Genomic DNA, 129,354 nt, shown 5'->3' with positions numbered 1-129,354 from the left:
GTACATCATAGCGGTCTCTGCCATTGACTTTAACAACTTTATAAGGTCCTAAATACCTTTGCTTTAATTTCATATTAGTACCAAATTGGGTTCTCTTGATTACTACATAGTCACCAATATTATGTTTAAGGCTTTCCTTGCGTTTTTTGTTATAATTTCGCCGATTTTCATCTTGTACTTTTAAAATTTGTATCTTAGCCTGTTCTCTCGTTTCTTCTCTATTTGTCACAAATTCGTCTCTACTTTCTTCTAGTAATAAACTAAAAATATTTAAATCCTCTTTTTGTTTCATTTTTACACCCACCATTAACTCATAAGGACTGGTTCCTATACTTCTTTGATAAGTACTATTTAGAGCCCTTTGAACTCTACTCACATGCTTATACCACTGACTTTTATCCTCTATGCACAGTTTCGTTAAGACTGACACCAAAGTACGATGAATCCTTTCTACCTGCCCATTTCCTCTGGGTACTCCAGTGGTGATAACAATATGTTGGATATTCTCATCTTTACAATAGTCATCAAACTCCTTGCTAGTAAAAGCCGTTCCTCTATCTGATATAATTCGATCTGGGTTTCCAAAAGTCTGCTGATGAATAAGTAACTTACTTAATGTCTCCTTAGTAGTAGTTGTCTTCACTGGAAAGAGCCAAACAAACTTTGTAAATGCGTCTACAATTGTTAAAATATAATTATACAATTTTGAAGTCTCTGAGAGTGGTCCTATGTGATCAATATGCAATGTACTAAGTGGGATAATGCCCTTCTCTATGGAATTAAGAAAACCTTCTTGTTTTCCTTCTTTCTTCGTTGCCAACAAACATGGTACGCAGGTTACAAGGAAGTTATCTATTTTAGAAGATAAATCTTTTATATAATAATCTACATTTAACATTTCTAACATCTTTTTCTTGCCAAAATGACCATTCGAGTGAATTGTTTTAATAATTTCCATTTCTAATCCCTTGGGAATAAGTATTTGTCCTTGATCACCCTTGTATATGATTCCATTCTGTTCATAATAATCTTTGTAAGGCCTCTCCTTAATTATATCTGAAATCGCCTTTATACCCTCATCTAGTTCCTGTGCTCTCCTGATTTGATCATGTAACCCTCTGGTAACAACAGTAACATAAGGATTGCGGCTAAGAGCATCAACATGCCGCATCTGATTCCCTTTTCTATGCTCCACCTCATAATCATACTCTTGTAATAACAATACCCATCTTGCAACTCTAGTTGATAAATCCTTCTTTTTTAATGTCATTTCAAATGCTAAGCAATCAGTAACAATCTTAAATTTTATGCCAAGTAAATATTTCCTGAATTTTTTAACACCCTCTATTATGGCTAATGCCTCCAGCTCATAACTTGTGTATTTCTGCTCTGCATCTGAGGTTTTACGACTTAGGTAGTACACAGGGTGTAAACTCCCATCATTAGAATCCTTTTGAAATAATATTGCTGAATAAGCCATGATAGATGCATCTGTATGCAATTCGGTATCGAGTCCTGGGTTATATAATTTTAATACTGGATTTTCAGACAACAACTTCTTTAACAATTTGAATGCAATCTCCTGTTTTTCACTGAAAATAAAATCATTATTCTTCTTTAATAAGTCTGTTAATGGTCGTGCTATAGAAGCATACCCTTCAATAAATTTTCTAAAATAGGATGTCAATCCAATGAAACTTTGAATCTGTTTTACCGACTTAGGTTGCGGATACTTTAAAACTGCTTCAACTTTGTCTCTACACGGTTTTATTTCTCCATTTTCAATTTCATAACCAAGATATTCCACCTTTTTAGTCAATAAGTCACTCTTTCTCCAATTTATATGTAATCCATATTCAGAAGCTAATTTTAAAACTTCACGAAGTCGATCTATGGCTTCATCATATGTGTTTGATAATATTATTAAGTCGTCAATAAAAATTAATAGAAACCCCTTTGCTATAAGCTCTCTGAAAATAATAGTGATAAAACGTGTGAAATAATTCGGACATATGGACAAACCAAAAGGTGCTCTCATAAACTCATATTGACCATTCTGTGTCACAAAAGATGTATACTTTGTACAGTTACTATTTATTTTGAGATGAAAAAAAGCGTCTTTGAGATCCAATTTACTAAAAACCGTGTATCCAGAAAGTTTATCTAAATGATCTTCAATGATTGGTAGAGGAAACTCATCCCTAACAATTTTTTTATTTATTTTACGGTAATCAACACAGACTCTTATACTACCATCTTTTTTTCTAACTAATACTAATGGGCTTGCATACTCTGAAAAGCTAGGTTTAATAATACCATTTTGTAACCACTCACCAATTTGTTTATCAACTGCTTCTTGTTCCTTATAGGCTAGTCTACGCGGCCGCTGTGCCACCGGCACATCGTCGTTCAGGATAATCTGCATTTCAAATGGTGCCTCCTTGGTTTGTAAGGGCTTATATTGATCCACTATAAGCTGAGCTGTCTCCATAATCTGAGGATTTGGTACATAACTAACCGGTTTGTCATCTGTAAACAAACAATGCACATTCCTCGAAACTACATTTACCACACCTTTATCGAAAATAACTACCGCATTTTCCAAAAATGGTCGACCTAGGATCACTTTGTAAGGCATTGCATTTGTTGGTACAATATAAAACAATAATTCAAAATAACAATCATCAATTTTTAGTACTGTTTGAAATTTTCCTATAGAGTAAACAGTCGACAATCCCAGTCCGTGCAACACTATCTTTTCTTTATTATAGGCACTCACATTTAGTTCGAAAAATACATCTGCCGACACCAGATTTACGTCACTCCCCGAATCAATTAAACATTCGATTATTACGCCATTTATCTCCAATGTTTTGATTGAACTATTTCGCTTCGTATTCATGACGGTTTCAAATTGACAGTTCCCGAGCGAATGACATCTGTCACCACTGTCAACATTGCTGCCACTACGCACGTCGCCATTTTCTATGTTCGCGTCTATGTTCACACCGTTCACACACATTGATCGTCGTTCCGGTCGGTCTTCCGCTCCCGTCGTAGGTGAAGTGATTGAGATGCACTTATTATCATTCCCAATCGTATTTGAATTTCTTTCGACAAATGCAGCTCTGCAGTTCGACGAAATATGGCCGTATGAATGACATTTGTAACACTTAACTCCTTTCGAACATGTTGTCGCAATATGACCATTTTCACCACATTTGTAGCATTTTCTGCTGCCTCTGTAATGTTCTTTCGTTACTATGGGTTTTCTTTCCCTTGTAGTTACGTACATCTTTTTCTTCATGGATTCGTATATCACTAATTTTTCTTTTAACGAGGCATAGGTAGTGACCCCGTACAACATGACCTTGTTTATCTCATCATCTATAATACCGTCTGTTATGTACTGAATAACACAATAATCAGGTAACTTGCCGCGCTTGCCCAACTCCTTCATTATCAGCATATATTCATAACAACTTTCGTTTTTTCCTTTTTTCCTGTTGGATAAGATTTCGTGCAGCTCTTTCAAATTTATGCTATCAGGAAACTCCTTCATAATAGCACATTTTAAGTCGTCATAAGTTTTGAATGGTTTCTCCGACTTTAACCATAGTAATGCGTTTCCGGCTAACGATCTCCTCGCCAAAATTAATTGCTGTGTAGCACTCCAACCAAATATTTCCGCGTTCTCTTCTATCTCCTGCGCCCACCTCGCCGCCGTTATAGTCTTATCGGTCCCGTTGAATACCGGTAAAGTTTCAACTGGATGCCACGCCGCCTCGCGAAATGCACGTTCCATCTTATTTTCGTCTTTAGACATTCTTTTTGTAATTTAATATAATCTTTAAATACGACGTGTCCACCTCGACATTCGTATTCTTCGTCCGCGTCACCGTCTGTACCGCGCCGCAATTCGGGTACTTCCGTCTTCCATAAAAATCCGTTAACATCCAAGTAATCTTTGATCCTCTATCCCGGGCGAGCCCCCAAAATTGTGGGAATGAGGATTCGCGAATAACAGGATGATTATTTTATAGAACTCCTTTTATTTAAATTACAAAAAAAAACATTTACTATGATACATGAAACGACCTAACTATATGGCAGTCTACGAGGAAGAGAGCGATGCCCATCCTCTTTTTCCATTCATTCCTTTCTCCATCCATTCACTCTTTCGTTTCTATCCATTTGCTCCTCTGTTTCCATTCATTCATACTCATTCGTTCCCATTCGTTCATACCGCCAAGTTTCAAATCCTACATGTATGTTAATGGTTTTGGCGCGAAAGGCTATGTTTGTATTCATAACGATAACCTATAACTAAACAAATAATCTACCTACGTAAAAATATGTCTTGTTGACCTCATTAAAATCACGAGTTAAGCGGGAAAGAAAGAAATTAGTCGAAACACTTGACTCTGTATAATAGAATTATTTCTTTTAGTCCATGCCGCGTCAAATAAATGTAAAAAATACAACACCAAAGAGTTTACATTTTTTCTGTAGGAAGTGAATTAGTCAATCCTGTCAAATAATAGTTTCTATTTAGAAACGAAAGAACGATATTGGGTGGGCTGTGTTCAGGAAATTACAGGCAGTGTAAAGTACTTAACTCGTCTGTACGATATTCATTTCGTCACTAAGGATTTAGAAGTTAGAGAGTTAAAGCCTTTGGTAGGGTTATATCTGGAATGTGTTTAATATAGGGTTATGTAATATAGCACTACAACTTTATTTCCTTAAGGTAGACCGTCCCTCTATATGCGTAATTAATGCATTTACCGCAAAGATAAAAATAGAATGTCGCCGAGTATCTTCGATGCGAACATTGCACTGATGAAATAGTTTTACGAATATTTATGTCACCTCTTAGTAGACACTGTCGGTTAATTTGAAAACTAAAATGTGTCTTATGGGGCACAGCAGATAATTAGATATCAAAAATGCGCGGTTACTGTTTGCACGTATTTTTGAATGAGTGACGTCCATGTATTGATGGAGATTAAAAGGATTTTTTATGTAAGTTCAGGAAATCGTTTATAGTGCTATATTAACGCCCTAGTGTGCTATAAAAGGTCAATGAAAAATCATTTATATGCTTTTTTATAAATTGAAAATTGGGTTGGTGTTTTTGTTGTCTTTTTTAAATTTAAACGTGGTCGATATTAATTTTGTTAAAAGTGTAAAATCTTTTTATTGTAAATAATATTAATTTAGTTATTGGCTTAAAATATCGTAAAAATGTTAAACGAGAGATTAAATTTAATTCCATAGTGACCAAATCTTAAAATAACCCAATAATCTATTTAATTATTTATATAATAATTTATTTGGACGTCACGCCCACGTAGTCCCGAATGTTGGTCATTTGGCTTGTTTTATTAGATTTTGTCGTGATGGACACGCCTTTAAATTAAAGTCAAGTTTGTTGCAAGTAAGCGTGTATAGGACATCTATGGGCGAATAACTTGAACACGAGTTTAATACCACGTGATCTATGTTACATTTGACGTATCAAGTCGTTTACTACGCATGCTTCATTGTCTATGCTCTTGTTCAAATTGTTTGCCGTGAACTGTAATTGGTGTGAAGTTAACTTCGATTCGCAGGGACTCTTTGAAGTCTTGGGACTGTTGGGTGATAGAACGATGTGTTCAGTTAGATAGGATCGAGAATTACGCCGCTTAGATACCTAGTTATTATAAATTCATCTTAAAAACAGGGTGGGCGCGATGTGAACATGACTAATAGTAAATAAGGCACTTGGATTGTTAATGTATTTTTATTCTAATGTTTCACAAGATTTTAAAAAAAGTATTTGTATTAAAATACTGTTATGGCCTCACTGAACATGCAGATTTCGCCAATTGCGTGCATAAATGGTAACCATTCTACAGCGTTAAAGTACCGATGCTAGTTCTTACTTTTAAAATCATATAAACAGTTTTGTATATCCGGTGTTTTACCAAAGATAATTTTCTGATTTATATTTCATTGGTGAGTGAAGTCATAACATACTGTAATTTGTAATTCTAATGATTTGTACCAATTGTAATATGGTGAGACAAATTAGCAGCGTCGCCGCTGCCTTTACTAAAAACAATAATATTTTATCTTCTTTATAATTATACACTGTACTTGTAAATTTATTAATTATTTACACTTGAGTTTAATACTTTCATAAAATATTCATTTTATAAATATTCTATCTTGCACAATTATATTATTATAATTTTATAATGAGTACGTTTTATCTAAGAATATGTTATCTGTCACGAATTACAAACATGTTTAATATTAAGACTAATTCACAGCGACGCATCTCGCGATACAAGGGATTATATTTTTGTATTTATGTAAATAGAACGACCTCCACTAGATGAAATAATGAACTCTATGTATTGTAGAATTTTATTTAAAAAAAACATTATATCTTGTCTACTGTTTATACGATCCGTTAACTTGGTGCAATACGTTTCGCTATCATGTGGTCAATGCAAGAATAAATATAAGATGTTCGCGTGATTGTGGATAGCAAAGGTTTTTTACAGTGGTACAGTAATAATACAGTCAATGTATATGGAGTCTATGCGGGTTTCGACACCATAAATGCATCGAAAACGCTAAGCTAAACACTTTGAACGCTTTGCACAAATTGACGGACTATAAACAATGTTTATTTATAACTTTCCTTATTTAGAAATTACTTTTTGCTCACTTTTTCAAATGTAACCATTTCTACGCGGTTACTTTGAAGATTAACAACAGTTATGTTGTGTAATGTTTAGTTTTTTATTTCGTAGTTTTTAATTAACTTTACTCTATATGATTTTCATTCCGGCTTTCATATGTCAAATTTTTACTATAACTTGTCTGTACTGATATCTGTATGTACCTATCTAGCTAATAAATATTGTACAGGTCTCAAATGAATATATTAAAATGTCTTGATTTTGAAATACGGGGCTTATATATAATATAAATTCTTGCATTTATAGATACGCAATGTTGGATTTGTAAGTTATATAAATGATACAAAGATGTTTTTTAAATTATTGTTTATAATAAAATGTTTTATGATGGACAAGTCGTAGTTTATTTACTCCTTTTGTATTTATTTACTTCCCTTTATCAGTAACCATGACCGTTGTATTTTTAAGTGTTACTTGAAACGATATGACAGTAGCTGTTTTCTGCTTAAGTTTTTAAGAGTGTAATTGAGGTTTTTCCTGGAAATATCGTGGTTTAAATTCGTATTAATTGATGTATTAAGATATTGGAAGGGAAAATTTAATTGTTATATAATGAAAAAAATGTTATAATTATTCCTTTATTTACAACACTTAACAATTGCATCCAATTCGTATTATTGAAACATAGACATTCATTCAAAGTATTATTTAATGAGATAATGCTTAAGTTTTAATTGATCTGCCTTTCAGGATATTGTAATTAATGAAAGAGATTTCGCAATGATATATGTAGTATCCCCAAAAATCTGTGTATATCTGTGCCTATGTATATTTTCCACAAATCTTTTATGCGGTCTCCCCAGGAAATCGTCGTGAATTCTTCATAATGGGCTAAGTGACGTGATTTCATATTCATCCTATCTCGTCCACTGGGTATCCCGCTAGCGTATACAGTTAGTGCATGCAGGTGCACCATACCATTGTCATCTATTCAACTAAGTGTGACGAAACACTTCTATAATTTATTACACATTTAATCATATGTGGTTACAGAAAAACAACGAGCATATTCTGTAACAATAAATGAAAAGCATATAAATTAAAAAGTAAGCGATATATCTGTTCATAAACAGACGTTAATGTCTGTTTAAAATATACCGTATTCATCGCTTTCATATTATATTCTTTAAATACCAGCCAGCAACCAGTAATACATTGAAATATTTGTAAATAGTAGTAGTGGTTAGTAACTACGACTCACAAAGTGCAAATTAAATCTTACATTCTTTCTATAAAAGCGATGAAAATGTATAACGGAATATATTTCCACATGAAATCTCATTATTAATAGATAACATTAATGTAATTGGTACATACAGCGCATATCGTTCCCATATAAAATTCACAACAATTGAATTTCATGTCCACATTTATATCTATGGGGACCAGCCCCCGTCATCTTATACATACATGTCAAACAGACCAACTTATAATATATAGCTTAAAAATAAAACATTCAGTTGGGTTAGCTTTGAATGTTGGTATTTGGGACCACAAACACATGAAAAGGTTTGATCTTATTTAACTATAAAATGTATTTGAAATGTTCTCAATCCAACATCCATTAATACATAGTTAATCTAAATAAATTGAGCTAACTATAAAATTTTAAATAACAATCATACTATGTTAGTAGCCATAAAGTACCTACATTTTGGTAGAATTTCAATATTTAATATATTTAACATTGAGACTGAACACGGCATATAGTACAATCAATATTGCAGTAGCAAAATTCCATTTCAAATAGGAAATATACAATAATACAAATATTAAAAGTTTCCAATAGTGAAGTATGTATATTTAGACCGTTATATAATATATTTATAATGACATTGAGCACAGGGAAGCGTATTTCATGATCTCATAATTGTATTAATATTTAGAAACTACACAATTAAATTCACTTAACATGCCAGCGTCATACAGACGAATATATTATATATATATATTTTAATAATTACCTTAATACTTATTTTTAACAAGATACATTAGACCTTATTCGATAATAAATTATATGAAGAAATATTCAGGTGTCCTAATATAAATAACGTCAACATTAATATTGTTAAGTATAAAATGTTTATAATTAATAAGGACTTAAAGGAATTTTAAGGACTGATTCAAAATAACAAATAATTGAATTGAAAGTAATAAATAAACAATGGAATTTTGATATGAGACCGAAAGAGTCGGTACACTACAAAAAGTTTAGTATAAAAATAGGATTCTTTGAAAGCTCAAATGTATAATGGACCAAATTTTAACCCCCGACGCAAAAAGATGGGTATAAGTTTGACGTGTCTGCGTGTGAGTCGGTGACATCGTAATTATCAAAAGAATGAACCGGTTTAAAAAATGCTGCGGTTTTTTTTATCTAGATGGTTCTAAAAAAATCATGATGATCTGTTCAAAATTATCCATTTCATTTAGTTAGTTGCGCTAGGAATTTTAAATATTATGGGTATTTACTTTTAATCTTTTTGTATCGAGGGTTACTTAAAATTTTTAATTTTATATTTAACTTGTTAAAACTTTTATAACAATATAAGATATCGAAGAATACTTTTATTAGTATTAACTGTAATATTATGAAACATGCATATATAGACTATGAATGTGGTATTTTTAAGGACATTAATCATTTACAATAACTATGGTTTTGGGTACGGCTATAATATGCTGTCATGGGGTGCAATGAAATGTATAGATGTTGTGATTGCCAGTATCTGTTATATGGCACTTATATCACGGTTTACGGTAACGTACAACGTTATGTAACTAGACAACAAACTATGATAGGTACCCACACATTTATGGGTATATGGGCCTTATTACACTATAATACATGTAGGATTATAAGATTACATAAGCACAAATAAAGGACAGAAACGAAGTGACGTTACATAAAAAGCATTTTTACTCTTATTACTACTGTATCAAATTGTTATTAAATTAGTCATAAATTAGTTTATTTGATATTGTAATAAGGTTCTATCTATGGTATTCCATTTTTAAATATATTGTATCAAATTTATATAACTTTGTTAATATAAGAATTTGATAAAGTTTAAGAATATCTTCGTTTCTATCCTGAATTTAAGAATCCAAAATGGAGATATGGTCCAATATATTTGATAATGTAATATCTCCTTAAGACAACTATTCCAATAGGTAGGTAAGTATTCATCACAAGATATATATAGTAACGCCAACAGACATCTCGAAACTTCAATTTTTACTTTAATTTATTTTTAATATTATAAATATTACTACTTAAAAAAGTAGACATCAACAATTACGATACAATGATATATTCATGATTACGGTTATAATAAGTATAAAATAAGCGTATTTTCGGACACGTTTTTTTAGGCTTTCGTGCCAGTGTTCCGTTTCAGACTTGACGTTATATCCAAAGGTTTAATATAGATACATCTGACTTCCATTTTCGTAATTATTTTATCTACTTGACCTTCAGATTGATCCAATCTTTGCTTAATTCAGTTTGACACACTGAGAGACAGGCACTAGATTCTTGAAAGATGTTTCACTTATTTAGATTGGTGGAGTTAAATATAAATGTAAAGTACATACAAATAGTTTAATTGATACAAACATTGGTATAAGAATGTTATTGTTAGGATCATATAAAATACATAGAATACGATTGTTTTATGGTCATTTTAACTCCTTACAAAGAGTAGGTACTTAACTATTTGAAAATTACTGATATATTCGCAGTGTTCCTGTAGTTTTTCTCGTGTAGCTTTCAAACTATTGATTTAATATCGTCAATAGTTTGAGGCACTCGTCTGATTATACATGGTACTATATTAGGTACATGCTGCTATATATATACAATTCTGTCATACATATAATTCTGTCAGTTATTAGGTTGCTCAATTAAGTTTAAGGTGTTAATAAACTCCGATTAACTCATTTGGTTACTACACACCGGACGACTAACCGACTGTATATCAGCAGTCTAAGTAAAAGTTTTGTTAAAGGTACTAACTGTTTTTTTTATTTGTAAACACGAAGAACACCATGGTTACATTATACTTTGTGACGGGAATGCTACTGTGAATATTTATAGGCTAAAACCATTCTCCGTTAAGTCGTCATTTAATTTAGGAATTCCTAGAGTTTCGATATTATCTATATAAAATTAGTAGAATACACTTCTAGGTTTTGGCAGCACATGTACATATATTTAAGGTATTTTTAGAGACATCGCTCTTTATATGGTATTTTCTTATAAATTACACCGCGTTTACACTATAATAGGAAACGTGTCGCAAATATTTTACTGTAAATACATTTTTGCGTACAAAAATTGTGTTTTACAACATGTATAAAACTTGGTCTGAATTTATATATTTTTTTAGTTTATACTTAATGTTTTTTAGTGTAATAGCGATGTTACACATACAAATTATTCGGTCCTTCCTGCTTCTTATTACTTCAACATAATTTTCCTGACTAATTGATGGCAGAATATATATACTAAAAGTCTGACTTTCCACAATTCTGAATTACACATAGATTGATTAAAATTAATTACATTTAACAAAATATATATATGTATATCTATCTATTATATGAACCAATTTGAAAATAAATTTATAGACACGTTTAACAATTTCTATATCTACTTAACATTTCATAGATCGAGTGTCCCCAATCAAATAATAATTATTTAGCAATGCTATTAGGATAGTCAATGGACAAACATTTTTATAATTTTTTTTCGCCTCATTTAACTGCTCGATTATACTAATTAACCTATGGTCCATATTTAACTTAATGGATAGTAATTAGGTGTGTTAAATTTTTACAAAGTATTAAACAAGTACCATGAATATCAGAAAGGTTTTTTAAAAAGATACATACATACATGATTAATATAGTAAAGCTTAATTTTCAAATATAGTTTTGGCGAAGAAATGAGGCTTCAGATGACCTCTGCAGGTCCAAGTTTTAAGTCAGATTGGTTCAGAATGATCTTCAAATTTAACCATTAGATATAGCTAATGGTTAAAGTTTTACTAGGTTTACTTCTAGTGCGTTTACGTTTTAGATGTACCCAAATTCTGGCTCGGGCCCCTCCCCCCCGTCCAGAACCCACGTAAAACCAGTTTCTCGACCTCGCAGTGTTTTTCAAACTTTAATGCATTCAATTCAGTCAAATCAGAATTTTTAGAGAAGAGCAGATATCCGCTCTTGATCTCTGGTTACGCATATGCCTAGGTTTATTATCTCTTTTGTGCTCCATATCCACTCGACATCAGCAGAAACCGATACAAATTATTTTAATTACAATCACATTGTCCTATTAATAAGATCTATTCCAATAGATCTTCTATTCCAGTTCTGACAAAGTCCTAGTAAAATATTAGTGGTCATTACTGATATTTACTATGGCATATTCTCGGGTGTTTTATAGATGTTACCGACACATATGATGTTTAATCACTGATATTAAGCAAAATATCAGTGGGCATTACTGATATTTTCTATGGCACATTGTATATTTTTTTATACTATGATATACGTGCTTTATAGATGTTACCGACATGTCTCTACTTGTCTGTATGCTGTCTTACTCCTCGGCAGTGGGCTGGGTGGTGGTATTGTTAGGTGGTGCCTGCAGAGCATACTGTCGCTGTGCTCGCATCACCTCTGCTATGGTGGTGACGCCGGCCTCGTCTAGTTCCCGCCAGCGCTGGTGGTTGCTGCGCGCGTGGTTCACCAACTCCGGCATGTCAATGAATGCTGTGGAAGAATATAGGGATGGTTTTAAATATAGCGCATGCTTGTTAATATACTATACTAGCTGTCCCGGCAAACGTTGTTTTGCCTTAAAAAAAAAAAAGGGGTGGACTACCCCTAACATTTAGGGGGATGAAAAATAGATGTTGGCCGATTCTCAGACCTACTCAATACGCTCACAAAATTTCATGAGAATCGATCAAGTTACGGAGGAGTATGGGAACGAAAACTGTGACACGAGAATATTATATATAAGATTAATTTTAAGTAATATAGGATATTTTATATTAATATATATTATATATTAATTATTAATCGAATTTATGTTTTTGACTTACATTCTGCTGAAGAAAACACTAACCTAAAAATTACTACGTGAAACTATGTAATATTATGTTATCTGTGGTGAAACGCTGGTAGAGTCGCCCCATATACAAACTGGGATAACAGTCGTAATCATGTGATTTTGGGATATCGACTTAAAAGTTATGTAACTTTAAGTCGATATATTCATTGAGCTCAAAGATGGATCATATTAAACATAGACATCTATCTCAAACAACAATAGTAACGCAAAATTTGAATATATATAAACTACTGGATAATAAATAATAAACAAATAATATTATTTACCAGCCCATGCCTCCATCATGTTAATGATGATATAGTCTATGAAGCCGAGCTGCGAGCGCGGAATGGAGCACGTGGCGCGGTCGAACATCGGCATCACGACCGGCAAGTCCTTGGCCTTCTCCTCGTCCGTTTGTAGAAAGTATTCATCCGCAATCCTGTCATAGTATACACACATATATATATATATAGTCAATAATTACTTTACCTCATTTCACTAACTATATCTTATCGCTAGAAACTAAAATACGATCCTAACCTGGATGAATGGCGGTCTTCCACCTTGCGTTTTTCTAAAAACATTTTGCCACGCACAACCACATTATGGAATTATATTCTTGCAATGGTATTTCCGATACAACATTGAATCCTTTAAAAAAGAGCTTATTTCTTACTAAACGGCCGGCAATGCATTTAGAAATCTTAACAAAAATGGTAATCACCATCAGGTGAGCCGCAAGCTAGTTTATTCCAAATTTATAGAATACTCGACTTTTCTCTTAAAATTTTCCATAAGTTTTTTTACAATTTAAAAAACAATTGTTTTTTTAAATTGTAATTTTTTTTAAGTTATTAAAAATTGCATATGAATATTAGATTTTTAAAAAAAATTACAGATTTTAAAATTTTATATGCTAACTAAATAGCTTCAGTAGTTCGAATTAAAAGAAATAGTAGGTACCTCTTACTATAAAAGAGTATTTATTATAAATCTATAAATTCGATTGTAGTTAAATCTATATTTAAATTCGAATAGAATAATATAATATTAAATTTTGAAATACTTAAGATACCTACCTACACTTATAAAGCCGGAGTACGGAGTAGATGTTTGTACTAAAACTTACCTCTTTGCCCATTCGAATGCGAATTTTTGTGGCCTAGAAGCATTCGAGACGTCAGCGCATTTGATCATCATCCTTTTTACTAACACCAGATTCTCCGGCAATGACAGCGCTGTTGTATCTAGAGATAAAGGTTCCTGGAACAAAATTATATTGAGAATAGGTTTAGAATGTAATATATACATTAGAAATAAATACTAACATACTACATATGAAATGATTGGTAGTAAGGAGAACTATGGCACCATTGCTAATAATCTACCAGGTTAAGTGAATCTTTAAGAAAGAAAATCTCTGTTATAGAAACCATCGTGTTAAATTCTTGGTGTATTCGTCTCGATAGGCTAACTAACCTGACTTCATGTTAATTCTATTACTTTCATTTATATCTCGCCAGTACTACTGTTAGCGCAGGAGAATGAATTATTCTATATCCATATTGTTCTAAGGTTTTAAAAAGCTGTTTTATTTGACTAAAATATATTTATGTTTTATATATAGAAAAGGATTATAATATTGGCCAATTATGCAAAGTAGGTATATAATTAAATTTTGTAATAAATTTTGCTTTGTTATACGTACGTCAGTCTTACTCACATCAGTCTGCAGGCCGTCTTCTTTGCTGCCTCCGCTGGTGGCGTAGAAAACGTTGACGAACTTGGCGAGATGCTCGTAATGTTTCGTCATTTCGGTGGCGAGGATCATGTCGATTACGTTGTGCCGCATCGTCTTAAACATTTCGCGGTCGAGATTCTTGAATATGTTTACGCGGTCGTCACCTGTAAGAATTTAAATTTAGAATGAAATCAGCACGAGACATGAATCAGTTTGAATTTCGAAGGTTGGAATATTACATAAAAATTAGTTACAAAGACAAACATTTTTATGTCAACACAGTAATAAATGTGTTGCAGTATCAGAAACTCACACGATGTTAATTGAAAGCGGAACTTTGGTTTGATGGTGTTCATATATCGAACTATTTATATGTATTTTTTGCTTATACTTTAAATTTGTTAAGTAAAAAACAATAAAAAAATATATAGTTGTCTAGTTATATTTCAGGGTTGTTTTATAGAATTTAATTTTACTTTTACTTTTAAGAGAACATAGGACGGGTCGCTATAATATTTAACAAATGCACTGATGGTACATTTGCATATTTGGTTCAAAACTAGCTGATAAGGTAAGTTCTCGGTTTCGATAAGCCATAGATAAGATCCAATATTTGTAAACAACTGAATTAATTAGGCTTAACTGGATTTCCTTATTTTGATGTAGATAATTGGATATGAGTTGAGGTCAAGACAAAGTCATCCATACTAATATTTTAAAATGCAAAAGTGTGTATTGTAGTGCCTTTCTGCTTAGTACCCTTTCTAAAGAAAATAAATGTGAAGATTGATTGCATCACATGGAAGACATATGAATATAAAAAATAGGATAGAAAAGAAGAGAAGATACGAGAAAAGAGAAAGGAATGGAAAGGAGTGGAGTGGAATGAAATGGAGTGGCATAGAATAGAATTTAAATATGGACCACAACTCAGCAAAATTCAGAGTTTATTTTTCATAACTCCAAATTGTACAGAATATTCCCATAACGGTGGCACTTACTGAGGGTAAGCTTGAAGGTGAGAGCGGCATGGTGCGACTCGAGGACGCTGACATCGTTGTAGAGTATAGCGAGTGGGTCGAGCGAGTTGCACAGGAACGCGGAGGAGGTGCCCGGGTGGTCGACGTCGTGCGCCGCCGCCGCCACCAGCGCCGCAGCCGCCTCCAGCGGCTCCAGCAAGCACTTCAGACGCTCTTTCTCCAAGAAGAATGCCACAGCCTGTATACAGTTATCATAATAATATTTCAGGATAATTTACACAGCGGTATCTAATCCGAAGCTAAGTAGAGCTTGTGTTATTGGTACTAGAAAACTGATAGAAGTACATAGATATTTTTTTGTTGTAAATACATGGATACTATTTCTAAAAAACACACAGGCCGATAGATATTGAACAGATCGCCTCTCAAAACTACCATCTCTTGGACAGTTTTAGATTATAGAGTCTGCAGCACAAGCAAGAGTTTTCTTTAATATAAAGTTCTTTTGGCATTTTAAAATGAGAATTTCATTTAAATGTGTCGGAGGAATACTTTTTTAACAAGAGCCTGCAATTATAGCTCATGAAACTTGTGTACCTAGCTCAGTCTTCACATAGTGTGTGTGTGTGTGTGTGTGTGTGTGTGTGTGTGTGAGTAAATTTTATGAGAAATACAAATAAAAAGGGCATTATAAAGATTTTGTGTGTGTGTGTGTGTGTGTGTGAGTAAGGGTCTGACTAAAACATTTACTCCTTTTTATCCTTTTAAGACCTAATTCAATCTTAAATATTGAATTAGGTTTTAAAAGGATCTTAAAATATTTATTCAACCTAACGCTGAACTAATACAAATTGTCTTCAAATTTATATCGATTCAGTGTTACATTGAAAAATTCTTTCAAGATTCAAGATGAGATGTTAGATACGGAATTAATTATTTAAGTATTCCGAATGCTTTCCAAATGGAAGACATATTTTATAATAGTGATATTAAAACATATATGAACATAATCTGACCTGCAGTACATCAGCTGCATGTGTGGAGTTATGGTAGCTGTTCTTTGGGCGGTAGTTGGTCTCTATTGTGGTCAACCAATTAGCCAATGTTCGTTCATCACATTCGAGAGTTCCACACAAATCGAACCGTTGGCCCATGAGGGTAAGACCGAGGTGGGTCAGAGGTCTGCCTCGGGTTATATCCTCCAGTCGGAAAATCTCGAAGTCCCAACAAAGTGCTGTATCGAGAAGTTCACGGAGTTGGCCTGAAGTCTGAAATAAAACGAATAGGTATATTTAACGCTTTTTTTCTTCAGGGATCCACTTGATTTTGAATAAATACCTACTTTTCAAGACTGAATATTGATAAAGTGTTTATTCTGCTACGTATGTATTTTCTTCAAGAATAAGAAAGAGTATTTTCCTACAAAATATATATCTATCAAATTTTCTTGGTCTAAGTATTGAAGTTAGATTAAAAATGTTATAGCTAATATTACAATAAAAAAATATACATACATACCTTATGTTTAATGTTGGTCCTATTGGTCTGTCTGATCACAGTGGAGTCATTGCTGCTTCGCCGCGATGAGATTATGTTTGTAGGTCCTTGCTGTAATATTGAAAAGAGTTCTATTAGATGTATAATAGAATATAATTTTAGCATACTGCACATTGTTACCAAAAATGTACAATACGGTATTAATTTGTTGTTCAATGTTCAAAAACATTCGAGATATTTAAGAACAAATTATACAATTTTAGCTAAGTACATAGCTCGTAAATTAAACAAAAAATAATAATAATTCCTGATTTAATTGATTCTCTTCTCTTTTTAGAAGTCATTTGAAAATATTTATATTATATTTTAATGACAATAATTTACCTCATTATTAAATAGCGATTTTGAATGAACTAAAAAAAAATAACATAAGTTAATACAACACTATAAAGTTGTCTAGAAAGCTGAAATTAAATAATAACCTAGGGGCGTCTTTGTGCTTAACGTAGGTACTGCTCAACGTATTTAAATACTTGTTATTCACATGTAGTGTTAAACGAGACCCGTGCACGAAAGTTTAGTTAAGCTTATTAAGTTTAGTAAGCGAGACAGAATATATTAAACTATCTATAAAATAAATTAATTACATTCAGCAAGTTGTTGCTAACAAAGTGAAATATCTATATAAGCTTGCTATTCATATGGCGACAAATGTTTCGCTGGATATATTACATCTTTACATATGATCAAAATGTTACTTATCGTCTATATATGGAAGGTATATGAGAAAAAATATTATTGTGGGATTTTATAAATTTAATAGAACACAAAATGGTGGAGAATACCTAGAGAACTAAGTGCGCCTTTTGTACCATAATTTATTTATTTATAAAGCTTTAAAAATCAATGAATATTAGAAGTTTTGTCCTGTGTGTTTGTCCGGGCTAATCTGAGAAACGTCTTAAACGTTTGGATGCGTTTTTTACTAACATATTGTGATAAATAAACTATTTAAAATTAGTGTTCGTTTCATACAAATCAGTTATAAAACAAAAAGTTCTAAACCATTATTATTTGGAGTACAGGTACGAAATTGCGGGCACAGCTAGTTAATTATATAAATTGCAGATTAAATCATGCTCGTATTACACTAATTGAAACTCTTGTGGTTAATTACAGCAACGGGATTAAACACAGTTACAGAGGATGTTTCCTATATCAATCAGATTATGTTAGCTTTTTTTCTACACATGTTAGTCTTTAAGGTATATACATAATATAGACCATTATTGTTATAATATGAAGTTGAAATAAAATAAATAAATTTATTTTATAACAAAGACGCAGTTTTCGTCAGTCTGTTTTTCTAACAAAATACTAAAATGTGCATTTTTCGCAGGCAGATTCCACCTGAATCTGCGAGACATTTGTCGCCTATTAGAATAGAGACAGTATTTTTGCGTTTCATAGATTCATTTTAAGTAATAGCACAGACCGTAGGGGTCTAATGTTAATGAGAGCAACGGAATATATTTTTTGGATAAAAAAATACAAATTGTTAATTGTTGTTACAGTAATATACGATTCAAATTAAAAAAAAAACAGTAGTTAAAATCTTTGATTGTAACTGATTTTGTGACGCTGATTATAAGTATTTGTTACTTATAAATATGAGTAACAAAAATATTATTTAAATATGTCAGGTAATTTATGCCTACAAATAGACACAGTTCTATTAAATATAAATTTTGATGAGTACTCTGGGATATAAATCGTATTTTTTTTAAGTAAGTAGAATATTCCGTATCTCTCATTATGTAACCCTCTACAAGTGATCTAAAGACGTCACGATCTAGTGAGAGTTTTGAAGACAGATAAGACAGTTTCCATTTTCAAACTTCCTACCATATAAAAAAGGTTTGTGTTCGCTTGCTCTCGCTTCCCCAGTAGAACCGGATCGTAAACAAATAAATATTATGTTAGTATAATACTTAATTTAATGATGCTGAGTATTATAACAATAATATTACTATTTATCCTTCCATCCCTTTTTATATTATTAATAATTTGTTTCACAATGTTCATTTCTATACCTACATTGGTTGCTTTTAACGATAACAGCAATATTTTCTCTGTGTGATTTCTTACTTATAATTTTGTTGTTATGTAATATAATCCTTTGAAGCGAACAATACAATATCCACATATCTTTCTAACCCATATTAAGGGTACTTATAGTATTACCTTTCAAAAGTGCCTTTGGGTGTATCTAAAAGCCACTACATGGCATAAACACAAACAGTCTATTTTTAAATAATAAATGAATGATATATTTCAAAATCGATTGATTGAGGTAGTACGTAATCATAGAATAGGTACTCAAAGTTAGTTGAATAATAGAAAATTAAATATTATATATTTAACTTATGTTGTTGTGAACTTTAATAATATTATTTCATCATTACTAGGTATCTTTGGTACTATCGGCTTTAATTTGCTGTATTATTATTATATGGTAGCAACGTTAACGCGGAGAACAACACATTTTTTATGATATAGAAAGACAATATAAATAAATTACATACATAGATAGCCGGATCATATTTCTACTATATACCTCATATAATTATGAAAAATTAAATAAAAGATATGTGATTGTTTGTTCTTGGCTAATGCCAGATTAATAATAATCATTTTGATAAAACGCATGCATAAATAATTCTACTTATTTATAAATAGACTTACAAAACTATAAATAACAATATAACAAAATTAAATGGATAAAATATGTACATTATTTTAAATATATTAGAATTGTTTTGGTATTTATATATATATTTATATTCTATATAGGTATAGTTTATATAGAAACTTTCAATAGTTAAATTGATTATATAGCATTATATGGGTGCATTTCATATATTGAATTTAGAACAGTAGAATGGACAAATACGTAATTGTAGGACTGTGTTAAGTCATTACAGTATGTACATAATATTAGTTTATATTTTAGTATCACGTTACAATAATTCACACAAGAGACACGATTGTTTTATACAAAATGGCATCATAACATATACCTATTATCTATAGAATTGAATAACTCACCGATAAAAGTGCTCCAATAAGATCAGTGGCGATAGGATCTTCGACCCTGAGTTTAGGTTCATCCTTCATTTGTGGGGAGTACAGTTCTGACGTTCGAAGCATGTCCACTGCTCTCTCTATGCATGCCACCGTGGATGGCGGAGCGCCCTCGGTTGCCGCTGACAGGAGCGTAATCACCTGAAATAATATTAAAAAACTATTAAATAACTAATATATATGTTTGAAATTTCCTAACAGTCAGTAAATAATATGAAATTGAATGCACAAAGATAAAAACCACAATTTGTTTATTAACATTAAACGCAGATATTATTTTGAAAATTATCTCCAATAAACTGCATGGCTGTCTGATTTCTTTAATTTTTTACAAGTGCATATTGTAAGGTTTTTTTCGACGAGTTGTTATACATGATCAGAAAAGATGATAATACATGATGTGATTCAAATATTCAAATATTTGATTGTAATAATAAATTTATGCATTGTATTATCAAAATTACTACATGTATATGTTAACATGTATGATGTATGTGACGAGAAATAAATAAATTATTATTATTATTCTAGTGAAGCCGGTGCGCGACGCTAGTATTTAACAAAACAAGTTTACCTTAGTGATGGGAGCTTCTAATGGTAGTCCTTGCAACTTGGCTAAGGAAGTACGTCGCAGGCCATCGGACGCAACAGAGCGCACGTCCAGGGAACCTCGCCGGATGGAGTGGAGGGACCCTCGTCCGCGTTCACCGTCCACCACATTAGTTGGCTCACATACGAAAACTACGTGAGATGTACTCCTGAAAGTGGATATATTGGGTTGATAGACCATGGAGAGCAGAACATTAGTTAGAATAGACTAAATACACACACACACACACACACAGCCCGAACACATGAGAACTAAAATAAACAGTTTAAAAACGAAATAGTTTAAAAACAGTAAATTGCAGGTTTGTTTTTGAAATATCGATAACAATTTGGCTTTAATTATGACTTTTGTCGTAGATATAAAAAATATAAATTAAGTTCAAATACCTTAATACTGAAAAACGAAGTTCAAAAAAGTATAACAGAAGAAAAACATTCACATTTAAAATTGTTAATTGTGGTCATGACACTTACGCTAATAAAGAAAAAGTATAAAAAATGTAATTTGTCCTCTTTATAATATTAGTAGATTAGTTCTTTGATGTATAATAATAACAGTAAAAGAAAAATTACTTAGTTAAAGCAACTGTAGCCCCTCTACATGGTAGCAGTATGGGATCAGGTGCTGCTTTTCTGCGGAGCGTTACTGGGGCCTCGAAGTCCCGTGCCCCGCTTGTGGCTAAACGCAGAGCTTCACCTCCTGCGGTGTCGGAAAATGGTCGAGGACTTTCCTCAACTCGCCAACCAAGTACCCGGCACCAGGATTTGTTAGTGAGCTAAAAAAAGAGTAAAACATATTTTATGTGCAAAGGGATAAACTGCATTTTACGCCATTATTAGTGTGAATTCGTTTAAACAGTTTTATGAGTGTGAACCTAGGATATGATCTATGTGTGTCCAAATTTCATTTAAATCCATCTAGTAGGTTTTGCATGACGGAGTTATAAATATTCCTGCACCAACACAAAATTTTCTTGTTATAATATTAGAAAAACGCCCGGATTCGGCCTCGTAAGGCTGTAATTAAATTGAAAGTTTTATTTTTAAGTATAATGCGGGTTATATTTTACTGTGTATGTTACTCCCAGAAAATGTAACTTTTTAGTGGAAGAAGAATTACAACTAGAAGAAAAAATTAAAGTAAACTTAGCGCCAGATTAAAAAAGGGGTGTTATAAATTTGACGTGCTTTATGATGCGGTTTTTTAGAAGCGCATATAGAGATAGATTTACTTTGGGGTACTCGAGAATATATACTAACGAAAAAATTGTTAAAAATATTTTTTTATACTAACAAGTATCCTATGTTGGTCATCAGTAACTGCAACGAGGTCCCTTGAACGGTCAGCGGCGGCGGCCAGGGCTGCGACTGCGCCGATTTGCGCTCGCGCCACCGCGGCCGCTGACCGAGCTTGAAGTACCTCTGCGCACCATGCTGTAGCACCCAGTGTCTCCACCATTACCTGGCAAAAATAAAAACAAAGTAAACATTTTTGGCTCCGGTGATGTTTTTTTATATTTGCAACCGTATTTATGTTATAAATTCTATAAAATTAGTTTTTTATTGTACATAGTTAATAATTTATGTAATTGTATACAACCGTTGTTAATTTTGATTGCATTAAATTATAGTTCTTATTCTTATAATTAGTAACTGTTAGTTACCACTGAACGACTGCGATATCTAAAAGACGTATATAGGTAATCTTTTATCTAAAAAATAAGACGTCGCGCGTAACAGCAATTATTTTATGCGTGTACTCTCGCCTCTGATTCAAAATCACAAATACATTCCGGAATAAATAAAAAAAAATAAACCAAAAGGTATATTGCTAAAACCTTTAATCAAACAAAGTGAAAACTAAATTATACTTAATTTAGCAAGTTCAATATAGCGCAGTCTAAAAATGAACTAAGCCATCTCTTGACAGAAATAAAAACAAAATGTATTAGTATATATACATACTTGTATGTACCACATACACAACAGACAAGGCGTGATTTGATCAACCAGGTTTTGTGTATCAAACTATAATATATACCTATTAGTACGTTTGTAGTTAAACAATTCCTGATAAATATACATCGGTCACATTCATACACGTATGCTTGACATGCCCACATTCCACAGTCGGTATTTGATTCCAAAGTGGCAGGGGATGAGCCTACCACCGCCAGCCAGATTAGATTCAGTTCATTATTATATACATGTATACTATACTAATATTATAAAGCTGAAGAGTATTTTTGAACGCGTTAATCTCAGGAACTACTGCTTCTAATAATAAAACAATTTTTTTGTGTTGGACAGTCCATTTGACGAGGAAGGATTTAAGCTATATAATATTACTCTACGACCAATAGAAGCAAAGCATCAGTGTATAATGTTACAAAAACGGGGAAAATATTCATATTTGAAGGCTTCCGTTGCGTGCGCTGCGCGAGCTAATTCGCGGGCAAAGCTAGTACATAACATACATAGAAAACACCCTGACCGATACAAACAATCATACTTATGAATACAAATGTTAGTGCGAGGAATCGTACCCGCGACCATCGGAAGTAAGGCGGTGTACTAAACCGCTACCGGGACATATAATATATAATATTATATGTCCCATGTTTCCATCTTCAAAATATAAGTCATAAATAAAACATAATTCTTTTTGTTATTACATTTTATTTGAACTCGCTACCTTTCGATATAATTTGTCGTAGCATATGTGTATGATAATTAAAGTTATTCCCAGCATATACATATCAAAGTAGATGAGTATATCAGTGAGAGGTTTGCTATTCAGAACCGCCATCCCTGTAATTAAGTTTCGATCCCATCTCATTTCAACTCACGACTTTTCCACACATATCCTATTTCATCTGCCCAGGTACACAAGCGTTGTATCGTTAATATATTTTATGGTAATACTTATATTATACTCAAATCATTAATAATTTATTACGGTTGCTGTTTACTTAGTTTACTGATTCTTAGTAATAGCATAGTCAGTCAGGCCAAAATTATAATATTTAATCTAGACCAGGCTAATATACTCACCAGTATAAGAGTCAGTCTATTTTTCCGCATTTTTTCTTTGTTTAGATACGTTTTATGGGGATTATGTATTGTATACATAATACATTCCAATATTAAATAAATTCTATCCGGGGGAATTCAGAGCAGTTCGAAAGTAATATATAGAGAACAAAATAAAATAAAAAATATAATGGAAATATTGAATAATATTTTACGTGTATTTGTTTCCAGGTTGTATGTCTGCTATGCAATAGATAGTATATTCGTCTAAATTAAATGGTTTTTCTTGTTATGAGCAATATAATTTTATCTCTTGTTCTTATGCAGATTTTGTAACGATTAGATGAGTTTTCTTACTGTGAAATAAAAAGTTATTTTTTAAATTACTTAAGACGGTGACTTATTTCAGAAGGTGATTCCAAATTCGATGACTCTCTTTATTATAGATAGAACAGATTTTTTTCGGAATAAAACCTAATAATTTGTATGTTACCCGTTAGTGCGTAACGTATTATATATTTTATTTATTATTGCATGGAATAAAAATATTAGAGATTCAGTTTCATTTATACAAAGATATTCTGTATATGTGAAAGATATATATGGGGCCACTCGAAGTCGAATAGTTCAAGCTCAATGACAATATACAAATTGAAGACTTAGAAATGATAATTAAATAATTTAATTTTTGAAAAATTATACAATATTTGTATTGACAGCCTCGGTAGTCTAGCGGTTTAGCATACCACTTTCTTTCCAATGGCTGCGGGTTCGATTCCCAGCAATGTATGTTACATTACTACGTATATTATATACGAATATTTTCGTTTACTACGTATATTATATACGTAGTAAACGCCCAGATATTTACAAAAATTTAAGTATTTATATCAGTTGCCTGATACCCATAACACAAGCGCTGCTTCACTTGGGACTAGGTGATGTTGTTTGAATTGTACAAGGGTATTATTTTATTATAAATGAATAATAACAAAATATACATTTTAATGTACATTATATGGATATCTTTCTATAAATGAATAAGGCGAGCCTCATTGTATATGTAGTTTTTTATAATATTTTGTTATAAGTTAAGTTCAATTAATGATATTAATAAAAAAAATATAATTTACAGCGTAAATTAGAAAACATATTTTTAGTACAACATACAACTATCAAACATAAAATCATTATGTTTGAAATTCCCTCAGGATTGAACGAAGATACCTACATTGTGTTTTACGATCCTACTCAAACTTTAATTCAAGCTCGAACGAGAAGTTTAATTTTATCTTTGCACTTGGGTGCACAGAAGAATATGTGTTAAATGCATATTATAAAGTAAGTAAGTTTCTATTGGATTAGGTGGATGAAAATTAATGAAAGCTAACAAAGTTCCAGCTGTATATAGTTTCGTTTTAAATTAACACAAATTTAATAACTATGAGTCATATGTTCTACCTTTTAGTGCCATCATATGCTGAAACCTTTTTATTTTTATGTTTTCTCGAGGGTTATCAATATTGAGCGCTCCATATAGAGAACATATAGAGTAATACAGATGTATATAGATTTATTACGCCATTGCCGCATTTATATCAGCAATAAGTTTTATAATATCATAACTTCTGTGTGATTAAACCAGTGAGATAAGTTTCATAATTTTTTGTATTTTGTATTTATGACCAAAAACAAGCGTTTCCTGCGATTTAGTTCTTTTTTTGAGATAAAGAATATCCTATGTCCGTCTTCATGACAAAATCTATCATTATACCAAATTTTTAAAATTATTATAACGATCCATTATCTTGCTTAGTTGTGAAAAGGTAACGAACAGTCAGACTAGTAGACAGACAAACTTTCGCAATTATAATATAATATTGGTAATAATTGGTATAGATTATATACATTATTATATATGTGATAGTGTAATGAACCCTTAGAGCATTGAAGGGCGCGTTCAGTAGGTAGCCACTGCGTGGGAGACTTAACAGGAATTTATGGCCGTCGCCGTGCCGTTTGGGTGTATAAGAAAAATTTCAGATCGGCTCCAGACATCAGCCAGAGGTCAGCATACGACGCAGAACATTCCGAATGGAGACTATAGATCTTTACAAATTGCTTTTCGTAATATATGAGTAAAAGTAGTGAGTAGTCGTACAGATACTAAGAATATCTATATATACAAAACAAAGAACAATATTCTAATAATTATTAAGATATTGTATAGATCGTAGATTACGTAGATAGTGTACGTATAACTACGATATATTTACATATATGTATATATATCATATTTCTTTAAGATTTAGTAGGTCTAACGTACAGTAGATCTTAAAAAAAATTTGAATATTGTTCTTTGTTTTGTTCGCTACAATACACGGGCAATGCTCAGTAAAAGTACATCCGTAACATTAGTTTTTTTCAGCTGAATAATAGGAATCGGTATGGATATCGCTACTTCGGTTTATTTTTAATAGACGTAGTTTGTGGACAATATATACCAGAAATACCACTCTATATAGACATAAGAACTACACTGTTATCAGTTAGACGATATATTAAACTATAATTTTTAGATTTTTAGAGTAGCAGCCGGTATTAAATTCTGCTCAATATAAATTGAAGTTTGAAGGTTGAATAAGATTGATAATAATAATCAAATTATATGCAATGTAACAAAGTTCACCGATTCATGTAGGATAATAATACTATTATAGCATAGAAGAAAAAAATATACACATACATAAACAGTTGCATGTTACAGATAATAACTACAAAATATATGCAATAATAGATTCATCGTTATGATAACAACCCATCTATTGTCCATTGGTCCGAAGGTCTGTCACAAATTAATTCCGTTCAGTTAATTTATTGGCATCAAGTGATGTGACTCTAATGACTCTAAATACCTAGGTACCGTATTCATGATATTCATTTTGTCGACTTGTTATGTAAAGTACGGTTCTGCCAATAGTAATTAGTGACTCTTTGCAAGATTTTAGAGGTATGTTACAATAGATTCAAGTTAAAATTATCTAAACATTCGAGAAATATATTTAACATTAGTTTGAGCGAATATATTCGTATAAATTTTGACTGTTTTTAAACCATTTTTATAACAAAAAATACAAAATTTTAAGTGATCTTATTACAATATATTAGTGTTCGCAATATGTCTTTCAAGTATAGACAACGACCAGTATTGTTTCTATTACATATATATATGTAGATAGATTTTTTTTAATTAAACGCACAGGCACTATTGCTGTCATGTTTCTAGGAACTGCCATGGGCGCAGAGTTCCCTTTACGCTGACGATGAGTATGGACTGGAAGTAATTACATACGAGAAAAAAAACATATATACCTACAGTATATGTGTTTTGATGTTCTATGATATACAGGGACCATGAAGTTACATATATGTATATAACTTTTTTTTTATTATAGAAAATTGGGCTACAGTATATGTTGTGTAAAGAATCTTAAATTTTAAAATATTAATTAAATTGAGATTTTAATGACGGCAAGGATTGTTATTGTTGTACTTCCTTACATTTTAAATAAGGTAAGGATTCAAATCTATAGTGGTTTTAAATATTACTTTTAAAGGACTATAGTTATAGGACTACAGATATAGTTAATAACTATAATTACGATTCTTACCCTGTTATACCCAGCCTCTAAGTAGGGCAGTACAGCAAAATCATCTTTCAGATATGCACTGAAACAAAGAAAAAAAGTATTTACAATATCTAAATTAACAACAAGAAATGTATTTATTTAACTAGGGACCAGTTCCGGTTTCTCACGGGTGCAATAAAAATCATTGAATATCTCATTTTTGTATTATAATACGGGTGTATTATATACATATATATGATCCTCTTAAATCACTCTTTATATTGCTGAAACTACATTAAATTCCATTATGTAATTTAAAATATGTAATCGTACAGACAGCAGCGCTGACTTTGTTTTGGATTCTGTAGAGATATTTATATAAAACTTTATTCTTTATCCACACTTTGTAAAATATTTTTATTTGTAAAATAGTATAGCTACTGAAAAAATATCTCAAATATCTACAAAGTAGATACTTAGTTATATGTAAATTGTTATTTGTACGAGGAGGGGGAGCCTGCTTTGTAATCAATCCGAGACTGCCTCAATAATAGACTAAAGGTAATACTCCTTTGTTTATAGGCATTGTTTTTTTTAATTTTATCGTGAATAATATTTCTTTGTATACCAAAAATTTAAATAAATTTAGTTACTTATATTGAGCATGGATGAATAACAGTCATTCTGATATCATCACAAATTTTAATACTAAATTATCATTACTTTATTGACTTAATATTTGCATATTAGTTGGATTTCAAAAATGTTTTTTACTGTTTACATTCAAGGTAATAAATAGACAAATAAACATATATTTTCGATTATAATATAGAATTTTGACATTGTATGTTTCTTTAATATGTATCGAATTCAAGTATGATCCAATGTAAAGGTACAATTAACATTACTAGTGTCCCAATGGAGCTCTGTAACTCGCAATTTCGACCATTAATAACGTAACTATTCAAATGTTATCGCTAATGGAGTAGCGAGTCAAGCCTTCAACTAAACAATAGTATCTCGGTACATTGTTTGTCCCTCAGAAAGAGGACAACATAGTAACCCTATCCACTGATACAAAGCCCGTTTCTAAAATGGGTCCAACGTGTGAACGCGGCAGAGATTGAAGAGAGAGGAGGTGTTCTAGGTGTCGGAATTGTGTCATATCTTAATGGATATGAATCTAACACTTTTGTTACACTCGTTTTGTTCACGAATACAAACAATGTAGTTACATACGAAATATCATTGTAAAAGAATTTGTATCAATCTCAAGTATATATTTACCATAATGATAGTATAGGGGCGTAGTCTTAGAACGCTGGTATCGTCCGAAGTGTCACGTGTCCCTTACCAAGCCTTAAAAACATTAATTGCAGTGAAAGGAATATTATAACATAATTATCTAATGAACCAAGATTTATGCCTAGTTTTGAAAGTAAATTTGTGCAACAACGTTTAAAGTTACATGTAAAGTTTATTTTTATATAAAGCTTTTCTTTTCTTTTGCTTTCATATATATAAGAACCAAACTGATAGTAAGAAAATAGTAAAAGAACAAATAGGTACCTGTACATATATTGGCAACAATGTTTCCACGAAACAAAACGTAGAAAGATTTAATTTCCTAATAAAAAAAATTGGATTTTCTTTCAATGCTACGGATTTCTAAGTCTGGGGTTAAACCGTGCACTAGATCTAGAAAGTACGCGTTTAGAAATCATAACAAAATATCTAATTTCAATTTTATGTATCTTTTCTGTTTTTACTGTCTTTTCTGTCTTTTAATAAAGATGTTGTAAAACTTTATTATGATATTAAAATTTTGATGGAAGTTATAATATAGTTTTATAACTCCGATCCTATGTATTTAATCCTGTAATATTTCTTCAGAACTTAATAGTACGTACTAGATATTATTAATAACTATTTTATTAGACATTATACCGTTGTGAATAATTCGAATCGAGATAAATACCTAATATATAACAAACAGAACTCGTCCAAATATAAGAACATGTAGGAGAATAAATCCAATTACAATATTCAATATAAGATTTATATATCTACCCATTATGATTATAATTTGGCCATATCGCATTGGACAAAATAGAGTTTTCCTCGTAATAATAAACCTTTTTCTACGGTCGATTATCTCTATTCTTGTAAAATGTAATATCAAACCATAATAAAGTGAAATTGCGAAGGAAACAGATTGTTAGTAATTGGAACCAGTAAGCTCAAATGCCAGGACGACCCCTACACGGTCCACCCAGGTCATCCAACCATCGCGGCTAATTCCCAGTACTGAGGATTCTACATGATGGACTATCGACCTGACTTCATGCTCAGGGGGAAGAGGATTGTTAGTAATGTGGACTAATGATCCCATTGCTAGCAATGTAACATGTCAGGTCGACCTCCACGCGTTTCCTCCTGGAAACCATCGTGATAAATTCCTGGTGAATTTGTCATGTTGAGCTAACTGATCTGACTTCATGGCCATCCTATCATCTTCCACTGGTGCCCCGCCAGCGTATACCGTTAGCGGAGGCGGGTGCACCATTCCATTATCATCCAATGATAATAGACTTCATGCTCATCCTATTATTCTCTACTTTACCGCCATCGTATGAGAATAATATTTTTTTTATATTTCAGCACAAAAATTACCGTAAAATATGATAACGATAAATATATTATTTTGTGATATGTAAAACAATATTTTTTGTACTTTATTCAATAAAGTGCAAGCACGTTATTGAATATACAAAAACAGAAAACGAACATTAAAAAAATTAACAATGTCAAACTTTGTTTAGTAAATATGATACGATATGCAATTGTGACATACAGATTTATTTTAAAGTTTTGTTCGCAAGCCTGTAATTAAAACAAAAAATATGCGAAACTGTGCCAACTCTAAAACCTAGTATTAATTGCTCTGTGGTACTTTTTATTTTTTTCCGTTACCAGTCGTGACCGATTTTATAGCGGGAGAATAAATATTCTTAACTGAAAGTTGAAAATAAGCACCGCCCGGATAAAAATACAGAGAAGCATCGGAGCGAATAACCATCGAGAAAAATCTTTGACTGGATTTTTGCTGTGGTGTACCGCTCTCGGGCCATTGGCCTGGAATGTGTCCCACATTGAGACTTGGTTCAATAATGTACTCTATATTTTTGGTATCTGTGTCTTTTCTTCTAGAAATGGTCAACATCTGCATCTCTCATTGTATATTTACTACACAGTCGTTAGAGCATTCCTATTTGCTACAAAATATTTAGTCATGGTTTCGTTTATGATAATGCGACTTTTTCAGATTTTCATGAAATACAAGATGAATTGCCTCCGTCCCCGTGATATTATCTATAACACTTTAAATTATATCAATAAGGCCCTTGAACCGTCAAAAGGCAACACACGGATGCACAAATAGACAGACTTTAACAATTATAAGATAGGTATCGATAACCATATGCTATTGAAAAATTTTAAATTATCGCTATCGGACAAAATAGCTAAATGTAAGTTGATTTAAAACAAAACTTGTTAGCAACCAAATTTATGCATTTAATATGACACACTTTTTTTAAAATAAATAATATGTGTATTTTGTTGTATTATTATTTTGTATTGTTATTATGTTGTATTTATTATACTTATTGATATTACACCTAATGATATCTCCGTTCTACATTCATGCATACTCATCGGTTTAGGGTGGTTTAATTTGATTCCTTTCATACCTTGACTGAGGACGGCCGACCGGCGACCGACACCAGACACTTATCCCTTTTAGATCCTGCTTATATTTTTTTTAATCTACATCAAAAAGAAAGAGTCCCTTAATTTGGGTGTAGAATCGATAGTATATGTGTTACCATGTTCGAAATACTTTAGAGCTGTTCACGATTTTTAAACATTAAGCTTCAAATCTATGCATATAAATAAAATTGGAGTGACTGTTTGTAATATTGAAATAATCGGTCCAGCCATTTCAGAGATTAGCCGGAACAAACAGACAGATCTACAAAAAATTGTAAAAAATGTTATTTTGGTGTATGTACCGTATTTATATTCATAAGATTGTGAGTACGCGATGTGATATACCTTCACATCAAATTCATTCAGCCGTTTAGTTGCGAAAATTTAACGAACACGCAACGAACAACCTACTCATTTACGTATAATTATAATGTTATTTGTATATCTACGTATGGGAATTAAGAATCTCACTATGTTTACGTCTTTCACGACAATCGCTTAAACTTCTTTAAAAAGTTTAAACATTCTTCTTAAAAACGTTTAAACTTGAGTCTTCTTAAGGATTAATTTAATTAAATTTCCGTTGATAATTCTAAAAACAATGGATTCAAAATGAATATAAAGCAATTTGATACTCCAGTAGTGTATAAATGTTCCATGGGAGTGAGTGAGTGAAAATAAACTTCCCAAGCAAGCAATATTCATCTCATATAATTTATTATACACACATTATTGTTTTTATATACCTTTGTAATATTAAGCTTGGTATTTATTCATCATATTAGCTCTTGTTTGCCTTAGCTCTTATTTCGCCTTTTCCAATATTGCGAATGAATATTATAGAAAACACGACTTGAATATAATTAAATTCTTTCTTCTTAATTAAATATATCCCACATATGGCAATAATTGTCAAGTCAATTCAATTACCTATACTAGTATCTACAATTATATAATTTAAATAATAAATATTTAGCGTTTATTTGTACTTCGTATGTTTATTCTAAGATAAAAGGTTCCTACGTTCGTCCTCATGATATAATCTATCGTTACATTAATTTTCACTAAATTCCATATAGCCGTTGAGCCATGATAAGGTAATTAATAGATAGACAAGCTTTCGGATTTACACGGTTAGTGTGGGATTATGGATAGGAATGAGTTATAGAATAAAAAAATATATCTATTAAAAAGTGCTTATATCAAGTATATTTCAATATAGATTATTTATATTTCTGTTATTTTTATAAAGTAAATGTTACATATATAATATATGAAAATTAAATACCAATCCAACACTAATTTCACGAATACATAAGAAATAATAAAAAATATTTATTTTTACTTCAGACACAATAAGTATTTAATAAGGGTTACATTTTTATAAACTGAACTCCATAAATAGGAAAAGGAGCCAATTACATATACAAAAGGCCTTTATCCTTAAAGAGGTTCGAGGTTCGAGTACTTTCACAATAAAATTTCCCACAAACAATCTCGTGTTTACAAGAAAAAGGTTGTAGAATTATGTGGATGGTATAATATGATACACTTTCGCTTTTATAAATATTTGTTCTTTGTTCCGAACAGACTACGAATACGTCTTATTATTCGCAGTGAATAGGTAATCAATGAGTCTGTACTCCTCCATACGGATTTTGTGTGAGAGGCTCTCAACGAAATATTATTATAGCTCCAAAGGCAACTTAAATTTCATAAAGGCCAATTAACTGAAATTTATGATAAACATATTAAACATACCTATAAATAAAATCCTTAAAATCACTCGAATAAATAACGCTTTTATTTTACCCATACTACTAGTAATGTCCTGCTGTTTTATAAAGTTTAAAAAAAAACTGTAAAAGCAGAGATGCTTTTACAGTTTTTTGTATAGTGCTTATTATTATTATATTTAACTATCTGACGGCGAGAAGGATCGGTCTATAGATCTATGTATATGGTAGAATGCGATGTTTCTGAGGATGATATACAAAACAGAAAAATAAGATATAGGTATCTTATTTTTCTAACTATATCTAGGAAGATAGAGATTTAATATAACTTTTTTCTTCTTGCATATTCCTTAAACGATGTAGCGTGATATTGAGTCTATAATCTTCCTCGAGTATGACTTGAGGAAGACTATATAGTCATTCAAATTAAAAAAAAAACATTAGGACAAGTATATTCAGCTATTAAAGCGCCGAAGTAAATAAATATGTCAAATTTATATAGATATATACACAGGCACCATATTGCTTTGTTTTAGTAAAAATCTAGACTTGGTTTGAGTATACAATAGTCTCCTTTCGATTACTTGTTCATATGTTTTGTTTAAATATAAATAATAATACATATCTGTCCTTGGAGACTGATATAATATAATGCTAAGTTAGCATACATCAATCATTATAATTTAATACTCAAACATATATACTTTATATATGCGTATATAATGGCTACTACCTGAATCCCTTACGCGAATTAGGGTGAAGCCTCAAATCTAACTTGTAAAGTGTAAGCGACCACAATGTATCTACTTCATGTAATTCGACGAACTTCGCACACAAATGAAGCGTTCGAGTCGGGTCAATTCAGGAGATGAGCTAAATTTTCTGAATTGATTCTCTGAAATGTAATGTAGCCTTCTGTATTAATATTATTATGATAATTTGGGTAAATGTTAAGAAAAATTATATTACCTCTACATTGCTTAATTTTTATAAGAAAAGCGGCTAATGAAGGTATTGCCCGTGTACTGATTGCGTAGAAAAGTTTGTAAATGCTCCTGCGAAATATACACCGTAGGATGTAAGAAAAAGATGAGGGATGGCAGTGAAATTATAGTGTTCGCAAGCATGGCATCTTAATTTTCATATCCTGAAGAGTAGGCATTACAGGCGTCATATGACGATGTGGTATCCGTGTTCCAGTCAATGTATTACATTCAATTTCGAATGTTATTCATAAAAGGTCTTGCTTATAAATAAAGAATATAAGGTAATAAATTATTAAAAAAATATATATATTATTTATTTAAGATATGTGTGGTGTGACAAGAATGGATAAGATAAAGAATGAATACATATACATAGAGGAAGTATGAAAGTGGCGCCGGTGTCGGAGAGGTTGAAGAGTAATCGTCTATCGTGGTATGGACATGTAATGCGTAGGAACGAAGATAATATTTTAAGGAAGGTGTTACATATGAATGTGGATGGTTATAAGGGCAGCAGAAGGCCGAAAAAGAGGTGGATGGACTGTGTGAAAGATGATAAGGTAAGAAAGGAAGTAAATAACGAGATGAATGGAAGAGAAAAACATATTACGCCGACCACAAATAAAAGGGATAAGAAAGAAGCAGATGATGATATTTAAAATATATGAAATCAAATAATGTGAAAGACTATGAACTTCAGGCGATGAAGATACTACCTTTATTTTTACATCAGAAAAATGTGTCATGGAGACTCATTTGGCATAGAGGATGAATGAGTACTGCCGGACTCCTAACGGCTACAAACCTGATGTATACCTATCAGCTCATGGAGGACGAGCTTACAGGAAAAAAATAGTCTTCAGCTTCACCGCCTTGATGAAGATACGGGTAAGGTTATGATAATATGATAGCTGTCTCAAGTTACAAATCCTTCAGAAATAAATGTTTCAGGAATAAATGCAAATATAACTGACAGAAACATTTCACTGTAGACTACTTAAAGTAAACGGGCAGACTTTGTAAGTTACATTGCAAAGTAATTGAAAAAGAGAAAGGATTTCCATTTGACTGTATTTGTTTTTCTTATTATCATACAAACATTGTATATATAAATATAAATACAATAGAAAACCTAATAATAATAACTGTATGATTTAATATGTAATATTAATTTAAAAATATTAACTACGTTTATATCCTAATCGTCTTTTGAAAAGGACTGTTTTCTAGCTGCTCAGCCAGATATAGTCACATTTATAAACTTATTAGCTACGCATATGGACTGTTAATGGATATACAATTTTATTAGATAGTAAACAAAATATCTTGACACATTCAATGCTCTTAAAAGTCAAAAAGTTAAAAGAAAAAAGAAGCATTTATTAACATATTAATGCGTATTTTCTCTGTCAAGATATTTTAAATCTAACTATGAAAGTTAATATTGATAGATATCGATAACTATAATAAATAAAATTATTCTGTCTCAGGTTACTTATTACAAAATATTATTTTGTACCAGTATTGTTTTAGAATACTATAGTTGCATAGATTCAATTTAGGTTTGATTACCACAAATACAGTGCTAACTCTTAATACATATTATTAATTTACTGAATAGTTATTCTGGTAGCCTACACATTATTGAATTTATGTCCCCTAGGATAATTACAATCATTATTATCCTTATAGAGTATATGAAGATAACTGTACCTGAAAGGTCACACATATTGATCGACCTTGGCCTCAATATGCAGGTACATTTGGGTTCACTATTATGTATATATTTTGAGGTTGGATCTTGTTACATCTCATGTCATGAAGATCAAGAAAATATTTAAATAAAAATTTAAATATTTTCTTGATACAGTATTGTCTAGTTTAGTGAATGAAATAGGGGAAACAGAGGTCCTCACATAGACGACTCTGTAACAAAAACATATTTCTCTATGTTATTCTAGAGAATGCTTCTAGAGAAGGAGTATAAGGGTATGCAACCCCGAGTCATTTTTAGTAATGTCCGATGTACGATTCAAGTAAGTATTCCCTCTTCTCTCATAAATTCTTCCACTTGCCAACTTTACTTATTTTCTCAAGTCTTTTAATTCCTTTCATATCTTAAATGACAGGTTCAGCACCAACAACATCATTCCCAAGACAGGGGGCTGATCATTAAACTATAATCAGAAACCCACAGCCGCAAACTAAATAAATATGAATAAAATCATTATTGGATTAACATAGAAAGACGATGACTAAGAAGAGGAAAAGAGATGTTGCAATAACATTTTATTATTTATTTTAGAACACGGTGTGAGAGAAAAAGAAAAAAAAAAAGGATTTTTTAATTTTTTCGATTCCATTACGCGTTGGACAACAGTATTAAAAGTCACAAAGGCTACAGCGGACTCTTCTGTAATATAACTATGATAGACGGTCGGGCCGGGTGGACTATCAAAGCTGTATGTACTCGTACCGTATAATCGTACAATGGATTCCGTTTGACTGTTTTGGTTCGGAACCGTAAAAAGGATATTTTTTGTATCTGTTACAGAATATCTTTGATGACTTTGAACTGACGTTAATAATTTACTAATTATTAACGTCATTTTAAACGAAACAAATTATTCCGTTTTTGATTACAGTTTGTTGTAGAACAAAAATTAGTCTTAGTTTATTGTAGAGAAACTAGTAATTATTTAATTCATTTTATTCCAAATATCACTATCTAATTAGTACTTTTATAATCATAAATTTTATTAGAATTATTAAGATATATCTAAATACATCCTCTATTACAGTAAATATCTAATGTGTTACAGCAGCAATACAGCAATACAAAATGGTACATAGCTCAGTGTGGAGAATCACAGAAGAATAAGCAACTGGAAATCAGTAGCTATGTTTTCGAGGGTGCATGTACTTTTTAAAAAACGAAATAAAAAAAATACTGAACGAAACAATATGAAATAAATACCTTTATAAATAGCGAGATACTATAATTTAATATGAGATATATGACTATTATAAATAGGAATGTCATATGTAATTCTTAAAGTATATTGAAATAATGAGATATACATACCATACATATACATTGCATTCATAAATTCAGTATATAGCTACTCGTATTTGATAATATTGTGATACGCTGAATTTGTTATATAAAATTTGTTGATGAAAAATATATAAATCCGATTTGTCGTATATATCCAGATTGATGAAAAGACAGTCATCGCTTTGAAGTTTATGAGACCCTTAACGAAGGGACTTTACGCTGTCACGTTTTGCTCTACCCAATGGTACTTGTAAACAGGATTGTTACCTACCTCGTATTTACAAGGACAGTCTCGCTTACAATCATAGAAAAAAAATATTGAAATAAATTTACTAAATATATAGTATATAAACTTAATAAATAATTCTGAATAATATTTTCTTATATATGCAATAAGTATTTGTGAATAACATTATTTTCTATTCTACAGCTTATTCCGAATGGAAATTAAATCAAGAAGAATGAACAAGTGATTTGCCTTATACGCTTTTAAACAGAAGTTGTGTAAATACAACACAATATGTACCACTACTTCACATAGGTAAAACATTAAATATACAGTTACTCGAGTCACACAATCAATTAGTGCTAGTAATGTGAGCAGACCACTCTACAAACAACATCCTTTCATGTATAACGCATAGTATCCCTCATCTCAAGGACATACCATTTCACCTCGAAGCAAGATTAAAGATTTTTTATTATGCACGAATTGATGCCTATGTAGTTAATATTGTCAGTAGGTACGTAGAACGAAGAACGTTTATATAAACACTAGCTGTACCCGCGACTTCGTCCGCGTAAAATAGTGACCTTGACCAAATAATGAAAAAAATATTTAATGACCTAACCCAATAAAAGCCAAATGAAAATGTTTCACCGTTCTAACTTCAATAATGACGAATTTACATAAAAACCTTCATCCCCTATTTTATTTTACCTCCTTAAGGGTATTTTTTTACAAACTTTGAATGTCATATTTATTTATATTTAATCAACTGCCTAGAACATCAGTTTCTAGCTTCAAAAATGACGAATTTACATAAAAACTTTCACCCCCTATTTTATTTTACACCCCAAATGCTAAAATTTTTACAAACTTGTCCTAATTATTTATATTTAATCAATAGCCTCAAAAATAAGTTTCAAGCTTCTAGCTTCAAAAATGACGATTCTTCCATACAATCTTTCATCCCCAATTTCAACCTCTTACAACCCTATTTTCGCATTAAAAAGTAGCCTATGTCCTTTCTCTGGGTCTAGACTATCTGTGTACTAAATGTCATTTAAATCTGTTCAGTAGTTTTGGCGTGAAAGCGAGACAGACAGACAGTTACTTTCGCATTTATAATATTAGTAAGGATTAACTTATTTGATATTAAGATCCAATGAAAGCAAAATTTAAAAATGTTCTTCATCTGACATAGATATGACATATGACATTCGCAGTTTAAAACGATTTATATACCTATTATAATCTACGCTTAAAAATTAAGTGTGACTTCATATTTTATAGAAGGTCGAAAAATCGCGTAAAAATTATATATAAAAAATGGCAATTAAGAAACTTGAGTTTTCAAAAACAGTTGTTTTAAAACAGTCCTATTTTTATTCCCAAAATATGGACATGGCAATCATACTCGTAAAGAAAATCTATAAATTATAAATATTGGTGTTTTGTATTATTTTGTATTTACGGAATATAGATATAATTTGTAGGTTATATAATGTTGTAACTAATTAAAACTTATCCAATGAATTTTTATTTATAAAACCGTTGGAGCCATCACTACGACTTTACTGCACTTCAACCATATTTTGTAGAGGATATTAACCCTCCCGCTGGGCAGAGTTAAGTAGTGATCTGTCTGGAAATTTTAGTTTGCATTATTTAGGACGTATTTATATTATCAAATATACTGGTGTAAAATTAAATCAAAATTTGTCGATTTATAGAATTTTGATAAACTTTATAATTTATTGTGCTCTAATATTATTACAATCTATACGTGAAAAATTGTAAGAATTTGTGGTATTTACTCATTACAAAAAATCTAATGATTGCACTTTGTAATATAAGCCAAGTCGTAATATATTTTTACTATAGACACTGGATATATTATAACTACATAAGTACTTTATGCACAAAGTAAGGCTGCAGAGATTTGCTATAGTTGTAAATAACTTTATACTTGGAGCGTTAAGTGACTATTTGCATTTGAAATCTTTCAAACTTTTATAAGTTAGATAGTAAAACTTGTTATAACTTCACTTCTCATAGTTACTTCGTTATAGTAACTTCTCATCTCATATTTAGATTTTCTATACGCAATATTTAATTTTACTAAAAATTACACAATACTAAAACATAATGAACATGTTCAGGATATATTTATATTTATATATATATTACACAAAAAAATTCCGTTGCATTTCTGCGTTTTCTAATATTGTCTAAAATTACTGTATTAATTTTTATACTGTTTTCAAATATGAACAGACTAATTCCTGACAAAGGTTTTGCTTCTATTGCCCGTACGAAATCAGGGTAAGTATACATATGCCAGTTATTTCACTGGAATTATTGCCTATGCTTACTAACTATATAGGTCGGCAACCAGTTTACAATGAACAGAAGACTGTTTGACTAGGCGTTCAAACCATATCCAAACTCTATTCATAGCCTGACGATGCCTCGTTTTGAGGCGAAACACGTGTCGCAATTTGGGTGTAGATCTAATAACGGTCGGAATTTGATCACTAATGGGAAAGGTCATAATGCTTCTGGTAACAGTGGTCAAGTTTCCACACTGAATATTTGTGGTCTCATACATTCTAATGGTAGCGGAATTAAATAAAACAGTGAAACGTCAACGATTAAAGAAATGGACGATCGAAAAGTTGAACCTAATTCGATAAAAAAGTATATGTTACTCTAAATGGTACGGATATTTAAATTTTAATCACGACATAGTTATAGAATCTCGTAACTACAACTTTAGATTGGGTTTTGATTTTGAGTGCAGTTCGTTCAGTAAATCGTATCGCTTTCATGAAAATCAATATTGACTTATTTCAGTATTGAATTGAAAACTTCACTATTTATTGAACTGACTGGAGCGTTATAAAACTGACATGCATGACCTAAAAATGGGTTTAAACTTATATTGATATTTTTGAGGCCACTGTAGTACATAAAGGGTCTGTTTGTGTGTCTACGAATACGCTGGCCGCGCATTTGCATAGATTGGTCTGTCCTACTCAAATATATTGAATATATATCAAAAATATACAATCTCTAGTCCTAGTTTTCTGACAAAACTTCAACGCGGTCCCTCTAGAAACCATCGCGGTAAATTGTAATGGTAATTATTATGAATTTGCTACAATACGCTGATTGACCTGACTTAATCTTCATCCTATCCTTCAATTAGTGCTATGCCTAGTTTATCATTATTACCAAAAAATTATTTCGTAATTGTTACTAATAAACATAACTAGCACCGTACACAACACTTCACCATATCGTCATGTGAAGCTCATGCGCTGCTCATTCAAACCCCCTAGTTTATTAGCTTCAGATAAGCCTATTGGCTTCAACCGAAACACATCTTACAAAGTAAGCTGCTTGGCAGCTGAAATGAGATGAATTAGCAATACCCATGCAGAGAACTTTGTATAAAATATACGTACATATAGCTGTATAGCAAATATGTCATCATTCATATTTAATCGATCACTGAAATGAAATTCTTTGATAGAAAGGTCATGACTAATGTTTAAAAGGATAAAGTAAACGTTGTAGATAACATTTAAGTACCCATACGTTTTACTACAAGTGTAGGATCAAAGGGTTAGTTTAACATCCACCCCGAAAAGGGCACGAATGAAGGAGTGAACAACTTTTAGAGTACCTTGATATACTTTAAGGCCGAGTGACTTTTGTTGATGGACAGTAAACCGGAAAATTAAAGTAAAGTGAAATATAATTGATATAGAAAAGCCACATTTTTTTAGTTAAATACACTGTTACAGTGTAAAGAATACCTTTAAAGAATATTACTTTGCTTTATCATTTTTATTTATTATTATGAGTATATCTGTTCATAGAGTATAATAGAGTAAATTTCTGTTTATTACACATGTATAATAATATCGATTAATCTCACATAATTCATAATTAATGGCCTCAAAATTTCTACAAAAAAAACTTTCACTTTGAATTGAGATTCCTTTTAAAATACTACAAAATTTAACGTACAAACTTGAAATTGAAAAAATATGTAATCACTAAAAAATTAAGTCATCGGATTATCTTTGCCCCCGCCAGTTTAGACCTCCACGAGCAATTTCCAGATATTAAACCATAATTCAATGGATGCCGACCGAAGCGAGTAACAAGATATTTTATGACTTATTTCCCAGGGAAATATGAATGCGACCGCTTATACACACATGCGTTTATAAAACGCCAAGCTATTCAGTTTACAAAATGAATATTTTAGGGTTGACACTTTTTTTATTGAGGGTATTGTTAGGTGATAAGACCTGTAGCTCTGCGACCTGCATAGTGCATATTCTGCTCGCCCTTTTTCAAAGTTGACTACCTAGACCTATCAGGGATAAAAATGGAAGGATAGAGTAAATACTTTCCAAATAAGTGAGAGAGAGAGTGAGAGAGAGATATCTAATTACGAACTATGTATTATTTTAAAACATATATTCAAAACATAGTATCAATATGACTGAAAAAATAAACTTATTAAGTCACATAAGCGCATACAAAAAACTTTGTGCAACAAAACTAAAGACAATGATATTTATACTATTATGTTCATATATTTGTATTTCAATTTTATTTTTATGATTGGTATGTATATTTCATTATAATAGCGATAGTTTATTAGATATAACATTATTTCATTTTATGACGATGACAAAGTGACTGGACAATCAGGTGAAGAGATAAAAACCAATATCGTTTGATATATATCTACAATCTCAAATCGCATCGTACCACCATCACAGGACGTAAGTACCTAATCCGTAAAAAAGCACATAAACAGCGATTTGTCACTTCAATCAAATGAAACGACAGTCGTAACGATTTACCGTCAGATTTACATCGGTCATACACATACGATGTGATCGAACTTAACAAGTTCGTTAACAAGCGAAAGTCTGACGAATATAGACAGACGATTGAGACAGACGATTGACTAAATAAGACTTTCGCATCAAATTAAATTCTAGATACTAATTAAGAATTTCTAATGTCATTGTTAAACTAACAAGATGAATCTGACGTCTGCGAATCAGTCCTAAAATGGACAGAGAAGTTATAGATATATTTTATAATTTTAGAGGAGTTGGCATTGCCCTTAGGAGAATTGAAACAAAATTGAACCTATGTAATATTTATTATATTTTATAAAAAATGTTGTCATAATTGAGGTGGGCGAGAATAAAATACTTTGGTTGAATCTGTGTAATACATACTTTTGTAGCATTACATTGCAAGCAATTGTGCGTATAGATTAATTTTGAATATTGGGACATAATATAAAAAATATTTGGTTCTGCTAAAATGTTTCAATCTTTTGATTATGTAGATAAAAGTTGCCAGATCTGAAGTAAATGTTGGTAACACCATGTCCAATATTGTTGAATCGCATACATATACTATTATTTAAAGCAATACTACAGATGTTTTCCAGGCTCTTCGTTGTGATTTTGAATTGATAGTTCGAACAAAAAATCGGAATACATTTATGATCCTAAAATCGTTTTGAAAGTCGAACGACATAGTTGTCGTTAGTCGTCAATATTCGATTAATTAATCATCATAATTAACACTAGTTAATTATTGTATATATCTACACTGCAAGTAACAAATAGTTCGATGCCATATTAAAACCATGAAGCACTTACTTAATAAACCCGTTTACGCTTATAAAACCGTTTAAAAACGAAGGCACTATGATCGATAAGTTCATTAGTGTAAGTGTTTATCCACTACTCAGAGTTTATGTTGATTGGCTTGTGGTGAAATACTTGGAATTGAAAATAGAGTAAAACGAATCGGCTACTTGGTTTAGTAGTGGAAACCGAGAACCGATTGATTACTGAACTGTGTATACTAAATAGTATAGTAAGCTTGAATAAATATATACTTATTTAAAATATATCAAGATAGAATATGATTCCGAAAACGAAAAATTTTCACCCTTCTAGCATGAACCCCAATTTTTTATATGCGATTTTAATTTATATGGCAAAACAACGTTTGCAGGGTCAGCTAGTAATATATAGTATACAACACAGCCTTTACTGCAGAGAAAATTGTTAGCTATGATATAGTCATATACGATATAGTTTGAAATGGCAAATAAACTAAAAATTTAAGCTTAATTTAACATAACATATTGTATAGCAAGGTACATGCATTTTGTGTAGCAATGGGGCTGGTTGTGGCTAGAAGGAAACTTTAAAGTGTTGGCTTTAACTTCCCGAAAAGAAAAACGTAGATTAGTTTTTATTTTTTTTTCTCTTTTTCTAACTCATTTGATGACAACAAATATCTATCAAGATTTAATGTTTAATAAAGCATAATAGGCTCAACATTCAAGAAATTGAAAAGTCCATTTTGAAGATTTGAATTACAGTTTCTAATGATTTAAAGATAATTCAATTGTTTTGCGAATGGTATTATTTGACGCAATTATTTTGTTTAATGACTCCCCAATGTCGTGAAATGTGAAATCAAATGATAAGTATACTAAATACTTATGGAGGTTTTATTTAGAAAGACCACATTTGCTTTGGTATACGTAATTGAAGTGGTATATATCAGTTAGCTATTATTAGTGTCGTTCAAATATTAAATACAAAAAATAGAAAAGAATAAAAATTCTTTATATTCAAATAAAATCATTTATAACAACAAAATTATAGCACTTTTAAACGGACATTATTTATTTTTTTAATCAATCCCTCATTAGGAAAGCTGTCTGCTCACAAGAAGGAACTAAACTAATTAAATCATAAATAATATTTTATAAAATATTTCACACTATTCAATATTATCAATATAAGCTATGTGCAGAAGGTAATATTGATAAGAAACAGTTTACACTCGTAATCCGTTTAGTGGGCAGTGCCGCGAGTAAATATCATTTTGCTCGGTTGGAAATTAAATTGTCCCTCAGTCTACCATGAACATGATAGTCATGTACTAACAAACAATTCATAGACAATATTATATACGACAATATCATAATATTATAAACGAGGAGGTTTGCGAGTGTGGATGGATGGATGGATCTTTGTTATTCTTTCATGCAAAAAATCTGAATTGATTTTAATGAAACTTTACAATAATATATCAGAATAATAAATAGGCAATAGATTTTTCGCAAGTGAAACCGGGGGCACAACTGGTACTAAATTATAACTTTAATTGTTGTAATTAGACCTAGGCTGTTTTTATGAGGTAAATAATTTGTTTAAAAGAAAGTAGAGTAATTTATGGGAATATAGACATGGACCTTCGGCTACATGCATTATTAAACGGCTGAACGGATGATAATGTAATCGGAAGATATATCTCATTATACATCATATAATGCGATATATTTTCATCCGTTTAGCCGTTTAATAGTGAATAATTAATAAATAGACAGACATTCAGACTTTGGCATTTATAATATTACATAATTCAGATTCTAAAAAAAGAAGTCAGCACAATGTACTTTTTTTACAATATTTAGAAAAGTAACGACGAAACAATTCAAAATAATAAATGGTATCTTATTGAGTGTATCCATAATATTATCAATAATTAGATGACCTAGTATATACCTAATTGTTATATCTGTACCTAGTAACTAGGTATACATATAATTTAGGTAAATTGTCATATTTTAAAGTTCCCTTGCCTGAATAATTAGTATTACAAATTTTAAGCATTCAACAAACTTTAATAACGACTAACATTAAGCACTTAATTAGTAAAAATTTGAAGCATTATGTTTAAAATTTCTGTACATTTATTTTGTAAATATTACTGACATTATTTTTATGAAAAAAATAAAAAAGAAACTGTTTGCTATAAGTCGTGAATAAAAGTTACCTACGTGACCTTTAACATAAAAAAGATAGGAAGTTAACAGTAATGGAAATGAGATGAACTTGTTAAGTTTATTTTTATATGTTTACTTTTTCATATGATGTTAGCTCTGCGGATTGGGCTGGACTTTCATACATTCATAGCGACTATTAATTAGTTGATACCATGCGACTTCTGTTGTTTTGCACTGGATTTCAATAGTTCAATTGTTTTTTTAACAACAAAATATTTGCATTATATAGATTCTACTTACTGCATATTAAAACTTAGTTAAGTCCATAATTGTAAGTCTTTATGTGAAATAAACAGTATTATTATTATAGAGGACGGTTATGATATACCACAAATGGGCTAAGTCTGATACGTAACTACAAAACTGAAGTGCATTTTTTATAATGTAAATAAAAAGAATAGACACTATGCACCACGTACCGAGGTCACTACACGAGACAAACTTAATTATTAAACAAGAGAATGACATATGTTGACCTACAGACAAAAATATATCTAAAAGTCGTCAACCTACCCATGTAACTGTTATCCTCGGGGACTATTCTAAAGATACGACTCACTGCTCCCAAGTGAGTCTGCAACTTTACATGAAATCGTTTATAAAGTACCTTGATAAAGTATATTACATCTCAGCGAGATGGCTCAGGCACAATCAAACGTGAATCTGCCACTGTACCCTATTTATCTTATAAACCGTATTTTTTATAGTCCCATTGGAAAGTCGAAGTATGTTACTTGTTTTGCTTCGGGCTTTTTATGCGATAAATAATAACTTTTTGATGTGAGCCTGCAAGGCGGGAATTCATTTTATGTTTTGAGGCGTATTAAATTTTTATCATAAAGCAATACAGGCGCGTTATATTCGGCCAGGAACTGCGGTAATATAATTCTTATTTGAGAAACTTATTTGAAATATAGATTATCTAACTGCAGTTAAGTAGTGTTCTTAATAATGGAAACTAGTAGTAGTTCTTAATAACTCACTTTATCCTAAATCTACCATCCATCACTGAAGCCCCACTAGCGTATACATATTCATATTAGGTTATAGATACAAAAAATAACAATAACTGTTAGAAGATAGGTAAGCCAAGTAGTTATATGTAGATATATGGAAAACCAATTGGATTGGATATAAACTGTCGATTTTAAAACCATCAAAGCTCATTCCATATTAGCTAACTTATCGTAAAATGCATCGTGCAAAAACTACAATCCAATTCAAGGAATCCTTTTGATAGATTGGTATCGAGCTCTTTTGTAATTGTTATTTGTACCTTGTACGAATGAAATAGAATGTGCATGCAAATCGATCTTTCTAGTACTGACCTACATATAAAGCATTCTTGTTTTAAAAACTTACCTATTTGTAATGGAAAGATTGTACGAACGTGATTTTACTGGCATGCTAATGAGTAACTACTGGACACGTATGCAAGTCACCTGCATGCAGCCATGGCTGTGAGTTCTTTATATAAAATGTTATGGGTTGCGTTGTAATATTATATGTGAGAGACATACTATAAATACTCCGTTTTATTTTTTTTACCTGACTGCTGAAGAAAGGAAAGTAATATTTCTGAAGTGTATGACGTTAATGATTATGGTGTGGAATTTTCTATATGAAAATTACATAATAATAAAAGAAGTGTATTGTTTTTTTAATTTTACAATTAGACTGAAAAGAGAATTACCGAGTTAATTTTAGTAATGTATATATATATATATATATATATTGAATTTATATTAGTGGCTTGTCTCGACTTTAAGCAGATTGAACTATACATGTAGGTAGATAATATATTTATAGCCGTACTGCATCTTGAGTAATGTACCTTTGAAATGATAGCAATCTTATCTTATATATCAAATTCTCATGTCACAATGTTAGTTCAATATATAATTTACCGTGTCGCGAATCTCTTAGAGAACGCTTTAAAGAAACAGGTATCCTTACTGTTCCCTCTCAATATATATGTATATGAAAATATTATGTACGTACGCAAAAACTTAAATTTATTTCCAAAAAATAGTCACTTACACGCTTTTAATACAAGGAATAAAAATAAATTAAATATGCCTAGTTATCGTCTCAAAAAAGTAAGTACATCTTTCATGGGACATTGTATACGTTTTTATAATAAATTGCCAGATAGTGTTTTAAATTTAAGTGAAGGCAAATTTAAGATACATGTAAAAAAAACACTTTGCTCTAAAGCTTATTATAAAATAAACGACTACTTAAATGACTACAATGTGTGGACTTAATTACAATTTTAACTTTTGTTATGAGGTATATAATTTTTCCCATTGACATGGATAATGTAATAACATTAAAGAAACTTATTATAAATTTTGTAATGACATATTGTAAATTAAATAATGTAAATTTAATATTGTAATGGGTGAAAACTGTGATCGGTACAGCCTATGTTGTAAATAATATAATTGACGTAGTGGAGTAACCTGAAACAGTCATGCTCGCTATAAAGTTCAAACTTGTGGCGGCGTGGTGGGCCGCGTCGATGTGCTCCCTCAAATATGGTTGAGTACAATGATGGCTGGCTCATACGTCATACTCGTGAACGGGTGCTGCTTGTGGGGACTGGTCTGTTCAGGTTGTGAACACTGATTAAATTTTTTGTTCTTTGCGATAGCATATGCTAGTGATCACTCTAATCTCCCAAATTTGAATTTTAATGACTGTATATTATTATAAACATGTTCCACTATTATTTGAAAAAAATACGAGATGAGTTTCTTGTCAGTTCTTCTCATCTCGATATCATTCCGAACTGACGGTAGATTTGACATATCATAAGAGTCTGTAATAGACCTACATGAATAAAGATATTTTGAATTTGAATTTGAATTTGAATTTGAATAACATACTCCTCCGAAACGATTTTTATGAAATTTTACACGTATATTCAGTAGGTCTGAGATTTGGCTACTATCTATTTTTTATAGCCCAAAGTGATAATATAGTTGTCTACCCCTAACATTTTTTGGACAATTTTTTTATAATGTGTCTATAAAATACATACAATCCTAAATTTTCACCCTTCTATCAACAACCTCTATTTTTTAATAGCTACTTTAGATTATATGTCAAAACAACATGTAGTAGCTAGTAATGTATTAGTAGTATATATATATATATATATATATAATATGCCGTAGTTCTAAAGATTATACATACAAACTTACTACATACTCTTATACTTACTCTTTAGAATATTAGCCAGTCCATACATAATAAAATATACTCTAATGCCTATAATATATTACATGCAGTAAGAAAAGTAATAGTCGTACCAGGTTTGCGTTGTTTTTCCAATTTAAAAAATAATCTAAATATTACGTTTCATTTCTTAGGCCGTTTTTATTGTAATATACCGGAAGGTGGCAGATAATAATGGAAGCTTTTACGGTAGGTGAAGCGGTCGATAGCTTTATAAACAGCTTATCGGCTCAACTGCACCCCAGGTCTACTTCCAATACTATATTGCTATATACGTATACTTTAATAGAATTTTATGATATTTCTAAGAAGTATATTAAAGAAAATTTACAATAGCCGATAATTTTTTTTACACACAAAGGACAATTTCATATATAATGAGTATGTTCAAGAGAGGCCACGATTTCAATTTTATATATTTTAAAGCCTGATTATTAAGATAATACTGCTGGGCAAAGACACACCTCCAAACATCTTTATCCTGAGCTTAATTATACTACCTGATACTAGCGAAGTGGTTGAAATCGTCGACCCATTTTGACTTTGCTTTATTAAATTGTTTTAAGAAAACGGCAGATGGGTCTAATGTAATTATTGACCAGTTTTTATGAAAGGGACACTTTGTATAAAGTCTCCGCAAGTAGCCCGCAGCCGTGTCACGCGTATTTCTATGGATGTGCTATTCTGATAAAGTATAATCTCGTTTGAAGGACTGATCCAGTCAATGCAATTATGTATGTATGCATTAAAACTGTGTACCTACTGCGTAGATACCTATGAAAGGATTTTTTTCCGACTGTAATAACAGCATTACAGTCCGAAAAAAAGCCTCAGCCGCAGCTAGCCTTTACAGTTTCACCAGACGATAGGTAGCGAGTGCAGATGGCACTCCCGCGGAGGAGGAGAGGATTATGGAATGGCTGACGACCAACTCTCACCTGACGGACACGACTTTAGTCTAAGGGCACCGCTAGGATTCGAACCTTGGCTTGGCCGTCGTAATTAAGATTCTCGTTTGAAATTCGCGTGGGATTAATCGGAAGGTCTATAAAAGGTCAATGTCTTTTAGAATATATGGCAGTGTTCATGTCATGTCAGACATTTCTGTATAAATATATATATATATATATATATATATATATATTTATATATAATATCCAGTGCAACTGTATAATATATTTACAATGTCAAAAATATTACGGCATATAATACAATGCAATACAATACTGAAGCCACGCGATGGGCATTCGTAAATCAGACTCTTGGTTGCGAAAATTAATGGTTCTGGACATAATTTGTCAGGATAAATATACAAAGGGATCATATATCAAGAGATTGAATATATAGCAATGCAATATATACCTATGTAGTAAAAAAAAACTAATATACATACGTGTTCATTTTGGCTGTATAAATGAAATGAAATGAAAATTTGTATATAGAGATAATTGTATAAAGAAGTATATTTATGTATATAATTTTATTTAGTTATTCAACCGTTCAAAATGTTTCTTTAAAAATGCTTATCGTAGCCATATAAAAATATCAGCAAGGAACAAAAATATTCAGATTGAATTCAGATTGTCACATGCATTTTTAATACTTCGGTGAGCTGCTTGCCAAACGATGCCGTAGGGTACCCTATAAATAATGTAATATTTAAATTTAATTTTAAAACTGACCTCTTTTCAATTTCTGTATTGTATTATTCGATATATTGGTCCCAAATGGAATATTTATTAGCACTGTTATTTATTATCTCCTGTCTGATATTTCATTACTAGTATTCTGGTTGGGAAAATCGGGAAATATTAAGAGCTTATATCGAACATAATTACAGTAATATATGTATATTTTCAATTCATGAAAATGGAATTAATATAACATGCACAGGCGAAATAACTTTTAAAATTTTATAAAATATTTGTGTATTATAAAGATAATGTAATTATTTAAATAATTTAAACTTTTGTTTTAATATATAAACAATAAATATTTATGAGATATTTACTTTTTCAAGTAAAGTTCTATGAATTGTTTGTGATTTCCGCTTCCGCAATTTGCGAGCAGACAGTCATAAAGTAGTAGAAATGTTTGAGCTAGTTTTTATATCCTAATATTTACAATTCATACATATGTTCATTACTTATCACCCCTTAAATAGAGGATTTGGAATTTGAATGAAATTTTAGGTGTATATTTCAATGAGTTCACTGAAATCATTAATCAACTAAATTAATGGAGTTAGTCTAGAAATTTTCAAACTTTATTAATAAACAACATTTTTTTATGTTCATAAAACTGAGTTAAATGAAGAACTGAACTATTTCATTATTAGTATAAATACTTTTTCCGTCACTATTATTCAGTGAATATGAATTATATATTTGTGTATATTACCACATATTACTAAACTTTCAAATATTTTTGAGTGTTCCTGAATGGTTTGTAAACATATTTGGACCCGGTAGATGTTTATGAGGGTAGAACGACATCCACCGGATACGCTAGGTATATACATATATACCTGGATTAACTTTAGTATTAATATGTGATAATAGCTACGTTTTATAACAAAACTCCACACAAGTATTTCTCAATACAAGAAGAACCATTAGTAGAAATTGTTGTTTATGAAACTGTATACCTTCCGATTGATGAACTTCTACAGTAGGCTACAATAGTAAGTTTGTAACTTTACAACTTGCGGCAAATAATAACTAACTTACCACCGAGTTGTTCTTCGGAACAACTAACGAATGCTATAAGTTATTAGACTCATAAATGGTTCATTTACTGTTAATTTAACTTTTGCTAGATGTTCTATAGTTTCATAGTAACCCATATAAAGCCATAGTACCTACTACATCTAATTGGTCTGGACTAGCCCTAATGCGTATATTAAAATGCATTACAATCTCGCTTGCAGCTCTTATCCTACAAGAAGTGGTGAGCGGTTTAGATCGCATCGTATGTAGGCAAAACGTCAGGGAGAATAATAACAGTAAAACCCTGGACAATTCATACAACGCCATCTAATACAACCGAAGCAGAGCTTGTGTTATGGCAAGATAACTGATATAAATACTTAGATATTTCTTTTTGTAAATACATACATAACATACATAGAAAATACCTAGATACCGATACAAACAATCATACTCAGGAATACAAATGTTTGTACCGTCGAGAAATTAAACCCGCAACCATCGGAAGTAAAGCAGTGAACTAAACCGCTAGACCACTGAGCCCGTCGATGCAATGATAACAATTTTAAAATAACAAATATCCTCAGGCGATCTAGTGCCTTCCACCATTGAGCCTATATCGCCACCAATTTCAGGACCTCGTGTAGACTCGTCTTATTTTTTTTTTTGTAGCTGGAAAGTGCATACAAGCTGACGGCCAACTAATGGTAAATGGGAACAATTACAGTACTATAGACTGAATGGTATTCGCGGTACCACTTAAGCTTGGCTATTCCGGAAGTTAAAGTTATGCCATACCCTATAATATGATGTAGAGGCTTTCGACATCAAAGATAGTGCACACACCTATTCACATACACTACTTCTCTATTTCTATTGTCGCGAGACTGTCGCATGGGGTTCTTTGAGACGTGAAAAATGATTTTAAGGGTGGCAATGCGCTTGTAACGTTCTCGGTACATTTTCGCCACATTTAAGGATCTCATGTAGTCTATAATATGTATAATAATACTTACCTCGAAAGAATAGGTACGAATTTGTAAGAATGGATATATTAGATTATTTGCCTTAAGTATTATATAGATGTAACAACTAGTATCAGTTATTGCTTTATATTATTGAATAGCTTATCCACATAACGCGTGAGAGTGAGGCGTTCTCAAAAGGAATAAATTTTCCACGTTTACTCTAGTCGTAGCATGACGTTATACAGCTTATTGGCTTCTGCGATAAACATGCTATCAGACTTCAATAGACATTTTTTAATTCGAATTTTATTATATTAGTAAGTCCAAACATAGAAACTAACTCTTCAACTTTATACCATTAGTATTGATTACTTAAAAAATATATACTTTTAATTACTACAGTATAAAATTTCTCGTATACTAGGATATAAAATGTGTCAACAATGTAGTACAAATGAATTGTTCTCATATATAGCCACTAAAACTCTATGGAGACAATGTAAAACTGTCTTAGTGAATACTATGTAGTTTTAAGTTACGACGATTGTTCACTTAAAATTAGCAGTATCTACTATTTAATTTTGTCTTTCATTTCACAAAATTAAAAATGCGGATATTTTACATTAAAATATTAATTGTAATAATAAAACTAATTAATAAAATTATGAAAAAACTCTTATTCTGGGACTTCATTTATGTAGGTTGTCTATAAGAGACTGGTTTTAACGATAAGGCCTTCGTTTGCTTAACATATTTGTGAAAAATTTTCTTTTTGGAAATATAGTTCTATGCACAATAAAGTGTTATATTTTTATTATTTATCTACGTAATGGAACTTAAAACAATTATTGTTAGAATTTTTGTTCGTTGGTTTGTACGTTTGTGTGAGCTAATTTCAGAAACGGCCCAACAGATCGGGGTGCGGATTACACTAATTGTGTTAACTGTATTTGAAATTGTCTTTAATATAAAATAGTTACGGGTATGAAGTCGCGTGTCAGTTAAATATATCTATCGATTATTAAAATAATATATTTTTAGAAGCACTCTACAATTTGACTTTCACATTTGATCGGACAACGGATTGACATCTGTCAGTTAACATCAATTCGAAACAATATAAAACACGATGGGGTTATCCATATATACAAAAGACTTTATCGTCACCTGTGATTTCATAATAGAATTAGTCATTTCAATAAAAATAAATAAAAATCGTCTGGTTGACGTTGACGTTTCATATATAAATGGGTATAAATATGTTGAACTTTTCAGAAAATTCACATATTTTAAATATGAATCAACAAGTAAACTGAAGAAATTTGGAAAAATATCTCCCAAACAACAGCAATTTATATTTTAAAAAAACTCGACTCGCCTCCTATAATTTAATTAATTAAATTAATTTATTGTTGTCATTTTAACATTATCAATACATGGCGATGTTCAAATGTACACGTCTAATGAGAATATGCAGTCAATAATAAATAATACCCGATTAAATTAAAAATATTCTTTGTTAAATATAAAATACTATATTTATAATGAAGATAACCGAAATACATATATTCTATATATTATAAAATAGAGGAATATACATAGAAAACTCTAAGGCTGATAACAATAATCATAAATAAGAATACAATTTTTTGTAACGTGCGAGAAATCGAACCGGTGAGCATCGGAAATACAGAAACCCCCCCTCCATGGAGTCATTAAAAATAATAATATTTAATTTATTTAAAATCATATTTTTATATTATGCCAGTTGGGAAAAAGGATATTAATTGTTTGTAGAGAAATAACTCTGTCACCCTGTTCAAAAAATAACTCCAACATCCAAAAGAATGAACATATAAATGAAAATCTAAATGACTATGAATACTAAACTGAAATTTATTACCCTTCAAAAGACAAAACATCTCATCCACGAAACAGCAAAATAGTCGTCCCTTCAACATATGGAAGTATAATCTAGTATAGGTTACTGACATAGGTACTAAGATTCAACTAATATCAAGCTCGGATAACCAGCGGATAACGCTAGAACAATTTCAGCCCAGACTCCGGTTTCCATTTGATGTAACAATCGACGTCGCCAGTCAACAATCTCGCGTTTTATTTGGACCGAGTCACGCAAACATTGGTACAAGTAAAATTGAACCTGAAAGATTGTCTTTCAGGTTCAATTTTACTAACTTGCTAACAGGAATTAATACGGCATAACGGTTGAACTTTGATGAATGAACTCAGTTTATTTGCCTCGTAGACTGGCAGCCCAAAAGTTGTTTGAAATTGAACTTTGAATAGAATACATATAAAATAAAAGTTTTTCAATACCATCAGCGTTAAGGTTCTTATTCCCAAGAGGTTCGGCAAAATTGTCTCGTGGAATTGACAAATTCAATTATGAAATCGTGAACTTCTATTTATATACTTGATAGTAGGTAACTAGAGATATTGTCAGTAAATGTATTAAAATATGTACAATAAGTGTATTAAAATATAAGTACATTCAACGGGGAAAGGGTTATAGTTTTTACATTAATTTTAATTTGTAATTATCAATTATTTATTTTATTGTATTGTGTTATTAACGTATTGTTTAAGTTAAAATTCAATAACGTATGTTCTATTTTATTATTCAACTAATTTATTGGTGTACCAACAAATTATATATTATACATAAAAAATAAATATGAACATTATAATAAAATATAAATATATTAATCAATATAAAGATGTAGGAGCAAACAATTTACTTATTTAAAACGTACCTTTTCTTTACGACAGCTATGAGAATTACATGCTGAGTGTTCTTGATTCCTCTTATTGCCCTGAAACAAATAAATATTTAAATGTTAAAAAATATTATGGGTTTATATTGTTTATGTGTTAAGATTTCACATAACAATAATCGAAGGTTTACGATAAAGTTTTTACAGAATATTTTCTTTATACAGGTGAAAACCTATGGACTAATTCACGATTTCGAATCGTAAATATATTAATTTTTATTATTGGCTTTTTAATATAATTAATTAATTATTAAAATAATATAATGGCGTCAAATAGATGTTTTATTTATTATTATTGTCGTTCACAATCAATACGATCTAAACTAGTTATATTTAAAATTTTAATAGTAAATGTAATTAGAAACAGTTTACAAACATTTCTAAAAAGAATTTCTTACTTGTGTTTAACATATTTATTCCTACTCACATCAAATTACGTATATTTTTTCTGAGACTCCTTTAAGTATAGAAAACTGGCACAGTTAATGTATCACGTCGAAACCATAAAATTTGGCCCGGGAGAGTGGATATATCAAATGCTAACGTAATTGAATTAAATTGAGTTCCTTTGTGATGTGAGTTTTTATTTCCGCACGAAATGCGACCATAGAAATTCTACCTAATACATTAATAGGAACGAAACTAAGCATAATAAATTAAGAAACATCTGGAATTTGATGTTAGACTAAGAATTTGTATGTTGTATATTGTCATTATTTTCGTCTTATTATATCTCTATTATTTTACTCTTTGTTTTTGTATTTTAATCAATAAAATCCTACTAATATTATAAACATTCAAGTTTTTTACAACAAATATTGGACACACTATCAAGATAACAGTACTGGCCGGAAATGAATGAAATTATGTATAAAGCTGTATCATGTCCTACATAAACATCGAATTCCCACGGCAATGCAGAATGCAACTAGTTTTCTACTAATACTCTTAAACTTTACATAATGTAAGAATTGAGATACTCCTAATCTTATTGTCTATAATTTAATGCATATTTAAGTCAAAAGTACCAGAGTACAGGCGGAGAGCGTACAGAGTCGCAATTGTTTGCCATTTCCAGTGGTATTAAAAAGATTAGAAGATCTGTAATAAATTAATTAGTCGCCTGAAAGGAATTAATTAAGAAAACACAATACAGGGAAATGCCTACACAAGTACGCATTCTGCAGTGTATTTAATGTTTTCTCAGTTAATTAAGTAATGCGATTAAATTTTAATATGAATCTTTTGAAAGATTGAAACCTTTCAACTTCTAAGCGATCGTGTTTTATTTTGATTGATAAATGTTAAATATAAAATTATAGTGACACAGTATTTTTAATGAAACTCTACCGATACGACTTGACTGATTCGCATGAAACGTTGAGGACGTACAGTATTATTTGTATATATATATATTTCAATTTTTTTACTCTTTTTTTTACGATTCGTCTTTAGAAAATAAATAGATGTACCTATATATTACCAAAAATTTTCACCCTTCTACCATCAACTTTTTTAATAGCGATATTAATTTATATTACAAAACAATGTTTACTGGATTAGCTAGCAATTATATAACAATAATATACATACATTTAGGATTATTATCCCAGATGGGATAGTCCAAGCATGAGCAAAATTACGCTGGGAATATTTGAAGTCAAACAGACGAAGCAGACACCGCTGTCTCTTTAGTTAAATTAGATTCATACGGTTGTTTATCACTGGAGTGTTAGTCAAAACATAACTTTAATTGACACACAACATTTTTGTTGTTGACCAGAATAGAATTTATAAACTTTCCAGGTCAGTGTAGGAAACCTCTTAAAATGTTACTGAAAAATACTAAGATATTACAGAAAGAGATACAATAGACGCTCAAGAAAGGTATACAACTACATCTAGCATTTGTCCGGACCGAATAAAGCACAATGAAGTAGAAATCCTATTGAAAGGCATTAAATCTCAATGGAGACGGAAGACCTTCAGACCCAATGTTCCGGAGATCAGTCGTTTTGTGTTAGCATAAAATAATATACGCAAGAGGATTATTTAAGGAGATCATAGTGAAAATATAATCTATAGCTCTCCCAAATAATGGACACAAGTTGACTTTGGAGAATAATGTTTACATTCTAGATTGTAAATTATATGCTAAGTACACCCGTACTTAGCATATAATTTACAATGATTGTACACTTGCTGTTGCTTCAAAAATACACTTCACGTCAGTAGAAATAGAACCCTGTTTACTTTAAGACCAAAGTAAAAGGAGATCGCAATTACAACAATTTGAAAGAACATGCACACAGGTACAACGGCTGATTAGATTTTAATAATATATGGTACATAAATGGAACATGCATTAAATCAACATTTACATATGGTGTAATGATTATTTCATAATTAAAGCTGGACAATAGTAGGTATAGTAATAGGTTTTAGGAGAGAAAATATCCATTTCGTACATATGTAATTATATATTCGAAGAAGAAATGCTTTTACTGAAGCACGACCTCATTTCAATTCCAATTTTTCAAATGTTCGATTTAAGTGTTGTAAGATTGCTAATTCTAGAAGTAGAGATAAAAATGTTCTTTTATAAAAAAACGTTTACATGGATGCTTCTTTGGCATCGCAACGAACGGAATGGACTATTTTCAAGTCCGTTTTTTTAATCTATCTAATGGGTCTAAAAAAAGTGTTAAGAGCTAAATAATATAGTAAGAATTAGAATTTATGTATTATATTATCTGTGATTGAGATAAGTGATTAACACTCCAATGATCGTTTACAGCTCTAATAAGTTAGTAACATAACTAACTTAAAGTTCGGATATAAGTTGTTTGATGGATAGATGGAACATTTTCGTCCCGATCTAAATAAATTTTTTTTTTTTATTAAAATTAATATACTCTACACAAAACCTTTTTAAACATAAATAAAATTGAGAATAATATACATAGAAAGAGAGATAGAGAAAGGCAGAATTCGTTTTACGTATTTCGTCAATTAAATATTGAGTCCCAAAAAGTTTAGATGAAAAAGGCAGTATGCTATTTGTATAAATTATATTGACTTGTACAATAATTTAGTGTTGATTTGGTGTCTATAATTAAGTTGGATTAATCTTAGTAAGTTATTAGAAGTTTGTCTCGTTTTTCATTGAAAGTTCAGATGGTGATTGAGTGTCGAACTTTGCATTGCCAATAGACTCCAGGGATATTTGCATGTCTTTCTTTGGATTTGCACAATCTCTATATTCATCTCTTCGAGAAAGACTAAACAGCTCAAATTGTATTAGTACTATGAATGCTATTTTTATCAAATTTTATCGAAACTAAATAGATATAATTAATTAAAATAATCATAGTGCGTCATTTAGTATGGATACTAAATAACTGATATTAATACTTAATGTTTATTTTGTAAATAAATATTTACTAATACAATAATATGTATAGCTCGGGAATCGAAGCCACGGTAATCAAAAGTCAAGTCGTGAGTCGAATAATGCACCCGCCTGTGCTAACGGTATACGCTGTCCGTGAACCAGTGTAGGATAAAATCATTACCAATTTTCAATTGTAACGGAGTGAAATCTACAATTTTGCAGTTATTTATGGACAATTTAACAATTGCAATAGTGAACAAGATAACTTAGCTAATATTTGCAGATTTCAAATGATTAATAGAAAATCGCAATCAAAGATTTTAATACGTCACAGTTGGGAATTGTTAATAACATCGTTATATAATTAGGGTTCAGGTTGCAATGTGGAGATTTCTTCCGAAATTAATCATAATGGTTCAAGGATCTCGTGTAGTTAAATCTGACATACCTAGTCATAGTGAATTGCTTGAAATGGAGATCACAAATACCAATTATAATATTACCAATCTCTTTCTCCCACGATGTGTACCTACTATTAAATGAAGGACAAGCTCATAATTTTCCCATAGCTCCTTTACGCTAACATTATAATGATGAGTCAGGGTAGAAGTATCTACCTCTGCTTTGTTTAGTTTTGATGTGGGCATTAAGTTCACCGCGCTAGCGTAAGGGACTATACCGTGTTTAATTAATGTAAGCCCCCTGAATTCATATTTTGAGCCCCATTTCCTTAATCTACTGCGAGTATAAGTTTCACAAGGACGATCTTGCTGATAATTAATTAATATAGTCCTATCTTATATTTTGAACAGTTTTTGTCAGTTTATAAAAACTACCTCGGTGGTCTAGCGGTCTAACACACCGCTTTACGTCCGATGGTCGCGGGTTCGATTCCTCGCACGGCACAAACATTTGTATTCATGAGTATGATTGTTTGTGTCGGTCTGGGTGTTTTCTATGTATATTAAGTATGTATTTACGAAAAAAAATATCTGTGTATTTGTATCAGTTATCTAGTACCCATAACACAAGCTTTACCTAGCTTAACTTGGGTCTAGATGGTGCTGTGTGAATTGTCCTGAGATTATTATTATATTATATTATTATATATATACATGATATTAGGTAAAAAATAACGAAATAATGGTATACAATGAATTTACTATCACAACCCCAAAGATTAGTAAAGTGCATGAGCAGATCATATTTTAATAGTGTAGGTAACATACTACATGGCTTTTTGTTCATATATATGTATATCGCGTCCTAATCCTCGTTACTAATAAATGTTTCCTTGCGTTGTCTGAAACATCCCTGAATTGAAACAGAGTTCTGGGCGTGTACCAATTGTCCTGAAGAATGACGTCAGCCACGCCTCTATCAGGTTAGAAGATTAGAAACACGCGGACAATTAATACAAAGATAAAAACATACATGATATACTCGTATATGTTCGAATATATTTGTAGTTGTTGACTTTCATTGGTTTATTACTAAAGTTTATTTTATTTTAATGACCTACGTACAACTGCAAAATTATGGATGAATAGAATCGAAAGTAATCTTCATTTAAATAAATGTTTAAATTTGCTTAATTTTATGGGTCTTTTTTTCATAACTTTACTGCCATGTTCGGAATGGGTACTAAACTTAACTGTTGTTCTTTATGAACAAAAGTAGATTTTTTGAAGTTTATGCTTATATGGGAATATAAAATCCTGAAAAGCATGAAGTCATAGAAACCAAGTATCGTAAATACGATTTTCGAACAACGAATGGTAATACGAGTATAACTGATTTTAGATTGACCTATACCACAAAATGTTAATATACCGTAAATGTAATGTAAAGTATGTTAATACCTAGGCATTGATATACATATGTATATCATAAAAATGCTTTTATTGTAAAAGGGTATTTCTTAATTATCCGTTACAGCTTACGATTTCAACAAAATACTAAAAACGATGAGTTCAGTTTAAAATTCTTCCAATGTATTGCCGTATTACTATAAACGTATAAGTTTTATTAGGTCACTGCACAGCATATCCTACAGAATTAAGCCCTATACAATGTGTTACTAACTCAGCGTTTCATTTTAAATCGAGAATGACAAGATACTACTCGAGGATTAAAGCGTAAGGTATAGTAAACTCGATACAAGGTCCTATATATAACTACTTCTACTAGTTTTTTCTCGTTGTTTTTCCCGAAGAAATTAGGGTAAAAAGTATTATATGTGTTTTATTCAAATTCATGCAGATATTTAAGTTAAAATTATTAGAAAAAGAAGATTATATTCTTAGAAGGTAAATAGCAGAACTTACTAGCCTTGTAACCTTATCAGGTCGATATTTTTTTAATATATGATAATCTTTAAAAAACCTTTCCCCCAATGACGAATATTCACCATGATAGATTCTGTGACCTCATTATTTCGCTGTATATGTGATTTATATAGACGTTATTAGCGTAAATGGGATAATTATTCCATCATCACTTAAGTACATAAAAATAATCTTTCTGAGAAAAAAAAGGACGTATAATCGAATTCCATAAACCAAATAATAATTAAATTTTAATTATTAAACAATTGAGTTTTACAAAACAACAAATTGTAAATGTGCTACTAAGGAATATCATTTTATTTACGTTTGAAGTTGAGTTTAGAGCCGGGAGCGAGCCTTCTATTGTTTCATTGTTTGAACAAACACACCTATATTTCATTAGAAGCCAGCAAAGGGCCTGTCCTGTTATCCTTCGTGGCTTTGAACTAATAAGTACATACTTGATCGTACTTCTTACGGATAAATTTATGATTGTTTCATGAAGAAAAACAATATTCTTGTACATAATGGAGTGCTACCACACCAAAGATTTCACAGTATCTCTTTGGAGACATAGTATTTTGTATTATGACAAATAAAATAATAATCTATAAGTTGTCTGCATAACGATTTTTATAAGAGTATAAGATTGCTTATTTGATGATGAGTCTAATACTGCTAGTTGCAGTAATAGACTTGATCTCAGCCTGGTTGCTGAGGGCTTTAATGATAAAATCTAACAGTACTCTTATTACAAAAATATAGATTTGAGAGCATTGTGGCTTATTAGTTTGTACTCCCACTTATAGACCTCAAAAGGTAGTGAGTTTGAGTCAGGTCGATACCATAACTGTGTATCAATTTATCTTCCTGAGTAGTAACATTTTTTTTACGAAGAAGACTCCGTTAACAAACCGATCGAAATCATCCGATATAAATCCGAGTGTTAATGGAGTAAAAAAATAGCCAATGAAATATAGTTTAGCCATATCAACTATTAGATTTGATATAATAATGAAAGTCAATGCTTGTAACTACTCCATTTAATAATTAAATTTATACAGAACGATCTGAATAGGCCTGTTGATGACAAAGTTCTTAGTAATAGCGAAGTACAAACAAAATTAGTGTCGTATTCCTTTTAAAATATTCTGAAAGATTCATGCGAAATTGTGAATCAATTAAATATTTCCTACAGAGTAACCTTAATATTAAGATGTTTTGTGGGTTTCATCTCACTGCCTACTTTGATGTCCTTGGAAGAATGTTAGACTTGAAAGCCTTACTTGCCTACTTCACTGAGTGCGGTTAAACACTCGGTTTAACAAAGACTTGTTTTAATCTACTCAAATTAATATTATACAGATATTAAGACTGAGTTGATGACAATTAAAGTTCTCAGAATTTTTTGTATATTAAAATATATATACACATATTAGATAGAGATACCTATATAAGAAGTTTATACATATACATATGATTAAATGGTACTGAAACAGAATAGAATAGAAAATTATTTATTCAAATAAACCTACATTGAAGCACTTTCGGATAGTCCTAATATTTTTTTTAATCTACTACTCTTTCTGAAAGCTGTCTCATCGCAAGAAACTTGCGCGTTGCTCTTTTGAATAATTTAAATAACTCTAACGATTGCCATTTTATTGCAATAGTTAGAATCATTTAAATTATTAATTATTTATTAAGTTTTTGAATGTTGAACTAGAAAGAGAGAGATGGAGAGAGAGAGGGAAAGAGATTTTTTGTAATTGTTAGAATAGTTATATAAATGGAGAGATCAATGATTTAGCTGAATACTGAACATGTTTTTTTAAATTTAAAATGTTATATGTATATTACGCTGACCCTAAATAAATGGATAAGAAAGGAAGGAAGGAAGAAGCAGATGATGATGTATTCTTTCAAGAATACTGCTTGTTGTTCTTTTTCTTGAGTTTTCAATTAGAAACAGTATCTTTATTATTGATCTAATTTTTTTTAAATAGTATACTATAGATGGGATATATGACTAATATAGACTATTACAAGTCAGACAAAATGTCTTTGTTTAGTCAACAGATTAGAGAAATAATAGCTTTATAATTAAATTCTACTTCTTTGTACTATGTTATGCGATACATTCGCAATTAAAGAACTGGTTTTCATTTGTTTTTAGAATAAAAGTTCTTAGTATAATTTTATTTAATTAATTTGTCTTAATTTAATAGTTCTTTTAAACAAAATTTCTATCACTCTGAAGATAAGACAGAAAAAAAAGACATGACTCTGTTATAAATAAAATTGTCAAAAGGTACATATGACAAGTACATATGAATACCTACACATCATAAAGATGTCAATTTCAATTTATTTCAAACTAGAACTTAGTAAGTGAGTTACATAATGCAGCGCCAGATCAAATAGTTTATCTCATTTCATTCGATGTGACTTTTCCTTCTTGGTTTTCCTCCTTTATCACAACACCATCCCTTATTAGAACACGAAGGGTCGAAAGAATCATTATTTTGTATAACGAATGGGTTGATAACGAAAATGATTGTTTGGAAAATATTTAAGCATATAAAAGGTTCAGTAGGACTCTACATTTTTTATGTTAATTTGCATTGCCATTTCAGAACTGATTTTGATGATGCTTTAGACTGAAATTATTTTGTTGGTTCCATATGATTTTTTTAATAATTTAAATCGGCTTATTTTCTACAATAAGTTTAATACGTATAAAAAAGTTAAAATTTGACAGCTTACTAGATTATGTGTTATAATAATTTAATATTAAAAATTTATTTGTAAAAAATAAGCCCGTTTCAATTATTAGAAAACTCATGTGAGAATAATAAAATAGATTGTATTATTTGTGAATCACTCACGCTTTGCCATTTCATAGGTTTAAGAATTTCTTCGTCCAACATAGTGACTTAACGGACATATTTCTTTTCAAACAAAAATACAATTTGCAAAGCAATCACTTGGCGACATAACTACATAGATAAGACTGAAGGTATCGATGCAGACAAACTTTATACAAACTTGTCCTGTAACATATTTACGTAAGAACATACTAGATATTCTGTGTTTCGTTTGTTTTTTGTTTTATATAACGTATACGAATGATTCAAGTATATCCAGCGAAATGAAGAGACGTCGAATATTGCATTCACTACATCGGCAATAGTTGACTATACCTCTAACTATTCCATCTGTGGCAGCTATTGTATATATATAAAAATAATTACGAGTTATAATGACTGTTAATTATATACTAGGAGCCCCGCGCAACTTTGTCTGTATCAGGCAATGTCAACCAAGTCATTTATAATTATATTTCGCCCAATTTCCATAATATCTTTATAGCCTAAGTGTTGTTTTAATGTATAAGTTATATTATTGTGAAGTTTTTTCAAAATCCGTTCCGTAGTTTTGCGTAAAACAGTAAGAAACATCCATCTATCCATACTCACAAACTTTCGCGTTTATAATATTACTAAGATAACCTATCTGTTTGGACCCCATTACTATACAACACTAACACACTAACTTTAGAAATTAAGTACCAGAATAACCCTGAACACACTTTGGGTGTCTAATAAAATCACCAAGATGTCAAGTGTCGGTGCCTGTTTGAAGTTTATTAGTTTAGTCGAGTGAACACGAAAGCAATATCATTTATGGAACTCGCTCTATGAGACAAAGGGGTCTGTCCCTTGAAAGCTTTACTTCCACGACTCCTATTAAACTCTTAAGATGTTTATTGATGACAAACAGGTTAACAATGCGGATTTTCAACTTAAATACACGGATATAGGCTCCATTCCAATTGTAATTTGACCCTTATACTTAAAGATTGAATCTGTCGTTCTGCAAAAGTTGGTATCGTTGTCGTTATAATAAAGTTTATAAATATTTAATCTGGTGACCAAAACTTTACTAACAGATATATTATATTGAAAACGACTACTATTTTATCTTTATTAAAGAAATTTTGATTAATGATGATACTGAATCAATATGGAACTTGAAAAGTAAGCTCGCAATATCAAATTGAATTCGCTTCTACCGGACAGTGTTCATGTCGTTACTATTTTATTATTTGACTAGCTGTGCCCGCGATTTCAGCCACGTGTAATTTATAGCTAACTAGAGACCCACCTCGGGACCCACCACCTTCGCACAGATGGAATACAATTTTTTAATTTCTCGGCTTATACTATACTAAAACATGCATGTATTACACATATAAGCCTTTATTATACATAAAAACTGTATTAAATCCGTCGCATAATTTAAAAGATATAAATGAACAGACAGCGACGCCGATGTATAAGCTATATATTATTGTAAAGTTTCATATGTTCAGTAATTTTTGTGTAAAAGAGTAACAAACATTCATCCATACTGGGAGTGTATGGATGAATGTTTGTTACTCTTTTACTCAAAAATCATCAATCAAACTTCCGCGCATATAATATAAGTAAGATATACTACACACCTACTTGTAAAAGGTAGCGGTATGACCAATATTATTTATTACCTATCTACATAATCTACCTAAGTAATTGAGTTAATAATTTAATAATACAACGGATTCCGAAAATTGTTGTTAAGATACTCCATTTCAAAAGTGGGTTACTTCAAAGTTAATCAGGTAAATTGGCGAAAAAATTCAAATTTCCTTTTACACAAAAATTCGTCTTCATTAACCGAATTTTATTTTCGTCCTTGTTTGCGTGCTAAATATTAAAAGAATGACAATTTATATTTCGCATTTTCATGAAACAATGTTATAGCTTGCGTTGTTAAAGAAAAAAAAAAGAAAATAGAAGAGTGTAAAAATATAACAATGTTTTCATCGGTAGCCAAAGAGGCTATTCTTTTAATTTTTCAACTTCGTCATATTAATTTTTAAATTGTCCTTAAAGCTTTAAAACAGTTTGTTGATGTATTTTATATTTATATGAGAGAGAAAGAGAGATACGGAATAGAAACACATAAAGCTAATAACAAATATATAGAACTATTGTTTAATGTCAAAAAAATATTTTTTTATTATAAATGGGTTTCCGTTTGGTCTTCATCTGGTGGAAAATGATGGCAGACCTAGGATGTAGCGCGCTTACCCAGAAAAAATCTATACCGTTGACTTGAAGAATCCGAGGTATTGTTTCGACAGGAACACGAAAGCTGGAAGTGTGTTTCACACTATTTATTAGTGCGCATTAGAAAATTACGACGCGTCAACCAAATCAAAGAATCATATCATGCATGTTGTATACATGAATACATTTTTTAATTAGTTATATACGCAACCTGAAGTAAAAGTAAACTATTATACTTAGAAAGATTAAACTATATATATATCTATAGTTCTATAACTGGGGCACTGTGATTTACCAGTATGTAATTTATTTGTTATGTAGAATGTAAAATTTTTTATTACATAATACTCGAATGATTTAGTTAACAGTTTAGATATAACACTTATATATTATACTTGTAATAATAAAGTTCTTTTTCATTTGTTTTATAAAATACTAACTACTCGCCCTGGCTTCGCACGGGTATACATGTACTATATATATAAACCTTCCCCTTTAATCACTCTATCTATTAAAAAAAATCGTTTCAAAATCTGTTGCATGCCACCTGGTGGTTTGAGGGAGGCTAAGCTCATTCTATTAAACATATACCACTTATAGACACTTAATTGGAAGTAAAATAAGGGATTACTAAATTTCATTACAATTATTGGATTATCATTTACAATATTAAAAATGTAAAACCAGTATAACCAGAACTTTCTTTGTAAAACCCGTATCTACGAAACACGAGACTTCTAAGATGTTTTCAGTTGTATTTCCAAACAAAAGATAAGAAGTGATGTCAAGCACGAAATTAAAGATATAATTTTATAACTAAGTAAAAACAATTAGGAATGAAGGGAATTGAATTATTATAACATTTAATAATGACTATAAACTTAATTTATAGCTGATAATTTATGGAATTACTGAGTACGAGCATCATGCCACTCAATTAAATGCGACGATTCCTATACACCATCAGGTAGGCCATCAGTATGTTTGCCTCCATTACAGAAAAAAATGTTTTAATTTATGTTAGCAAGACTGTTAGTTATAGTTAGTATCCACTAAAAAAAATTAAGAAAAAAAAAGGTGTAACGCAGGTAAAAAATGCGATTATAAATTATAATAAATTAGTGACATACATTTTATTGAAGTAAGTTGACAATAAAATTTTAAATTGTCTTCTAAATTGATTTAATTGATCTTGTGACCGACATTTAGCAATTATATAAAACAACCTCCATTCTCGAGGTTTAATATTATATATAGGGGTATATATATATATATATATATAGGGAGATGAAATGTGTTTTCCACGTACGGAATCGTGTTTACGTTGGAGCGCGCTCTGGCAGCTTTTTCCGGCGTGAGAGGAGCCTATTGTAGTCCTAACGACGTTGGGGGAGTACCATGGCTTCCTGAGAACTTTAAATGAATAACACTTATATAAAAGTCAATACTATGAATAATATACCAATAATTATTTATTTTAGTATAATTTTACAATATTGATGGATATAATTAAACATATTAAAATATTTTAGACACTAATTATAATCAAATATACCATCAGGTGGATAGTAAATTACAATTGTTACTACAATATCCACATTGAATATATTATAGTTCACTATTTTGTATATTATTTATTATAATAGCGTACACACGCAGACTTCTTTTAGAAATGTTTTAAAGAGTTTATCTTAAATAATTAAAAAAAAAGTCAAAATCAAGTCAAAGTCGAAGTAACGTAAAAAGTAAAAATCAATCCATCATACGTTATTGTAGTTTAACTAAAACAGCGCACGCCAGAACGCTATTACTATATTTGATTCGATTTACACTATAATGTCTTTTTTAAATTATTTTGACATAAAAGGTTCGCTATAGTATATTATTATGAAGTTTCCCTAAAATCCATTTAGTAGGTTTGCATGAAAGAGCAACAAACATCCATTCAAACATCCTTCAACCTAAATAAACTTTCACGTCTATAATATTTGCAGGACTAATTACAAACAGGAAATGCACTTCAAATTGGAATATGCATACAGTCCACGTACGTTATGATTAACGGCATAGAAATGAAAATGGCGAACTATTTCTAGTATGTTGTAATAGTATGGCTATTACTATAGGGATTTGAAGCTTTTATACGACGTGCCGCTTGCAGGCAAATATGAATTTTCATTTGCTAGGTGTTTCAATATTTGGATTCACTAATAAGTTCCGCAAATTCTGAAACAGGTTTTATTCAAAACTAGCTGAACACGCAACTTCGTGTACATGTAACTTTATTGTTTATTAGCCGTACCCGGGACTTCGTCCGCATGGACTTTAACTTTTTTTTAAAATAAAAGTAGCCTAAGTTACTCCTTATTACATTAGCTACCTGCCAAAAAAGTCCCGTCAAAATCGGTCCAGCCATTCCAGAGATTATCCGGAATAAACAGATGGACAGACAGACAGATAAAAATGATAAAAAATGTTATTTTGGTGTATGTGCCGTATTTATATTCATGTGCATGTAGTAAAAAACGATTATTTCAATATTACAAATAGACACACCAATTTTATTTATATGTATAGATGTATAGATAAAATGAATGGAGCAATTTTAGTACCTACAGTTTACCATAATACATTAGTGAAAACCGTACCCAAATTGGTTTAGTTATAGTTGAAATTAGCGGGCACAAACTCACAGACAAATAGATCTAATGTAAACTGATAATAATTGTTACATGTAAAAATCATACGTTTATAAAATTCCTCATTATAGATTTCATCATAAAACATATTCTGCTTATATACGTCTACACGTCTTATATTCTGAGGTATGAATATTAGCTATCAGTTAATTTCATACTCTACTTTGGTACCCAAGTGGTAAGAAACAAACGAACGAACGAACATATTTATAATATTAGCAATAATTTGGAATCTACTAAACAAATGCCAATCTTTATAAAAAGTTGTCTACGTGTGTGCCTACAGTCTCTCCTATAGCATTTCAGCCATTAAACAGCTTGCTTTGTAAGCTGTGTTTTGGTTAAAGGGTGGAAGTATATCATATGCCAACGATTGATAGGTATCACGGACGTCACAATGATAACATGATGTACGTGGTGCATATTATTTTCTTAATTTAGAATAATATTGAAGTAATTAGTGTAGAGGCAGTCCTCGTACGGCATGTTAGGTTCTCAAAATACGCGACGTAAATCGAAACGACGTAAGTCGAGGACTGCCTGTATTTATATGCGTATTGAAAATATCGGGCAGCAAATATATATTTAATTATTTAAAAAAATGTATATTAATATAATTGAACAGCCTCGGTGGTCTAGTGGTTTAGCACACCGCTTTATTATCCGACGGTCGTGGGTTCCATTCCTCGCACGGTACAAATATTTGTATTCATGAGTATGATTGTTTGTATCGGTTTGGGTGTTTTCTATGTATAGTATGTATTTATTTACAAAAAAAATGTATCCATGTATTTATATCAGTTGTCTAGTACCCATAACACAAGCTCTGCTTTAGTTTGGGACTAGATGACGCTGTGTGAATTGTCCTGAAATATTATTATTATTACAATAATTAATAAATATGTACCATATTTAATGAACTTACTATGATGTCATCTTTCGCGACAATTGTGAAAGAATGAACTTAAGTTTTAAAAATATATATTACTATTAAGTAATAATATTTAATAGTGCACGAAAATAGTAAAAATACATGATTTGTCAAATGTATCATTAATATATATGTAAGCATCTATTTTATGCATAAAAGTGAAACATTTATAATATGTAATATTTTTATAGACTCGAGAGAGCTATGCAATTGAAACTTGTACGAACAGAAAACAAACGATTATTGAAGCCTGGAGGTTTATTACTTTTATAATAATGTACCCATATATACAGAGAAAATACAAACCGATTCGTAAAAAAATATACCTAATATGTACTATACCTAATGTTTATTTTAATGTTAGTAATATTCTAAACAGAATAAAGTTTGATTTTTTATATGTTTGTTAGTTTGTAATATACTTATATCATAACACTAGAAATACTTGATAGATTTTAAATATTTCTTCACCTAAAGGTATAATATCACCATACAACATAGTTGTAATCAATGTGGATATAGCCATGGGTTATACAGACCGCGAAAATAAAATAAAATTTCTTAAATGAAAAAATAAAGGCCTTGTTACACTAACCTGGCGAGCGCAACTGCATCAAGCGCTTGCGGTTGTCGCGCATCTATGACGATAACATGCGGCAGTCGCGTGTCCACGTCGCGTCGGAGGATGTCGAGGGTTTCTCGTAACCCTCGGACAGTACGTGTATCTCCACCCACTCGAGATGCCGCTGCTGAAGCCGCAGCGCAAACGCGCGACGTTCGTTCCGGAAACACGCATAGTAACTGTAAAAAAAAGTTTCATTAAAACCATTATGTTTCAATTAATATAATAAATAACACTTTATAAATACATTAACCACAAAGAACCATATTTTTAAATCTATACATATAGTATTATAAAGAGAGACAGTATTATGTTATGCGGAAAGACAACTCAACCAACCACAGCGTCTATTTGAGAAAGTCTTTTAAAGTAGCAGTATAATATAATTATAATGTACATGATAATAAATTTTTTTTTATTTGAAATAGGTTTAGAAAAAATATTAGCTTCCATTAATACATATTTAACTCCATTAAACTCACATATTTTACTCTATTTCCACTTCAGGTATTACTTTTATCACAGAAGGTCTGAAATAACCTGTCTCTGTCGTAAAAATTAAGTTACTCTTTTTGCTTCCCTATTGGTATTTTCTAGACATAAAATAATTTCGTACTAGTAACATCTTTGTCATATTATCATTCTCTTATATATTCAGGGAGCCTTGAAACAAATGCTTTCAGTAATATGGCCGCTTTATCGTATATAATGCATCTGCATTAATTTAATATACAAATGTCTTATTATATTTAACTGTACAATGCAAATAAACCCATATTCTATCTATCTAATTTTATTTACAGTATTTCGTAATGCCTGTAGACAGAAAATGTTTGGTGGAAATGCTTTATAAAAGTGTAGTTAGCAACACGTTGAAGATTACCATGTAAATATGCTTTACATCGGCGTGTTATCGAAATTGAGTTTGCGATAAATTCAATTTCGTTGGGATGTACGTGAGTCAGGTTACTAGGACCTTCAGGAGGCTCTGGCGGAATAAAAATAGATGTCTTATAATGGCGTACTTAGTACATTTGTTTTCGCGTAATTTTAAGGTCATGTGTTTATTGGTTTATAAGATGTGTTTATATATTTACACACATACATCATCTGCATAAACTTTCATTATAATAAATTTTTCTATCTGAAGATTATATATTATGGGTATATAATTGATAATGTACCGCTCACATGAATCTATATATGCCTCTGGTTGATATTTAATATAATACCTTAGTATTTAAGTTCGCCATGTGCACCTTTCTGTATTTATGCATTAAAGTTTTAATAAATAAATAAATTATATAGTCTATGTCCATTCTCGTGGTACAGTCTATGTTTATATCAAATTTTATTACGATCTGTTCAACCGTATTGCCGTGAGAATGTAACAAACCGAGGGGCAGACACACTTTGGAATTTATAATATTAGGTATGAATATTGATCTGTTCTTTATTTACATAAGTCTAGTCTATAAATATACAATTCTGTATAAGAATTTCATAAACAACGTGACTGAGGTAAGAAGAGATTTCTGAAAATTCTTATGAAATACGGAAATATGTAACATCGGCGAGGAGTCATACAGGTAGTATTCTTATGTACACTGTGTAGTTAAAACTAGTAAAAAAATAGTTCTACTTATTATTCTTATTATGATAATATACCTAAGAAGTCCCAGTTGAAATTGAACTGAAATAACTATACGATTTATATGTTTACACCTACCTGTTTATATATACTGTTTATTCATACCCAAATTGTGTATCTATGTAATAATGATAATACCTCGGGACAATTCACACAGCGCCACTTAGTCCCAAGCTAAGTAGAGCTTGCATTATGGGTACTAGACAACAGATACAAATGCATACATTCATTTTGTTGTAAATATATACATAACATATATAGAAAACACCCAGACTGATACAAACAATCATACTAATAAAAACAATTGTTTGTTCCATGTATCGAGGAATCGAACCCGCGGTCATCGGAAAAGTAAAACTAAACCGCTAGGCATTAAGATCGTCAAATATGTTTATGATCAAATATATTTCATGAGCATTGCTCATGAAATATAGCTCACTCTTTGAGTTTGAGACTAAGAATGAACTCTGCTACTTATATTCCGATCAATCAATATATTCTGGTAAAATAACAAAGTCGTGGATATAAATTAGTATCTTATAAGAAAACTAAAATAATAATGTTCTGAATGTTTTCTTTCAATGTAAAAATAAATTGAATCATATGATAATAATAATAATAATAATAAAACTCTTTATTGTGCATAAATAAAATAAATAACTACAAAAAATTTCAAAAATAAAAAAGGATATATAGCCTTATCGCTTAAAGCAATCTCGTACAGACAACCAGGGAGATAGAAGCATTGGGTAAGGGAAAGGTAGGTGGCGCACTATAAAAAGTTAGATAGTATATGAATACTAAATACATATACATACAAATACTATATATATACATATAAATAAAATACATAAATAAAATATATAATTAGATACATGTCTAACAAAACGAAACATTACAGATAGATTTTTAATTAGAGAGAAAGTGAGTTTTTACTAGTTTTTTAAAAATGAAATGGGATTGGGCAAAGTAGCAAGGAGTTCCAAAGACGAATAGCCTGGACAGTGAAGGATAGGGAAAAGAAGTTAGTAGAATGAGGAGGGGTTACCAGACAAAGACGTCTCGTACTACGCAACAATATGATTTGAGTGGTATTAGATTTTTTCCAAGTATATCTATTATTATAATCGGAAACTCTATATAGTTATTATAAATTGATTTGAATTTATGTCTTCCACATTTTATTTTACCAGGTGTAATATTCTGTATACAAAAATATTTTTAACATTCTTAATAAAAAAAAATATAATAAAACTATAAAAGTATGTGTTAGATTTTAGTTCGGCTGCAGATTTATTTTCTGCAATTCGTCCCTCCAATATGTACATTTCTACTAGGAATATCGTCGATTTTCTAGTGAAAAATCCAAGTTGTATAGATTTGGTATACCTAAACGATTGAAATTAGTTTCGCTCGCTTATGTCAATCATGTGTCAACTCCACATATTTGGAATTTTTGAATAGCGATGCCGTTAGACTTGCTTAAAGGGGTTGATAACACTAACAAAATAAATTGATTGTTATATATTTTTTTAAAGATTGATTATATTTTCCTATCACCATTGATTGTTCTTGCTTTAAGTTTAGGTACTATTTTCTACATATAAATTTAAAGGATAAGTGACTATGTAAAAACTATTATTAATGGGACCTTATAAACGTAACTGAATACAGAACAACAAGTAATCGATTTGGTTGCGGTTTCGTTGTAAGCAGCACTTAAAAGTTTAGTGTTTGTTTTTTCCAATCGGTTTTCAAACAAAACATGTGCGAAGTTGGACACTCTGCTAGTTCTAAAATGAAGTGGTAACTACCGGCAGCAAGGCTGAAATACGGCACTGACAGCCATTGATTGCAGGGTTGTTACCGATTTATGGCTAGGTGACCATTTATAGGCGTCAATTGTTCGTCCACGTTCAACAGCCATTATTTTGAGTGATTGTATCGCCACCTCATGCATGCATTTTAGCGTAATAATATAATGGCTGTAACAGATATAGTAATTGAAGAACTGCAAGTCAATGGAATTTTTTATACTAATTCTATAATGAATACATATCAATAAATAATTACATATCATACAAAAAAAAACAATCATTTTAATCCAATGGCAACGGCATATTGAGGCAACATACAGGCAGCGTTGCCTTTTGAATAGCAATAGCCAAAGTAGCTACCAGCTCTTGGGTCATAAGTAACCTTGATTAGCCGCGCTGAAATACTCGACAAACACAATTTAGCTTACGAACTCCATGAGCCCAATGTCTCCACAGCAAATGGCAAACCCATAAGAGCCCTTCAGGTTCGAATGGTGAACAAGATCAAGAATAGCATTACGTTATTATCATGACAGTCGTGATAACACTCATGCATTGCCAAAGGACTAAGATGCTTTTATGCCGTAATTTCAACGTGTAATTTTAATAACTGAAACACGTCGCTTCGCATTTGAAATATTTGAGACTCAGGTACGCAGGTACACACAGATGACTTTTTATAGCTACCTCTGATAAAAAGATAGTTTGTATGATAGGTTTCGAAAAACAGACTAATTCATAATAAATATTTTACTATTTAAATCTTACTAATCTACTAGTATTATAAGCTTTTTGTTAAAGTTAAAGTTAATTAAGATATTTATATGTCTGAAGTCTGGTATGCTTTTATGATTAACCGGTCAAACGAATTAGAATGAAAGGTACATAACCTCAATTAACGTATGAAGACTCTATTTATCGTTTTGTATGCGAACACGGCCGCGATTTAGTCTAGTTACCTAATTTTCATACTTAATTTTGTACACAGTACATTTTAATTAACAATGTTTATATAAGCAGGTAAAAGGTTAAAAATACACACGTTAATAAAATTGCGGAAAGGTCGAGGTCTGTAGATACCGATATATTTTTTATATCTTCACCTGACTCCAAATTAAGGGTGTAGTAAGTTTGAATTTTCTTTCTCTCTTTCTGTCACTTCAGAGGGGTGAAATAGAAATAAGGATACGAATTCTTATAATTTGAGAGATAGATAAAATAATGCACGCATAGCGGATCAAATTCCAGACCGGTTGTAGAACTGGACATTGGACTGCACTCAATAAATGAATATTAGTCGTCCATTTATTTAACTCTGTACAGTGTCGTTGGTATAAACTGAATCGATAGAGTTGTTTTCTGACTAGTGTTTGCGCTTGTACATGAGTAGAATCTAGTCAAGATGAAATGTCATTTTATAACTTGCTAGCTAACGTACAACTCCCTCTGTTGTTACATTTCCCTCTTATTGCTATCCTACATTAAAAGAATTTTCAAAATCGTATAAGTAGTACTGAGGTAGACTTCAAATAAGAAATAAAGTTTGTGAGTTCAAAACTCACAAACTTTATTTATATTTATATATTAGTTTAAAGACAAGGTGATGAGATTGTGAGGATTTTTTTTATTGAAATGTTAACTAATACCTATTTAACATTATTACGACCTTTAGAAACATTGGTGATGAACTAGTAAAATATGCAAATGAAATATTACATTATGCGCCCATGGTTCAACAATGATATTGTCAAATTAGTTTATCTCAACAAGATGGACAATTTGTTTCAGTGTTCGTATATACCCACATTTATCGAGAAATTGTCTTAAGTCGGCCGGAAGTAGCTAAGAATACAAAAAAAATATTTTTATTTCCGGCCGACTTAACTCATAGTTTTTGAACTATTCTAATGCTGCTTTTTATGTCATTGTAATTTAGACAAGCTGAAGGTAAATCGTGACCTGTATATATGAATAGCTCTAAATGGTATTATGTGACACCCATGACACCTTTTGTGCGTTGCCAGCAACATATTGCCCAATATGCCCCCACACTTGAAACACTCGTTCCAAAGAAAACTGCTTGGCAGCTGAAATAGGTGAAACTGAGGTATCCATGCAGATGGCTTCTTGCATATCTGGTATATCTGGTAAGAAGATTACTGTTAGTTGCGGCGAGACTTCACAGCGGCAAAAGTTGAAAATGATGGCGAGTGCAGAGAACAAAGTCCGCGAAACGATTCATGGAACGGTTGAAAGCAAGCTCCTTGTTTTGGTGACCTACTACTGTGTCGTAATTATTTCGATTCTTAGTTGTAACAATGAAGTAATAATATTGTGAGATTATAACTTATTAGTCACAAATCTGTGTCTATTTAGACACAAGTTATAATGTTTGTCGGATTCGATCTAACCTCTGTGATCGATTAATCCAGACATTAAACTGGTAGATTTTGATGCTCTCTCAGAATTTATACTTTCATACTATCTCTACTAATATTATAATGTCTGTTACCATTTGTTAACTAAATAACTGAACGCATTTTAGTTAAAAATAAAGAGACTGTATAACGAGAATGGACACAGGCTATCTGTTATCTCACAAAATATTCTAATAAGGGATGAAACAGGGGATAAAAGTTTATACAAACGATGTCACGGGTAAGAATTAGTAAATAAATATATGCAAACATAGTTATTAATAGATACTGCTGGTGCATAATAAAACTATACGGCCGGCTCCGACGTGCGGACTCCATCCATTAAACGTTTTAATTATCTCTGATTGCTTTTGTTACTGCAGTAACCGTAAGTAAATATAGGATCCACTATTGTAATATCAATGTTATAAAATAGATATATCGTGCACAGTTAGTATCTACAACCTATACTAATTATCATTACATAGTATAAAACAAAGTCGCGGTCGCTGTCTGTCCGCACCGGATTTTGAAGCGTTTTTTTAATAGGATTTAAGAGGAAGATTTATATGTATAATACAGGTACACCCGGGCGAAGCCGGGGCGAGTAGCTAGTATATTATACGATCTATACAAATATAATTATAAAGTACAATTATTTCCATTTGTTGGTCTGTTACGTTTTCACGACTAAACAGCTCAACGGATCGGAAAATTGCTCATAATATGTATAATCCCATTTTAAACAAAGCAAATGAAGTTGTTGGTTGGAAGTGTGTTTGTCTGTCCATCGGTTTGTTAACTTACGTAGGCCAGATAGCAAAATAAATTTTATTGAAATATGTATGAACATATTGTTGATCAATATTTATATATAACTCACTGTATTATTACAGATTATGGAGGCATGATATTTTAGTCCCTCGGAATATCAACACATGAGTGTGCTATAGGCATCACGTGTTGAGTTTATATAATGTATATATATGAATATATTTTAAACTAGGTGACCCTCGCAACTTCGTCTGCGTCACATTTTCCCGGGTTTCGTATTTTTTTTATTGCAGCTCCACTCCTATTCCTCGTATTATGATTATGCTATGCGTTATATAGCGTATGCCACTCATAAATAACGTGGTTATCTAGTGGTAAAAGAATTTCCAAAATCAGTTAAATATATCCAGTGATTATCCCCTACAACGTCATAAACTTTCCTCTTAATAATATTAGTATAGATGATTAAGATATTTGACTTACCTCTAGAGGTTCCGGAGGGGCGTACAGCAATGCAGAGGGGATGTATGAAGGCGGAGGCGATCTGTTCTGCAAAGAGAGATACATCTGTGTAATAATCATCAGTAATTAAAATAATTACTATACTAATATAAATGTGAAACCGTATGTTGGTTTTGCTTTTCACCAATTAAATTCACCAGTTAAACCTCAGAACGGATTCTAATTAAATTGAACATTACGATCTGCTATACTAAAATAAGACTATATACGGAATATGGACTACATTATTATTTTATTATTATTTGTACACTATTTATTCACATATTGCTATATGATGGGTATTATTTATTGTACCTCTATCCACCACTCCATAGTACACATCCTCTCAGTCACTTAAAGGTCAACTGGAAGAAATCCCTTTATTGGGATAAGTCCTCCATTGTACCCACTAATTTTCTAAGTCATATGTATCCTTATAAAATTAAATTTGTAAAGAATCTTGTAAATAATCTGTATAATAAAGAATTACAAACATAATTACAAGGGTTGAAATTAGGGATGAAAGTTTGTGCAGATGATGACACGGGTAATAACTAGTATTTCTATATTTCTTCATACACATGTAAGGCTTAAGTGCGATTACTAATGGATTTTAATAAAATTAAAATGAAAGAACTTTATCAAGATAACCTACATTAATAATATAATATAGATTACAATAATCTCATTATTACATTGTCAGTATATTACACTAAAATTACCTTAAAATAATTTCAAAACATTTGTTAGATTATATTTATTGAGCAAAGCCTACACTAAAATATTACTTGAATGACAAAAGTGTATGGCAATAGTATTTCATGCACTGGAATTTCAGTTAATGTTTTAGTATTCGTTCTTTTATAAACTAGACTGGACTGCGTTACAATAGTAACTACATAAAATAAGTAATATATAGTACTAATATAAAAAAAGTAAAAATGGTCGTAACCCTTAATGCAGTATGGATGATCATCGACTCGACATTTACAGACATAGGGTTGATGACAAGTTTCCGATAAACCGACATAAGATGTAGGTCGGTTTCTCAAGTTTACTAATATAATAAAATTTTGCCGAGTCATAAAGATAGCCTTTCATTTCCACGATGGGCTCCCGAGAGAAATAATTTTCTTGCACACTGGCGTGTCCTCTTTCCACGCTATGAGCATATTACGTCTTCTAGGACAGTGGTCCTGAGGGATTGTGGCGTTGGTAACATATCCGATTATCTTTTCGCTTTAAATATTATTTAATTAAAGTCCAGACGGTATATGTATACATACATTATTAAATACACTATTACCCATACCGGGTGTTTTATAACAATATTATAAAAGTTCATCAGGGATAAGAATCCTTACAGAATTCATATTAAATTTGTATTTTAACTAGGAAACAAACTTCATCTAAATATTTATTTAGTGTTAAATATAATTAATTGCTGATTGAATCGAATATTCTGAGAATTTAAATTAATTCTACATATTCTACCACTCTAGAATAATGTACATATTATTATGTAAGTACTTCTCAAATACAGTCCGGCACAGGTCCAATTATAGTTAATAATCAGTATTTTAACAGAAATTAATTTTCGATATGAATTTTGCTGCTATTGTTTACTATTCTATTTATTGTTTTACATTATGCATATTACTTTAATGTAGAGTGTATTAAATGTGTTGTATTAACGGACCGTATTTTGGAACGTTATTGGTGTTTAAAAGTATAATTGGTAAATAGGCAGCACCGAGAATTCTTCATAATTTTAAGTTCCTCCATTTTTAGGAGTTCAGTTCTGGAAAGTGATAAAATAAGTATTTCATGAGTTGTAAAGTACTTAGGGTAACTTTCAAGTAAATATGACCGAAGAGGCAAAAAGCATTATTCCTTTATGAAAATTTTAACATCTTTCGTATCTACTCAACCGATTTTAAAAGAAGAAAATTTACTTCTTGTATATGTAAAATAAGGTATTCCCATTGAATATTTTTCATAACAGCTATATTCCCTTACAAAATATTGATATTTGGGCGTAAAATATTTTTTTTATACCGTTGTTATACCATTTTAGATTTTTTTTTTGTTGAAACGAGGACGTTTTAACCAAAATATCTCCTGCTTAAAGAACAAATTAATGTTATATTTATATGTTTTTTTAATTAACATTACAAAAAAGATATAAATATAACATAAACATTGTATTCTAAAGAGTTCGAGTAGTATTCCTTAAGATACTTACCTACATTAATATTATAAAGAAAGATTTGTTTTTCTTATCACGGCCAAACTCAGAAAGTTTAAAAATTAACTAACACCAACTAGATTTTAAAAATTATTTCACATATTTCCTATTGATAATGTAGGTAGGTACGTGTCTATAATATTTATATTATGAACAATATATATTTATAAATATATAAAATAATTATTCATTTTATTTGATTTTAATATTAAAACATTTAATAAATTATACTTAACCTTCAGCGACATAATTACATTAATTGTCACATTTATTTTTACAAATATAAGAGAAAAAATATGAAATGTAAAATAGTACCTAGATTAATAAATAATATCCTCCTGATATTACGCCATACACTTATTTTTTATAATAAATGAACCATATTAAAGGGAATGAGGTCCCATTGTACTGTTCATTAAATTCCCTCTGCTATAAATAGCGTTGACTTCAATTATCATAATCATTGTACGTAAATATATATAATAATAATAATCTCAGAACAATTCACACACCGCCATCTAGACACAAGTTAGCCAGTTAAGGCTTGTGTTATGGGTACTAGATAACTGATACCAATATACAGACTTATTTTAGTTTTTAGTAAATACATAAATAGAACATGAAAATGATTTTATGGTCCAGTTTTTTAATAGTCATTACTAGTAAAAATTGGTAATTGTAAATGATATATAGTCAAGCTTCACAAATTATAATAATACTAACAATAGATATAAACTATGTACTTCATTTTAGCTGGATTCGCAGTAAAAGCTAAGAATAGTATACTTTACAATATGATACTGGATAATATCGATATCACATAGGTTAAATTATATTTAGTAATACTTTTGGTGTCGAACATAGGATTGGCATAGGACAATTAAATATGATAAGTAACATGTATAATTACACCGTTAATATTTCTAAAATAAATAAATAAATATGCACAAATGATAGTATTGTTGCTATAACGCTAAATCTCCACACTAATATCAAAGTAACAGATCGAAAATTCATTGTTTTATTTACAAGAAGAGGAAACAGACAAATACGGAAAGCGAATTCATTTGATATTGTTAGACCTACAATGACAATCTCTGGTGTTTTTACATATTCTTTTATCCATATTTAAAATAGGAGTGTTCTTTATATCTATTGTTTTAATATGCACTTCTATTACTTTGCTCTGCTTTAGTAAACATATCTCTTTTTATCTTTTATTATTGCTGATATTATTAGAGATAGAAAAATGCAGTTGAATTAGGAACCTTCACTTTTTGAAGTTCGTTATTGTTAGTTAAACATTACATCCCTTAAAAAAGAAATTAACGAAAATTAATACTTGTTATTCGCTACTAGATCACTTTAAAGAATATTGAGGATTTATTAAAAATTATTTAGTGAATTTTAAAGTGAAAGATATAGAAAAGTCTGCAACTCGACTTTATGATTGATTGAATGATTTGATGAAAAACACACATTATTTGAAAGTTTAAAGTTTTTATTCTCTAACTATAGTTTACAGAGTGTGATGCTGTATTTTACAATAAACATTTCGAAACAGAATACAAACTGTAGATTTTCGTATTACCCCTGACCGTCAAAGTCCTTTGGGAAATTAATTCTCTTCATGGATCCGTAACCAATTTTAATTACTTGAAAATTTTATAGTAATAATTGAATATTATTACATTTTGCTAAAGGTATAATTGACAATGAATGTAAACTATGATAAAATATATCTTGTTATGTATATATATATATATACAATACGTTTCAACAAAAAATGTTATCCATTTTTTACGTCTGTCAAATGATATCTGCACTAAATCCGCACCGATTTTTATTATTCTTTTTGCAAACGTTAAATATTAACTACTATATTGGCCTCAATCTATTAATTTAAGATTCTGAAACTGGTTTTTGATATGACATCTAAACTATCTTTGGCGGTAACTGAAACAAAGTTAACTATAGAAACTGATATGACCCTTGTCTTCAGGGAAATTAATTCCAGTCATGGATGCGTAACGAATTTTAACCACGTGAAAATAGTAATTGTGATTAATTGAAAATTGTTAACAGCCGATTGAGTGTGAAAAATTATTCATCACGAGTTCGGTACATTATTTACGTTCAAACTTACTTACATTTTTCTTACTTTATTATAATAATTAGACGTTGTATTTTATTATTTCAATCATTAATATTGGTTTAGCACACCAATATTTACTTTCGATGATTGCGGGTTTGATTCACCGCATGGTGCAAACATTTGTATTTATGAGCATGATTGTTTGTATCGGTCTGGGTGTATTCTATGTATCTTATGCTTATATTTACAAAAAAATCTAAGTATTTATATTAGTTATCAGCCCTGCTTACCGTGGGACTAGATGGCGCTGTGTTAATTGTCGAGGGTTACTTATTTATTATTATTTACACTTAATTATAAATTATTACACAATGCGCATTTTTAATTAAACGAAAATAATACTTGGTTTATATACAATATCAATACTTTACGGGGCGGTCAGATTTCACGAATAATCGATAAATGTTTCCGAGTAAGTTTTAAGTGGTAATGCAATATGCATTGTCTCTAAATATTCCTACACAAGTCTGCTAATTTCAACTGAACTACAAAACAGTTGAAAATTTAATATACATAAATATTTAAATACATTGTAAGTTTGTTATAAATAAAGGTTTAGCAAAAGTTGCCGAATTAACAATTTAAAATTATAGTCGCGATATTTTAGTCCTTAGTAATCTCAATGGGCATACAGGTATTTCATGATATACAGTTGTTTATGTACATATTTGTTTGCTTTTTTCTAGTTACATGTGTACAAAATAATTACAATTGACTAAAAAGGTAATTTATTTATTTATACTGCATTGTATACTAAGTGATGAACAATTATTAAAAGCTAAAAATAAATTGATGAATAACAAGTTTTATGCTATAAGACTTTACCTTCAGCACATACAAGCGGCGAGATAATAATAATAACCCAGGACATTTCAAATAGTACCATGTAGTCCTAAAATAAAATTCAGTTGAGTTTCATGCCAGTTCTCAAATTGCTCAAAGTGTACATTTGGATCTATAGATTAATCTGGATGATGTTCTATCATATGATGTTATGTTATGATAACATGTCCTACATGAATAAATATTTTTTTAATTTGATTAAGCAGAGTCCGTATTATAAATATTCGATAACTTACATACATAATAGATTTAGGAAAAGATCCAGACCAATATAAAATGATAAAAAAATTAATACAAATTTATGTACAGCGCCTGAAGAACCCAACACCAAGTAATGCTCTTTGCTATCTGCTAAACTACATAGTTCGTCAGTTATATATTTATAGAAGGACAGAGGTTAACTACCAAGTCAATTTATATCTGTAAAACGTAACTTGTCCCCTGTAAGTCTGTACTTTATATCCATGTATTTTAAGTTGTTATCCCTCGTAAATTATCCAAGGTCTGCAATCACCAGCGCCGGGTGTCGACCATTTAACCCCAAAGCTATAATTATGACCCCGTCACAGGTCAAATATCCCCCAAATAGCCTACTAACGAGATATAGCCGTGCTTTGTTCATTTATGGCAGTAATTAGAACCTTACGTGACGTCAAGATGGCAATAAACAAGAACGTAGAATAATGTCAGCTGACAGTTTCAAATGGACTCAATTACCATACGGTTGTGGTGGTAGGTAATGGTTGGACCATTACACTGTCAGTAATAAAATTATTATATAGAAACTTACTACATTATACATGCGACGTTTAACTTACTACGTTTATATAAAAATATACCTCTGTATTAAAAATGTAGAATATTGACTATTTTATATGCCGTCTGTTGGATGAATATAAGATTTATAGTATAGTCTATAAGTCCTATTAAGTTTAATATACTGTCCACTTTTTATCACGCTGCCTGGCACCCGTAGCCTTTCGTGAAATCGTAATGCCAAATATGAAAGACAACCAGAAAAAGAAATTGAAAAACTAACATCGTGTTTAGTGTTGCATATAATAAAAACCACTGGAAGGAAGAGGTTTATTTATAATTGTGACTAAAATTACTATTGTTTACAATGGACCACGGGTCCCCCCTCTGGAAACTATGCCAACTCCTAGTGAATTCGCCACGATGCTCTAACTGACCTGACTTCAAGCTCATTCTATTATCTTCTACTTTTAGTTCAGTCGGGTGTATTATTCCATATTGAAAAATACTCGAATATTAAAAATAATTTTGAGTACATAATCTTAATTATATACAATATATAAATTGTACAATGTGCAAATAAGGATTATGTAGGATTTGAAATCTATATATGTAATAAGCACACTCTATTTATGTCGTTGAAAATAAAAAAATATTTTTTTCATCTATCGAATCATGTAATTTTATCATCTAGGTGTCATACCAGAGTTAGCTGTAAAATGTTGTCTGGTGGGTTCTCTAAAACTGTTGGCTATAACAGGCCTTTACATGCCAAGCTGCTTGCTTTATAACCTGTGTTTCAATTGTAGTTGTATATAGTTGTATAACGTAATGTAGGGCTTTCATGTATATAGGCGCTGGTTACCGGTTACCGCCAAGTTAGCCGTCAGCTTATTTGTCATTCTAATTACATAGAAAAAGGAAAAATCGGTTTAATGAGATAAATGACTACAAAATCGAATTAAGCATTGTTTTCTCGACATTTCTTTTAGAGTTGCCCAACAAAAGGCATCTGGATCAACAATCTGATTGCTAATTCCAACATTGGTAATTCAATTCTACAGTGTACAGGAAAATTGGAAATTCGAACCCCGGGAGGATACATCAAATCTGACTCAATGGAAATCGGCAATCTCGTTGCCAATTCAATTAGCGGCTTATTATCATAACTTGGGTTTAGTAATCGTGAAAATATTCACCTAAACGAAGAATATTAGGTCGGCTTTTATACTTAGGATCTCATTTATTTACATAATAATATTTATAGGAAGTTTAATTGAATTGAATTTATTTATATTTATTACTTTATTACTGGTACTATTATAGGATTACATAAACAAATGTTCTCATTATTGTACTTCAACTCCAGTATTATAGATTCGAAAATCCCTGGTGGAAGGTATTATTGGTAATGGGAATTGTTAGGGCTTAAATATAGTATAATATAGTAATAATAATCTGGAACAGCCACTTTTAAATAACGCCACCTAGCGCTAAACTATATAGAACTCGTACTAAAGAATAGAATAGAAAATCATTTATTCAAATAAACTTACATTGAAGCACTTTTGAATAGTCATCACATTTTTTTTAATCTACCGCTCATTCGGAAAGCTGTCTCATCACAAGAAGAACGAGCAAGAAACTTGTGTGTTGCTCTTTGAAATAATTTTATTGTTACTTACAATTTAAGTTTTAGTGTGTGAATACAAACTACCGATTAACACTAATTCAATTAAATAATCAAATAGAAATAATATTTAATACACCACAACTGGTTAAACAATTAATAAGAGGAGATCAGTCATAGTGATTAGAGCAGACCAGTCCCTACAAGCAGCACCCGTTCACGAGTATGACGGATGAGCCAGCCATCACTGCGCTCGACCATATTTTAGGGAGCCCAATGACCTGGCCCACCACGCCGCCACAAGTCTGGACATTTTAGTGAGCATGACTACTCAAAACACCAGTAAATATAATTGATATAATTACTTAAATAAATATGTTTGTGAATTCATACTTAACATATATAGAAAACAGTACGATTATAATGTAATACAAATAGAAATGTTTGCATCGTACGGGAATCGAACCCGGGAAGCATCAGTATGGCGATGTACTAAACTGCCAAAGCACCAAAACTGTCATTAAATTAAGTGACATTAGTAAAGTCATAAATGATAAGAACAATTATAACCAAAGTACATACTTAAACTCCGAGACACAATGTGGCCTCTAATCACTTTATTAATGATGTCTTGAATCCGACTTAATGAAAATTCTAGAGAACGACCCCTCCTGTCAATGCCCTCCCACGTCAATTTCTTATTAAATGGTCACTTCATCACGTAGTCTAGAAGGTGGTTAAAATGTTATTTTAACCTTATCTTGTACTAGAAGTTTAGTATCATAAACACTGCTTTAAACTTCATTCAACGTTATTTATAATTGTACACATTATATGAAGACCTCGGTGGTCTAGTGATTTAGTACACTGCCTTACTTCTGATGGTCGCGGATTTGATTCCTTGACCGATACAAACGAGTTTGATTGTTTGTATTTTCTATGTATATTATGTATGTATTAAAAAATGTATCCATGTATTTATGGTATATTAGTTGTCTGTTATACATAATATAAGAATTGTTTATCTCTAAATTACACATGTACGTGTATGATTATAATAAGGCGTTCGACCTTATTCCTGAAAGCAATCTTTTCAAGGCAACCTTAGGGAAACGGATTTAATTATAGAACAGGTAGGTAATATGCAAAACGGAGAAAAGAAAATAATAACAAATATGTAATAATAAAGGAATATTAAGTATAATAAGAAATGTATATTTATATGGAAATAATAATAATTGTATATTAAACTAGACACTTGCATGAACTATATATTTGCATAAAAATCAAATGCAGGACTCTTTTTGTTTGTATTTAATATCATGGTCCTTACTTTTGGTATATTTAAATAAAAACTTTTTGTTTTGTATTATTTAAGTAACGTGAAAATACATACATTAGAAATATACATATAAACTGAGAGGAGGGCGTTGATATTTGCAACATAATTTTATACTTCTGTGAATGTCAATGTTCTTTAGTAATATTGTTTACACATTTCTATTAAAATATATATAAAAAATAGTGTCTTATTTAACATTATAAATTCGAATGTAGTAATTTTTTATCTTAACCATATTTTACGAGCTCATGATGACGAAAACGAATGAACGCATACCATACTATTTCAGTTTCTTTATTGTTTTATTTGCCTGTAAAATTCATATTCACCTTTGGCATACCACAACCAACACAATATTATAATTAACATTGAAAATATGTCTGTATATATAATAACTCTATATGTTTATTATCTTTTCATGACTAAATGGCTGAACGGATAATAACGAAATTTGACGTGATAATAGATTCTGTCACGAGGACTAAAGCCTAACTTTTATCTAAAAATAAGTAAAGTCGCGGGAAAATTTTATGCTCTTTACATTGCTTATGTATAAAGTTTTTACTATTATCTAGCTTCAGCTAACCAGGATTAAAGTAGCTTATGTCCTTCTCTATATGAAATACTTTTTCATATAGAGCCAATTTTCATGATTTTTAGTTAAGCCGTTAAGGCATGAAATATAACAAATTGGAATACGTATAAACCTTGAAAATAATAAAAATTTCAGGCGTGAAAAATACTATTGTAATAAAAAAAAGTAATTAAAATACATAAATGGATTGTGTTTTTATTTTATATGAAATTAAAAAAGTAAGAGTACGGATTAATAAAACATGTACAGACTACATTCAGGCATTTTGTTCGGGTAATATTTTCAATTGTTCGTATTTATTACTATAATTTATTATATTAAATAATAGAATAAGAGGCATGATATACTAGTCCACTGGAATGGCAATGGAAGAGTGGTATCGCGGGTGTTACATCATAGCGTGTCCGTAGTGCTGTTTATGTATAATATATAGGCGACGCGCGACGGTTACCGCTTACAATCAGGTGCACGGTCAGGTTGTTTTTTTTTATTTTCCTTACACACATCAATCCCGGATATGAACTTTCAGGCTTTCTACTATATTATTTTCTACGGTTTATTTTACTTATTTCATCTGTAATCCTACCTAACACTTTATTAAGTTAACACTTTATAGATTCGACGTCACATATCTCAATACTAAAAAAGGCCAATATTTTTTTCTGTGTAAAGCAATTTTATGAACTTATTATGTTTCGTATTATTGTTACATACTAATTTTCATATTATTTAATATTTTATGACAACTATTTTTAATTAAAATGTCAACAGAATTACTAAGTTTCTACAATAATAAACTTTATCATATATACTACACAAAGATCATTTTGAATTTACAAAGTAGAGTTTACCTAGAATCCCTGACAAGTTTCGATATTATGCAAATATTTATTGAACGGTTATTATGTTGCAAATGTAGATGCACTCTGCATTCATAATACGACGTGAGAAACTTTTTAATAGTTTCCTTATAACAGGTAATAAAACTCGTACTATATAGTAACAACCTGAGTTCCATTACAAAGTCAATATTTTCCCAGAACATTAGCTTCCTTCCTGATATTAGATAGCTAAGCTATAATACTATAATAATTTCTGGACATTTCACACTGTGCCATCTAGTCCCAAGCTAAGGAGACCTTCTGTTAAGGGAACAACGAATAGAAATAATTAAATACATCTTTTTGTAAATACATACATAATATATATAAAAAATACCTAGATCAATACAATCATACTCATGAATACAAGTGTTTGTGCTCTGAGAGGAATCGAACCGATGTCTATCGGATGTAAAGCGGTGAGCTAAACCGCTAGACCACCGAGCCCGTCAACAGCAACAATAGCTAAGCGGATTGGTATACAGTTTTATTTCGATCTTTCACTTACACCGAGTTTGTATTGTTGTCTTAATCGGATCTTAGGATCTCTTGACAAGGAGTGGAGAAGAATAAATATGTCATATTTATTCTTATACTGAACGCACCACAGAATCGATTTGAGCTGACGGTAACTTTTGTATCCTTACGGTTTCTAATCAGTATAAAATTCTGCATACAGCAGTCTGCCATGAATACAGTATAGAAACTAATAACACAAACCTATTGAAAAAAATAATGTATGCGGCCATTTATTCTTCAATATACGAAAGAAAAGTGTGAATAATTCTTCAATTTCAGGAACCATATCCATACATTAAATTATCTGTTTATTAAGCCAGATGTATACACGCGTGTTTTGCTACGTGCGTGAACCAAACTCAATAAGCTAATCAATTAACGTCAGAGTACATGAATGTAAATAACATTATTATTGATATTCAACGGGAGAACATAATTTAATTGGTCTTCCTTGGAGGCAACGAAATTGATGGAGGAAATGAGCAAATAATAATAATAACAACAGTACCTTCACGACTGTAATCTTAGATATAATAGTTGGAGACATTGTCAATTTACGATGTAACAAGACACAAACTCTTATGAATCAAGTTATTTGGCATCTGAAATAGGCGAGACCGTGGTATCCACGCAGAAGATTTCATATAAGAATACATATATCTGCTTAAACGAGGTACGTTAGAATTAGCGGAAATTACATATGCTTGTTGTAGTAATAAAATCCATGCATCTCTAACTACTACTCAATTCTGTAAACAGGACGTGCGATTTTGTTACAAAGATTTTGATTTCGAACCAGTTAGAGAGTAGTGTTAATAGCGTGCTTGAAATAAATCTCCTAGCATACGGGAGACGTTACTCGTAATGTTTACTAATTGTTTAAAAATGGCAAGTATCCGTAGAATATTTATAAGTATTATTTTGATGTAGTCAATGTATTGGAATATACATATATATTTTAATAAGCTTTATGAACGTTAGAACATCCAGCATTAAACAATTTCAAAATGTCTTTTAAAATATTATGTTATAATTTTAAAAAAATATTACTTTTTAGGATTTATAGTAAATGAAATTTTATAAAATTGAATAATGTTCATAATTGTTCACAATTTTACTTGCTACACGATATGATCTTTAAATATTCCTTTGTATGTAACGTAACATATAAAATTGTTACATCAACGTGAAATTGTCACGTTAACATGTTTATCTTTTGCGATCTTTTGCAACTCACGATATCGCTTTAATCTTAAAGAATACATTTTTATTCAATTTTGTGGCTATACTACTACAGCGACTTGAAAGCTCGACGTTCAGATCACCTTCAAAACAAAGTCGCCGCCGATGTCTGTTACCTCATATATTTTAAATAACGCATTTTTATGTAGTTTTTAGCATTAGACAGAGTGATTCAAGAGGAAGGTTTATATGTATAATACATGGGTGTTAGTGTTAGTATAAAACCAGTCAGAAATTAAAAAAAATACAATGCATTCGTGCGAAACGGGGACGGGTCGCTAGTGTAATATAAATATAGTTCTATTTAGACATACTTACTGGTTGTGTAGAATAAAAACAAAACTTTTTCATTAGTGTAATATTATTCTTGGTATAATAATGGCAACCTGAATAACCGCAACGTCTGTTTCATGTTTCAAATAAAAATAAAACGGGCTTAAAACGATAAAAATGTCCAATAAAAGTACTCTGAATATACACTTGTTTTACTTATTTTAAAGCCAACGAATCGCGTTTTGGTAAGGCAGATTTATGGTCCTCAATAAATTAAAGGCGGCTTGGTGCCCATCACGACCGTGTGTTAGGTACCACGACGCGTACAATCTGTCGGCAAATATATTTCAATTTAGCGCACAAAACAAGTGTTTGGTTTATTTGTAAAATTCATCCGAATCACGTTCGTGTATGGCGCCGAGGGTTATCGATTTCGGTCACGTATACGTATTTAACGAATGTAGGAACAACATTATTTGTTTTATATGTATTAGATGTATTATAGAGGTATGTTATATAGCACATTTGCTAACGGAATACTTCAAAAGTGCACCAGTGGAGATTGATAGAATGAGCGTAAAGGACTGTTGTGGTGAATTCATCAGAAAGGAATCACTATGATTTCTAGAGAGGACTGTGTTGACTAAAAATTGCTACGACTGTGCTCATTAGTCACCATTGCCAAGAATCTCAACTCGCAGAGTTGATCGGAGTAAATAAGTAGTAAATTTCAAATTTAGATAAAATTAATTCAAGACAGTAGATTCAAGTCATAACTATTTTCAGGAGAAATACAAACTTATAGCTACATTGTTTTCAATTTGAATTCTTTTAGACTTATACCAATAAAAATTTCTAAGAAAGCAAAGTTCTGTACAGCATCTATTCAACCGCATATCAGTTTGATTTATTCACATAAAATGCTAATTACAGGGTTCTGTAATTTAAGACAGAAAAATGTAACCCTTATCTCTAGTATCACATTGATCCAAATCAATATGTAATACTTATTACTTTAACATATTGACCTTATATATCTATAGGGTATAAAAACTATTTAACCTTATTATTTTACAATTACAACATAAGGTTCTTTGAATGATAACATATCAAAGAACGTAAAATAATAGTAAGAATATAGGAACAGCTAAGATTAAACTAATGTAACAATGTACAAAATTGTTTGCGTATACAATCGAGTAACGGAAGAATATTCTTAGAATGTTTATAAACGCTCTTACTCGAAACATATTTGCAGGAAACAAGAATTTAAGGTATAGAAAAAGTTTCGAGGATTACCGATATAACTTCACCAGAGTAATGTAAGGATACAAGGAATGTAAAACCTTAATATTTTTTAATATAACTATTAAATTATTTTACTGTAAATTTATACAGTAAAAATATTAATTGTTATATTGCTATATCATGACTAACAATTAATTAATGAAAAAAATATGAATTATTGTGACAATCAACTAATATAAAAATACAACAATTAATTAATATAAAAATGATATGATATAAATTCTGTCCATGTGGTATCATCATCCAAGAAAGTAATTATTAATTCTAAGTTTACTTCTATAATAGATAAGGAACCCTCCAACCAAATGCCATGTTATTATCTTGATTCTTTCTTCTTTTAATGGATGATTGTTTGGGTAATTTAGTAATGAGATAATTTATTACCTTACAGGTGTTTCTCTGGGAGATATTTAAGGTGGCAGTAACGCGCATAGTGATTTAATAACGTTAATATTTTAACGTCTGGAGTCTAAACCCAATATCGATTTCAATCCAATGGATTTCTGTACTAGTTTTTTAAACATAATAAAGATTAAACGGAATAAATTGGGAATATTATCTAAATTTGTAACTTTTTATTCTCTTACATTTTTCTATTCTACTCTCTATGGTTCTGTGACTATCTCTTTATTTGTATATATTTATGTAATATATTATTGTATCCCTTAAGTGTATATTGTATTATAGGTTCTGTTTATATCTTGTTGTATTTTGTTTTTCATTTAAGTTGCACCGCCAACAATTATTCTCTTAGAGCAACTGCCCACGACGGCCAGACATACGTCTTATTAGTAAATGTGAAAGTTCTTGTATGTTTGTTCCCGACAAAGGTAAGAACGATCCTCAAACATGAAACCTGGATCGTGGTTCCTTTGCCAGGTAACAGGTAACAAAGATGTAAATATTTTCATATCAAATTCGTTATTTTATGAAACTATTTTTTCATATATTGCTCGTAGCAGTATTATAACTTGCGCTGCTTATTGCTAGACACTTAGTATGGTTCCAACCCATCCGTCCGGGGTCAGGCGGGGGACCCCCCTAAACTATATTATTTTAAGAAAAAACTTACGTTATTTTAATAAAGCTGAAATTTATATATATTATTCAGAGAACTATTAAACTGTGTTTCCTAAATTGCCAGACACTTTTGTTTATTCTATCATCCTGCCAGATACATTGAAAGCGTTTATTGGGTAACAACGGTGTATACAATTTCATATCAAATTCGTTTATTTATGATACTCAATTTTTTCACATATTGCTCGTAACAGTATTATAACTTGCGATGCTTGTTGCCAGACACTAAGTATGATTCCAACCCCCCGCCAGACCCCCTTAACTATATTATTTTATGAATAAACTTACGTTATTTTAATAAACCTAATTCAAATCACTTAATATAAACCAATCGTATTATGTGAATTGAAGTAAAATAAATAATAATTATGGTTAGTTCTTTCATTGAATACGAATCGCGTGCAGAAGTTGGAGGTAAATAATTTAATTAATACCTAGTGTGTGTTACATTTACTTCTGAATGGCAAACATTATTAGACCGGTATTAGGCATTATTTACAATTATTTGTAGGGATAATTCAGGGTAACCTCAACAACGTAGTTTTATAAGTAGGTACGTGACTGATTTCTAATGAACGAGCTTACTTGGACCCATGTCAAATTAATCATAATGCAAACATACGTGTTATAATTTATTCCCAATGGTTTTAACTGAAAAGTTATCTGAAATATTAAGTGTTGAGTACACATGAGTGTTTAAATATTCAATATGACATATTATAATGTACCCTTCTAGTAACATTATTCTTGAAATTTGTTACAGAGGTAGATCATATAACAAATTAACAAAAACATATTTCTTCTATGTATTCATGAGGGTACTACTGCGGGATATAGTTAGTGTGTAATATGTAGAGTATTAAACAATATAATTGCCTTAGTTTTAAAAAAAAGCAACAACTAATTGCTCTATCATAATATTAATACTTGAATCTAAAACTTCGTACAAAAATCACCTCTCCACAAAAATTATGTGTTAATGTTTATATGGAGAAGAATGCAGAATATTATTTTATATTACTTAAATATATAAAATTTTCGGTAATCTACATAATATGACATATTTATATAATTGAGTTGATATATCGAATACAGAATTAACAAATAAATATATAAGTATCTAAAAATGTCATAATATTTCAAGTTCATCTCAATAAATACTGGAATTAGTGCCAGTACTAATGTATGTCATTCTGAAATGACAAAATGTGAGGTGGTTTATTAGAGTTTCTCCACCTTAAGATAAATCTACCACCCTCATAATGCTTCAGCTGAAGTAAAGCTTAGCTGGATTATGAATTAAGCCAGCGAAGGCCGAATCTACAATTTGAGGTGCGACAAAATTTGAAAACGAACGGAGGATGACAGAATTTAAGACGCTGTAAAAATATAAAGGTGAGTACAATTATGAAGGAAAATTTATTTAGTATAGGTATTTTCAATGTCAGAGAAAACAATGTCAAAAACAAAAATATTTAAAATATTCTAGCTACTGAACTATACATAATGCTGATTATCTTCTGTACAATGGATAAATTTGTAAAATCGAAAGGAGGCGAAAATATTTTAAAATGTTCCGTTTACGTAAATACCGTGATATTGAAAGATCAATCCTTTTACGTAGTTATATAACAGAATAATTAAAATGATGATGTACCTATATCTATAAATAATAAAATTATTTTAATTATTAATAATTTTTATCATTATTATCACTATGATCATTTCAAAGAAATAGCTATTAGCCTAATTATCTAACACTATAGATATTTTATCTATAATATTAGATAATATTTCTATCTATTTCTAAACAGTAGTCTTATTAAATTGTAATACTCGATGTAGGTAACATATCGAAATATAGTCAAGTAATCTGATAGCTTGTGGTCGTCAGCTGTACAAATCTAAACTCTGTAGTTGTTGATAAGAATGTATGCTCATAAGAATAATTTATAATTAGATGATTAAATATTTAATAAATTATTTAGTCTTGTTTAATTCATTGTGTCATGTACTTTTGTCTAAAGAATAAGACTAAAGAAGTATGCAGTATTAATTTTTTTTTATTCAATACCTATTTAGAAAATGAAAGCAATAATCTACAGGGCCATATCTTTATGTAGATTTGTAGGACCTGGCAATGTTAATTTAATAAAAGAGTCAGATTCAGGGTTTATCACAAAACAAATTTACTCCTCTTCATATAAGTAGGAGATCACTTCTGTGTTGTCCAGATAAAAAAATACACTATTGATTAATGGTAATATACCTAAGAGCTATATCGAAAAAATTTAAGAGTCCACTTTCTATAGGGCCTACTTTAAATTTATACTAAGTATAGTAAGATAAAATAGATATACAAGTACATGTATATCGAAGTTGGGGTACCTTTAAACCCACATACACCTCTATCTATTCACAATTGCATTTACAACTGCTACTTTCCATTGCTGAAGAGTCGCCATTTACTAACAATAGATATGGAAAACTAAAATCTCTTTCATAAGGCCTCTGCAATCACCTATGCAATCATTCTATATAGGATACCGAGCATTGCATTTTTACTAGAAACTGCTATTATAAAATATTGCGAAGCGAACGTTTGACCTAAATAAAAGCACCTGTTGTGTGGACTTCACGCTATGCAATTACTGAATTTCGTTTTTGTTATATTTGAAAAAAATTTATTAAATAATGGTTTGAAAATAAATTCGCAGATAATGAAATTTTTTATATGTGAAATAACTTTTAAAATAGTTTTTGGGGAAATTTTCTTCAGTTTTTTTAGTATTATCAGTGGTTTTCATAATATACTCTTTTGATACAAGTATAAAAGATATCTTCTTTTATAGAAATAGAAATAGAAAATCATTTATTCAAATAAACTTAATTTAAGCACTTTTGAATAGTCAACATTTTTTTAAATCTACCGGTTATTCCGAAAGCTGTCTCAATATTATCTCTATATGAATATAATAATACCAGTATATTAGCCATACTTGCATATTGAAGTCGAGTTTGGGGTTGGTCTAATATAACACATACGCGAAAAGTCGATAGTTGCAAGGGGCTTGGGATTGTGTATTGTTACGTTGCTGGTGATTTATGAAGGCAGCCCTAGAGATATTTTTGCGGCATCTTATATTCCAGCAGAAAACATTGATGTATAATGGAGTTTGTATGTATCAAATGTAATAGAACGAATAAGAAGTTTTGATAGTAAGATAACAAGCCTCCTTTAGAATATATGTCTTTTCAATTTCTTATTCTATAATTGGCACATTCGTTATTCCTATCGAGTATAAGTACAGTGTACTTATTTTGAACTCTGAATTTACACCAATTTCAACTGTATTATTAGCATGTCACTTTCCATCAGATGCCATGTCAGCTTGTATATAATTTCTGAGACGAACTTCTTAGCATTCCAAGGATTCACCGTGCGGTTGCCGGATCTATCGCGTGGCAGAGAGGGAAACTCTGAGTAGTTTCCGGGAGTTGTGATCCGATAGTGACTCAGTTATGATTTTATACAAGCTAGTAATTTTAGCAATCATAAACTACTAACTTGTACATAATTATGCAGAGTAATGTAGGTAAAGGAAGGATAGAAAGATATTAGATTATTAGATCAAAATTTTCAAATTTTATATTTTTATGTTTCTATGATTTCTGTTTTTTTTTATATCACAAGTCCGGGAACTGTTAGGAGTTTTATTTTAATTTCCCTCTTTGCCACAGGATGGACCCGATTTTATCTATAAATTTGATTTTCATAAGCCACTTTAAGGCAACCTCTTCCTACATATTTATATTTTATTGTAATATAAATTATTCTCTTTACATATAGATCAGCATGCTGTTTCCATGAGAGAAGGGTCCATACGCCGTAGAAATGGCTATTACTATGAAGATAATTTAGATTCACAAAAGATGCAATAACTTATTGGTAATAGAATATTTAATGAATCTTATATGTACGTAATCACGGTCAAAATGGGTTCACGGTCAGAACAACTATCTAACACGACAGTTGGTTTACTTTCCGTTTATGGAAAGTATACTGTATCGAGTAGTGTATTAAATATCATGTCCCATAGGCTCTGAAATGTATGTTAAAGAATAGCTTGATTTAATGCTAATTCGTCATAAAATTTATCGACACAATGATCAATTTCATGACATTATTAGAAATAATTGTATCTCCCAGTATAGTAGATTATGGCAACATTCTTTAATAATTTGGTACGTAATCATTATCATATATTACCATAATATTTCGTCAACCCTTATCATTTAAATTATCACCTAGGGGATCGTCAGTTTGACTGATATATTATATATTCTAAGCGAGAAGCTAGTTTGTGGCTGAAAATCCTTTGTGGCTTAATCACCTGTTTGTATTGCTGCTACTATAGTCTATATTTTCATATAGTTTATATTTAATTTAAATTGTATAATATTGTTTTTATATAACAAAATTTAACAAATTTAGGCAACGAAAGAATTTATTTAATTACTGTGCAACAAATAACATTATTATTAAGCTTACCTCTTCGAAGTCAGAATCAAACTCCCCTATACTACTAGTTTCTTCCATAATGTTCGTCAAATACACACTCGGCCTTATAGATACACGGCGTTTATATGTTGACGATTTTCTGAATGTATTGTCTATGTCTATCTTATTTTCTTCGCTTAGTGTTGTGAATTGTTCGTAGAAATTGATCACTGATGAAGAATCACTCTCAGTGCTATTGTTACTAATTTCTGAATTAGATTTTCTAGGTGTGTTCAATGTGGATGCTGTTCTGTCGATATTCGATTGCTTGAATTCGAATTCTAAATCGAAACCTCTGCTTTCGAAAAAGCTCTTGAATTTATCCCAACATCCCAATTTTTTCTGGTTTGAAACGCTTCGAGGGTTCTCAATTTTTTTGTCCCTACCCTCTGCCATTTTCAATCTCACATCAGTTTCATTTGAATTATTTTCATAATAAGTATGTTCACTCTATGAGTGGTTCACGTGAAGGAAATGCGAGTAATCTATAAATTATCTGATATGTTAAATCAGAAAGATATATCAAGCGAGATAATATTCACTTTATATCTTAATACAGGTAAATCAGCGTTGATGACTGAACATGAAATCAACGAAAACCAAGTATTACTGATAACACATTATGATGTAGTTAATAGTTCCTGTAACTAATCATCCGATAACAGTAGTATAAAGTTTGCATTGAATATATTATGTTGGTAACAAAATATTTTATGTCCCTTATATTAATTTATTATGTAGATTTTTACAAAGGTAATACCTATTAACACTAATAAACTAAAAGTGCACATAGTATAATTAAACACTTAAAAATGATAATTTTTATGTACAACAAAACACCTATTTAGACAATTTCACTTATTTTCGTCACGACTATATCGCGAAAATATTTAACGTAGGTATATTTATTTCAACAATTTGTAATAAAGAACCAAACTCGAACAAACGCGCGGCACGAATACGAAAATGAAACTAGCCGACCTTTTCCATAATTTACTTTCTGTCTAGAACGATAATGTGTGATAAAGAATTCTTATCGACTAGTAAATGCAGTAATTTATGATGTATTGTGTATAGATACTTATCTTTTAAATGAGTTGATTGGGAAATGATATAATAGAGGCCAGAGATAGTTAAGATACTATACGAAATGCATTCTTAAACTTGTCAAAATCTAATGAAACCAATATAGCAGTATGAAATCTGGTTTAAAATATGACCAGAGTCGATATACGTGATTGTAATATAATATAATGCTAGGTAGTTTAGTCGGTTTAAATACATAAAACATAAATTGGCTTTCGTGGCACAGGTTTACTATTTCGATAGGTTTTGCTGGTTGTTTACGCTTTATTGTACGTATATCACATTTTATTATTAATCATATATTATATTATTAATCATAATAAACATGTTTTAAATCTTTTAACTGTATACAAACAAGGCCTAAGACAATAAAAAAAAATAATCATCTAAACTCTTCAGAAAACAATAAACCTTAGAATCGTGTTTACGTGAAGCGAAATCCCTTACCACTGTAATACTGAAGTCGTCGATAAAAGCCTGTGGCGGTAACGATGCTTTCTGAAACGTAATCAAAAGCGCGAATTAGAAGTAACTCTTCTTCATATACATATTACAAAAAATTACACCGATGCCGTGACTTATATCATATGATTTATATTTTGTAATACAATACGGTGATATAAAAGGATGCGTATTTTATGCTTCATGCTGGTGAAGCATAAAATACGCATCCTTTTCAGGCTTCAAATATACAATGCCTATAAAGTCGCGATGTGGTAAGGGTCTTTGAGTATTTGTTCAAAATTTGAACAAACATTGCCTTCACCGTCCCGAGACTGTTTCGTCAGGTACGAGTATCAAAGTGTTTTAAATGTATGGGTAGCGTGTCTCGCTTGCGAAAAATAAATCGGTACCCACTTATTAATGACTAAGTAGCAGCCACTGAGTTCTGTGTGCGCCCATGTTTGTAAAACATATCTTCTAGGCACATTATGCATACGCTAAGATGTCTTCAAATATTTGTTGAAAGGTGTTCAACCAAAATGTCAGTTTTACCGCTGGGGTCAGACGGAAAATATGACAAAATAAATTTTTTAAAGTCAATTTACAATTTCCATTGTGTGTAATACAACTATGTGAATATATAATAATTAATATATTTTTACCCCTGCTGTTCGGCTCTATAGATTAAACAAGCCAAATTTTTTTTAATTGTTAGTAATAAAAAAATATGTAGGTAGCTGTTTATGAATGATTTATTATTTGTCAAAATTATGAGAGTTATACGATATGTGATTGATGTCTATGGTTAAATACGAGTTGAGGATAATGGTTGATTGTAATTTGCATATAATATTAGACTGTAAGTAAAAACAAGTGAACTCTAAGTTTAATTTTATACAAATAAGGAAGTATGGATAAGCCGGAAATAAGAATAAACAGTAGCATGCATCTATCATTAAGCAGTATTCTGAAAATGTACCGCATGTATCCTTTGTTTTAGATACTCAACTATTAAAAATATTGCACCCACAAATAAATTTACAATACAAGCAGTGTCTGTTCCAACCTTGATATAGGCAAAATCATCGAAACTTCAATAGAGTCATAGCATAAAAAAAAATGTAACGACTTGCTCAGCCGGCAATTGTCAGTTTGCGTGAACTGTAAACATTATATTGTTTAATATAGTTAAGAAATAATTAGTAGTTAATAACGATAAGTGTAGTGTTGTTTAATAATTATAGACTGATATAAATTCATGGTTATTTATGATATTCTGTTGATCTATAATTAACCCGTATATCATGTCATTTTGAAGTAAATATAGTAAACACTAGAATAGTGTTAATTGTTTCATTATTATTAAACGACTTATTCTGCTGTTTCTTAAAATATTAATTACACTTCAGTTTTTTGCATTGGTGTACAAAGAATGTTATGTGCCTATATTAACATATAAATTATTAGAAAGAAATTCTCGATCTATTATCTGTACCAGTGAAAACCAAATGATGATCCGTAGTGTGATTAGAAGAAGTGAGAAAAACAGAGTAAGAGAGAGATGCAAACAATGACTTCATACTATTTGTAGAACTTAAATTCACTACTTTCTCTGTGTTAGGTTGACTGAAAAGGGTTTCTTTTAAAGATAGAGCCACCTTCACCTCTCTTGTACTTTACCCCTATTGTAGTAATATATTTAGGTAGCAATAAATATGTGACGTATTTTAATTAATTTGTTACTAAAACATATTTTAGTAACAAATTAATTAAGGTTGATAAAATTATTGTTGGTAAAGAGAGTTAGTCATTAAAAACCTTGTCTATGCCATAATCAATTAGATTACAGGTGTCATTGTAGATTTGATCTAATTGGGTGTTTGACGTAATGTGTAATGTTTTTTGTAATATATTAAATATTATTGCGCTAAATACACCTAACTAATGTGGGTATATCAAGTAAGGCATTCACAACAATATCGACAGTTGAGAATGCCTCTGATTACCCTATCTGTGATAAAAGTCGAGATCGTATGCTTGTTTTTGATTAAATATTGTTCACTTAAATATAAAGAGCTCCCTCCGATCGATCCCCCGTCCAATTCAAACGTGGATCGAAATTACGACGGCCTGAGCCGATGTTCGAACCCCTAGTGGTGCCCTCAGACTAAAGTCGTATCCGTCAGGCAGGAGTTGGCCTTCAGCCGCTCCATAAGTCCTTCCGCGGGTTTGGAGTGCCATCTGCACTCGCCCCCTAACGTCCGGTGAAGCTGTAAAGGCCAGCTGCGGCCAACAGCATTAGAGTAGTCCGAAAAAAAAAAAATATATATATAAAGAGTTACACTGAAAGGGTATACCAAAATGAGAAACGGGTAGAATATCAAGAAACGAGGTGGAGATATTTTTGTTATAGCTGACCCGCGTAACAGCGCCTGATCACACTAACATGACATATATCATTATGTTTAGCTTAATTTACATAATATCTTTTTAAATTATAACCTATGTGTATAAGCAATATTACTGTAAAGATCCATCAAAATCCGTTCAGCAGTTTTTGTATGAAAGAGTAACAATCGTCCATCCATCCAGGCATACTAACAAACTTTCGCATTTATAATATTATTATAGCAAGAGAACCTTCATACAAACTACATGGTCACGTGACCAATTTAGTATGAACAATTGAAATTTTGTTTTCAGATTTTCACTTTTATTTTACATGTTTATTGTTGAAAGTGACTTATTTCGGCTTTACGTAGCAACATTACGTCTACCATGACATAACATTATTCGCATCGTTTACGAAAAGAATACAACGAGCCCTTATTGTTTTTATAGGACATCAAAGGACAGTTGATTGTAAGAAAATAATGGATATTCAGGAGTCAAGTGTTTACGTGTAATGTGTTATATCCACTTGACAAAACTAATTTACAAGATATATTTTTTATCAGTATCATCAAGTATTTCGTTCGCATAATATTATTACTACTTAATTTTTCCTTCCCTAACAGTGGAACACTACTTACCCTTAAAAAATATATATTTTAAAGTACATATTTTGTGCTTAACATTCTAGCCTCTAAGCCGTAAGTATATTAATCTACCCTATTTTGTATGTCTATGTATGGAACATAAAATAAAATGTAATATTATATAAATATATTTAATTATAATTCACGATAAATCTTTTAAAATAGAATGGTACATTATTATTAACTTTAATCGGCTACAGTTTTTTATTTGTTTGTTTTTCTATAGTTTATATTTGATATCTTATCGGGCATAGATAATACGTCACCGCATTAAAAAAATGATTATTTTGTTTCATTGCCACCATAATACAGGGGCGAAGGGGGAAGGGGGAAGGGGATTGTTAGTAGTATGGACTAATAACGCCATTGGCAATGTACCATATCAGCTTGACACGTCTACGTGATTCCCCCTGGAAACCATCTTGATAAATTCATGGTGAATTTACCACGATGGGCAAACTGACCTGACCTGCTCAGCTTATTATGTTTTACTGGTACCCCGCCAGTGTAAACCGTTAGCGAAGGCGCTTGTACCATTACATTATCATCAATAGAAAAACAAATTATCCTAATACATTTAATATAGTGTAAATCTCAAATATACATTTATTTTAGTTTAATAAAAATGGTCTAGATAATTGATATTGGTACCTTCATTATTAAACTTTTAGTATATATCTTTTTATATTGTGCATTCATATGTATTATGACTATGTATGATATATATTTAAAGTTATGACTGTAAAGATTTCTAAAAATGTGTAAATGTTGGAGAAAGTTAAAGATATGAAATTGAAAATATATTTAAAGTCGATTAATATATATCGTATATATCCGAAAAAACGCAGTATAATATTAATATTTCCTTTATTAAATTGTTCACTACAAATCGAAATAAAAATATCACATATTTTCTAGTAAAAGCACAAAATAGTTTATCTAATTTGATTTATGTTTATAAAAGAAATAAAAACAAGTTATAAAATTTATTAAGATTAATCAGGCATCTGGTACTAAATATGATTATTTACTATTGAATAAATAAATAATTAAATCTAAGAATTTTCATCAATTTAATTACCACCTAATCAATAAAAAAAGAATATTTTTAATTAAGTAAAAGTGCATTATGAATTACCCTAATTAAATGATATGATTATAATTCGCTACGTGACTAAACGATATGTACCTGCGTCCATGTTTGAAATTCGTCGTGTTTAGAGTACGAGGCGTTTGGAACACAACAATTAAAAAATACTGCGAGTTCAGAACAAATTGCATACATATTAACTGTCCATACACTATTAATAACTATCACAGACTGTAGTAGGCCTTACAAAACATTAAAGATAAGTCTTTATAGCTTGGATAATGATTGAAAATTGCGGATTAGGCAAGTATATTTGAGGACGAATTAGATTACGATAAATAGTAATCCTTTACGTGAATTCACTTTCAATCTATCTACCGATGTTATGACTAACCTACATCAATGGAAGATGATGTGATGTTACAATCAGAAGACACAAAGTAATCTTATTACAAACATATTTTTAAAATAAGGTTTTCTGGAAATGTAATGATCATGCCTTACCGTTTAATGCTATAATTAACGACCTATGTGGTATAGCTGTTTCGCACATCGGCTTACCTCCAATTCTCATGATAGAAACATTTGGATTCATGATATGAGACTAGATAACAAACATATAGACAATTAAACACGCTTTGCCTCTATAATATTAGTAAAGATACAGAAACCACATTCTTGTGAATTTATAAATCTAAATGAAATACAACATTAGGCATTCTAACACCAACTGGTTCATATTTGGCGAAAATATCACAAAAACAAAAAATAAGGTCGACGTAAGAACCATTATCACTAATAGATGCTTAATTATGTAAAAGATAGACATAGTAATGTTTACTGATAAAAAAAGGTATTATCTAATCTAGACTACATTTTTATTTTTTTATGCTAACTCCATAAATGTACTATACGAATATGTTTTGTCGTTAGACTCACAGCCTAGGTCTAGTAAGTCTAGATAAATGGTTATTAGCCAATGGTCTACTGGTAGTCTCTGGAAGTACACGACGTGTTTACTTGTATAAATAGATTGATGAATGTAAACGACGGCGACATTTAAATAGGTCCATTTAAATGGAACATTAGGTGTAAAGTAATAACCGCGTAATACTTAAACAGCGGCATGCATCACAACATCACGTTATCAAGTAATGCACGTGGTACCACTTATTCGATGACACTCCGGAGGATGTCATGCCTCCATGACCCGTAATTCCATCTTCGTCTCTCCTTTTAACGAAAACACATCTTACAAAGCAAGGTACTTGGTGACTGAAATAAGTGAGATGTACACTTAAATCAACTTTGTACAGAATCTAGGTATCTTGATAAAATATTAATTCTTAAACTCGGACAAGAACTTGCATTTCTGTAGACGCATAAGTCCAAACACTATCCATAATATAAATAGAAGAATAACTATACGATGGTTTCAGTGGTCTCGAGGTTTAGTTCTGATGGTCGCGGGTTATTCCGCGCACGGTACAAACATTTGTCTTAAAGGAATGATATGATTCTTTTATTGGTTTTCTACGTATATTATGTATGTATTTACAAATAAAATGTATAAGTATATCTATCAGATATTTGGTACCCATAATACAAGGTCTGCTTGGGTTTGGGACATGCCGCTGTATGAATTGTCAAGGGATATTAAACTAGTTGACCCGCGCAGCTTCGTCTGCATCACACTATATTATTATATTTCACCCAATTTATATAATGCTAGCTGTTCCCGCGACTTCGTCCGCGTTGAATTTTATTTTAGTTTTCTAAAATAATGGATTTTTAAAATAAAAAAGTCAGTTATTACATCAGCTTCAAAAAAAGTCCTTCATCAAAATCGGTCCAGTCATTTCTGAGATATATACTTCTAGTTGAACAAACAGACAGACAGACAAAAATTGTAAAAAATGTTATTTTGGTGTACCATATTGTGTTTGGTGTACCGTATATATGTGTATTCATATGCATGTAGTAAAAAACGGTTATTTCAATATTACAAACAGACACTCCAATTTTATTTATATGTATAGATAATATCTTATTGAATTATAGCCTATGTGTTATTCTGATGAATAAGCTATATTAGTGTAAAGTTTCATCAAAATCAGTTCACTTCAAAAATAAATAGAAACTTCATCAAGCTACATTTCATCTCTGAAAATATATACTTCTAGTTGGACTCACGGAGTTAGTCTGGATGACGTGACATAAGTACTTACGGCGACGTCCACTAATGGTTCGTCTTCCGGCGTGAGAGCAAGCGAAGATCTGCGACCGGCACGGGCCTACGGCGATGAGTTCAAATTAATTTATAAAATAACAGAACACATTTAAGATATACATAGATATATTCAAGAAAAATTAAAACTGTTATTGCATTATTAAAGATATCTCAAATACTACTGGCGATCATTATCTAAAATACACCAAGTTCTGAATAAAAAAAAACAATATCAATTCAATACAATCGAATTAAGAATCTCTATATTTTAAGTTTTGTTCATAAAATGGAATAAGTTTTACGTCAGGTCCTACGGTATGAGTTCAAATTAATTTATAATATAAATAAATATTTGTTACAGAAAACGGAAAGATACCGTTACTTGGTAGGTACCTCTCCTATCACATAAATACTGAACGGTTATACTATTTTTTTTTAAAGTACCCGCGTAATTGTGTGTACTCTCTTGCGTTAATGGTTTACCCTGGCGGAGCACCAGTGGAGGATGATAAGATGAACATGAGATTAGGTCAGTTAGCCCATCGTGGCAAATTCACCAGGAATTTATCATAATGTTTTCCAGGGCGAACCGCGTGGAGACCACATTGATATGGTACATTACTAGCACGGGGGCCATCAGTCATTACTAATAAGACCTTTCGCCTTATTGATCTTAAGAACAATATTAGAGTAAAGAGACTTCTCTTTTTTATATTGAAAGAGTTTGGGAGTCCTAGATCAAGGAGACTAGGGACTGCATTTTTATTTAGATGATGGAGGAATAATGATTCTGCGTATAGTGATGATATGCAACAATTAGTGATGAAAAGATAAAAATGGAATTAGTCATGGACTCAGTGATTTCACCTTGAACACATCGTTAAATTACATAAATAAATTCACTCATTGTAACACTACATTGAGTGCCTATTTTAATTGGTATGGTAAACATGTTGACTGTCCACCAAATGATAAGTGGTAACCTTCGACTACATACATGAGCACTATAGACATCATGTTATCACGTGATGCCCATGATAACGCTCATGCATTGTTATTCTAAGGGACGACTGACCTGGTTGTTTGTAAACAATCAATGAATTTTTCGCTAAAAGTTGGCGTAATGTTTAGTAATATAAGTAATAGTATATCTTTAAATAATATGTATTAACACCTAATAAACATAATTGTTTTATTAATACTGACATTCTTTTAATATTGATAGTTGATACCATATTTGCCTTTAAGACTGTAATTTTAGTGACTTAGGTACAACCGAAACAGATTACTAAAAGCCATTTGGCGGCTAAAACAGTTACTATAAAAAATAATATAATGAAACCCATACAAAATTACTACAATAACATGTTAAACGTAAACAACTACATTAGTTGATAAAAAACTGTGTAGCATTTCTTTTTTAAAATTGAGACTTAGTCATGCTGAGAACTTTTTATAAGTCAATCTCGGTAAAAATATGATGTAGATGAAGCATATAACGCCATCTATTGGAGTGATGTGGATAGTCTTTATCTCAATGAGATGCGCGGCGGTTGGTAATGTTGCGCGTGCCTATACGATGACCCTGACTTTTCAATGGAGAACGGACGCTTGCTATTGAGAGATTGATTAAAATTAAATAGTTTATAATAAATTTTTGTATGTAGTGTTTTATGACCGTTATCTTAAACTAGCAGTGCCTGCGGTTTCACCCGCATGAAATTTAGAGCAGAAATCAAAATAATATATATATTATCCTGATTAGTAAGCTACATTACTATAAAGTTTCATCAAAAGAGTAATAAACATCCATCCATCCATATTCACAATCTTTCGCGTTTATAATATTAATGATATTAGTAACATAGTTGGTGTAGAGTTAGACTAGAGTCTACAGAAAATAATGATTTCGCATTTAATTTTTTCGATCAAATTTAATTTTGCGTTTACTCTCAATTTTTAACGCCTGATTACAAAAAGAGGGATGTTATAAGTCGAAAGAACCCATTATTTTGGAGATTTGTTTTTGTTTGAAAGCTTAATATAAAGCTTAATATAATTAATATAAATTGTAGCTTCTTAGCTACAATTTATTTGAGTTTTTTTTAGGATTACGTATAGTTTTTAATTATACACACAAATAGACAATTCGTACGTGTTGCATAGTAGAGACAGTTTTATTTATATACACGTACTATGAATTTCTTATAGAACAATAATACGCTATACTTTATTATTATCTGCATTCATTATAATGATTTCAAGTATATTCTTTCATGAAGATACAATACGTAGGCTACAGCCTCGTGGAATATGCAAAGTATACTCTTTAATGATGGGAAGAAGGGGACTGTTAGTAATGATCCTGACGTATATTATTTACTTTAATCATGTTAATATATTGAACTATTAAGTTTCTTAGAAACATTTCTTTAAAAAATAATGTGTGGTTTCTAATAAAACATAAGAGTATCTATGTCAGTAATTCTTTTAACTACTCCCAGAATGTCGCTAATGCCGTGTAGATAAGAAAAAATATATAATAAAGCATTTAAACCAAACCCGCAACTGCTAGCGAGTGTTTATGTTCAAAACCAGTAGAGGTACATAGGTGGTTTGTTATGATTATGTTTGTATGTTTTCATTGATAATCGTCGTACACACAACATTATTGAAAATCGTCGATAATGGCGAATTGGAAGATCGTTAGTAGAAGAAGTAACAGCGAAATGTAGTCGACCATTACATGAAATATATCCCGTATTATTTGAACTATAAATAGAAATCATCTTTATTCAAACTTAATATCAATTAATATTACTTAATAAATTTTTTATAGTCATAAGTTGAATGAAACTTGCATGTTGTTCTTTTAAATAAATGTCTACAAATTTCAAGTAGCTTTAAAAATTAACGTAAACAACTTATAGAGATGTTATTGATGAAGTATTTACTTTTATTGGTCATTCCTATATTTGGACAGTGTACAACAAGTAGCGACAATTTTCCATTTATATTCACCATTCACTGTGTGAATTTCGCAAGTCTTTGCATATATTTATATACATATGTAAAATATAATATATAGGTAATCGTTAACGACCTGGATACAAAGAGCAAAAAGAATTTTGAGACAAATAGATATACCATAAACCATCACCTGTCTCTACTACTTCGTCGTCATCGCGCGTCTGAAGCCATCGTTTCACCAATTCCACGCTGGTTTCTTCACCAGCCAACATTTTTTATTCACATACTTTTATAAGCACTCAGACAAATATTGCTTTTCACTTTTTAATAACACAACATTCATATGCATTTGATAGAGATCATTGACCTGAGTTGAATATATAGCTTTCACTAGAACTAATAAAAAATATTTAAATCATTTCACTATTATAAACAACAATCGAACACTCATTCTTAAAATTGGAATATTAAAGACAATAGACAATACAAACAATAAAATTGCGAACGGAGCAAAAACAAAACGAGTTAGCTTTTGCTTTAACCGAAGAAATGACACTACGTTGTTGCGTTCAAATATCGAATTAATTAAATGACGATCGTTGAAAAGCGAATGTAAACAGCGAGTACTAGATGAATCCAATTTATATTTGCAGTCGTGTGACTCATTTGTATTGGAAATTTCGACTTTATGACAAAGAGGTTGAAGATATTTTTTGTTTGAACGATGCAGCGGTTACGTTGTTGGCGAAGAGTTTGTAGTGCGCCAAGCGGTCGGTTAGGTAATGGCCGTCAAGTCGAGACAGTTGATCGAAGAAGGGGGGTAAATGTAGGCCGAGCGTAGTGTCTGGTCACACATTAACAGACTGGAAGGGATATGTTATAAAATTATAAGAAAGCTTTAACTTGAACACTATACGAGGCAAATAAAATTACCAATTTCTTTGTATCGCAATGTAAACAAAATTTATACTGATATCTGCTATCGTAATATGAATAAACAAGGTAAATGACGACCATTGAGGTCGTTATTTACCTCGTTTATTCATATTACATCTTGTGGAGTAGCACACCGCTTTACTTCCAATGGCCGCAGATTCAAGTCTCGCATCATAAAAATAAAAGCTGATGTGTGTATTGGATCTTTTCTGTGTATATTATGTATATACGTACAAAGTAAAGGTTTTAGTATTTTTATCAGTTGTTTGATACCCATTGTACGAGCTTTGCCTAGTTTGTGTGTAGTAGTAGTTGGTATTGTGTAAACCTTTATTATTATTTCTAACGAGTAAGGCAACAAGGTGTGATTTTATTTTTTCCCTATAATTTACACTCTAAGGACGTATATTTTATTTTAGAAAAAGTAAAAGTATTTTTATTGCAGTTCACATAGCGTTTTCTTTAATGTTTGCAAATGTTTTATAATAAGACGTTACAAGGAAGTTGTAAACTGATAACTTTCGTTTATTTTGAAGCGATAAAACTTAATTTGTATGATTATATCGATGATATTTTATCGCTTGACTACGAAGGTATCAATAAAATAATAAAATATTGTAAAATAAAATTATATGGCATTATAGAAATTTTAGAAGTGATAATTAAATATTTTATTGCCAATATCGAAAATACTGAAGACCAACCAAATATATCGCTTCAGAGTTGTCAAATCAAAAATCATTACTCATATATGTCAATTTCGGCCCCTTAATTTATTATCATTATACAGGGATAATGATAATAAATTAAGGGTCCAGTTCGGTTTACTTCAGTTGAGAAGATCTGGCAAGAAACTCAACTGGTACATTTTTTAAATACTTTTATCATTTTTTTAATCGATAATTTTTAAGATAGGTTGGTTTCAATAATGCAATGTGTCATAATTTTTTATAATATGTGCCTGTCACATTGTGGTGATCTGGTAAGTCAAGTATTTTCTTTTATTAAGAGTTTTGGGCTATTGTCAGGTGCTAAGCCTGTAGTACTGAAACCTGCATAGATCTATTGTGCTCGCCTTTTTAAAGTTCGCTACTATGATTAATATTCTATATCTTATCTTCGATATTCTTACGAGCGATGATTTTTATCTTCTCAGGACATAGTGTATATTTTCCAAAGGAGATATTTTGTTTATGCATGAGTGGGCTACAAGCACATACGACGTGTAGTGGCGTTTCCTCTTCTGTTTGCTAAAGTCTGCACATTGTTTTCAAGTCAAGTAGAGATAGACTTTTTTCTGGATTTTAACTATAACGATGGTTTCGTCATATAGTATGTTTTTATTCACTAAATTGATTCTGAGAATACTCGTCGAGAACCATTCTATTCGTTATGATGGATCGGTAACAATGGTATTTTTAATATATTCCAAAACAGATATCGATACCGATACGATAAACATATAAACAGATACGATAAATATTATTAATATCTTCTGTTTACCTGTCTGTTTCTTACCTTAGGCGTTCCTAGCTTCTAACACGAAAGGGGGATCAAGATTTTCTGGCCCAGGGTGGAGCTTTTTGGGCAGCTGTCCACCCTTGTCCCACACCCATGGCTACACGAGTCGTAATTATTAATCTAAACTATATATATGAATACATACGTACATATGTTAACTCTATATAAAAGCATGTTATGTGATATTAAGATGCATTACAATGCTATTCGTATATTTTGTTAATATAATATATAGTGGCCGTAATTGCGGATTCTGAGGTGGAGTCTGGAATGGCGAAATGGATTTTATACAACGGCATGTGCTTGAATTAATTTCAGTAAAATGAGCATTTTAATTTTATGTAAATGTATTATAACTATCATGTCTTTTGTTAGGTTAGTATTACCATACTATACGGCTTGTTTAATATTAAGGTAATATTAGATTGTACTAGCAATACTAACCGATTCAACTATTTTTATTCTTATTAAATGTCATGTATCAAAAAATGCATTTTTTCCATTTTAATATTTATTAAATTTGAAAAGATTTTTTGTTTGTTTTTAATTAAAGTGTCGATTTTGTATTATTTCAATACATTAAATAATGTATTTAGCGGCTTTTTGTTAACAACTGTATAAATCTACATGAATTAATAAAATATACTAAAGGATTGGTCCATTACTGGCTGGATTCAGCAATAAGGCTGTATTTTTGATCTAAATAAGCTTTCGTTTATAAAATGTTTATGTTTTTTTCTTTTGACTAGCGGTTTAGCTCACAGCCGTATTCCTCGCATGGCACGTCTTATATCATACTCATGATTCATGAGTATGTATTGGTTGTATTGTTTGTATTGGTCTAGGTATTTTCTATATATAATATGTATATTTAAAAAGCAATTACTTAACATCAGTTTTGTCAATTGTGTTTTGTGAATTGTCGTGGGTTATTATTATTACTTCTGAATGCGCAATAAATTGAGAGAGATTGCTTATCATTAAGACCGCCTCTTGTTCAGGAAAATTTATTATTTTAATTATTTTATGTATAAATTTCTATGTAGATTCTATAAAATTGATATTCTATATTATCTTTCTGGTATTATGATGTTTTTGAAAGTTCTCCTATATATTCAGTGTAACACAAAGGTAAGGACTAATGTATGTTAGTGAAGCAACAATACGATACATTTGGTACAATTAGTATTCTGCCATTGTTTATCTCCTGTGTTGTAGCGCAACTAAATCACTGACACACGACTCTTGTCACACGAAAGACAATTAATGTCAACAGTTTGACATGTCTCTGTACAGTGCCAGTGAAATATCAAGTAGGCTGTACAATTATTACACCTCAGGTACTTTATCCTTCATAGTAATATTTTATTTCTACACAGTAATTTCAGCAACATTGGTATTATTACTCTATTTTTTCTACAACTAATGGTAGTAGTTACTCTATTTTTTCTACAAACAATAGGCTCTTATGATATATCAAAACTACCAGTCAGCGCGAAGTGTTTTTGAGCTAATAACTCACAAGAAACTGAACTCATTTTCTTTTCAATTGTATCTTTATTATTGCGTTTCTAAAAATACTGGTATTTTTAGAAACAAAAATACAGATATATTTAATCAACTAGAGAGAATAGAGTGACCGCCAATATATGCTATTGCAATTTTGTTAACAGTAAATAGTGTAATCAGTGGCCGTAACCTGAACAGATTTACAATATACATATAGATATTTTATATACCAATTTTTAATACTAATAGCTATTTATTTAGTGGTACACAGGGCAGGTGGCCTGTGTCGTAATTAATGGAATATTAGTGAAATAAGATTCGACCGCGACCTCTGTGTCGTTTACCTTTTATTTTATCTTTAGTGTTCGGACCCGTGTATTTATGAATTATGATTATTTATGATTTATGAAATTTGATTGTGATATATGAATTGAGTGATTGATGAAACAATAACAACAAATATTTTATTGATATACAACAAATATTTTATTAATATTCACGCCATTTCTTATTACATTATTACATTAATAAAAATGTAATGAGCAAACCTTATTTTTATATATATCAACTTTCACACAATTCATTCAACTATTTTTTGGTCGTACTGTCCCTGTCCATCCACCCACCTTCATGTTGTTTACTTTCTTTAAGACATGATATTAATAAATATAACCTCTGAGCAAGTATTTTTCTTAACTTTTTTTAGCCTTTAAGATATTAATTGTCGAATAAAAAATAATAATTACTAAAGTAGACTTTTTGTTTTGTAATGTTTCGCCATTTACACAAATTTAAAAAAAAAACGCCATCTTTTTGTCACACTTTCTTGACACTTTTGATACCTGTTTAGTAATCGTTTTATAAAACTGTTCCCTGCGATTTTGTCTGCATTTTTGAGACAAAAGCTAAGCTAATGTCTGTATTGGTGATATAATCGATATTCCGCTGTTTACCCGTGAAAAGTTTAAAAATAAGCACTTTTGAATTTATTTTATTTAGTAGTGCATCTATTTGATATTCTGTGGTAATACAGTATATAGGTGTGAAACTGTAACTAGGACAGTTAAAAAGATCCTGTTACGTCATTTTACGTTGGTATAGGGGAACGAGATAATAAACTTGGGTAAATATCGTCTTACTCACGATTACCTTATGGCGGCCTACAGCTCAGTATCGCAGTATCTTAAATAATCCCTTGTTTGTGAATAAATGAAATATTATATCGTTAAAATACCTTAGAGTTTTTTTGTCTGCATGGCAATAGTTGTTCATGTTCAGGACTTTCATTTAATATTAGACATTGACACCTATATAAGTAAATATTGTAAATGATGTGACTATTTAAAAAAAAAAAAATTCAGAGTATCTTTCCAGTTTTTCTCAATTGAATCTGTATGCTGAACTATACTGGACGGTAGGGAAAAACTATAAAAATTTGACGTTTATAAGCGACTAAAATGAATAAATGAGTTTTTGAATTTGAATATGAATATCGTGTAGAGACAGACAGACGCAAAAAAACACAAGGTGTACTTAATAGCACCATTGCCTTTACCACTCTCCTCGGTTGTTGTTTCTTGGCCTATGTAACCAGCTCATTTCAACTTGTGTTTTTGTTGTCCTTTGGGTAGGAGGAAGAAGATATTGATGGTTATGAGGACTTGTGGCCTCCTTGATAGTAATTCACTCTGTTAAGTCAAATTTCACGCGGTGCCCTTGAAACAATAGTGGTCAATTTTTAGTAAATTTGTCAGGATAGTCTAACTGACATGATTTCACTCTTATTCTATTTTAATCCTGTACTCTGCCAGTATACCGTTAGCTTATGTACACATACATAGGTATAACAATCCATATATATCAAATAAAAAAATCCTTTGTACAATATTGGTCGTGGCAGTTCTTCTGCGACAACTTCATTCTCCAAACTCCGAGTTTTTGTAAACTCGGAGTTTGGAATATCATGAATGAATTAGATACAACTTTGTAGTTTTATCTAATTCATTCATGATATTCGTATCATTTTCAGTTTGAATGCATGACTGTAAACAACAAACAAATTCAAAGACAAGGAACGTGGAATTATCCACTGTTACCGTCACAAAGTTAGAAGCGGCTAATTAGAGGTAATTTCCGTGGCAATTTAATTGAACCTCTTGCGATTGTGACGTCAGAGAAATAGCGTGTAAGCGTTCTGCATAACGAGCGGTGCAATTTGTTGCCAAGTCCAGAAAATGTACGAATATTTTAGGTGTAAGAATATTTAGACGTAGATAAGATGTTCACTATATTAAGGAAAGAATTATGAATAATTTTGTGAATATATTAAACGATTTTATAATCAGTTCGAAAAACTAAGAAGTGAAAGATGTTTAGAATATTTAAGATTAAACTTGTTCATAAAAAATATCTTTATCGTAGTAAAAAGACAAAGAAAATTCGTCAAAGAAAATTTATAAAATCAAATAAAAACTATTTATTCTTACCTTTATAGTAAACAATTTACAATTTGGTTTATATTTAATTTTTTATCATTAAAAGGATTACAGTTTAATCCTAACTAATGTTAAAGTGATTATGTTCGTTACGCTTCAATCCTAAACCGCTGAATCGATTATGATGACATTGGTATAGAGACACATGGGTCCCTAAGGACCTAACTACGAAGCTATTTTTTCTAGCTAAAACCTTCTAAGGGATGGGGCAAGGAAAGATATAATATAATATAATATATAATTCAAATATTATTTAATGTAATAGTAAAAAAAATAAATATAATGTATATAAAACTTTTTATAGCATCATTCAATTTGCTTCGATCTTTGCAGAATTATGATAATTACTATAGTATAATAATTGAGAAAATAAATATTAACGTGACCGAAATCAAAGTTAAAAACTAGTAGGTATGGGCAATAAACATAACAATCGAAATATTGATTCAGTTCACGGAGATGAATGTCGTGGAATGTGATTGAAATACAAGCGTCTACAGGTTTATATGTCATATCTTCAATCAAGTTCGTATTGTCGCATTATCTAATCATTCCACCGATATTTGGGTGGTTGAACCCTATCGGTTGAATACTCTGAGCCATCTGAGCGTAAAATTCAATGAGCTTCTACAGAATGTAAATATATAAATTAAAATATTACATTTTGCAGAAATTATGTTAGATATTGTCTTTATTTATTATTTATTATTATCTGCGTCGACGTCTTCGTCTCTTGAGATAAAAAAATACAGCCAATGTCCGTTCTAAGGATACAATGTATCTTTATGTCGAATTTATTACAATTTATTCATTGGTTTTAGCGTAAAAGTGGGGCAAACATTTATATTTACAATTATCAATATACTCGTACATGTGCATTTATATTTGTAAGCTTTCAGATTTATAATATCAGTAGGATTGTTTCTAATAAATTTAAGATTTTAACAAGCTTAATTATCGTTTAACATATTAGCATAGAATAATATATTTTTAACAAATTTGTAGATACATGTTAAGTATTTATAGGTAGTCTAAAAAGCAAGCGAAACTCGGATGGCCTTCCGAGAAGTAATCAATAAGATTCGAAAGTTTCGAATGGGGTCATTCAAGACAGGAAGAAAAAAGGATTTTATATAATTCAGTAATGTCAAAGTATAGAAACAATGAAATTACCTATATCATTATAAATGATCATATTAGCACTGTCTCATTTATAACTAGCTATATCCCGTCGTCCTGTCTGAAATACAGTCCATGTTACATGTTGAGTATGATCTTTTTATATATATGAAAGAATATTTATTATAGGTTATATATAAGATATTATTTGAGTTAATCCATTACAAACAATAATACAGTTTTCTATTCATATTTTTTTATCTGACTGGAACGGAAAACTGACTGGCTGCCCGTCTAGTGTGTAGTAATACATAAATAGTATCACAAATATGACGTCATTATGTGATGCTAGCGGCACTCGCTTATACTTATGCATCATTGATCTTGTATCCATTCCACAGGTGGCATGATTTCGTAAACTAATTTCATTTCCATACCTTCAACAAAAACATATCCTACAACGCAAGCTGCTACAAAGGTACTAGATTATTTAAATTGTATAATGTTATAAGTTATGTAAATAATGACATAATTCTAGATAACTTATTACAAAGCCATCTCTGTAGATGGCTTTGTACAAAGTGTATCTCAGTAATATCTGTAGAAAATAAACATCTCCTAAATGAGTTATTTGAAATTATTAATACCTCAAAAAAAAACACAACCTTAGGTTAACAAGTACGACGTCTTTATGAATAAAACTTTTTTCGGATGACGATGGAAACAGATCCTGAGCTAACGGTATACGCTGGTGGGTACCAATGAAGAATGAATGAGCTAGATTGAAAACAAAACAATTATGTATTGAGAACACGTGGAAGTCCTGACCTGACAATAAGATCAATAGTCCTCATTATGAACAATCCAATCTCATTCATATGATTGTATAACGTTAACAAACACATATTTTTTAATTTCTTTATGATTCGACCGATAGTATTTGAAATATACAAAATTCTTAATTGGAAAGTGAGAATTCAAGACCTTTCCACGACCTAGGTTTCGGTTGAAATAACAAACCATAAGCCATGAAGTCATAACGAAGTTATAACGTTCCGGTTCACCAACTGTAACTACGGAACCTAAAAAGACTTTTATTTTATGTAAACAAAAATATTACGAAAATTCATGTCGGTAGATAGGTACCTCCTTTATTCACTCTGTTGGGTAAAGAATGACTGAAGCGTAGGCAAATATGGATTTTCAGGAGGTTGTAAACAAGCATAATCCTTATAATACTATAAATTTAAGAGTCAGTTCGTTTGTTCGTTAATGTCACTACTGAACGAATCTTGACGAAATTTGGCATATACGTACCTTTACAGTCGGTGTTACTAGGATAGAGTTATGTAAAACTAGTTGTAAATAGCGAAATTCGTTTAATAAAATCAGCTTCGTATTCCATTTTCAGTTATAATTGGTTGTTATTTCTTTTTGTTTGACAACAAGATTCGAATGAAATTATCAACAAAACAAAAGGAAAAGTAAATTGTTTAGTCTACCATCGGAGATTTGACTGGAGAATAGTAAATGGATAGCAGATACGAAATCTATAACAAGCTATCCAAGCACAGTAAACAATCTATACTAATATTTTAATGCGGAACTGTCTGATGTCTGTTACTCTTTAGGTAACGAATGTTTGACATAAAGACATACCATAGCAGACATAGGCTATCTCTTAAACATAAAATAAACATTTTTCTAAAAAAAAAGGCAGACGACGTCGAGGGTAGCAGTTATAAATGCGAAAGAATAACTATCTTTCTGTTTCACAACTAAATGGCCGAATTTATCTTGATGAAATTTGTCATGAAAACAAATTCTATCATGAGGATGCACAAAGGCTATCTTTTCTCTAAAAAGCAAGCGAAGTCGCTGACAGCTAGTATCACCATAAAATATTGAAAGGAAATACGATTAACACTGCATAAAATATAGTTTCCTGTTTTGATTAATTATTTTACATTATAACAGAGCTAACGCACGTAATAAATACTTGTGCCGACTTGTAGGTATATTTACGTCATAATATTGACGGCTGGATTAAGGATATTATTGATTAGATTATTAATACGGTTTTAACATATAAGAATGTCTTATGAGTATATGTGAAATATATCGACGTATTAATATGACGTTGTTTACTGGCAGAACCTCAAAACAATGATAGGGACAATAATGGGCCACTGACCCTTAAACAAACACCAGTACACAATAGATGTTACAGACAGTCCCCTTTGTCGGGGCTGCTTTGAAGCCGAAGAAGGAGCCGCTTACGTAATCCTAGAATGCGTAGCAGTGACCACATAACGAACACAAATCCTCGGAGTTAAATTCGTGAAGTCGTAAAGACACCAGGAGACGTCTCCTGCTTTTCAGAGAGAAGGAGACGTCTAGCAGAGAGAAGAGCTTAGCTGCTTACTTTAGTGGTCTCGGCTCTACACGCACAACGGCCCAGATGAGATCAGATCAGATGAGGCTGATTGCGCAAAGTAGAGTCCAAATTACATTTTATATGACGTTGATTATGTCTTGATAATTGTATTTTTATTTATTTGTATATTCAAATTTAAGTCCAAAAATAATTTGTTAATGTAGGTCAATTTAGTAACTTATGAAAGTTAAGATTTATGTTTTTTTTTATTTTATTGTTCAGTTTAGTTTACAAATTCAAATGAGAAGAATTGACTAAAAGAAATTTGTTGTTCCTTTTTAACTTATTTAGGTAGTTTTTTAACAATAAATAAAAAATCCGTAACATGGACAACTATTACCCTGTACGTTTGTAATTTAAGTGTTCGTTTAACGAGTTATAAATTGGCTTTGCTTAGTAAGTATGTCTTAACAGAAGTTTTAAATTTATGTAAAGGTGACTTCAGAATAGCTTTTTGTTTAATCTTTTATAAATTCAACGTATGCGATTTTTTAACATCATCATTAAGGTAGACTTTGTACAATGTCATATATGTACCTATGTATATTATATCGCCTATTTTCGGTGCCATGTAGCTTTATTTGTAACCTGTATTTCATTCTGAAATTGGAGATACCATTATGCAATATGATATATGCTATTGAAATATATATAATACATTATTACTACAAAACAAGACATTGAGTCGAAACATAATATTCCGGAATACGTGGGTACTGCGACATATATCCATTGTTGTCTTTATGAACATAGCTTAACACTTTGCATCGGTCCCTTTATAAGAGACTTAACATTACAACGTAAATATTATATATACAAGTTACGTCATCGATGGCTTAGCTGTTTAACACACCGTCTCTGGTCACGGGTTCAATTCTCGCACAATACAAACATTTGTAGAGACAAACACTGTTAAGTCTGGGTAAAGCTGTGTAAATTATCCTAAGGTTTTATCAGGTAAAAAAAAATAGAACCACTATATATTACACCTATTTGTAGCATCTCACCCTTACGGTGAATCTGTCTAGTCTCTGCCTATAACCTCAATATCCTTTTCATTTATTAAATTTCCGTATCAGTGAATTTCATCTTTGTTATTGTTCTAGCGGTTATTGTAAACATTTTCCACTATATTGAATTACGATGGATATAATTTCCTGTAAAGGGACTTCAAAAGGCTGTTCTTAACTTTAGTTACGCGATATCTTTATAAATTTTGAAATGAAATAGATATTTTTAATCAATAACGTCGTACTAGTAATTAATGATTCAATATGAATATATATTTGGTTTCAGATCAGTTAGTACAATAAAGTTATTTATTTAGTCTTTGATTGGCTAGTTAATGTAAGAAAAGTAACATAAAAATATACTTACAAAAGATAACTTTATTGAAATAAAATAACGCTTTACCGCCGGTTTGATTACTCGTACCGTATAAATATTTGTATTTATTAATGAGTTTGGTTGTTTGTATTGATCTGGGTGTTTCTTATGTATATTATGTATATATTTATTAAAAAAAAATTAAGTATACCTATCAGTTATCTATTACCCATAACAGAACCTCTGCTTAGCTTGGGACTAGAGTGAGAATGATCCGGGGTCATTATTATTAATATTATAGATGCAATGAAATATTATTATGATTAATATAGTAATTACTAAAATTTTGTAAAAAGTAGTTTTCATGGTTTTCTCAGTTTCAATCATTTTTGCAAGATGTATGTTAACGGATATATTAAAGGCGCCTGCATGATGAATACATCATTTCTTATTAATAATTCTTTTAATAAAATCGCCGATTTTCAGTAGAGCAAGTGGGAATAACGATGTCTTTATTGAATAATAAAATACATTTTAACCAATACTATATGTATGTTGCTTTGTTATCCTCAGAACTACAAAGTTATAATTCCATTTCCATTAGTTCAATTCTTGTATCCCAACTGACGAATGGAAACACAGCTTGCGAGGCTTCTCGGCGGCAGAAATACGGGCTTCTTTTAAAACACAATGCAAATATAGTGTAGATATAATATTATACGTAATAGATAACGTAGTAGGTAATAATAGTGAGTGAAATTAGCACAAGGTTGACAGTTATCGCATAGTGTAGCTGAGATACAATGGTTGGATCGCCGACTAACTTAATGCTTATATCACGAAACCAAACGATCACGCATAAACATTCCGTTTTAGTGTACAATCAAAACGAGCATCAATAGTAGTTGACACACAGATGTAGTTGTGAACTGGTTACATGATATCCTAATGAAATGTATAAGGACTTAGAAGTTATGCTTGTTATTTGATAAGCAAACTAAACTGATGGCTTATATGGTCTAGCGGTTCAGCACTTTACTTTTAATGGTCGCGAGGTCGATTCCTCGTACTGAACAAACATTTATATTCATAAGTATAATCGGTCTGGGTTTTATAAAAGAAATCTAATTATTTATACCAGTTGTCTAATACCCCTAAATACAAGCTCTTCTTACCTTGGGTAGATGGTGTTGTGCGAGTAGTCCGGGGGTTTGTATTTGTATTATTATTAATCAGTGTGTTCATCATTATAGTTACATAGAACAAAATATAAATTTTATATGTTATTCCATATGATCATAATTCAATTTAAAGTCATAGGTTGATGAATCTTATTGTTGTTTATATTATATATGACACGATCGTCATTTTATATTTACTATTATTGTATTGTACCAAGATACAGATAATTTTAATATCTGATAACAAGGCACAGTTGAAGTAGGTGCTTCACTTCACAGGAATTTTACAGCAATTATCCGAGATCAACTTGTTATATGAAAATATGAATATTTTGGGCAAAATTGTTAACTTTTATTACTTAATTATTTATCACACTAATTGCCGGATACTCGAGTTAAAATACCTTGTGTTATGAGAAACGAGATATTGAAAATCAGACGGCGGAAAACAAATTATCTGGCTATGCGAAAGGCTCGATACTTGATAGGACTAATTTAGGAAACTAACTTTTGTAATTAGCTTAAGATCGGATTCTGAAATTAATATGTTCTTCCGTTCTTTAATCGCAATGTATTTTTTACAGTATATTTTAAAGAAATTGATTTTCCACAATACTTGGTTTCGTACAGATTTTTGAACCTTTGTTCAGCAGTGGACGTCTTCCGGTCTGAAAGATTGAATGATGATGATCAATACTTCGATTTCACTTAATTTTGTACTGAAATATATTATTACGTGATAGGAGTCAATAGTAAAATATATTTTTAGTAATGGTATTATTTTAATTAAAAACTACTAGTAGCCATTCTTACGCTCAGACAAGAGTATATTCTACAGTTTATTAATGGATTAAAAAATACATTCTAATTACAAAATAGACGAACGGAGTAATTTTAATGCCAGATCTTGTTCACGTTGTATATACTGTACATTTAGCAGCTTGAGAGTTCATTGAGTGGTTTGTAGATTAAATAATGTTTTGATTATATTATATTTAAGTATAGGATACTTAAATATAATATAATAGCTGTTTCGCGGCTCTGTCCATGTCATATATAGACTAAATTACGCGCTGATGATGAATATATTTTATAAGTGAAAGAACTCGAGTCCCGCAATAGTCGGAAGTAAGGCGGTTTGCTAAACTGTCAGACCATCGAGACGCCCTACTATATTGTCCTCCGTCCGCCTATATACATAGCTATATGTATAAAACGGAATTTAATAAAATATCATTGGAATCTCAGGTGCAGATTAAAAAGACCTTTAATGCTCGGATCAACGTTGTAGCGGTCACACCTAAGCTACCTATATACCTATTGTTATTTATTTACGAGATGCAAGTGGGTAAACGTAATAGGGTTGTCAAAGAATGATTTATGTAAGTAATACATGTAAGCCAGTAATTTATGATTAATGAGTACACACTTTTCTGAATTACTTATTGGGATCATTATCAGTTATTTTTATGATTCTACACTTAGAATTCAGTACTTCATTTAGACTATAATTATGACGTTTCCTCCAGTACTGGGATACTTCAAGTTTCGCATTGTTTATTTATTTATTTTTCCTTTGCATTCCATGTTGCAGTAGTTGTTATTTTACATTTATTGTTGTAGGCACACTTGTTGTTGTCATCATGTAATTCTATCATCCTTTATGTTATCCGGCTGTGTACGTTCTCAAACCAAAGTAATTTTAGCCATGCCATTTTTAATTTCTTATTTACAAAGACATGAAGTAGCGACAACAAATATAATACAGTTATCGTATGTAGTAGTATATAATTCGTCAAGTTTTATCTAAGCACTTGCAGCACGACATCTTCGGCATTAGTGAATCAAATTCGTGAGTACTATATTTTTAATACAAAAACAGTATTTATCTGTAATATTTTAATTTACCTAAATTATAGATGAAGTAACTAACTGGTAACCCTGTTACAAATAAGGCCAGTTCGACTGGTGTGGCCAGGTGTGCACGATTAATCATTAGCCTATTATCTACACACGAGCCATACCATGGACGTGTACGAAATGATTTATGCTATTCAGTACTTCTTCGTATTAAGCCACAATGATATCGATCTATGAATGAAAAGAGAAGTATGAGATACAATTATAGCGTGATAATTATACTCGTGACAAAGATGGCCTAAAAAGGATATTAAATAAATATATTTTTTATTTAATTAATATCTTATATATAAAATTCTCGTGTCACAGTTTTCGTTCCCATAACGTCTTGACCGATTCTCATGAAATTTTGTGAGCGTATTGAGTAGGTCTGAAAATCGGCCAACATCTATTTTTCATCCCCCTAAATGTTAGGGGTAGTCCACCCCTAAATTTTTTTTTAATTTTTTAGACAAAATTTTTAGTTTCTATTTTTTTATGATACAACATACAAAAATACATACAATCCTAAATTTTCACCCTTCTATCATCAACCCCTATTTTTTATAGCGTTATTAATTTATATGGCAAAACAACGTTTGCCGGGACAGCTAGTTTATATTATAAATATCTTATAGACTAACATACATACGCAAAAATAATAAAATATAAATCAGTCTTTGTGGTCATGGTACTGACGGCGGCAATCTGCCATGATAGCACCGATACACCACCCCCTGCTAGTAGTCCTTCATGAAGGTGGGCAGTATGTTAGTGGGGTCACAAAAGCCTTGAAACTCGCGTTGTGGCTCCACTCCAGCTGCGTCATCCTCAATGTTAGATAGTTACTCCTAATCCAGAAATATATGGGAAGCATGTGTTTCATTCACGATAACATGAACATTTGGAATATCAGTCGTGATGCTTCGATAATAAACATAAATTTTAGAGTTTAAATCAGAAGGTTCATATGTATTACGTTCGTTAAGAAATTTGTTCTTATTTATTTATTAATTACAACAATATGTACATATTACATTTTGCTTATTATTTTATTATAAGCGGTTATAGGTGGTTTCAGTATTCAGTGTTTATTTTTTTTCAGTTGAAATAGTATGAAATAATTAAACTTGTAAAGTGGGTTATTCCAGACCATTATTCACGCAACAATGCTGCACTAGCGTCCGGTGCTACTAACACTACGGTCCTCACAAACAACAAAATTTTACTCATTAGTAATCGATAGCAGTTAAAATAAACGATACCTATACAATAAATATTTAAATTAAATTGTTTTAATTTAATTTCAACTTTTTGGAATTGTAGTTGGTATCGTTTATTTTAACTGCTGCTGCTAATTCGTGATGGTAAGTGAAAAATATATTATCTAACAAAATATAAGCCTGTAAGCTGCTCATGGTAATGTAACCACGTCAGCAAACAGATTATGTTGGTCGCAGTTGTCTAAATATTGAGTAACAATATGTCATTTTTATACTTTCATCTTATATTTCTAACACAATTTTCTACAAAAAATATCAACAGATAAAGGCTACTTTAGGCTGAAAAATTGTATTCTATATATACAAACAAAAATAGGGGTTTAATCAAATGTAATGCAGTAAGAAAAGAGGCTGTAGCAACCCTAAAGGGTAATGAAGGACACTATTTAACTTAACTGCTGGAGACTAAGTTATTTTCTCGTATCAGAAAGTTAGCCGTCCACCGGCACTTGCGAAACTTAACAATTTACGTGCATATACAAGTTGTGGCAGCCTTTATCAGATGTCATTACATCTATACATATAATATAAATTATCAGATCTCTGTCTGTACATAGATATATGAGAAAAACCATTAATGAAGGACTTTATCATCGTGATGGAATAAAAAAGAATACCTATTAGATTTTTTTTCTATATAGTTGTTCAGTTCATTGTCTATGCATTTGTACGTGTTAATATCGGAAATGTTTCTACTGTTAACCTAACTGAAAATTTAACAGCATTAATAATAATATGAATCATTTATTCAGCGTCATAATACAGAGTAAAAATATAGAAAAAACTTAAAAGCTAATATCGCGCTATGAGCTGAAAGGACTTCCACTAAGCTGGTTCCGCAGAATGTCACTGCAGCGCTGATTTTCAGTGGAGCCACTCGAAAAAATTAAGTATCTTCGTATATTCTTGATAATTCTGGCTTTGCGTACAATACATTCTAAGGATGTGGAATTATATATATATGCTTCATTATATACAAATATATACCTACAAAATATCCCGAAAGAAATTTTCTTAATGATAGTTGAATATTGTATCAAAAGTAGATACTTCCAAACCGCAATATGAATAGCATATTATCTACACAAGCAGTGCTATCTCTGATGTTTTCTTTTCTAAACAAAATGACACAAAATTCATTATTGAGTTCAATTTTTATATGCATATAATCTATTTTACCGTTTGATATATTTATAATACTTAATAGATTATATCGATCAAGTTGAATGTAGGGCACGCTCGGCAGCCGTCGATCAAAATAAACGATCTTGTTATGTCCATATTGGATATAAGTACAGGCAATGAACTGCGCAGACGCTGGTTTTGCTATAAGTGGATGATTAGTCTGTATTTTATGTATAGTTCTTATTATTAATGCAATAAGTGTCATTAATCAATATGCTTTTAAATTAATAGAACTATGCCAACAGAATGCTTAAATCTTTCGCCTTTTATCGTGATTTCCGTGAAGGGGATCACTCACGAGTATTACTAAATTTATTTACATTTTCATTTAATAAATAATGATATGACTATACGAGAATGCAATGATAAATATTATTGAATAAGATTAGTAGACATTATTACAAATACACAGAAACTCAGTGATTATAATTATTAACTTTTCTCAAGAAACATTCTAATTGTAAAAATATATAAAGTTTTTACATTCCCTTTACCTCTTCTAAACAAGTAAATACTTTATTAGATATACATGTTTTATTATTAGTCATTCACAAAGAGAGTATTTTATATTAAAAAATGATGTGAGTAAAGTGGTAACTACTAGCACCGTTTCAATACCTTACTCAATATTTAAAAAAAATATCCTGGCTTACATATGTTACAAATTACAAATAAACATTGACAGTGTTGACAAATTAGTGGATTTTAAAAAATCTGCCAGATCAAAGTACCATCTTCATTGAAAAATTGAACCCTATAGTTAATGACTTTCAAAGGGCAATAAGAATTTTTTAGTGAAAAGGTTACAATAATGTTTTTAGTAACTTAATAATTGTAATAGATAGCGGATTATTGGTTTTGAGAGCTCCAATTAGAGGGTTTACTAACTTTATTGACAACACTATAATAATGTAACTCATCCTGATGTATGAGTTGGATAATCATTATTAAATATGAGTACTAATACTATAGAAAAAGAGAGAGAGCGGATTTTGTTATGAAAATACTAAGTAAATATTAGATTTGATAAATTTTGTCACTGAAAGGCACATTATTCCAGATTAACATAGGTATGTATTATAATAATATGTAATATGGTATTATACATGTTGTTATAATATATATAAAACACGATGTTAAAACCGGGCGAAGACATTGGTATTGGTATGGAATACATTTAGAAAATAATGGTACGTACCTTTTCGAATTTTACTATACTTATGCATAATTTCCTCACAATCACATCACCACATCATACTATAAACTATGATGTCTCGGTAACACTACACTGAAACTAAAAAAAAACTGAGGAATTCTCCTCGGCTTTGCGTCTTATCAACATGCGATCTGACGTATGTATAGTAGTGATAATGAAGCGGAGGCTATTGTTGCACCTATTCTGATATTGACAATATGAAAAATATCCATATTAATGAATAACTACATTTACATTCAACGTACTTCACAGTTATCATTCCTAGTTTCCGTCGTATCTATACTATAGTATAAATGTTATTATCACTAAATTAATATTTATTACCTGTAACCTTGAAGTTGACCTAAATAAGTTTAATGTTTATCTCATTATGTCATATTTAATAGACATTTGGTTTAGATATTTTTAAACTTAGAATTGTCTGAGGTCTGAATTCTAAAATTGATAAACTTCTATATTTTTTTAAATTTTATATAAAAGTATTATTGCTTCTTTAAATAATAAGTTATTTGATCCATCACTTATTCATATCCTGACTAATTGAAAATTATATTAAGTGGCAAGAAATCGACCAACAAGAATGCAGTTGTTAAATTATGAATGAATGATTACTTAAATTCCTTTCTAATTTTAGAGGCATTTAGATGATGAGATGTATGTATATTTAAGACTTTCACAGTGAAGAATTATAATATTATATTAAATAATTAGCGCCAATATATAGAAATCCTTATTTTCGAATTTTCTTAAACTTACCGTACTTAATTATTTTTTTAATTTGAACATTATCAAGCTTGTATTGTCAAAGACTAATGAACATGCATAATGTTCTTCACTAATATAATGTATTTTTGAGCTTTATTATAAAAAACATATTAACTTTCTGCACTCTTATCTTTATATAATATTGATCTGTGCCTTTCACATGAAACTTACGCGAACGGAGGATCGCGTAATTTTCGTAAATATGTTTTTAGATGAATAATAAATGAGAGAAATTAATAAAAAAAACAAGTAAGAGTGTGATATCATTTGATACATTAAGCCAGATTTGGCCTGGAAATCCATGTATGATTTCTAATTCATAATAAAAAATGAGGGTAGATATTCCTTATATCGTATCCCCTACTAAAACTTGGCTGTACTTTATCGTGCTTTTTACAGTAACTTCAAAAGTGAAATATTTTTCAATTTTACTGTTATCACTGTTGTTATATTATAGTTGTTAGTTCTTTGTCGTTATACGACACATCCAATGGGGCTTGTTCTACTTTTGTTTCGTCTATTGTAAGAATTAAATTAGGTATTGGAATTTATCTGGCTAAATGTAGTTACAACTTTTTAACTTAGAACGGTTACAAAAAGAAGGCTATTTGTATCTACTTGTATATTTGGTCCTTTAATTCTGAATTTAATATTTAAAGTTTATTCTGAATTTATATTTGTATTTTTTTAAACGGTTTCAAATTACAATTTCAAGTTTCTAATTTATCTCCATCTCTCTTACTTCAGCCGCCAAATAGCCTACTTCATAGCCTGTGTATCTATTAAAGAATGAGGTATGGCAGTGTAATTACAGAGTACAGAGGTATGACAGCTATTATGTGTCAAATGATAACCTGTATCCGTGGTGCTTTCATGTATGTACTCGTATATAGGCGACGGTTACCGTCGTTTACTGTCGTCGGTGCACTGTCAGCTGGTTTACCTTTCCATTTACATTAAAATAACATTTCAGTTTAATTATGCAACAAACATGTAAATTCTAAATATCATAATATTGTAAATGTATTATATATGATTAAATTCATCATCTCTGTATGAACTTTTGGACATTGATATAATATTATTATTTTGACATAAATAAATTGAATATTCGGAAGGGACTCTCTATAGCCATCTGTTGTTCTCATTTATCAATATAATAGAATATAATTATAGTACAATATAGTAAGGTAATTCTCTCAAAATAGTAAAATAAATAGATTTATTTTCACACTTCAAAAAGAGGAAGTTTTTTTTTTATCTTCATTTTAGATAATTCTTCTTATTTGAGGATTGATGTGTATTGTATTATATAGATTTAATCAAGATCTGATCAGTAGATTTTGAGTTTAAGTTCAGACATAAATCGAATCTGCTAATGTAACAAATTAAATAAATATTTAATGTTGGTTCGCAAAATCGGGTACTGGAGTAGGTATGCCTATATCAGAATCCGCTTAATGTATGTGTATGTAATATGAAATTGTATGTATGTAATGTATGTAATGTGAAATTAATTACCAGTAGGTTTTTTGATAATATTATTATTGCACTGAAAGCTGCAGCAATAGAGCTATAGAGCCAAGAATTAGTTAAATTTTACACGAAAATATCAATGATATTTGAGCAGTATTTTGAATAAAACTATATTAGAGCTCTTGTGATGTAAGTCTAAACTAAAATCGGCCCCGATTTTGCTATAAACAAGATCGGGCGCTCTCAAGCACTGTTCCCATACCGCATATTAGTATCATCTACTTGAATTAGTTGAAAAAATAAAGTAAACGCATGAATAAAATGTTATATAAGTTATATGTATAATTGTAATGAAATATGGTTTGTAATGTGTGTGCAAACAACTCGATTCTATTGTTACTGCCGGTGTATTAATTATATTATCTATAATCTTTAATAGATGAAAGAATTAATAGATTTAATACATTACATACAATGTGAAATAGATTTAACACATTACATACAATGTGAAATTGTATGTATGTAATGTATGTAATGTGAAATTAATTACCAGTAGGTTTTTTGATAATATTATTATTGCACTGAAAGCTGCAGCAATAGAGCTATAGAGCCAAGAATTAGTTAAATTTTACACGAAAATATCAATGATATTTGAGCAGTATTTTGAATAAAACTGGGTGTCGCAACAATGTAACAAAACTTATAACTTTTGTACCGTTAGATATAATATCCTCATATACCTATTGGTATCGTCAAGAGGTGATATAGTGCTTGAATTTCTAAAATAATATAGGTATGTGAGTAGTATATATATATATATATTAATACTTATGGAATCCTCCTCGATGTTTCATTAATAAAATGTGTTGTGTAATATATGGTACAAGGTATTTATACTACAAATAGGTAAATATACGTTTTTCCTTGTACTACAGCTAGTAGCTACATACTAAATCAGGAGCTATATTAGAGCTCTTGTGATGTAAGTCTAAACTAAAATCGGCCCCGATTTTGCTATAAACAAGATCGGGCGCTCTCAAGCACTGTTCCCATACCGCATATTAGTATCATCTACTTGAATTAGTTGAAAAAATAAAGTAAACGCATGAATAAAATGGTATATAAGTTATATGTATAATTGTAATGAAATATGGTTTGTAATGTGTGTGCAAACAACTCGATTCTATTGTTACTGCCGGTGTATTAATTATATTATCTATAATCTTTAATAGATGAAAGAATTAATAGATTTAAAAAAATCTATTAATTCTTTCATTGACAACGAAATGTGCAATTATTGAAGATACACTTAGTTTAAGATTCAGATAAAGATCAATTCGATGTCAATAGATCAGAAATAGTTTCCAGAATAAACAACTGCTCAGAATCCTTAGCTGATCACAAGTAAGGATGTACCCGCTGTACCGTAGTAAAATAAAATAAAATAATTTGTGTTTAAGTAGGTCATTTATGATAAGTCAAATCTATAGTTGAAAGTGACAATTAAACGTAATGAAAGTAGTTCGAGCCAAGAAACACTGCCA

At 30.7% G+C, this 129,354-nt stretch overlaps 1 protein-coding gene across 1 annotated transcript; it reads right to left on the bottom strand.

Moving 5' to 3' along the window:
- Window positions 1-11,343: 11,343 nt before the first annotated feature.
- On the bottom strand, window positions 11,344-107,734 carry LOC131852852 (high affinity cAMP-specific and IBMX-insensitive 3',5'-cyclic phosphodiesterase 8-like). Its single transcript, XM_059203590.1, has 18 exons — window positions 107,666-107,734; window positions 104,491-104,556; window positions 77,154-77,219; window positions 69,985-70,190; window positions 54,904-54,963; window positions 27,558-27,615; window positions 22,148-22,315; window positions 21,427-21,629; window positions 20,819-21,002; window positions 20,209-20,385; window positions 19,006-19,038; window positions 17,122-17,211; window positions 16,620-16,871; window positions 15,625-15,841; window positions 14,606-14,787; window positions 14,012-14,145; window positions 13,167-13,321; window positions 11,344-12,536 (listed from the first exon to the last, which is right to left on the bottom strand). The coding sequence occupies exons 1-18, from the start codon at window positions 107,732-107,734 to the stop codon at window positions 12,364-12,366; spliced, it is 2,493 nt and encodes an 830-aa protein (XP_059059573.1). The 3' UTR covers window positions 11,344-12,363.
- Between the last annotated feature and the right edge of the window lie 21,620 nt (window positions 107,735-129,354).

This window comes from Achroia grisella, unplaced genomic scaffold, assembly GCF_030625045.1.
Source record: "Achroia grisella isolate CSIRO2021 unplaced genomic scaffold, CSIRO_AGI_Agris_v1 utg869, whole genome shotgun sequence".
NCBI lineage: Eukaryota > Metazoa > Arthropoda > Insecta > Lepidoptera > Pyralidae > Achroia > Achroia grisella.
The sequence above is the reverse complement of the archived record's forward strand: the minus strand, read 5'-3'. Positions and strand labels throughout refer to the sequence as shown.

What these genes read in the sequence shown, in the direction of transcription:
- LOC131852852 (XM_059203590.1), bottom strand. Translation starts at nt 107,734, where the DNA reads ATGTTGGCTGGTGAAGAAACCAGCGTGGAATTGGTGAAACGATGGCTT. An exon ending in TAGAAGCTCCCATCACTAAG is followed by an intron (nt 20,386 to 20,818) that starts GTAAACTTGTTT and finishes ATATTATTTCAG; the next exon opens with GTGATTACGCTCCTGTCAGC. An exon ending in GGACCAACATTAAACATAAG is followed by an intron (nt 16,872 to 17,121) that starts GTATGTATGTAT and finishes GTTTTATTTCAG; the next exon opens with ACTTCAGGCCAACTCCGTGA.